At 36.1% G+C, this 144,179-nt stretch overlaps 1 protein-coding gene across 1 annotated transcript; it reads right to left on the bottom strand.

Moving 5' to 3' along the window:
• Positions 1-29,233: 29,233 nt before the first annotated feature.
• On the bottom strand, positions 29,234-118,500 carry RAB10 (RAB10, member RAS oncogene family). The gene is made up of 6 exons (XM_074300096.1): positions 117,650-118,500; positions 57,003-57,063; positions 42,683-42,821; positions 35,499-35,588; positions 33,706-33,807; positions 29,234-31,843 (listed from the first exon to the last, which is right to left on the bottom strand). The coding sequence occupies exons 1-6, from the start codon at positions 117,774-117,776 to the stop codon at positions 31,760-31,762; spliced, it is 603 nt and encodes a 200-aa protein (XP_074156197.1). The 5' UTR covers positions 117,777-118,500; the 3' UTR covers positions 29,234-31,759.
• Between the last annotated feature and the right edge of the window lie 25,679 nt (positions 118,501-144,179).

Here is a 144,179-nt window from a genome sequence, read left to right as displayed (position 1 = left end):
ACCTTGTCACCATCCAGACAACCCCAGTCCTCACCCAGCAATCCCAACATCTCCCCCTTTCTTTTGATTTAGAACATAGGACAGTCATGACCTTGAAACATAAATCCATCAATATGGGAAGTATTACAGATAATTACATAAATTACATAAGCACATAGTAACATAGTAACATAACACATGCTAGAAGTATATAACATAATCATAATCATAAATTGAAAATTTATAAATGTCCATAAGTCCATTGTCCATTAGTCTCATCTTGTTTGAGGAAGTCCAATGATTCCTGCTGGTTTTTAAAGTTCTTTAACAGTCTTCTTATTATCCATGCTCTTTCAGTGTCAGATGTTTCTTAGATCTTCTCCTTTATTTTGAGGTCTTTCTCTTTTTCTGTCTCTCTCTGATGGACAAGGCGAATATGACTTGTTGGCACCCATCTGATTCCTTCTCCTGCTGAAGAAATACAAGCAAACCCTCTCCCCCAGGCAGTTAACCTATCTGGTCCCTTCCATTCACCACTTTCTGGATCTCTCCACATCACCTGGCGATTATCTAAGGACAGTGGAGATGCTCTCACTGGACACTGCCCTTCTGGTGGGTTATAAAACCTGTCTGCTGGAGCCAGAGCATCTTTGTCAAAAATTAGAAAATTAATGGTATAGAGAACTAAATTTAGAAGTTCCCTAGGGCTACCTGTGGCTCCCCCTTTCTTTTGTTTTTGGAGGAGTGTCTTAATATCTCTGTTTCTTCTCTCTACTATTGCCTGCCCTTGAGGATTAAAGGGTATGCCCGTGGTATGTAAAATCTTATACTGTGCACAAAAGTGTGTAAAATGTTTGGACGTATATGCAGGTCCATTGTCTGTTTTTATTGCTTGTGGCACACCCATAATTGCAAAAGCTTGTATAAGGAATTCAGTGACCACTCGGGCTGTCTCTTTTGCTGCTGGCATTGCAAATGTGAATCCTGAAAAGGTGTCTACCACAACATGAATAAAAGATAGACGACCAAAAGATTTATAATGGGTCACATCCATTTGCCAGATTTCATTGGGTCTCAAACCACGAGGATTCTTCCCTGGAGGGAGTGTAGGAGCATGGAAAGGAAGACAAGCTGTACAGCTTTTTACTATGCTCCTAGCTTCCTCTCTTGTGATTCCAAATTGTAAACGTAAAGCTCGAGCAGCCTGATGATATTTAGAATGAGATTCTTGCGCTTCCTGAAATAAAGGACTACTGGCTAACATGGTTAGAAGGCTATCTGCCATTGAATTTCCATCAAAAATAGGACCTGGGAGTCCACTATGTGACATGTGGACATGCAAGATATAAATCTTGCCTGGATGTTTTCTCACTTGCTCTTGAAGTTCCTTAAAGAGCTGATAAATATTGGAGGCTGCAAATTTTATTTGGGCTGTGGCAATTCTTTGTACTACACCTACTGAATAGGCTGAATCAGTAATTATATTTACGTCTCCTGGGTAATAATTAAGAGCTAGCATGATAGCAAATAATTCATTCTGTTGAGTGGATTGAAAAGGAGTCCTGATTACTCTCTTTATGGTTAAATCATGAGAGTATATGGCACAAATATTTTCTTTGGAGGCATCTGTAAAGATTGTTGGTCCTTTAAGAGGAACCTTAGAAACCTTTTCTTCAAAAATCCATCGCCAATTATGTAGTAGCCGGGTAATCTTTAATGGAGATCCATGTGCAAAATTTGGAGCGGTGGCCAATAAAATTTGCCATTCTGGGATGGTCTCACAGCATACATTAATCTGTGCGTTAGTATAGAATGTGTATATTTTTTCAGGACTTATCCCAGATAATTGTGTTACTCTCTTAATAGCCTTTAATAAAATCCTAGCCACAAGCACTGGGTAAGGTGTAAGGCTTTGTTCTGGTTGTGCTGGGAGGTTCACCCACTCAATCACTCTGTCTCCTTGATGAAGGACTGCTGTGGGTGCCTCTTTTGTAGCAAAAACTGATATTTCCAAGGGTTTTTGAGTGACTCTTTCAACCACATTGGATAAAGCCAGTTCAACTTCTCTCAAAGCCTTTTGTGCTTCTTTTGTAAGCTGGCGTGGTGAATTTAAAGCACTGTCTCCCCTTAAAATGTCATAGAGAGGTTGTAGTTGATTGGTAGTTAAGCCTAACACTGGACGCATCCATTGGATATCTCCTATTAATTTTTGAAAGTCATTTAAGGTGTTCAACTTCTCTGTTCTTAAAGAAAGCTTTTGTACTGTGAGTGTCTTAGGATATACTTCATATCCTAAATATTGAAAAGGAGCATGTCTTTGAATTTTTTCTGTAGCTATATGCAGTTTGTAGTACTTTAATGTTTCCATGGTCCTTTGTAGACATGCCTCTAACATTTGTTCCTCAGGTGCACATCCCAAAATTTTACATAATTCATGAAATTCCGCAAGCCATAATAAATTTTCTCCAGGTTCCAGACATGTCCTTGCTATGGATTTCCAATCATTCGGGGTTAGGACTTCATAAGACAAACCATCTAGTAACATTTTGACATAAGCTGATGTAGCCCCATAAAGGGTACAACCTTTTTTCAAATCTTTAATTTTATTCAAATCTAAAGGTGCATATCTTCTCCTTTTTTGACCTACAGAGTCAGTATTTTCAATCACAGGATATGCATGTATAAAATCACTTATATCCTGTCCTTCTCTCTTAGCTTTAACCAATGCTTTTTCTAATCTTGTCATAGGCTTAGGCTTCTTCACAGGCAATTCTGTTTGTGTTTCTGCTTCTTCCCCTCTTTCTTCCTCCATCTCTGAAGGTGGGGTTGATGTGGGCCTGTCAATAATCTGTTCTCTAGGCAGGGTTGAAGCTTCTTCAAGAGAATCATACCATAATTCCTCATTTAAATCCTCTTGCTCTAGGGAAAGATCTTGATCTTTCCTTTTTTCCTCACACTTCCTCCTCTGTTCATTTTTAGAACTTTTCCTTCTCCTACAACTTGCTTGATAGTTTAAGGCTAATTGAACTATGTTGTAGATATAAAATACTTCTGCAGAAATTGAACGAGGCCCATTTTTTGCTTGAAATTCTTTCATTTCATATCCCACTAGCTTCCATTTATCTACATCTATCTTTCTTCCTCTAAGAACCAAGGGGATGTACGTCTTAATGCAGCCAAGAGTTTAGCAATCTGTACCCAGGTTACAAGTAAACTCTGCTCCTCAATTATCTTGATTATACTCTCTATAGTACCACTCCTGAATGGGGGTGGAGCTGAGGTTGCTTCTGGGGCTGGGGTTGAGTCGGCTGAGGTCCAGGATTGAATATAGCTAACATCTGCCCCATTTCAGCTATAAGAGATTCCTGGTTTAGCCCTTAACAAGTTAAGTTCCTTATTTATCTATTAGCACGCTCACTTAATCTTTAACAAAGTTTCCTCGTTACTCACGGTTCTGGGTCAGAGAGACTGAGATCTAGATCGGAAGCTTTTCCACTGGAATCAGGACCGTGTCTGTCCCTGTTCGGGCGCCAAATTGCGAAGGTCTGGTCTAGCTCTTCTTGTCAGGATAAGCAAATGTCCTTGCCCCACGTTGGGCGCCAAATTGTAGCGAGCTGTCGTCTCCAGAAGCTGCTGGATCGCTCTCTGGGAAGAGATCTGCTGTGTCTACTCAAATCTCTCAGACAGATTCTTCTTCCTGTAGTGAACCGTTGTCTCCAGGCAGTTGCTGTTAACTCTTGTCCAAAGAAGTGACTTCCCTTCCTGCAGAGAGCCCCGTCAAGCCTGATGCAATTCAGAGTCTTTCTTCTTGAATCCTGGCTCTGAATCTCCTCCAGCTCTTATCCTTCTCCAGGCCGATCTGCTCTCTGCGCCCAGTGCTGTCTCTTTTTATCCTCCCAGAGAATGGGCGTGGGATAATGCAAGGGCTTCTGGGAAGAACCACCCCAGCCAATGAGCTTGCCCCCTCTATCAAGTCAACCTGAGTTCTCACCTTGTAATTGTCCAGAAAACCTGAATTCTCACCTTGTCACCATCCAGACAACCCCAGTCCTCACCCAGCAATCCCAACAGTGATTGTTGAAAATTATCTTTGCATAGATTTTGAAAAAAAAACCTATTTAAAAATATTTCATCTCTTTCTCCTTGTCTTTGCCTAGGCAGTGTTTTCCATTCTTGGAACGTTCTCATGCTCCCCCTTTTTAGAATCCCTTGTTTTCTTTAAACTCTGCTCAAGTGATACCTTCTACATGAAGCCTTTCCTAATCCCTTCAGCTTCTAGTGCCCTCCCCAAATCCACCCTCCAATAAAGTAAGTCAACAAGCATTTTTACATACTTACTATGTTCTAGACTCTGGGCTGAGCACTAGCCATACAAAGAAAGGCAGAGTGGTCTTTGCCCTCAAGAAGCTCTCAGCCTAATCTGGGAAAGACAGTGTCTCAGACATTCAGCTATGTGCACACAAGACTATGTAGGAAAAACAGAGTAATTTCAGAGGGATCAAAGAGATCATGGAAGGTTACTCATAGAAGGTGGAAGTTTAACTGGAACTTGAAGGAAATCAAGAAGAGCAGGAGATGGTGATAGGAGAGGGGGAACATTCTAGGCAGGGAGACAGCCAGTGAAAGAATACTAGAATACACCAGCAGATGGAGTATCTTGTGTGAGGAAAAGCAAGCATGCCTGGGTGTCGTTGGCCCTAAGAGTAATAGATGAGAGAGAGAGGAGGGAGAAGGGGGAAATGGAGGAAAGAAGGAAGGAGGGAGAGAGAGACAGACGTAGACAAAGACAGACACAGAGACAGAGACAGAGAGAGACAGACAGAGAGAGGGAGGGAGGGACAGAGAGAGACAGAGACAGAGAGAGACAGAGACGAGAGAGACAGAGAGAGAGAGAGACAGGGACAGAGAGAGACAGACAGAGAGAGGGAGGGAGGGACAGAGAGAGAGACAGAGACAGAAAGAGACAGACAGAGAGAGGGAGGGAGGGACAGAGAGAGACAGAGACAGAGAGAGACAGACAGAGAGAGGGAGGGAGGGACAGAGAGAGACAGAGACAGAGAGAGACAGAGACGAGAGAGACAGAGAGAGAGAGACAGGGACAGAGACACAGAGAGAGACAGAGAGAAAGAGACAGAGAGAGAGAGACAGAGAGAAAGAGACACAGAGAGAGAGACAGAGAGAGACACACAGAGAGAGAGAGACAGAGAAAGAGAGACAGAGAGAGACAGAGACACAGAGAGAGAGACAGAGACAGAGAGAGAAAGACAGAGAGACAGAGAGACAGACACAGCTGCTTCCCTTGGTGCCTCTGGCTGGTCTGGACGTTCCCGGTGCTCCAGTGTGTTTGGCACGAATGTATCCCTTCCCTCACTGCCCGCGCCAAGGCCCAGCTCCCCTACTCTTCTTTCACTTTCAGATTTCTCCTTCTGAACATTCTTTATACGGGCATAGATTTGGAGCTGGACTGAGTTAGAGCCAGCCCGCAGGGATTAACAAAGTAACCAAGGGATGAATGAAGGCAGGATTGGAATCCAAGTCCTCGGGCTCCCCGGGCCGTGCCCTGTCCACCGCATCTCAGTGGTTCATGGGCAGGGGGCCCAGAATCAGACGCTGAGTAAGTCACTAAAGCTGCCTGGATCTCAGTTTCCTCACATGTGAAACTCACAGGCTGGCCCGGTCTCCTCCGGGCTGAGACAAGGATGTTGTCAGTGTCCCAGAAGCGGAGGGTGGAAAGTTTCAAGAAGGAAGCGGGGATCCACCGCAGCCAAGACTGTCCAACGTCTAGGAGAGTCAGGACTGAGGTAACCTGGGCTGGTGGAGCCACCCCGTCCTCCCCACCGAGGCTCCCGAGGGGCCCTGGAGGACTCTGACATGGGTGGGTGTGGCCTCCTTGCTGGCCTAGTCTTTAAAGCCCGCGAGCCCGAGAGTCTCTCTTTGGGCCTCTGCTCCTTTCTTTCCTTTTCTGAGACGGGGACAGCAGATCGCCGTGAACTGAACTGCAGAGAGGAGGAAGACTTCCTTTCCCGGCTCCAGGACAGCCCAGTGCAGAGAAATGGGTCTGGGGGCCTTACTGCTGTGGCTGAAATGCCAGGGTCAGCCGGGATTGTGGCCAGCACCTGAGACCAAGAAGGACAAAAGACAGAACAGAAACAAGAGAAAGCAACCATTTCAGGCTTGCCAGTTTTAGAGACCCAGCCTATTCTGGTCCCCCACCCCTGCCAATCAAGGGAGGCTAGGCCCACCCGCACGGTAGGGGCCTCAACAATGGGCAAATCTGGACCCACTCCAAAGGCCCCTGGGGAGCCTCCATGCCAGCAGGGCCAGACGTTCCCAGACCCGCCTGGGTCACACCGAGAAAAAGACATTTGAAGAGAAGGAAAACAACAACAACAAACTATTTGTGACAAATATAAAGAAACTCAACACCTAAAAGAAGGAAAGGAACAAGTATTTATTAAGCTTCTACCATGTATCTGTTATTGTTCAGGTATTTCGATCATGTCCAGCTCTCTAGTGACCCCGTTTGGAATTTTCTTGGCAAAATTACTGGAATGCTGTCATTTCCTTCTCCTGCCCATTTTACAGATAAGGAAATGGAGATAAACTAGATTAAATTCCTGCCCCAAGTCACACAACTAGTAGTTGAGAGTACATTTGAACTCAGGAAAATTGTACTGAATACTTTACAAATATTTACTTCCTTTGGTCGCACCACAACCTTTGGAGGGAGATGCTATCTAAAATATGTATGCAAATGTTAAAAGTTTGCAAAGGCAACTCCAAGTTCCCCATTGATAAATGGCCAAAAGATATGAAAAAGGAAACAAATTGTTTATAATCCCTTGGAAAAAAAATTCAACCTCATTAAAGCAGTCAGAGATGCCACTGGACTTCCACTTGGCAAAATTAATTAAAAGCAAGAATTCAGTAGCAAAGTTGTAAAGAAACCGGCAAATTCATTCATTGTTGTTGAGATGCAAACAAGCAAAATCTTTTTGAAGAGCAATTTGGCAATACACAGTAAAAGTCACTTGTCACTCCATAATTGCATTGTTCCCAGCACACACTAAAAATGTTATAAGGGAGGGGAAGGGGAATTATCTTTTGTAGTAGCATTCTTTGTAATTATTCCCAAATCTAAAGGTAGAAACATAGTTAAATATATTTAAAGGCATATTGCAACAAACCCACTAATTGCGAGGAGTGGAAAGATCCTGAACAATCAAGACCCCCGATGGAGAATTAGAAGGCGGGAGAAGAAAGTTATTGTGACATTTTTTGCTTTGAAATGAATTTATTTAAATATAAATAGTTTCAATCAGCAAGATGATTTCAGGGAGACCTGGAGAGACTTATGTGAACTGATACTAAATGAAATGAGCAGAACCAAGAGATCATTGTACACATAAGACTATACAATGATCAATTCTGATGGATGTGGCTCTCTTCTGTGATGAGGTGACTCAGGCCAGTTCCAATGGTCTTGTGATGGAGAGAGCCATCTGCACCCAGAGAGAGGTCTGAGGGGACTGAGTGTGGATCACAACATGGTATTTTCACTTTTTTTATTTTCTTTCCTTTTTGACCTCATTTTCCCTGTGCAGCATTATAAATGTGAATATGAATGTTATGGAATATTATTGTTCTGTAAGAAATGACCAGCAGGATGAATACAGAGAAGCTTGGAGAGACTTACATCAACTGATGCTGAGTGAAATGAGCAGGACCAGGATGAAAATATTTATAGCTGTACTTTTTACAGTAGCAAAAACATGGAAACAAAACAGATGCCCATCTGATTGAGAAACAGCTAAACAAATTATGGAACATGAATGTATCATGGGATGCTATTGTTCTATAAAATAACGACCAATACGACGGATATGAAGAAACATGAGGAGACAGATGTCCATAGCTGATGCAAAGTGAAGTGAGCAGGGCCCACAAAACTATGTACATAATAACTATAATGGCAGAACAAGGAAGAATAAACAATTGTCAGAAAAATCAAAGGAGAATATTGCAAAAGTACAAATAAATATGAGAGGAAAAAAAATAGAGGGAAAAAAAAAACTTCTATCCACCCCTTTTTCCAGAGCTAATAATTTCCAAGAATGGTACATTTAATTTTTTTCAGACTTTTTTGATGTATTGATCAATTATACTGATTTCTTTCCTTGTCCTCTTTTTTTTTTTTTTTTTTTTAATATTATTTGCTATATGGGATAGATCTCTGGGAGTGGGTGGTAAGTTGTATGACATTTTCTGCTTTGAATTGAATTTATTTATAAGTTTCACAATATGTTTTATTGCATATATGAATATTTACACAAATGCACAGCTTCACATTGGGGGAAATTATGGTGATATAAAAAGCAAATATCAATAAAACATTATTTTAAAAAATAAGTTTAACCCTCAAAAAAAAAAACATAAGAAGATGCCCTTCTACTCATTCCTTTTAGAAGTGGTGACAGTGGGAGTTAGATCCATAAGTGTACAACATTGCATATAATAGTTTTAAAGTTTAATCACTTTGTTCCTTTTTGTTGTTGTTCTAAGGACTGGCGAGTGGGGAAGAGATGGGAAGGGATACAGGCAATGTATAAACCAAAAAAAAAATCTAATTAAAAAAAAAAAGAAAAAAGGAAAGGCCATTAGATTTGATTAGGACAACATAAAAATAGCAATTTCAATAGAATGGTGGGAGGGAGAGACTTCAGAGAGTAAAGATGCACTTTTGGGAGGAAACCATGTCTGTGCACATGTACACTTCATTTTTCAAACCTGATATCAGGTTACATCGTCTGATAAAGGATATTTCATGGATCAAGCTTCATTAAAATATATTTTATTTTCTTAAAATTTTAAATTCTTAAGATCTTCAATGACACTATTCCTTCCAACAAAACAGATTTCAGTCCATTCATACCTGCCTAACCTGTGCTATTTGTGCTCCCACAAATCCTCCATAGAGAGTCCATCCTAGAGATTTTTGATGTTGGGGTTGTTGTTTTTTTCAAGATTGTGATAAATAACCCCCAAAGGAGGCCTCAAAGTTGTATTATTGAGGAAACAGAGTGATCTTTGGAACCAGGAAGTCTTAAATTTAAGTCATACCTGAACACATATTAGAATATTTCTGTAAGTATTTCTTAAGTGCTTACTATGTGCCAGGCACTGTGCTAGGAGACTGGGAAGACAAAAATGAAAGTGAAACTGTCTTTGCCCTGAACATACATTTGATCAGGGAAGAAAACATGTTCATGTATGAATAGCATTCTTTCAACTCCTACTTGCACTGGCAGGTTCATTCCCAGAGGGTGGTATTTTTCCCCTCAAGTTTCTAGGGGTAACCCTAAAGTACTAGGAATATTTTATAATTGCTCATAAGCCCCAACCAGTATACTCTTTCCCCCTGATTATCAATTGATATCAACTAATTAGCTTTATTTTTATTTTATTTATTTTTAAAAAGTTTTTTACTTTACAAAAACCTATTTTATCTTCTTCCCATCTACTCACCCCCTCACCATGGGGGGTGAAAAACACTTAACAAATATGCATTCAAGCAAAATAAATTCCCATATTTGCCATGTCCAAAAATATTTCTCAATACGGTCCTTGAGGCTATCAGTTGTGATGTTTCACCATTGGTCCTCTGGAGAAATGGTTGGTCATCAGTCAGAGTTCTTAAGTCTTTAAAAGTTGTTGCTTTTTAAATTGTTGAAGTTACTGTTTAAATTATTTTCCTAGCTCTACTCATTTCTCTTTGCATCAGTTCATACAAGTCTTTTTTATTAATTTTTATAATTATAACATTTTCTTTGACAGTACATATTCATAGGTAATTTTTTACAACATTATCCCTTGTACTCCTTTCTGTTCCAAATTTTTCCCCTCCTTCCCTCCATCCCCTCCCCTAGATGGCAGGTAGTCTCGTACATATTAAATATCTTATAGTATATCCTATCATACAAGTCTTCTTGGGTTTTTCTGAAAATGCTTTTCTTCATTTCTTATAGCACAATAGTATTCCATCACACCCCCTCCCCCAATGATGGATAATTCTTTAGTTTTCAGCTCTTTGCCACCATGAAAAAAAGCTACTACCTATTGGCACATTTGGATTGTTTCCTTTTTTTCTCTGATCTCACTGGGTTATCAGACAGTCAAGGGCATCTCAGTTTAGTAACTTTGGGGAGTGATTTCATATTGTTTTCAATAAAGGCTGGACCAGTTCAGGGTTCTACCAGTAATGCATTAAAAAGGCTTCCAATATTTGTTATTTTCCATTTTTTGGCCTTTTTTTGTCAATAAGAGGAAGCTAGGTAACAGTAGAAAGAGGTCCATTAGGACCTGGAGTTAGAAAAACCTAAGTTGAAAAATGGACCTGGAGTCAAAAAACTTGAGCCTCAGACATTTATTAGCTGCTGACAAACTTTGTCTGCCTCAGTTTCCTCAACTGCAAAATGGTGTTAATAATAGCACCTACCTCCCAGGGTTGTGGTGAGGATCAAATGAGATAATAATTGCAAAGTTCTTAGGACAGTTCCTGGCCCAAAGTATGTGCTAGGTAAATGCTAATTATTATTATTTATCGTTAATATTAATATTACTATTAAAGCGATGGGTGTGAGGTGGTACCTCAGAGCTGCTTTAATTTTCATTTCTCTACTATGGATTCTGGAACATTTTCATGTAATGATTGATGGCTTCTTTACAGAAAATTTCCTACTTATTATTTTGGAGTTAAATTTAGAATTTAAATTTAGAAATATATATTTTACCTTGACATAATAAGTAGTTATTTTACAAAAATACATCTCTCTCCCAAAAAAGTCTTGCTCTTGCTCTCTCATTAATACAAATAAAATCCAGAAGAAGGTGAAATGACCTAGAGAATGCATAGGGCAGTGGGATAACCTCAGAGTTTCTAGAAGCCCTTTTCTCTCCTCCACGGAGTGCTCATGAGGAGGTTTCCTTTCTCCATGATATAAGTTTCTCGTGGGCTGTGAGCAGAGCCCTCTCTAGGTTGTCTCTGGAGATCTCAAGGCAGATGCCATCTGTAGACCTGATTAGCAGACCCACGGGGAGTCTAAAATCTTGCAGCTTTCCAAAGGCCATCAGGACATTGTCTTGTGGGGAGGGAGGAAGGGAAAGGTGGAGAAAAGGAGAGGAAGGAATCAGCAGTTCTATCTGGCTAGAACTGCCTCCATTACTAGTCTGGTTCATCCTAGTATGCTGGATTCTAAAGTTCATCTGAGCAGGACTTACCCTTTATCCAGTCACAGAACCCAGCCTGCCCCCTTCCCAGGTGAATTCTGGAAACTGAGGTACTACATGGAGCAGGTGACAGCATCAGCCCTAGAAACAGGGAGATCAGGACTGGCTAGATCATGAGACTAAGAGAGAAATGGCGGGGGCAGCTAGGTGGCGCAGTGGATAGAGATTCAGGAGGACCGGAGTTCAAATGTGGACTCAGACACTTAACACTTCCTAGCTGTGTGACCCTGGGCAAGTCACTTAACCCCAGCCTCAGGGGAAAAAAAAAAAAAGAGAAATGGCATGTAGTCTGAGATTTCCACTGCTGTGTCTGTAATGTCAAGAAATAGAAAGAAAGGCCCCCAGAACATAAATTTTATCAAGGAATTTGGAGAAGAAAACTCTTATATTATTAACATAAATGGCAAAATAATGGGTGTGACTCTGTGTTGTCTTAACTCATTTTATCCAAAGGCTGGGAGCATTTGTCCCACCAAAATTTTTTTTATATTTTTTTTATTAATTTTATAATTACAACATTTTTGACAGTACATCTGCATAGGTAATTTTTTACAGCATTATCCCTTGTACTCCTTTCTTTTCCGAATTTTTCCCCTCCTTCCCTCCACCCCCTCCCCTGGATGGCAGGCATTCCCATATATATTAAATATGTTATAGTATATCCTAGGTACAATATATATGTGCAGAACCGAATTTTGTTGTTGTTGTTGTTGCAAAGGAAGAATTGGATTCAGAATAAAAATAACCTGGTGTCCCACCAAAATTGACTAAGGATTTTTCATACCTACTCTAATGCCTTTGGATGATTAAGTGGGCAGACAGATATTAGTGCTAACAATTTACATTCCCCTCCCAGTGTTTCTTCTCTGGGTGTATCTACCTCTGTCCATCATTGATCAACTGGAAGTGAGTTGGATCTTCTTTATGTTGAAGATTTCCACTTCCATCAGAATACATCCTCATACAGTATCGTTGTTGAAGTATACAGTGATCTTCTGGTTCTGCTCATTTCACTCAGCATCAGTTGATTTAAGTCTCTCCAACCCTCTCTGTATTCCTCCTGCTGGTCATTTCTTACTGAGCAATAATATTCCATACCTTTCATATACCACAATTTACCCAACCATTCTCCAACTGATGGACATCCATTCATCTTCCAGTTTCTAGCTACAACAAAAAGAGCTGCCACAAACATTTTGGCACATATATGTCTCTTTCCGCTCTTTAGTATTTCTTTGGGATATAATCCCAGTAGTAGCGCTGCTGGGTCAAAGGGTATGCACAGTTTGATAACTTTTTGGGCATAATTCCAGATTGCTCTCCAGAATGGCTGGATTCTTTCACAACTCCACCAGCAATGCATTAGTGTCCCAATTTCCCCACATCCCCTCCAACATTTGTCATTATTTGTTCCTGTCATCTTAGCCAATCTGACAGGTGTGTAGTGGTATCTCAGAGTGGTCTTAATTTGCATTTCTCTGATCAGTAGTGATTTGGAACACTCTTTCATGTGAGTGGATATAGTTTCAATTTCTTCCTCTGAGAATTGTCTGTTCATATCCTTTGACCATTTATCAATTGGAGAATGGTTTGGTTTCTTATAAATTATGGTCAGTTCTCTATATATTTTGGAAATGAGACCTTTGTCAGAACCTTTGTTTTTAAAAATATTTTCCCAATTTGTTACTTCCCTTCTAATCTTGTTTGCATTAGTATTATTTGTACAGAAACTTTTTAGTTTGATGTAATCAAAATCTTCTATTTTGTGATCAATAATGATCTCTAGTTCTCCTCTGGTCATAAATTCCTTCCTCCTCCACAAGTCTGAGAGGTAGATTATCCTCTGTTCCTCTAATCTATTTATTATCTCCCTCTTTATGCCTAAATCATGGACCCATTTTGATCTTATCTTGGTATATGGTGTTAAGTGTGGATCCATATCTAATTTCTGCCATACTAATTTCCAGTTTTCCCAACAGTTTTTTCCGAATAATGAATTTTTATCCCTAATGTTGGAATCTTTGGGTTTGTCAAAGATTAGATTGCTATAGATGTACCCTTTTTTGTCCTTTGTATCTAATCTGTTCCACTGATCTACCGGTCTATTTCGTAGCCAATACCAAATGGTTTTGGTGACTGCTGCTATATAATATAGCTTTAGATCAGGTACACTTAGACCACCTTCCTCTGAGTTTTTTTTCATTAGTTCCCTTGCAATTCTTGACCTTTTATTCTTCCATATGAATTTTGTTGTTATTTTTTCTAGGTCATTAAAATAGTTTCTTGGGAGTCTGATTGGTATAGCACTAAATAAATAGATTAGTTTGGGGAGTATTGTCATCTTTATTATATTCGCTCGGCCTATCCAAGAGCACTGAATGTCTTTCCAATTATTTAAATCTGATTTTATTTTTGTGGCAAGTGTTTTGTAATTTTTCTCATATAATTCCTGACTTTTCTTTGGTAGATGGATTCCCAAATATTTTATACTATCAACATTTGTTTGGAATGGAATTTCTCTTTGTATCTCTTGCTGTTGCATTTTGTTAGTGATATATAAAAATGCCGAGGATTTATGTGGATTTATTTTGTATCCTGCCACTTTGCTGAAATTTTGAATTATTTCTAGTAGCTTTTTAGCAGAGTCTTTGGGGTTCTCTAAGTATACCATCATGTCATCTGCAAAAAGTGATAGTTTAATTTCCTCATTTCCTACTCTAATTCCTTGAATCTCTTTCTCGGCTCTTATTGCCGAGGCTAGCGTTTCTAGTACTATATTGAATAGTAATGGTGATAGTGGGCAACCTTGTTTCACTCCTGATCTTACTGGGAAAGGTTGCAGTTTATTTCTATTGCATATTATGCTTACTGACGGTCTTAAATATATACTCCTGATTATTCTAAGGAATAATCCGTTTATTCCTATACTCTCAAGAGTTTTTAGTAGGAATGGATGTTGGATTTTGTCAAATGCTTTTTCTGCATCTATTGAGATGATCATATGGTTCTTATTAATTTGATTATTAATATGGTCAATTATATTAATAGTTTTCCTAATATTAAACCAGCCCTGCATTCCTGGAATAAATCCTACTTGATCATAGTGTATTATCTTGGAGATGATTTTCTGAAGTCTTTTTGCTAATATCTTATTTAAGATTTTAGCATCAATATTCATTAAGGAGATTGGTCTATAATTTTCTTTCTCAGTTTTCGATCTACCAGGTTTAGGTATCAGTACCATGTCTGTGTCATAAAAGGAATTTGGTAGGACTCCTTCAGAGTAACATCTTGATAGGTATTTTACATGGGTAATTGATTGAGTTTATGTCTATCCTTACATAGAGTCAAAAGAAGCCATTCACATTTTGTGGCTCAATTCCTCCCAACTGATGACATTAATTTCGCAGTCTGTGGCCATGGAACAGGTGATTGCTCTGGGCAAAGTTAATTGAACCCTTCCCAGGCTTCCAGAGTTAAGGCAAATACTGAACTGAGAGGGATAGAAAGGAAGGAAACAAGCATTTGTTAAGTATCTGCTATTACCAGGGCAGCTGGATAGTGAAGTGAGTGGTGGACCTAGATAATCTTCCTGAGTTCCAATCTGGCCTCAGACACTAGTCAGTCACTTAACTCTTTTTGTCTCAGTTTCCTCACCTATAAAATGAGCTGGAAAAGGAAATGTCAAAGCACTCCAGCATCTTCGCCAAGAAAACCCCAAATGGGACCATGAAAAATAAAATGCACCAAATGCTGTGTTAAACACTCTATATAAATATCTCATTGGGTCCTTGCTATGACGCCAGGAGGTAGGCTATTACTGAGAAACAGGCTCTGCGACTTGTCCAGGGTCAGCTACGAAGTACCTAAGGCTGCATTTGAACTCTGGTCTCCCCGTCTCTAGGTCTGATTGCACCATTTAGCTACCTCAGTTTCCAGAATTCACCTGGGGAGGAGACAGGCTGGAGATCTGATCCTAGATGGTCTTAGCTCACACCCAGGATCGGGGTGAGGCGTCAGCAAGGAAAGCTGGTCCCCCCTCAGCCCAGAGCTGGGCGGCTGTTCCTTTCCCTGAGGAATGGCGGCTGAGAGATGATGTAAAATCAGCTGCATTTCCCACCTCTGGGCAGGAGGCAGTGGCCGGGCTTCCCCAATGTGTCTCCTTCCATGTTTCAGAGCTGAGGAGAGTTGGAGTTTGGAGTTTTGGGGAATGGGGAAGGACACCAAGGGATGGAGGTGCAGTTTTCAGATATGGTCACAAAGGGGCAGTGTGAATCTATATACAAATAAATCCATTGTCATGAAGATTCTGGGATGAATTTTAAAAGGTGTGTGGGCGGGGGCTCCCTTTTTGGTCAGCCTCTTTTGGATGCCTCCTGACCTATCAAGAGCTTTTAAAAAATATGACGTCCAGAAATGAACACAAGATTTCATATATAATCTGATCAAGGAAGAGGAAACAATCACTTCCCATGTTCTGTTGTGTTGAGTGGGGTGTGCAAGAAGGATTTGCACTTCAGGTGGGAGGATTTGCTCATCCATCCTTGGTCAGTGCCCGGCACTCAGCTCTCACCTCTGGTTCCCAGAAGCCCCATGCAGCATGTGCAGTGGCCACATCCATCAAAACCTTCTCAGCCTATGGGCTGAACCAGGGGGAGGATGATGGACAGACTCCAAGAATCGGCGAGTCAGGGGGATGTCCACCCCAGCATGTGGAGACGGTCTCCAGAGAATGGGCAGATGAAAACAGTTTGTTCTAAAGGCTATGAAGGCAGCTGCCACCAGACGTCAATAGCTCAGCGTGAGGTTGAAGACCTTGCAACTCCGCCTTACTTAAATCCGTTGTACATAGGAGTCCAGACCTCTCTGGTCTTCCAAAATGGCCAAACCCAGCAGTATCAACTCCCTCCCTGTGCATGGAATGGTAATCCATGGGACTGCCCTACCGATCATAGGAAGTCACTCATTTAATGTGGTACCATGTGGTATAAATGCTTGTCACTCGTGGGGAGCTACACCCGTTACTTTCCCATTTATGATAAACAAGAATAACATGAAAGGTGTTTTTTTTTTCAAATTTTTTGATAAAATCTATATTCTGGGGGGCCTTCCTTCCTATTTCTTGACATTGCAACTATATTAATGGAAATCTCAGACGGCCGACTCTTACTCTCACAACGTAACTAATCCTATTCTTTTAAAAAATCTGTTCCTTGTGCCTTCTTTGATGACAACCTTTATTATCTTATTATAGACATCATTTAGGAGGTTTTGCAATATTCTGAAGGCAGTCAGCATAATGTCATCCACAAATAGAAGCATCAGAAAGACTTCACCATTTAAGGGAATCATTCTAACGTGGACAGTAAATCTGGCATCCTTTAGTATATTGAATATGTTCCCCATCCAATACTTTTTTTTTCTGATATTAATGATACAGTTGTTGAAAAAGGCTATATTATCATTATATCTTTCAGAAAATCTTACAGAATTGTCACAATATCACAATAGTAGATCACACACAACATATATAAAGCATATACATCTTTTACTGAAAAGCAAATGTGTAGTATTTAATAATGTAATATCAAATAGACTGATAGGCTAAAAATCAGGAAGGGGTGAGTTCAAATCAGACCTCTGTGACGAAAGGAAGTTAATTTCTCTAAGCCTCAGTTTCTCATCTTTAAAATAAGAGCAACAATACTTGGAATACCTATTTTTAAAGGATTATTGTGAGAGTCAAATAAGATCCTCTATGAAAGTATATACAGCATCAGTTCAGTTCTGTTGTTGTTCAGTCCTGCCTGAGTCTTTGTGTTTCTATGTGGGTTTTTCTTCCAAAGGTACTAGTGCTTTACCATTTCCTTTTCCAGATCATTTTATAGACAAATAAACTGAGGCAAACAGGGCTAAGTGACTTGCCCAAGGTCACACAACTAGTAAGTATCTGAGGCTAACAGAACTCAAGAGAGATGAGTCTGCCTGATGCTAAGCCCAGTGTTCTATCCACTATACAATCTGGCTGCTCTGTCATTTCAGCTGTAATTATTTTAACAATTTTCTCATTCTTCTGTCTTTTCATGGCATTCAGATAGAAACAATCTAAGAACATCATTATCCTAATATTCTTTAATATTTAACATTTTCCAGACTATTTTGTAGATAGATAAAAGATCAAAATAATAAGATAATAGTATTTCTGTCAAATCTCTAAAAGCATTTTTGGGAAAATTCTAGTATCCCATAGGATAACAGGGCTGTTGTACCTCATCTTATTCTATCATAATATTAATTTCTTCTGCTTCCTATATTTTAAAATTTTTATTTCATGTAGTTAGGCATTATGAGTATTTGGTAAGGTAACATCTATTAAACGTGTTGTCCATAGTCCGGGCAACCCATCTGATTGTAATGATTCTCCTGTTCTGATAGGTTTTATTTGCTGAATTCTCAAGGATATTTTGAGGTTTGTATTTATAATGTAGTGATTTGTCATCTGTTAGTTTTTCATTATCCTTATAAGGTTATAAACTTGTGGGATACAATTCTAGTTCTCTAAGGTGTCTAGGGATCACCTAAGTATCAATTGAGGCAGCGAAGTGGTACACTAGACAGAGGACCTAGAATCAGAAAGATCTTAGAAATCTTAGACACTTCCTAACTATTCAACCCTAGGCAAGTCATTTAACCCCATTTGCCTCAGTTTCCTCATCTGTAAAATGAGCTGCAGAAGGAAATGTCAAGTCACTCCAGTATCTTTACCAAGAAAATCCCAAGTGGGATCACAAAGAGTTGGACACAATTGAAAAACAATTGTTTCCTCATATCATTTGATAGTAGATGTTTGTATTCTAAAGCTGGCTTTTATTTCTACCACTGATTTTCTATCATTTCATTCATCTGATGGATTAACTAATCATTAAGGGGGAACTTTCCCCATAATATCTAGTGGCAAAGACTGATCTTGAATCACCAGCACAAACTTCTCCATTTCTACAAACAACTATTCATGATTCAGTCACTGGTTTGACACCTCTTTGTCAACATCTTGTTGCTTAAGTTCCTATGGATGTTGCCCACATGGTGCTTTTTGGTTCCAGGTTTGGATTTGTCCCTGCTACTAGTTCCATATAGAGGTAAACCACCTTTAGTTATATTAGACAAATGCAGTGGTAGTATATATCTGTTGTCATTCTTTTTTATTGCATTGTTTTGTTCCAAAAGTATTCCTGACATTTAAAGAATCTGTTTGTCATATGCTCTGAGAACATCTATTGATTTTATCCTCCCTTGTGGTGAGGAAAGTATTCATCTTTCTAAAGATTGCTGGGTTAATAATGGACCTGGGGAATTCCTGGGATAATAAAAAAAATCCTGTAGGCTTACTGTTGTGTGGGTTTTTGATTGAATACATTCTAATTGGATCATTTTTTTTAAACCATGTTTACCATATTTTTATCGCCCAAACTAGTATTCTCCCATTCTTCTAATCTTGTTTGATGGAATTCAGATAAAAAAGTCTTTGAACAAGTTACTATGTACTATGCATGTTTTATTACTTTATGACCAGTATTGTTTAAACAATATTGCATGGGTAGATAAGATAATTGCTATCTCTAGTTACATAAAAACATTAAGGTAGATGCTCTTCTATAAGCTTACTGAAAGACATCTCAGTCCAACTTTAGTGATAGAAAGGCAGGTATCACAATCGCTTTTGCTTAGTCATTTGTTATTCAGAAGTGTCCAACTCTTTGTAACCCCGTTTGGTGTTTTCTTGGAAGAGAGACTGGAGCAGTTTGCCATTTCCTTCTGCAGCTCATTTTCCAGATAAGGAAACTGAGGCAAACAGGGTTAAGCAACTGGTCCAGAGTCCCACAGCTAGTAAGTGTCTGAGAACTCAGGGAGATGAATCTTTGTGACTCCAGGTTTAATGCTCTATCCACTGGGTTACTTGGCTGCCCAATGAGCTGTAATTTATCATTAACTAGAATTGGACTGAGACTGCTTCTCTAATTTTTACTTTTGCTAGATCTTGGTATTTAAAGATTTTTCATTTGGAGATTACAAGTTTTTCATATGGTGTTATTCTCAAGTTTCTAAAGATCAATGTTATATCCAGGTGATTGTGGGCGGAAGTTCAGTCTATGATATGTTCCAGTTCTAGTTCAGTTTTTTGGCTGAGTTCTCAAGGATATTTTGAGCATTTTGGAAGGGAAAACAGGTACATTCATGCTGTTGGTGAAGCTGTGAATTGTTCCAGTCATTCTGGGAAGTAATTTGGAACTATGCTCCAAAGTTATAAAATTGTGCATTCACTTTGATCCAACAATACCATTAAAAGACCTATACCCTGAACAGATCAAGGCACATATAATAGGTATTTTGAGGTTTATATGTGTAGTACTATGTAGTTGACCAGTCAGACTTAGGGTGGGTTGATATCTCAGGTTTGAGACTGAAACAGAACTAGATACTTCTATTTCATCTAACAGTTAATCAGAGGAGATTTACTTAGCCATATCAAAGGAAGGGACATTTAAAGGCTATCAACAGAGCTTGTCAGTGCTGGCTATCATGCTTTATAGCATTCTAGGAACTAAATGGTCTTGCTAGGTATTCAGTAGGTGGTCAATTTTTGTAGATTCAATGATGTGTTAGTTTCTATTTCCTTGCTTATTTATCACTATATTTATCACTAAGTCCAACTCCTTATTAATAACCTTCCTATAATTTCTGGTGGTGAATATGTGGTCCTAAATTGCCATCATAAATGCCTCCATTTCCACAAACAAACCTGAACCACTTAACCATTTGTTCAGTGCTTCTTTTTTGAAGCATACTGTTATTTGAGTTCATGCAAATGAACTTGGGGGTTTTTGACTCCTCCTTGGGTTTTTACCATTCTCTAGACTCTATCCAAAGGTATGTGATATTCAGTTACTATCATTCAGTGGAATGAGGCCTGCTTGTTCTAAAAGTATTTCTTTAGGGTTTTGACCTAAATCATATATGTGCTATGAAGATGGCTATGGATCCTTTCCCTCTTTCTTTTGTTAAGGAAGTAACAGCCTTTCTACAAAGCATGAGGTGAAGAACTATGCTTTGTTAATATTATATAGGTTTTCATAAGCCAATTTTTCATTGTCTTTCTTTCATTTTCCATTTTAAAGTTCTGAAATTGTACATTAGAAATTGTATTGTGGAAAGGTTATTCTCTTTAAACATGTTTCTTATATTGAGTTTTTTTTTTCAGCATTTAGCCATTAGTTTCTCTCTTTGGTGGGTTTCTGTTCAATGTATTTTACCTGTAGTATACTATAAATATCACTTGTGTCCATTGGTTCGCTATCTTTCCTTGGTGTACAATAAGAATTTTACATTCATTGAATCCAGTGATATTTTAGTAACACTGGAGAAAGATTATATGACACGAAAAAGTATTTAATGTGATTTTTGGTGAAACTATTTAGCTTGATGTCAGTCATTTGAAGTAATGAAGACCAGTTTTTTCTGGACAGTAAGATTCTCAGCACCTGGAAACAGGACTCTTGGGAGATGAAGGAACGGAGCAAGTTTTAAAGGAAAAAATAATGATTCCCACCCCTCACTCCCTTTCGGTGGAAGGAAAACATCATACAAGTGGAATCTATGTGTTGAATAAGAAGCATATAGTTTGGAAGAAAAGTTTGGAGTGAGTAATTGAAGTCAGAAATACAGTAGAAACATTTATTATCACTTTAGTGTAAGAAGTCTAAACTATGCAATTATCCCGAAGTTAAAGATTAAAGACTATGACTGATTAGGTTTTCTAGGAAATATGGTGATCCTTTTTCCTTCCTTCTCTCCTCTGCTCTCCTCTCCTGTTTCGGTATGTCTTTTTCTGTCTCTCTCTTCATCTCCCTCCCTCTGTCTCTGTCTCCTCTGTCTCCCTCTCTCTCTGTCTCTCTCTGTCTCTCTCTGTCTCTCTGTCTCTCTCTCTCTCTCTCTCTCTCTCTCTCTCTCTCTCTCTCTCTCTCTCTCTCTCTCTCTCTCTCTCTGTCTCCCTCTGTGTCTCTGTCTCTCTGTCTCTCTCTTTCTCTCACTCTCTCTCTCTCTCTCTCTCTCTCTCTCTTTCTCTCCCCTCCCCATGCTAGTTTTTCTAGTCTTCCTTTTCATTTAGGTCCATTTATACTTTCCATTATAATTAGTACCATTGCCAAATAATGATATAATTAATCATGACTGCTCTGGTTTGAGTGCATCAGTATTTGTGAGTGATGAGTTGCAGAAGAGAGGAGAACAGTAGACTTATACACTGTACAGGAGAGAAGTGAGCAGATAGTAGAAGCCATCTCCACCTCAATTTTTATCTGAATAGATAGGACTCAGAAGATAAATGAGAGAAAATCTCATTGACGCTGATTCCCTATTTTATAAACTTACTAAAGCAAAGCAAATGTGGATCTAGATTTTTTTTCCTAGGAATCAAACATAGAAAGTGGTTGTCTGGTTTGTAGGGGAGGGGGAGAATGGGCATTGTTCAGTAAACTAGTTCAATAAAATAATTATAGTGGGATTTCATCTTCTCTGAATCTTTTAGTCAGTTATATGACAAAAAGATGTGGTTTACTGTGCTTACAAATCTTGGATTGATTCAACTGAGTGAAGTTCCCTTGCCTAGCTAGGTTCCCTATCATTTTTCAACAGCTAAATCAGCAAATACCTGTAGCTTCTAATGCATAAAACAAAACCTTATTTTTCTTTTTGGTATTCAGACTACCAGGAAGTAATACAAACAGCTTTGAGCCTTTAGAACTCTAAATCAACCAAGTCTCAAGGATGGCCTCAATACATTTTAAGGAAAACTAGCCTAAGTTGCATGGGGGCTATGCCTGGACGTGCTATTCTTTTCTTACTTTTGCCCTTGGGAATATTTAGTTCCCTTCAAGGGTCAGTTCCAATATCACCCCTTACAAGAGACCTTTACTTATTCCTCTACTTGTTATATTCAACTGTCTCCATGCACCAAAATACTTTGTATTTATTTTGTATATATTTTGCATTTTCTTAACTATTTACATTATATTTTCTCCCATCAGAATGTAATTTCTGCCTCTTGTGTAATAAAGAAATGGAAATAAATTAAATATCTATTGATTGGAAAAACAGCTAAACAAATTTTGGTGCATGAATTAATAATATTGTATTGTACTGAGCAATGAATATAAAAAAATTCAGGGAAGCATTCAGGAACCAATCTGAACTGATGCAGAACTAAGTACCTTGAGTCAGAAAAAAAAAATCATGAGCACAATTACTGTAAATTTGTAAATAGAAAGAACAACACTAAAAGGGAACCATGATATATAATCATAATGACCAAGAAGCTTGGCCCTGGAAAAGACAAGAAAATTTTGTTGCAGATGGAGGAGACTATGGATGTGGAATATTGTATATATTGCCATGTTAAATTGATGTGATAGTTGGTTTTGTTAAACTGATTCCCCTCTTTTTTATGCTTTGTTATGAATAGTAACATACTTTGTAAGGAAAAGCATGGGTGGAAATGTATATACAAGGTATATCTTTATATATTTTTCCTCTTTTAAAATGTGTTTAACATTCACTCAAAAGAGTTCCAAATTCTCTCTTGCCCATCCCCCACCCATTGAGAAGGCAAGCAATATATCACTTATATATATATGAATTCACGCAAAACATATTTCCATATTAACCATCTTGAAAACAAATCAAAACAATAAAAAGCAAGAAACATAAAGGAGGCAAAATAAGTATGCTTCAATTTATACTCAGTTCATCTCTGGAGATGGGTAGGTTATATTTTTTCATCATAAGTTCTTTGAAATTATTTTAGGTTATTGTATTGCTGAAAATAGCTAAATCATTGTACAACATCAGTATTAGTGTGGGAACTTTTTCTAGTTCTGCTCACTTCACTGTGCATTAATTCATATAAGTCTTCCCAGGTTTTTCTAAAACTATTTTGCTCATTTCTTATAGCATTAATTTATATTAAAGATATAATATATATAATATGTGTGTATATATTCCATCACAATTATATACTACAACTTGTTTAACTATTCCCTAAATGACAGACTCAAATTTCAATTCTTAGCCACACAAAAAGAACTGCTATAAATATTTTTATACATATGAGATCTTTTTGCCTTTCTTTGATCTCTTTAATAGTGATATTGCTGAGTCAAAGTTTTATAGCCTTTTGGGCACAGTTCTTCAGAATATTGAGATGAGTCCATAATTCTGCCAACAGTGCATTAGTATCCCAATTGTTCTACATCCTCTCAGTGTATATCATTTTCTTTTCCTGTCATGTTAGTCAATCTGATAGGTATGAGGTGGTATCTCAGAGTTGTTTTAATTTGCATTTCTCTAATCAATAGTGACTTAGATAATTTTTTTATGTGACAATAGCTTTGGCTTCTTCTTACAAAAAACACCTGATCATATGCTTTGACCAATTTTCAATTAAGGAATGACTTTTATTTAAAAAAACTTGGCTCAATTCCATACATGTTTTGAGAAATGAGGCCCATTTCTGAGAAGCCTGCCATAAAAATTCTTTGCCAAATTCCTGCTTTTCTTTTAATTTTTGCTGATTGGTTTTGTTTGTGCAAAACTTTATTAACTTTAAGTATTCAAAATTATCCATTATGCTGCTTGAGTTCATCTCTCTCTTCTTTGGTCACAAGCTCTTTCCTTACCCACAGATTTAACAGGTAAATTTTTCCATACTCCTCAATTTACTTATAAAATTATCCTTTATATACAAATAATTTACCTATTTTCACCTCATTTTGGTGAGAAGTTGATCTATGCCTAATTTCTGCCAAACTGCTTTCTAGTTTTCCCAGCAATTTTTGACAATGGTGAATTCTTGCTCCAAAAGTGGTATAGTTAGGTTTGTCAAACAGATTATGATGATGATTTACTATTGTGCATTGTATACTTAATCTATTCCACTGATCCATAACCATTTCATAGCCAATCCCAGATTTTCTTTTCTTTTTTTCTTTTTTTTTGCTCAGGCAATTGGGGTTAAGTGACTTGCCCAGGGTCACACAGCTGGGAAGTGTTAAGTGTCTGAGGTCACATTTGAACTCAGGTCCTCCTGACTCCAGGGCTGGTGTTCTATCCACTGCGCCCCCTAGCTGCCCTCGCTTTGTATTAATTTTAATTTTTGTTCCAACAAGTTGGTGGTCTGAGTGATAGACAATTGATTCAGGAATGACTCCCACATCAGTACTGGTCCATTCTGTTTGTTTAAATATAATCAATTTTATATTTTATAATGTTATTTCTCTTACCTGTCTGAAATATTTTGATTCTTTTCTCAAAGAAACTATTCAGGACATATAGTTGTTTGCCCAAAAGTCTTTGGCTTCTCAAATTTCTTATTTCTAAACTATATTTTCTTCTTCTTTTTTTTTTTTTTGCATGTGATTCTATTTTATTTAAAAATTAGCAAAAAAATCTATTTTCTTTCATTTACCCTTCCATGAAGAAAAAGAAAAGGGGAAAAAATTCCTTATAAAAATATAGTCTCAATCTGCTGCCTAATTCAATCTCCTATATCATAAAGTAACATGCTTTGTTATCAGTCTTCTGAATTATACTGAACCATATTTTTCAACTTATTTTGTCTATTTCCACACTTTTCATTCATATAATCAAATACCAAAGTATATGCTGATTTAATTTGGAGGGTCTTATCCAGTTCCTCTTAGAATTCCTTTACTTCTTCATTTTCTGCAGCATCATATGCTATAATAATTTTTTTGGTTATTTAAATATTTATCAAGCAATATGAGATGACCAAACATCCCATAACAAATTGTCTCTTGTTACTTCACAGTAAATGCATTATCTGCCAACTCCTTTCTCTTTCTCCACCAATAAACCTCAAAGCCATTCTTCTATTCAACTCTTACTTCCTTCTGTATTGTGATTTTAGTTATAGTGAGAATATCAAGATTGATATGATTTAGTTCCAGTGTCACTACTGGGCTTCATGCTTAAGTAAGGCTAGTTCTTAGGAAGTAGTTTCTCTCTAGGACCATACTTGGAAGCTTTTCCAGCACAGTTAACCCTGTAGGTCACTTCCATGCCATGTCAGTGGAGGGTGTGGTAGATTGTCAGCCGTCTATAATGGCTTGTGCTTTTTTTTTTTTTTTTTTTTTTTTTAAACTGAGACAATTGGGGTTAAGTGACTTGCCCAGGATCACACAGCCAGGAAGTATTAAAAACTCGGGTCCTCCTGACTCCAGGGCTGGTGCTCTGTCCACTGCACCACCTGGCTGCCCCTTAAATGGCTTATTCTTGAGATCTGACCGTTTGCCCTTCTCTGATCCTGTGTTATCTTCGACTTTCCAGAAGTCACTGATTTTGCTTCCAGTTACATTTACTGGTTCCCTCAGTACTTTGGGATGAATTTCATTTGACTAGAACCCTTCTTTTTCCCACTAGATTTGTTTTAAATTCCTATTGGCTATTGTCTTTCCTTGGTATTCTCCCTGACAAAGAAGAGTTGAAAAGTTCTGACTTTTCTCCAGTGTGATCCTGAGCAGTGTCTATTCTTTGACCTTTCCCCATGAGCCTCAGCCCATTCTAAACTTATGCAACCCATACATTATTCTTAGAGATCCAAGCTATTCTCCTGTATTCATCTATTTTATTTTTCATAAACTACTTTTGTGTCCTTTTTCTATGTCTTTTTAAAAAATCTTAAATCATTTTCTCATTTATTTACATTGGTCTCCTTAGACAATTTCCTTTTCATCTTCCTTTGTAATTGTTTCTCTCTGTGACTTCATAATCTTGAGAGCTTCCCGTTGTACATATTGTACAAGGCTGGACATATTCCATCTCTGAATTCTTTGAAATCTACTTTCCCATTATCTCCTCTACCACCAAATCTAAGCTAAAATGATTGTTTCTCAAGATTCCCCTAGCACTTCCACTCTTCTCACTGGTCAGAACCAGGTCTAGCATTTCAACTCCCACATTGGTTTCTTATTGAAAGATGCAATTGTCAATAAAGCAAGAGTAGGAATGACTTTCAGTTATGTTTTTCCAATAGAATGTGAGACAGTGATAGAAAGGAAGGAATGAATGCTGAATTTAGAATAAGAGTAAGAATACAATAGCATTACCATTGTGGAGGTGTTTCTGTATCAGCAGAATGAAACAGTTGGACTCAAAGAACTTACTTTGGGCCCAAATCTATTCACTTGTTAAAGGAGGAAGCTGAACTAGACAGTCTTTCAGATTACTTCCAGCTCCAGATCAATCTAGCTACAAGTTTGTATGGCCAGAAAAAAAAAAAACAAAAAAAAAAAAACAAAGACTTTTACTACTCTGAAATGCCTTTGAGCCAGAGTTGTGATCAACCTTTTTTAAACTAGAAAAGATCAGTCACTCCTTTCTTTACCAAGCTGAAAAGTCTCCCTCCCACTTTTAAAGAATTATTTTATTGTATATAATTTCTTCCTTCTGTCCAAGTGTTTAGAGCACAGTTGATTTTATAGAATTCATGTTTCTTTCATGAATTTTCACCAAAATATTCACCATGCTATCCTGGAATTGTTCATGTGATTGTATCTTTCTCATATACATTGCTTCTCTATCTTACCCATCCTGTTCCTTTTGAATGAGACATGCTGTTCCAGTCTTAGCCCAGTCATGGGTTCATCTCATCAAACCTTATTGAAGTGATACCTACATTTCTTCTCCCATTAAGGTCACCAATGATCATTTTGCTGGCCATACAAACTTGTAGCAAGATAGATCTGGAGCTGGAAGTAATCTGAAAGACTGTCTAGTTCAGCTTCCTCCTTTAACAAGTGAAGTGCCTGAAACTTAAGTAGGAAACTTGCCCAAGATCATACATGTAGTAAGCATTAGAGAATGGATTAATTTGTATATAGGACAAGGGTTGGTTTCCACAAATCCTCCATAGACCCAAGTGCAAGAGGCTTTCTTTTGGTTCTTCCAGTATTTCAAGATCTTAGGTGACAATGGTTATTTCTGGCTGGCTCTCTCTCTCTCTCTTTTTTTTTTTTTTTTTTGAGGCAACTGGGGTTGTGACTTGCCCAGGGTAACACACTAGGAAGATCAGATCTGAACTCAGGTCTTCCTACCTTCAGGGCTGGTGCTCTATCCACTGCACCACACCTAGCTGCCCCCTGGGCCATACATATTTTGATGTCTTTCAAGTCATTTCTTTCAATTGCATTTGATGGTGAAAGACAAATTATTTCATTTCTTCATTAGTAAAGGTGCTGGCAAGGTAACTGGTAAGGTTCCTCCTACATTTGAAATTTTGATTTTGTATCAGACAATGAATAGACCAGTGTGACTGGGGAATAAAATTTATATGGAAGAATATGTATGGAAGAATATGTAAAGGTCACCAACATTTCCATTAGTTTCAGGCCCAATTTTACTTGTGTTCTCTTAAATGTTATATTCTCCTACTACTAAATTGGCACTGTTTTATAGAAGTAAAATAAGTTGCTTTCAGATAGCTTAGCCAAAGAAGTCTAAGCAAACCAAGATCTCAGATTTACTCCATTCTACATTCCCAATAGTCAGGTTCCCTATCAACTGAAACAGATTACAGCAGCTTCTCAGTTTGGGTCCCTCTCATCTATGCGATTCCATACATAATCCCTAACATTTATGTATCTTTTTGACACTGGACTTAAGTGTTTTGCCATTTCAATCTCTCAATAGCTATAGAGAGATAGATTAGTATTCTCTTTTACAGGGAAAATCAGGACACAGGTGAAGTGACTTGTCCAGAACCCACTCAACTAGTGGGAAGAGTGGGCGATTTGATTCTATATATTGCCAACTCAACTCAAAAGTTCAAAACCTGATTCACTGTTCTGTGTCATATATAACTAAGTGGATATTATTTCTATTTCCAATTCCTTTACTTTACTGGCCTCCTATTGCCCAGGATTTCAAAGCTCCCTATAAAAACAATTCACTTAAGATAGTTTTCTGGTCATATGGACTCTCATCTCTTTTGGGCAAGATGGAAAAAAGTATACTATATGAAATGGGGAAAATGTGATTGGAGGATGTCATCCTAGAGAACCCCTAGTGCCATGTTCCAAAAACTTGTGCCCTGAGTTTAACACATAACTGATGACTTGAGAAAGGGCACAGATGACATACTAATAACAAAATTGCAATATGACCCAAAATTGGAAGGGATGATCCAAGTCCAGCATGTCAAAGTCAAGGAGCCAAAAATATACTATCAAATCTAATAGAAAAATTTATCAATTTTTATTTTAAAAATAAAAATACCAATCAAAACTACAGGAGGAGATACTTTTCCTTATGAATCTCTATCCTAGTCAGACTACAACTAGAGTATAATGTTTATTTTGGGATACATTTTAGTGGAATGAAGGATGATCAATGACTTGGCCAATATATTACCTGGGGCAGTGAATTCTGGTGATAGTATTTAGAAGCCAAAAGGTCCTTTAGACAGACAATCCAGATTCCTTGTTTTTACAGATAAATAAGCCTGGAAACTTTTTTTTTTTTTTTTGGACTGGAATCAAAGATCATGAAAGAAAATAGTTTTGGTTTCAACTCTAAACCTGGTGTCTCCCTCTTCCCCTTCCTCCTCCCATTATTAACACAAAGCCTCACTAAAAGGTTTTCTGAATGACTTTTGGACTGCCAAAGATAGTTTAGACAAGCTCCCTGACAATCTTTTACACAAGAATGGACACATCATTCAAGAGCTTAGATGTTTCTAGTTCTAATTGTTTTGTAAGAACTCTCAGAAAAATCACCATATCTTTTACATTCAACTTGTTTCAATTAAAGTATTCTATTAGTTTTGAACTAAAGGCTTTCCACTTCTTAAGGGAATGTATACCATGTTCTCTATAAATAAATGAAGGCCAAACCAGAATTCAAAATCAAGTTTTTGTTTTTATATGAACAGAAGTAGACCATCTAGAAATATTTCAGTTTATTTAAATTGTTAAGTAGAATATGAAACCGAATCTGTAGCTAGTGCTGTACCAGAGGATGGACAAATGGGTCGGTGTTTGATGAAAACAGCATCTACACAAGAGCCCAATAGACTTACAGAAAAGGGGCCAAGCCCTAATATTAAGCAAATAAAAGCTTATGTTTTAAACAAAGATTATACAAAAATTGATTTATACTCCATTTTCCCTTTTTTGATATTTAGAAAGTGCAGATTTAACAAAAGGTAGCCACATCCTGCCTATTTACAATGCCGATTACAATTATTATGCAAACAACGAAACTGTCAGTCTATCACCCAAAATCCCAGTGTTTTATTTCTCACCTTAAGTCACCCAATTAAGTAGGTTTAACCAAGTAAAGATGGCCAAAAAATAAACAAACAAACAAAAAAAAAACCACAACCTCCCTACCCCATCACCCCACAAAATCAAAAACCATAAAACAACTTTACATTCCAGAGAAAAGGGAAACAAAAGATTCAATGAAAATGTTTTTACAGCAATTCAAACCTAAAGCTTGGAGAAGATTTTATACTGCCCTTTCAGTATTAAAATTTTTTTAAATAAACAATATTTGGCAAGGCTGCTTTTAGTGGGAAGTATGATTAAACTGAGAGAAAAAAAAAAAAAACCACAGACACCCACCTATGAGGCTCAGAAAGGTACATTTTAGAGTGCTACTTGGAAATACATGGATTTTCATGGCAGAAATCCTCCCTTGTCTGCATGAGCCAAGAGGGCATTAACATGCTGTTCACGAAAAGGCAAGATTCATTTCAATGGGAGCTGCTGTCCTAAACTCAGCCTCTGCTAGAAATGAATCATGCTATTCAATAATTTCAACAAAGGTATCATCTTAGGATGCCAGCAGCAGAGGGAACTTAACTTGTGCTATTCTAATAAGCAAAGCAGCAAAACAACTGGAAACATAAGAAAAAATAGGAGCAGGGCTAAAGATGGCTAGTGACCTTATATTTACATTAAGTACTTTTTGCTGTCAATTTTCCAATCCCTGTTAATTCAAATTTCCAAAGATTTTTACAATTAACTAATTACAGTTGAGTTTCTGAATCTTAAGGTAAACAATCTTAACACTGGAAAAAATGTTTTGGGAAGGCCAAAGCTTAATACAACTGGCAATTTGTGATGTTCAATTTGACCCTTGCCCTGTTTAAAAAAAAAAAAAAAAAAAAAAAAAAGCTCACAAACCTTTTTCTGGGCTACCAACCTGCTAGAGGAGTTGCCAAAATGGAGACCGTGTAAATTTAGGCTAACTGATACATTGGGGAACTGAATACTCTATACACATAATTAGAAAGACAAACCACATCACCCTCCATTGAAAACACTAGTGCATGCAAATAACTCTTCCGTTCTCAACGGATACATAGGAGAACAAGGAGAGGAAGAGGTTAGGGAAAAGAAGGTAGGGGAAGGAGAGGATGTAAGGAGAGTTGGGAGAGAGCAGATAAGGGAAAGACACCAGTGAACTGACATTTGCTAGTGGGAAGTAGTTAGTAGGTATATTTGAGAGTTTACCTTGCAAGTTAAATCAGTGCTTTGTGTTAAACTTAGCAAACATTGGTTTGCACCCCTCTCCTTTTTTTTAATTAAAAAATTTTTTTTATACCATATAGAAAAAAAAGCAAATAAAGCATTATATGCAGGCAATGAGGTGGGGTAAGTGGCCAAGGAGAATTAAGATCTCAGGAGCAGATTTGGATTGCAAGGCCACTTTATAAGGAGACTCAGCAAATGAAAGTTACCGTTTCTGCATTATCAGTTGTCCTCAATTCACTACATTGACAATCACAGCCAAGCAAACCACAAAAATTTCATATTTAAAAATGGTTACATTTGGATATGTCTCCTGCACATGCGTCCACCAAAACAAAAAGAAAAAAGAAACAAAAAACAAAAAAGTTTCTTTCCACATAAGGCACAGGACAAAATTAACCCCATTTAAACGTTCAAGGCGGAAATGAGAGTGTTTTCCTGTTTTTTTTTTTCTTCTTTTGCTAATGCATCTCTACAGATTATAGGGACTCAAGCACATTATCCATAACAGAAATTCCACTGTTGTACAAAATAAAATTGTTAATTCTAACTTTTATTCTTATACAATTTGCAGAATAGAATCGAAATGATTGCTATAGGTTTTAATGTTGATAAGAACTGGACTATAATACAACCAAAACATAGTGGTGAGCTGAGCAAGTACATTTAAAAATGAAGTCACGGACATGATTCTTCTATACACTTTTGTTTGGAGAAAATTATATAGTCAGCAAGCAGTCATAAGATGGAAGAACAAAGAGAGGGCAGATAGTTGTTAAGATGTGGAAAAAAATGTTTGTTTAGGTTAAAAACGGACAGAGTGGTTTATTTTGCAGCAAGAAGAGAAAAACGGTTGGTGGATGGCAATTGATGAAACAGGAGAATGCTCAGCAACATTTGCTCTTCCAGCCCGTTACTCCTCCTCCACTGCTGATATCTACATTTTCACTGTTGGGCTCTTTTACAGGGGTCTAGAATAAATATACACAAGAAATTAGCTGAAGACAAAAATGCCAACAGAAATATTTTTGAAAATGTAAATTTTTTCAGTAAGATGATACCACAGTTCAAATATATATATATATATATATATATATATATATATATATATATATATATATATATATATATATATATATATATATATAAACAACTGCAAATTGTTATTTTGTTGTTTATTGTTGAATATTGTAACTTTTTGTAAACTTTAGTTATGGAAATATCTGATCAATATTTTTACTTTCTTACATCTTACAATATAGTTTGTGCTATATAAAATCCTTAAGAGACAGAAGTCACATCATTCAATAATTCAATAATCCTGGACAACCACAAAACAGGCTAAATAGTTATCCAAAAAAGTTATAAATCAATTGGTCCCAAGGGAATATGCACATAGTCTAGTGGTTAGGTGGAAAGATCTTAAAAGTGGAAAGTAGCTACAAATTAGTTTTTACTTCCTCTTGGAAATAACCTGCCTGATGTTATCTCTTTACCCATAATGGATATAGAAAATTTCTTCTTATCACCAAGGAAAAACTATCTCTGAAGACAAACAAATAAAAGCCCAGTTGTTCTACATAAGTGTATTTTAAAATTGGAAATTCTTTTTTTTTTGTTTTTTTTGTTTTGGTTGACAAGCATATTTTTTTTTATTATATATATATATATATATTTTATAATATTATCCCTTGTATTCATTTTTCCAAAAATTGGAAATTCTTAATTCTCAGAGCTTGCCTTTTTACTTGCTTTCTATTACAGATCTCCTACAGAACTCCTAAAAGAAAAAATGTATCTTGACTAGAACAAGTTTTAAAATGAATCATGACAAAGGTATTTAACTAGATATTTACCCTAGTTTCACTGCAACTCATTCTAGTGCCCCACTTCTCTAAGATCTCAAGATAAAGCAGCCAGAACTGTCAAATGCCTTTCAGCAGCCAGGAAATAATGCCATTGCTGAGAATTAAGAAGCTGCTGCTCCAAAGGAAGTGGGGCCAATGGTATAGAATATTCTCAAACATATTTTGGATTATTATTAATATTATCATTATTAACAATTTTCATTAAATAACAACAAAAAGACTGTCCTTGAAGGTTTACATTCTTCTAAGGAGAGGATCTATGATCTGCACACAGATACATACATGTACATATATGAGAAATCTGAGGAAGAAAAAAAGACTTAAAACGGAGAGGAAGGCAGGACTTTGGAGAGATTGTAAGTACCAAGGCCTTATTTAAACTAGAGATTCAGAAAAGTGGGGTGAGTGGGGAGAGTATTCGAAGCATGGGAAACAGTGTATGCAAAGGTGTGGAATATCAAGTTCTGGGAACAACAAGATGAGTTTGGGATCTGGGAACAGATTGTTTCAAAGGGATGGTCTTTTTAATAAGCTTAGAGGGCTGAGTTCAAACTGCGAAGGGCTTTAAACATAAATATGAGATGTTTGTATTTCATCTTAAAGGAGAGAGGCATCTGCTGCAGCTTAGTGAGCAGAGGAGGGACACCTCAAGAAGACTAACATAGCAAACAGTGTGGAACATGGACAGTGGTACTTAGAGGAGCCACTCTTCTACTTCTGATGAAAGGTCAGCTCCTTCCTGTCCTCCTCTAAATGGAAATACAGCTGACATAGCAAGAACCATCTTTGTACAGGGCTAAACCTTTTATTTTATACTGGGGTCAGTCTCAAAACAGTAAAAATAAACCTCAGAAGAGTTAGTTTATTAAATATATTTTGAACAACAAAACACTTTTAAAAGGGCTAAACATTCAAATGAGTTATTTCAGATAGTGTTCATAGTAAGTTAAAATACCAAAACTTACCTTTCGAAGTATGTCTTCTGCTAATGTGAGGAATGCCTTCTCAATGTTTATATTTGCTTTTGCACTAGTCTCAAAAAACCTAATACCATGCTCCTTTGCAATCTAAAATAGAAAAAAGCAAAATGATCATCTTAGAAAGCATAATCTAGCATAAACTCTCCATTGAAAGATCTAAAATGAATAATTTTCTTCTTCTTCTTTTTTTTTTTGCTGAGGCAATTGTGGTTAAGTGACTTGCCCAGGGTCACAGAGCTAGAAGTGTTAAGTGTCTGAGGCCACATTTGAACTCAGGTCCTCCTGACTTCAGGGCTGGTGCTAAAATGAACAATTTTATAAAGGTGATAATATTTAGTGTTGCCCGTAGGGAAATTTCTCTTTTGGGATAACATTATAAAAAGACCAAGGAAAAAATGACACAACTATATTTCAGCTCTACTGAGAGGTGAACTTAAGAGGACCAGAACAACAAACTTTCTTTCTTTCTTTTTTTGGGTTTTAATGTTATATGCTTCTAGTGTTTCTAGTCATGATTAGACTATGTGGAGAAAATCAAGGTGTCTGTTAAGCTACTTATTTACACAAATGTCTGATACATAAGGGCTTAATAAATGTTGTTGAATGATTATATTAGTTTTAGTGAGTGCACATATTATTAAATTTTTCTGACCCTTTTATGTTCTATGAATCTCAAAATTAAGTCATATTTGGAATCAGATATAATACAAATCCAAACTGCAATACACTCTTTAATGCAGAATAAAGAAATTTTATATTGGGGGAGGAATGGCTATTTTGAAGTGGTGTGCATTTTTTTCTACTTTCTAATTTATGTTACAAAGTAGGGCCAGTTTGATCACCTTATGTATTAGTTAGCTTTGCATTAATAATTGCTCCCCCATGGCACAAATCAAAGGATTTAATGGGACAAGTGGTCTTAAACACATCTTTGGTCACAAAGACATAACAATATGTAAATGTGAATGGGCTGGCATCATTATCACTTACTATAATAACAAATGAAAGCATATTTTCTAACACTGTGCCAGTAACATCTCCATGAAAGATAGTGAAGGACAGTATCATATTCCTTAAAGTTTGGAAGATATATTGGGAAAACAGAAGAATTAAGAATCAAGGTAAATACTTAGTTCTAACTAAGCAGTTAGATGATGGTGTATTTGTATTTTTCTAAATCCAGTCCTGCGTCAACAGCTGCTTTCCATATTTTCTTGCGCATATCTTGTTCTTAGTATTCTGAAATTAGCATCTGTTATTCTATCTTGTATATAATTAAATATCTTCTACATAGTGGGCTCATATATTCCAGTATCCTTTTTACTTGTATTAGTGTAATATAGTAATTTATGAATCCATCAGTCTGACCAGAGGTTTAGAAGAAATCTATCCTTCCTATTTCTCTAGAGACCACCTGTAAACATAGATCTAAAATGGGATTAATGCAAAACACCTGTAAGGTCAGGACTGCGGTCTATCTGGAGACTGACCAATTGCCAACTCTAAGAAATCTGATCTAGCTGATGTTGGTCCTTCATGACACTCAAAAAAGAATGGTGGCGCACAAAGCAAAGTACCTTTGTCTTATACTTTGGCTAGATAAGAGCTACACTCTCAGTTGGTTGGACAAATATGTTTCATTTAACTATGTGACTGACATGGAGACTCTCTCCTGATGATTTGCATTAAATAAGTACCTTTGTAGTAGTACATGCTAAATCATTTCCCCAAAAACCTAAAAGAAAAATAAAATAATATTAATTTCATTCATTTATTACCTGTTCTCCTTTTGCTTTAGATACAACTCTTTTATCTTCCATGTCACACTTGTTTCCTAGCAGCATCCTTTCCACATCTTCATTGGCATGCTACAAAAGAACAAAGTTTTACTTTTCTAAAATATATTTTTCAAGTTTTGATACAAGCATTAATCTTATTCAAAATAATTATAAGTTTCAATTTAATGCATATCTTAGTAGATATGCTATTACTTTATTTACATAGCATTTACTTCATTTGAGTGTCACAACAAATCTGAAATGGGTATACAAATATTATGTTTATTGATTGATATATTGACCAACAAAGAAGTGAACAAAAGTGAATTTAGTATCTGAAAACGTAGTGTTTAAACTCTGTTTCTTTACATGAAGAAAATATTTGTATTACCTATGTCACAAGGTTGATGATAAAGTGAAAATATATGTGCAAGTACTTTGTAAAACTTTAAAATATTATACAAAAGCTAAATTTGAAGTCAAAAGACAGTTCAAGTTATCACTGTCATTTATTATCTGGATTTCCTCAGCCAACTCCCTTAAACTCCCAGGACCCCAGTTTCCACATATGCAAAACCAGGGAATTGGAGTAGATAACCTTTAATTCGTAAAGTTATTACCCTTCTTTCAGCTCTAAACCTATATTATACATGTGAACCTCTATGGCTTTCTAGATATTATTACTAAAATATGCCACAGTGCAGACAGCTGCCATCTTGAAGACTGTCTAGTTGCAGAAATCTAAGGTCAAAAATGATCTAAGTGATTTAACTTGCTTATCAACAGAGATAGAAAGTTAGCCAAATTTGGACTCCAAATCTAGTGTTCTGGACAGAACTCTAAATGGCCAGCAGCAAAATTAGGGAATATTAATTTTCTTATTCTACACGTAGCAACAAAAAAAGAACATTTCTATATATGTAAGTAAAACAAAACAAAACAAAACAAACAAACAAACAAAAAGATTGTATATAAAAGTGCAAATCTCCTTTATACATAGTTTGCTTTCTTTTTGTGTTTTATATTTACATAGTGCTTTTCTCACAATAACTTCCCACATGATAGATAATGTAATTATTCTCAATTTAAAGACAAGGAATATGATGCTCAGATTTGCTTATTCTTAGAAGGTTTAGAATTTGAATGCTCCATTGACTCCTTAGAATCAGTATAGCTTCAAATAACCTTTCCTTGGAAATATTTTCAAATCATTAAATAGAAAAAAGGTAAAATATTTTCAAATCATTAAATAGAAAAAAGGTAGATGAGTCCAAAGTGAAGGCTACAAAGAAATTTTTCCCAATTTTGGCAGAGATGTATTCTATCATAACAAAACAGGTATAACAAACAGGATGTGAAAGGAACAAAGATGGTAGTAGTGGTGCTGTCTAGTCATAGGCAAGTACAAGTATCCTTTACTTAATAGAATCCTAATGTTGAGGGATTAAATAAATAAGCCACATTTATATGAAAGAAAAATGCCTTCCCTCTTCTTATATCCCAAATTCTTATCAATCTCAATCCTATTTAATATCATTAAATACAATATTGTCAATTCCTAATATGCTACATCTAATCTTGAGGTAAATAAACATTATGGACATGACAGTATGAGGAATGAGTCAGTAAAAACACTGATAGGTGGGGAATATTGACATGTTATTTAACAGTTACAGTCCATAAGACAGAGATGAGCCTTCACTGTTAAACAAAGATGGCTCAGTCCTTAACTCAATGTTTTATCTTCTTTTTATAAGGCACTACTGTAAAGTGTACAGATATTAACATAGACTGACTGTTGTGTGTAGCTGAAGACATTTAAATGAAACAAGGCAAATTCAAATAGTGAGAAAGGTGTAAAAAAAAAAAAGTAAAAAGAATTACATTAAATATTGAGTTGTAAGTGTTAAGGCAATCTTTGGTTGGCAGGAGGGAAAATCAGTAGTTAAAATGCTAAAGTCTCATTTTAAGGGGAAAATTAATCAAGACAAATGAAACAAATAATTGTACTGCCAGAATTGGAAGTACTATACTTCGTTCAAATTTTGCTTTGTAAAAGTGATAACCCAGCATTATTAAAATTTTATCAGAAAGCTATAGCCATTACAATATTACAACTTTTTCTTTATGGTAGTACAACTTAGTTTCATAAGTTATGCATGATACTATTCATAAGGTACTCAGCTAGATAAAATGCATTGTGACATTGCAGAAATAAATTATGATTCTTATTTAAATTTCACACCAAGACAGTAAGGCTTTGTAGTGTATCTAGTGAATAACAGAGCTTCATTTTATCTCACTGATGAAGGCATTCTCCAAATGGCCACTATAGTAGTTATTCAGCCTCTGAGTATGTACTAACCTGTTCTTGGGGCATGAACTAACTGCTGTTAGAGCAAAAGATATAAGCTGCCATGTTAATTTATTTTCCACATCCATGACCTATTTATTTCCATATTCAAAACCTTCAGTTTTTCTCGGCTTGGTTTCAAATTGTTTACAGCACAAGAATCCTAAGTGTCGATGCACTGCTGGTGGACCTGTGAAGGGATCCGACCATTCTGGAGAGCAGTTTGGAACTGTGCTCAAAAAGTTATCAAACTGTGTATACCCTTTGATCCAGGAGTGTTTCTACTGGGTTTATATCCCAAAGAGATCCTTAAGGTGGAAAAACATGTGCAAAAAATGTTTGTGGCAGCCCTTTTTATAGTGGCTAGAAACTGGAAAATGAGTGGATGCCCATCAATTGGAGAATGGCTGAATAAATTAAGGTATATGAATGTTATGGAATATTATTGTTCTGTAAGAAACAACCAATAGGATGATTTCAGAGAGGGTTGGAGAGACTTACAGGAACTGATGTTAAGTGATGAGCAGGACCAGGAGATTATTATATACGGCAACAACAAGACTATCTGATGGACATGGCTCTCTTCAACAATGAGATGATTTAAACCAGTTCCAATTGTGCAGTGATGAAGAGAGCCATCTATACCCAGAGAGAGGACTACAAAAACTGAGTGTGTGGTTCACAACATAGCATAGTTTTTCTCTTTTTTTCCTTCTTGATCAGATTTTTCTTGTGCAGCAAGATAACTATATAAATATGTATACATATATTGGCTCTAACATGTATTTTAACATATTTAACATGTACTAGACTACCTGCCAGAGGGAATGGGGGGAAGGAAGGGAAAATTTGGAACAAAAATTTCAAGGATCAATGTTGGAAAAATTACTCATGCGTATGTTTTGTAAATAAAAAGCTGCAATTAAAACATTATCAACAACAACAAAAATATACAGGCATTGGAACTGTGATTCTGAGTTTACTCCTTGAGATTCTGATTTTCCATCATTGCTAAATGAGCAATGATTTGTCCCCTGGAACATTGCTTCCATTTCCCCCAAAATAAGTACCTATGAATACAGGAATACAGACTTAAAAAGTGTATGGGAGGTGAGAGCTGAATGGAAGACCACAATTAAACATATAACTAATAGATGAATAGGATAAAAAAGATCAAAGTAACCACAGGCTGCTGCCAATTGGTATCTAAAAAAACCTTCCTCAAATTTGATTGGGTAGAGGCAGCTAGTTGGTATAGTGGACAGAGCACCAGCCCTGAAGTCAGGAGGACTTGAGTTCAAATCTGGCCTATAAGACACTTAACATTTCCTAGCTGTGTGTTCCTGGGCAAGTCACTTAACTCCAAATACCTGGGTGATGGGGGGGAGGAAGGGAGAATTTCATTGGGTAATCTGAGTCCTCAAATTCAGTTTTAAGATGTGTATAATTAGGGGAAGATTAACTCCATTACTAATGAATTCAAGATCTGCTTATAAAACACAAGTTAAGAGTCAAACCTAGCAAATTTGAGAGAAGCAACTTCTGTGTACTCTATATGCTGAATAAATTAATTTCAAAAACTAACACCTCCCAGAAAATTAACTGCATTGAAAAAGATCTATTTTTCCTCCAAAAACAATATTCTTGATTAACTCTTTTTAGGATACTAAATCCTTTTAAGGGTTAGCTTGCCAGTCTATTGTGTAAACAATGCCTCCCCCCAACTCCTTTTTGGGGCTAATCCACTTGTTAAGCATCACAGCAGCTAACATCTATTAGGACCCTAAACTCTTCTTATGCAATCTCACCATGTCTTAAGGGCATCTCTGCTAGGAAGCTTGTCTTTCTCCTGGCTAATTACAAAAACCCTTTTCCTTGCTAAAACACTTAATAGATTTAACTCACTCAGCAGCATAATAAAATCTTTGCCCCTTGGTTTAAAGGTAGGCATTCTAATTTCAGGTTAATATCTCTGAAATACTAATCCTAGGTCACCCTTGTCTGCTCACACTGCCTTTAATTTCTCTGTCTGAAATCTGCTTCAATGGTTCAGGCTACATAGCGTTTAAATCTTAAGATGGTAACAAAGATAGGAAAAACTTTGTGGCCTGATGCTCCATAGTTTATGTAGAAATTAAATTAAAACATAATGAATTTATGGCTTTAACACACAGATTATTTTATAAAATATGTTGGTGCTCAATAGATACTATTGGTGTAATTGTCTAATTTAGTAGATCTCTTGCCTTTTAAGTTTTCTAAGAACTTTGAGAAATTGGAAATATTTTTTATCTCATAAAAATAAGTAACTTTATTGAAGATTTAACACTAGGAACTAATTGTACAATGTAGTCAATCAAGATTTTTTGTACTATATGTTTCTTCACTCAATAAGAATCTGTTTAGAGAGAATACTTTAAAAAAAGTAAAAATACACAGTCAAAAATTTATTAAATGCCTACTATGTGCTAAGCACTGCATATGTATATATAGAGAGAGAAAGAGAAAGAGAAAGAAAAAGAGAAAGAGAAAGAGAAAGAGAAAGAGAAAGAGAAAGAGAAAGAAAAAGAAAAAAAGAGAAAGAGAAAAAGAGAAAACGAACCAGTCCCTATTCTCAAGGAGTTCACAGTCTAATGAAGCAAGGTGCTAACAAACTAACAAATAAAAACTTAAATATATACACGATAAATGGGAAATAATCAAGAGAAGGGGGAGGGACTAGAATTAAAGAGCATCAAGAAAAACTTTCTATAGAAGGTATAATTTTAGCTAGGACTTGAAGGAAGCCCAGGGGCAGAGATGAAGGAGAGCACTGTGGTAGAGGGAACAGCTCATAAAAGCATCCTAAATCAGAGGAGTATTTTCAATGAACAGTAAGGCCAATGTCACTGGATCACAGACTATCAATAGAGTGTAACAACACTAGAAAAGGGCGAGGGGTGTGGGCAATAGGTTATGAAAGGCTTTGAGGGCCACATAGAGCATTTTATATTTGAACCTAGTGGTGAAAAGAAGCCATGGAGGTGAATGAGTAGGGGAGTTTGACAAAGCCAGACTAGACTGATGCTTTAAGACTTGAATCAAGAAGATCAAACAGCAGACTATCCCAATAGTCTAATTTGAGGTGAGGAGAGCCTACACCAGCATATCCCCTCTCAAAGAGACAAGCATTTGAGAAAAATAAAACTGAAGGTCTTGGCAAGAGATCAGATATGAAGACTGAGAGAAAAAGACAATTTGAGGGTGTCATCTAGTTTGTGAGCTTGTGTGAGTTGGTGTAAGAATGACAGGATTCTCAAAAACAAGGAAGAAGAGAAGGAGGTTTTGGGGAAAAGATAATGAATTCAATTTTGGACATGTTGGTGTCTGACTGTGCATTAGATATCTATAGGACATCTAATTTGGTTATGTTCCAGTATAACATCAAGTTCAAGATGTTTACCCCCAGTGGGAGATATAAGACTAGATCTGGGTCAGCAAAAAATTTAGAGACAGTTAAGCACTTTGAAAATCATTAAGCATAAGATAAGGATAGAGGTGGATCAATGAATCTATGGGTGTGGATGAAAACACTATGTGAAATACAGAGGGAAAAGATGGTCTAGAACAAAACTCTGAGGGACATCCATGGTTAAGTGGGAATGATCTGGATAAAGATCTTATAAAGGAGACTGAGGAGTAGAATCCTGAAAGAGAAATGCCATGAAAACCTGGAGAAAAAAAGTATCTAGTAGAAGAGGATAACTGATAATTACAAAAGTAATAACTTTAGAGAGAGCATTTTCTGTTGAATGATGAGGTCAGAAGACAGACTATAGAGTTATGAAGAAAGTGAGAAAAGAAGTGGAGAAATACAAGACAATAGCACTGAGGACAGATGGATTAAGAAGCTTTTTTAAGGATGGAAAAGACACAGAATTGTTTGTACAAAGAAAGGGAAAGAGATTGAAGATAAGAGAGGGCATAATCTACTGGAGAAGATTGATGGAATGGGACCATTTGTCAATACAGAGGGATTTGCCTTGGTTGAAGGAAAAGATAATGGCACAAGGTACCTGGGTGATGTGAGAAGAAGGTGCTCCCAATTATTATTATTTTTTTTAAATATAAGGCAAGGGTTTTAGATAAGAAAGGAGGAAACTAAAGGAGATATAAAAGGAATCATGGGAGGACAGAAGGAAAAAAAAAAGTATGGAGAAGCTGCTGTGGTGAATGGGAGAGTGAATCAATTAGAAAGGTGTAAAAGGATTGCCTTGCAGCAGTAAAAGTTAAATTACATAATGTATATTTGAGGTAGATAGAATCAGTAGGATTCCATGATATTTTTCTAGTTCTTTTCAGCAGCACATGTAGAAGTGATCCAAGTGTGACACTTTGCAGGTCAAGTTCAGCAATACAAAAGGGGAACAAGGGATTTCAGTGAAGACCAATGTCATCAAGAGTTCAAAATGGGGAAAGAAAGAAAAGAAATGTAGGGATGATAGCCTGAGGAAGAAATGAAGGTTTGAGGGGCAATGAGGACAAAGAACAGCATCTGGAATTGCACAGGAAGAGAGGTGAAATGACAAGACTGTCTAAAGTTCAGAATTATAATACAACAATTCATAATTAATAAGAAGAAATTGAGGGGATTAGGACAGCAAATAATTAATTGTAGTTAAGTGGGAACCACACTGGCTCCATCTTTGGACTCAATTCTGGAGCTGGCCCTTTAATGAGGATCAAGACAAATTTACCTTAAGTGTCCAATGATCTATCAATAGAACACCCAATGATTGCAACCACAAATATGAATTCAACAAGGAACCAAATAATCCTATTTTTGTCTTACCTCATCTATGTTTCTAAGCCATTTGCTGATGTTTTCAAAACTTTTACCATTGGTGATGTCGTACACTAGCATGATTCCCATAGCTCCTCTGTAGTAGGAGGTGGTGATGGTGTGAAATCGCTCCTGTCCTGCTGTATCCCTGGGAATAAACACCCATAATTAATATATTAAGCATTTAAATAGTAATATATTAAAGAGAATCTTATACTATATGTGTGTGTGTATAAAAATCAAACATTCATAAGCTAAATATGTAAGTAGCATTGTAGAAATCACCATTCTCAGCACTTTGGAATAGTGTGGTTCTTAGGATATTAAGATCATAGACCACAAATCTAAAAGACTTCAGCAGTTGTCAAGCCCATCCCTCACCCCCCATTAAGACAATAAAGTAATTGTTTTTTTAAGAAATGAGGATGGTCCATAGAAGCTAAGTGTTAACTTAGGATTAAAGGTAGTAAAGACTGAGATACCACTACACACCTCTCAGGTTGGCTAGGATGACAGGAAAAGATAATGACCAATATTGGAGGGGATGTGGGAAAATTAAAACTAGGACACTGATACATTGTGGGTGGAGTTATAAACTGATCCAGCCATTCTGGAGAGCAATTTGGAACTATGCTCAAAAAGTTATCAAACTCTGCATACTCTTTGACCCAGCAGTGTCTCTGCTGGGCTTATATCCCAAAGATATCTTCAAGAAGGGAAAGGATCCACATGTGCAAAAATGTTTGTGACAGCCCTTTTTGTAGTGGCTAGAAATGTGAAACTGAATGAATGCCCATCAACTGGAGAATAGATGAATAAATTATGGTATATGAATGTTATGGAATATTATTGTTCTGTAAGAAACATCCAGTAGGATGATTTCAGAGAGGCCTGGAGAGACTTATAGGAACTGATGCTAAGTGAAATGAGCAGAACCAGGAGATCATTATGCACAGCAACAACAAGACTATATGATGATCAATTCTGATGGAAATGGATCTCTTCAACAATGAGATGATTCAAACCTGTTCCAATTGTTCAGTAATTAAGAAAGTCATCTACACTCAGAGGACTGTGGGAACTGAGTATGGACCACAACATAACATTTTCACTCTTTCTGTTATTTGCTTGCATTTTGTTTTCTTTCTCAGGTTTTTCCCCCTCCCTTCTGGATCAGATTTTTATTGTGTAGCAAGATAACTGTATAAATATGTATACATAGATTGGATTAACATATATTTTAACATATTTAACATTTATTGGACTACCTGCCATCTAGGGGATGGGGGGAAGGAGGGAAAAATTTGGAACAGAAAGTTTTGCAAGGGTCAATGTTGAAAAATTACCCATGCATATGTTTTGTAAATAAAAAGCTTTAATAATTTTTTTTTCAAAAGGTAGTAAAGATATTACATAACAGAGGTAGCCTTGGATATAATTTCAATTAATTAAAGATGTGGACAGTCACCATAGACAGGTACCAAGACACAAACTAAAATTAATTAGCACCAAAATGGGAGAACTAAAAAAAAAGATTATAATCCTCCACCCCTTTTACCTAATAGTATAAAGTAATTGTAATCAGACCTCATTTGTGAATGGAGAATAGAATAACAGATATTTAAAAGACTTTGATAAAAGGTTAATAAAAATTCTTAACTTAGAAGCTGTCATTTTAAGAAGTTGGTAGACTCTAGGTATGCAGAGTAGATATCACTCCTTAAAAAACTGGTTTGTTTTGTAGTGTGTATGTGTGAGGGGTGATTGGTTGGTCAAGTCTTGTTTACAACACATTGATATTATAAACCCTGGGGGGTGAGGGGAGAAGCTAAAAAATTAAAGTTAGATGACATAACTACTTTTATTACTTGCTATAAATGATAGATGCATTCATTGCAAACCAATAAAAAGAAATCAAACACTCCAATTTTTAAGTTGTTCTACAATTTTGAAGTGTAATATAGCTTTGATACATGTAGCTTTTTAAGTCATCCTTGTACCAAAAATTATAACTAATTGAATATATGCATCAATAATGTTTAATAAAAATTTGTTCCATTTATTATTTATCAGTTTGAGCCTAAATTAGTATAGTCTAGTGCTACCAACCAATTGAGCTTACCAAGCTTTGGTTAGTCAATTAATTTAGAATAATAGAGTCAATTTAGAATAGTTTAAATTCCAGCTCCTTCTTTTTTGGTAAGACCCCAGTACCTTTCCTGTTGAATTTAGGCCATCACCAAACAACACATAATAAGCACATGAGTTGTGGATACAGCAGAATATGAAACTACTAGGTCCTTTAGCTACTTTGGTCATCATCGGGAGAAAGAATATAGGACGAGTTTAGGCTATCTCTAAGACACCTCCTTATACAGTTTGTTCATTAACCCAGTCCCTACTATAAGTATTTTGTTATTTGACAAGAGTGAGATATCCTTAGCACAGAACCACCTCATTATCAACAAGGTCAAGCGACAACTTACTTATTCAATGTACATGAAAACTTTAAAAAGCTCAACTAGTGCAGAGCACAACAGCTGTGGCGTAGGAGGATTAGAGGATCCACAATTCAATTATCTTTAGAGTAATAACTATTTAAGGAAAACATCTTCTAAAATGCCCTACATATACACACCCACTAACACTTTCTACATATTATGCACAATTAGCAAATTATATACACAATTCTGTGAGTCTATCTGTACCTAAATTCTTTATCAAGAAAACACTCACAAAATGGATAGTGAAGTTTAAAAAATGTGAATCTAAAGTATCTATAAACAAACTATTCCTTTCACTATCTCAACCTTCTGGATATGGTTCCTATAAATCCACCAAAGGACTTTCACTTCTAAATAACTATTTCCAAATGATCCTATCCCATAGGACTAGTCCATATACTTTTGTGTAAATTTTCTTTTGGTGGCTATTTGCCAATTGTTTACTTATAACTTATTAAAGCCGAACAAAAATGAACCCTCCTTTTCTACAGTACCTCCAAGTCAGATAAATTATGTTCCTAGGTCTTAGGCACAGTGCTGTGGTCAGGTTTGAAGACGCAACTACTAGTTTTTGGCTTAAGTTACATATGATTTACCTATTCCAGATTTTAGGGGAGAGTATTTCACAAAGCTTACAAAAAGGAAGTGTAGGATCCCATGGCCTAAGTTTCTACAGAGGAAGCTAGCACTGAAGAATGGTATCCAATCACAATATGATTCTGATAAGGAAGAAAGGAGGATCTGTGAGATGAGACAAATGTAAACAGAGAGGGCTATACTGTTCTAAGAATACAGACTACAATCTGAAGACTCCACCATAAATCCCAGCTTGGCTACTTCCTTTTATGATCTTGAACAAATTATTTAATGTTGCTGGGCAGATTTTTTCTTTTATAAAATGAGGGATATGGATTAGGTGATCTCTGAGTTCCCTTCCAACTAAGAGAAAATCAAATGTTCTTTTGAGTCAAAGGCAGATATTTGAATTGTGACTAAGTCCGACAATATGTTCACAACAACTCTTTGATCAATCATAATCCAGTTCTACTTCAATTCAAACATTAAGTGCTTACTATGTTCAGGGGACTGTATTGGAGATATAGGATAACATGTATTTGAAGGTAGCTAATCTGACGGCATCAGTTACGAAAGAGAGACTAAGAATTGTGAACCTGTGCAGTATAAACTAGTTTTTAAAATAAAATTGAGATTAAATATTTAAAATATATAAAATAGTTTATCAAACAATACATTAATTTTGATAAGTAATGTAGAAAAGGAAATTCTATCAAATACTATGTTTTCCCTACTCATATGAAGACACCCATGTATCTTAACTCCATCCAATTCACGGCAAAAAAAGAATTGTCTCTACAACCTGTCTGATGTAAAGTCATTATCTACAGCCTCCAGTGGGGCAAACCAAATACTGCTTAAAGCAGTCCATTTCATTTTGGGATACAGAATTCTAATTGTTAGGAAATTTTCTTTATAATAAATCTAAATTTCTCTATTTTACATTTTATCCCGTTCATCCTGTTTCTGCCCCCTCTCAAATGGAATTCAAAACATTAACAGTACAACTTGAATTCTATCCAGTCAGAGTTTATATGTTTGTTTTAAAAGTGTGGTTTTGGTTAAAACTTTTTGGGAAAAAAAAATTCTGTTTACAATGACTTAAATCTGATTAGATCTCATCATGGAAAAGGCACTATTAATTATAAATCCCATGATCGGATAGGTAATAGGAATTTCTGACTAATACAAGGTAAATTGACATCTCATTTTCAAAGAAGTAAAACCTTTACAAAGTGAGTAATTTTGTTGCCCACTGACAAATTGTCATTTACTGACAATTTGAATTCAGAGTACAAAGAGGCTAGAAAGCATGTCAGAGAAGAATAAAAAGGCAAGGGATATTTACCCCCAAAATGACAAAAGATTAATGACAAGGCATGATAGAGTTCTTCTGAGTTGCCTCAGAGGATAAACTTTACTTGAAAAAATCTTCAAGTTAAATACTTTTATCTCCCTTCTCTTTTCTTTCACTGATAAATTCATTTAAATTGGGGGTTCTTAAACTGGGGTCCACAAATTAATTTTTTAATATTTCAATAACTATATTTTAACATAATTCCAATTTCTCTGTACTCCTACATATCTTATTTCATTCACATAATTCATGTAAAAATATTCTGAGACTATAGACTTCACAAGATTGCTAGTCTGGAGAAGCAAAGTCAAGATGGTGGAATAGAAGGAAGGAAAGTAGCTGAGTTACATCTACAACTCTATAAAACACCTATAAAATGCACAAGACTAAAACCTGATGGAGAGTTCCAGAAAAGTCATAGTGAGTTTTTTGTCTGACCCAGAAGAAGACGGTAGAGACAGGGTTGGGATAAGGGTAAAGTGCTCACAATGCATGGGGAAAGGCTGTCCCTCAGTACAAAAGGACATTCTAGAACCATATTGGGGTATCCCAGACCCACACGAGGGCATTGTAAAGAGTGCCAATCAGCACTCACTATCCAGTCCCTGATCTCAAGAGAAAGCAGTAGTGTTCTTGGGAGGGAAGCCCTGAACTGCATACCATGAAAGGAAAAAGCTGGCAGCAGTAGTATGGCTCAGACTCCAAGCTCAGAGTAGAGTCTCACTTCCAGTTTCTAGTACAGCCTGCAGATGAACAGCCAGAGCAGGAAATACAGACCACAGGGGAGCCTACAATTCTGCTACTCTGAACCAATAGACATTTCCCACAATTTCATAGAGGTGGAAACCAGAGCAGTCTACTCTTGCCTAGAGCCAAACCTGGGTCAAGAACTTGTAATGCTTGGGGGGGGGGGGGGGGGGAGAAATCAGACCCCTTAGTAAGCACTGAAAATTTGCAAGTCCCCAGCCTGTTCCTGAATTCCTGGAACAAAGCAAAAACAGGACCAGCACAGAACTTTTCTCCACATGATTAGTAGAGCTCAGCCCTAACATCAAATTCAAAGACAGGAATCAGTTTAGAAGAATGAGCCAAAACATCTCCAAAACTATTATGGTGGAAAGGATACTCAAGACATAAATATAGAAGAGAATGAATCCAAAATAGTTTTAAGTAATACTTCAGAAAAAAAAAAATAGGTTGAGAGAAATAGTTTATTTTTTCTCAGCAGCTAGTAGAAATAAAGAATACCCTGTCTCTAATTGGTAAACCAATTTTGAATGAGCAGATCCATATCCTCTGTTGTCTGGATGCCATAGTCCTTTTGGATAATAGGATTAGGAAGGGGGGGGAGGGGAAGCTAGATGGAGCACAGAGAATAAGCACCAGCCCTGAAGTCAGGAGGACCTGAGTTCAAATCTGATCTCAGATACTTAACACTTCCTAGTTGTGTGACCCTGGGCAAGTTACAACCCCAATTGCCTCAGCAAAAATAAATAAATGAATGAATAAAAATAGGGCTAGGAATAGGCTACACCCTCTGCCACAGTCACAGGTTTTCTTTTTGCCTCTTGTCCCAAAGTGGTTCTAGACTATCTTTGGCTCCTAGCTCTTCCTTGCACAATCTTCACTCTGAAGTTAATTCTGTAACCTGCTGTGGCCCTGACAGGCCCTAATTCATCTCAAATTTCATTTAAGTCTCTCTAGTTCCTGTGCTGGATTGCTGAGTGGGAGGAGTACTTGAGAACAGCCATCACTATGTCCTGCTTTCTGTCTTCCTGTGCAGTGACCTACAGAGAGTTGATCCTTCTCTCCTGCCTACTTCATACAGGAATCTCACATAAGGTTTACAAGAGGTCACGTTGGCTGATGGCTCCTGCCTCTCTTTTCCCTATTTGAGAGCCTACTGGTTCTGTCTTCTTTGCAGTCCTAGACTTGAAAGCTATTCCATTTATGCCTTTTCAGTTCTTTTTTCAGGCATTCAAGGGAGAACTGAACTCCTTTAGGCCCTTTTATTTCAACATATTAACCAAAATATATAACTTTAAAAGGCACATTTAAAAATTTAAAAGGTACAAAATATAAATTAAAAAAAAGAACCTATCTTGCTCTTAAAAACTCAAAAAAAAAAAAAAAACCCTCAACAAATTGTTTTGTTCTTGTGTCCAACCCTTTAATTTTTTTTCCCTTCAAAGGGATCTGTATGTGCCAAAATGTTTGTGGCAGCCCTTTTCATAGTGGCTAGAAACTGGAGAATAAATAGATGTCCATCAATTGGAGAATGGTTGGGTAAATTATGGTATGTGAATGTTATGGAATATTATTGTTCTGTAAGAAATGACCAACTGGAGGAATACAGAGAGGCTTGGAGAGACTTATATCAACTGATGCTGAGTGAAACGAGTAAAACTAGGGGATCATTATACACTTCAACAATGATACTGTATGAGGATGTATTCTGATGGAAGTGAATATCTTCAACATAGATAAGAGCTAATCCAATTCCAATTGATCAATGATGGACAGAATCAGCTACACCCAGAAAAGGAACATTGGGAAATGAGTGTAAACTGAGAGCATTGGGTTTTTTTTGTTTTGTTTTGTTTTGTTTCTCTTCCCAGATTATTTTTACCTTGCGAAGACAATCCTTCCTTTGCAACAACAACAACAACAACAACAACAACAACAACAACAAAATGCGGCTCTGCACATATATATTGTACCTAGGATATACTATAAGATATTTAATATGTATGGGAATGCCTGCCATCTAGGGGAGGGGGTGGAGGGAAGAAGGGGAAAAACTCTGAACAGAAGGGAGTACAAGGGATAATGTTGTTAAAAAAAAAAAAAATTACCTATGCATATGTACTGTCAAAGAAAATGTTATAATTATAAAAATTAATTTAAAAAAATTAAAAAACATTTTCCCCTTCTAAATTAGAGGGTTCCCATTAGAAAAAGACTCTCCCCATTCTTGCATTAAACGATTATCAACACTTATTTGAAAAATAGGTTAAAAAAAAAAAAAAAAAAAAAACAACTGACAAAAGTAGATGTTGGACGAAATGTCCATTGCAAAAAGAAAGTCTGAGGAAAATGTACAATGATCAGTTAAGCACAGAATTAGGGAGTAAAACCTACAGATCCTCCTCAGAAGAAAAAAACCCACAGGTATCTAATAAACACAGTTAAAAGACAGACTGAACTAAAATAACAGTAATCACAAGTCAGGCAGAGTTGAAAACACAACTAAAAATGGTGACATAATAAAATTCATGTTGAGTTACAAATGAAATCTGATTAAATAATTCATAAAAGGAACAAGTCATATCCTTGACAATAAACTAGAAATCCATAAACTGATCACTTAACCTATTTATGGAAGGAACAAGAGTGTTAATGTTCTAGGATAGTGATTCCAAGCTTACAATTAACTAAACCATGAAATACTGGGATCTTATTACAAAGAGTCTTAAATAAAATTAATACAGCAGCTAAGCATGTCATTTTGGTATCTAACTAACAAAACAAAATGCACATCAGTGTTTTCCTATTTTCAATGCTTCATTTGCCGAAGAGGATTTTTTTTAGTTTTTAATTTTTTACAATGCAACATTGACTTTTCTTTTGTTGAGACTCCCCTCTTAGGGGACCCAAGTTCTCAGTTAATGTTTATTCCTGCATTTTGAGGTCCTTAAAAAGGAAATATCCATTTAGACTAAAATAAGATTATGACACAATGGAAGGATCAGGTGAGTTAGAACTGGAACATTTTTTTTTCTCAAATTAATGAACATTAGTAGTGAAATCACAGAATATATATCGTAAGAGATTTAGAGCTGAAAAAGATTTTTTAGGAGGTCATCTATTCTAACTCCTTGTTTCGCAGATGAGAAAAGTGAAGTCAAAAGAGTTAAGTAACTTGCCCTAGACAAGACAAGACTGGAAATCCAGAGGTAGCACCACTTTACTGCTTTTTTGTGGGAAGGAAGGGGAAAAGGTGGCAAGCGGAACATCTTAAAAAGAAGTCTTCATAATAACAATACAGGAATCATATATTGCCCAGTATAAAAATTTCTAAGTTAAGAATTACTGGAGTCAGGCACTGAAGTGGAAGAAAGGAGAGGGAGTTGGAATATTTTTTGATAGACTTCATGAAAGGGGGAAATATATAATCAGACTAAAAAGTAAAGAAGCCATATCATGAAGGGCTTTCTATGTTAGTGAGGAGCTTGTATACTCTGTTTTTTTTTATTGACAGAACATATGCATGGGTGATTTTTCAACATTGAACCTTGCACTCACTTCTGTTCTAACTTTTCCCTTCCCTCGAACCACCCGCTTCCCCTGGATGGCAGGCAGTCTCATACATGTTAAACATGTTAAAGTATATGTTAATACAATATATATGTACAGATCCATACAGTTCTCTTCTTCTGTGCATTTTATTCTAAAGGAACCATTAAACCTTCTTTAACTGAGATGTGACATTTATATTTGTACTTTAGAAATATTAATCTGTGTACTTGTTTAACCTATATTGGATTGCTTGCTATCTTGAGGGGAAGGGAAGGAGAAAAATTTTGGAACACAAAATTTTGCAAAGGTGAATGTTGAAAACTATCTTTGCATGTATTTGGAAAAATAAAGCACCACTGGAAAAAAATAGAAAGAAAAAAATACTAATTCAGTAGCTATATATAGATGCGAAGGTCTGGTCTAGCTCCTCTTGTCAGAATAAGCAAAAGTCCTTGCCCCACGTGTGGACGCCAAATGTAGCGAGCTGTCGTCTCCAGAAGCTGCTGGATCGCTCTCTGGGAAGAGATCTGCTGTGTCTACTCAAATCTCTCAGACAGATTCTTCTTCCTGTAGTGAACCATTGTCTCCAGGTAGTTGCTGTTCACTCTTGTCCAGAGAAGTGACTTCCCTTCCTGCAGAGAGCTGCGCCAAGCCTGATGTAATGCAAAGTCTTCTCTTCTTCCTGGAGTGCTGCCCTCTTTTATCCTCCCAGAGAATGGGCGGGGGATAATGCAAGGGCTTCTGGGAAGAACCACTTCAGCCAATGAGCTTGCTCCTTCTATCAAGTCAACCTGAGTTCTAACCTTGTAATTATCCAGACAACCTGAATTCTCACCTTGTCACTGTCCAGACAACCTGAGTTCTCACTTAGTAATCCTAACATATAGAGACTGGATTGCAGAGGTTATGGTAAAGGGGAATTAATTAGGAGGCTTTTTTTCAATGTCCAGAAAAGAGGTAAAGAAGGCTTATGTGGTTGTGTGGTTGTGATGTGAGTGGAGAAAAGGGAGTGAGTAAGAGAATTGACAAATCATTAGCTACATAGAATAAATAAGAATGCAGACTTGAGGACAACTGCTAGATCACAAGAATGACTGACTAGAAGAATGTTGGTACCCTCAAAAGAAATAGGGAAGTTAGGAGGAGAGGAAGATTTAAGGACAAATATAGTTTTCCTGGATGTGTTTACTTTGAGACACCTAACATCCAAGGGGAGATGTCTAGCAAGCAGTTGAAAGAGACAGAAACGGAGTTCAAGAGGGAAACAACAGCTGGATTTGTAAGATTGTAAATCAATTGAGAAGAAAATTGAAACAATAAAAGTTGATGAAATGAGATAAGAAAGAAGGTTTGAGGAGGGTAAAAAAGGAATCAGGACAGAGCCATGGGGTATAAGCACATAACAGGGAAGAACATAGATGACAATCCTAAAGTGAGTAAGGAATAATTCAATAAATTAAGAGAACTGGGGGGGGGGGGGAGGGGGGGAGAGAAGCAATATTGCAAAAGGAACATAAGATATCCAGGAAGAAAAGGTGACTGACAATGTCAAATGTGTCATATAGGTCAAAAAAGATGAGAATAAAACTGAGGAAAGAATATTTGGTTCAGTAATAAAGAGATCACGATCACTGATGATCCTGAAGAGTTGCTTCTAAAGAACACAGAACATAAGACTTTGAGAAACAAGTGAGAGGTGACACCTTGGACAATTAGGCTTTGGTAGTGAAAGAGAAAAGATACAGTATGCTAAATTTTAAAAGATGATGGGAAGATTAAATGAGGGTTTTTTGTTCAAGGATGAGAGAAAGTTGGGCAGCTTTAGAGGTATTAGGGAATGAATCAGTGAATTAGATAAAACTATGAATTAGAGAATTAACATAGATCCATATAGACACAGTCTTTCATCATTTTATACCACCTTTATACTTATGACTGCATCATACCTTCTTTCTCATACTGACAGTCCTTGAATTATTTAGAATGCATATCAGTTGGTCAATAAGCATTTATTAAGCACCTACTATATGCCAGGTACTCTAAGTACTGGAGATATCCCATTCACCAAAAGGGGGCAAATTATAGTACCTAGGCAAAGAAGCTCACAACTTAAATTTATACGAGCTTACATGAAAGCTAGAATCAGTCAGCCTTTAAAAGAGTCAGAAATCAATCAAATATTTACTAAGTATCTACCATGTTTTAGGTACTGTGTTAGATGCCAAACATATATTAAGGCCAAGAATTTGCATTCTAGTGGGAGAAATGACTAGATGTTATGAAGGAGGGAGAAAAGACAGTGATGAATGAGCTTTCAAATTGAGCTAAATGAAAAAAATGTTTTCACTTAAGTAAATGGAAAAGTTGGGAAAGAGGAAGAATAACGGGTCATTCTGTGATGGCAGTATCTCCAATTGAAACTATCTTTTAAGAGGCAGCTAGATGTATAGGATTTTTGATATGACTGAGAAAGGCAAAGACAAAAAATAAAAAGATTTAGAAGTCATAAGCAGTGGCATGTTAGAGACTATTGCAAATGTACTGCCATTTTCAGTGTGAACATTTACAACTCAGAAATTGGCAATTGCTACAAATACTGATTAGAGTTATTGTTTTGTTAATTGTCTAGACTTTAAGAAATGATTGGAAAAATGTCAATAATGCAGATTAAACTTTAAAATGTCATGTGTACATCTAAATAGAAATGGTTGTTAAACATTTACCAGCACACCATACACAAAACAATAATCCTCCATCCTTACTTTCCAACCAACTAACAATGCTGAAGCCACAAAATAAGCTTAGTTCAGAAAAGATCACAAAAAAGAGAGCCTCAAAGGGCCTTGAATTAATCAAAATATCTTACTGAGTTTTGGGGCATGAGGAACAATATGAAGTACTGAGGAGGGGAAAAAGGCTAAAATTGTTGAGTAAGAAGAAACAGTAAAGTGAGAAAAAAACCAGAATATAATACCTAAAAAGTCAAATAGTTATTAAGTGCTTACTTAGGCACTAAGCATACAAGTATAAAAAGTAAAACAATTTCGACTCACAGGATTTTAAGAAGATAGACAAGAACGGAGAAGTCTTAAAAAGGATATCCCTGGATTTGGCAAGAGGGTAGACAACAAATCATTTAGAAATGTGCTCTCAACATTTTTAAAGTTAAAGGTTCTGATAAAGGCCTCATTTCCAAAATATATAGAGAACTGACTCTAACTTATAAGAAATCAAGCCATTCTCCAGATGATAAATGGTCAAGGGATATGAACAGACAATTTTCAGATGATGAAATTAAAACTATTTCCACTCATATGAAAGTGTTCCAAATCACTATTGATCAGAGAAATGCAAATTAAGACAACTCTGAGATACCACTACATAACTGTCAGATTGGCTAAGATGACAGGAACAAATAATGATGAATATTGGAGGAGATGTAGGAAAACTGGGACACTGATGCATTGTTGGTGGCATTGTGAATGGATCCAACCATTCTGGAGAACAATTTGGAACTATACTCAAAAAGTTATCAAACTGTGCATGCCCTTTGATCCAGAAGTATTACTACTGGGCTTATATCCCAAAGAGATATTAAAGAAGGGAAAGGGATCTGTATGTGCAAAAAGTTTGTGGCAGCCCACTTTGTAGTGGCCAGAAACTGGATATTAAATGGATTCCCTTCAGTTGGAGAATGGCTGAGTAAATTGTGATATATTAATGTTATGGAATATTATTGTTCTGTAAGAAAGACCAGCAGGATGAATACAGAGAGGCTTGGAGAGATTTACATGAACTGATGCTAAGTGAAATGAACAGAACCAGATCATTATACACTTCAACAATACTATGAGGATTAATTCTGATGGAAGTGACTATCTTCAACAATGAGATGAACCAAAAAAGTTCCAATTGATCAGTAATGAACAGGCAGCTATACCCAGCAAAAGAACACTGGGAAATGAGTGTGGAACACAATATAACATTTGTACTCTTTCTGTTATAGCTTGCTTGCATTTTTGTTTTTCTTCTCAGGTTATTTTTACCTTCTTTCTAAATCTGATTTTTTTCTGTGCAGCAAGATAACTGTATAAATATATATACATATACTGTATTTAACATATACTTTTACATGTTTGACATGCATAGGACTACCTGCCATCTAGGGGAGGGGGTGGAGAGGAGAAGGGGAAAAATTAGAACAGAAGTTTTTGCAAGGATCAATGCTGAAAAATTACCTAGGAGGAGGGAGGGAGGGAAGGAAGGAAGGAAGGAGGGAGGGAGGAAAGGAGGGAGGAAGGGAGGAAGGAAGAAAGGAAGGAAGAAAGAAGAAAGAAAGGAAGGAAGGAAGTTAGGTGCTTTCCAAAGAATGGCTAGGATAGAATCTAGATTCTGGATGCAGGTAATTGAGAAAATGGGAGCTACATTCAAGAAGTATGACAGCAAAAAAATAATAGCCAATGAGTAGGTAGAAAGAGCAAAACTTCAAGCAATAAAATTGCATTTAAAATACATGCGGGTCTTTCATATATATGTATATCTACATCTTTATTCTGTAATTTGGATTTTTCACACATTCTAGCTGGTCTTCTCTTCCCAACTAATCTATATTAATGAAATTTTACTGTATCATTACACAAGTATTTCCCTGAAAGACACAAGATAATGCAACAACTATTTTTAAGGTCAACAGTTAACAACTGTTCTCTCTTTTAGATGTAGGACTGTGTAAAACAAAAAAATCTGACAGAATAGTTCTCTCTCTTATAGTACAATGCTAAACCTGGGATAATTACTTATCTGTACCAAAGTATAACAGTTATTTATTTCTATTAGAAGCTTCTAGGAGTGAAAGAACAATTGAAATAATGTTTAACTTCTTGACAGTTTTTAGAAAATATTGCTGCTAAACTTATGTGTCTACTGGGGAATGAAGATTTGAACTAAAGCAGAAACCTGTCTCAACTCCATGAAATTGTAAAGTGGGCTAAAAAACTATCATAAAATATGGTTGATATATTGAAAATCTGAGTTTAATTTAAATTGGTTGTTGCATTTTCAGAGTGACTTTAATTTATACATTATGATTTGGTCAAGATCACAACCATGTCTTCTTCTTATCAAGTTTTGGAGTTGAAAACAATAGACAGTAGTCAAACAAGAAAGTTAGTGTCTGGGGGAAAAGGAAGAAAAGGATGATTGTGTGGAGAGCTTGCCCAGTAGTTTTCTTTAAAGCATGTAAGTGTATTTTTTATTCCCTCTATAATAAATAGAAAACTCCTATTTCATTTAGCCCAGAGAGGGATCACACTTTCTTTTACATCACCTTCCAATAAAGCTGAAAATACTTCCAACAAGTCATATTAATATTTGTTTCTAATAAACAGTTGATTTATAGTTCCTATAAAAAATTCCCTTATCATTTTATACATAGAAGATACCTTAATTCTATTCTTTGAAAACCATTACAAACTATCACTCACATTGAATACTGATCATTAATTTGTATATGAAGTAGCATTTTCACTACCAATTCTTTTCTTTATTAGAACACTAACATTCATAATGAAAAAATTTCATTAGCATCACTTACCAAATTTGTAGCTTGATCTTTTTTCCTTGTAATTCAACTGTTTTGATCTTAAAGTCAATTCCTACAACAGAGGGAAAAAAAGGAACCTTTTAACAGAAATTTCATAATATTTACCCACAATTAAATTTATATACAAATTTATTTTTAATTTCTGGCTTCAGAATCATAGTTCTGAGGAAATACACCTGATTTTTAATCAATTTACCCAATTTAATAATAATTAGGCTAAAATTACAAAGGAGTTTTTCTCAAATAAGAAGTATTTAATGAAAGAGGATAATTATTATTTTTTAAAAGTCTGAACTTAAAATGAAATGGATATTTTCATATACACAGAATGGAAAAATTAGATTGCAAATGTAACTATAGGTCTCTATTATGCATAGTTTGTTTTTCTTATTAAATATATATGTTCCTTTTTTCTCAGTTTTTCTTTTTCTTCCTTCTTGATCTGATTTTTCTTGAGCAACCGGATGGCTATGTGAATATGTAAACACATACTGGAACTGGCATATATTTTGGCATATCTGGCCTGAATTGGACTGCCTGCCAGGTGGGGAAAATTTGCGGCAGGAGTCTATGCAGGGGTCAATATTGGAAAAATTACTCATGCATATGCTTTGTGAATAAAAAGCTTTAATTAAAAAAAATACATATTCAATATGCAACTTTCAAATCTGTCCTGCTTGTCTGTCTTTTTTTCTAGTCTTCAGATATTTCTCTGCTTTTTAAACAACCCTCTTTCTTTTTGGCCACCCTATCCATATCTTTATCTTCCTACTTCTCCACTGTTGGAAAATATAAAACAAATACGTACTGTCAAGCAAAATCAATTTCTACATTAGGCAAGTTTGAAAATGTATGTCTTTTTCTGTGTCTTATGTGTATCACTCCCCCTTCCCCCAATCAGTGTCTTAAATTAATTAACTGAATTAAACTGGTTTTTACATTGCTCAAAGATCAAGTTTTTCAAAGTAGGTTTTTAAAAAATATAATAGTTGTTTTCCTGATTCTGCTCATTTTATTCTGCATCAGTTCACAATGACTTTTTCCAAGTTTATTTGAAGCTTCATTCCTTATTAGGTAAAATAATATATTCCATTACAATCACAAATCATAATTAGCCATTCCCCAATATAAGGGGATTGCACCTCCATTTCCAGTTCTTTGCCACTTCAACAAAAACTATTACTATAAATAATTTTGAAAATGTGGATTCTCTTCCTGTCTTTCACTTCCTTGGTGTTTAGTGCTAGGTCAAACCACTTAGTGACTTTTAGAGAACATTTCCAAACTGCTTTCAAGAACAACTAGACCAATTCACAGTTACCTTACCAGTGTGCTGTTATGCCTGTTTTTCATAGTCCTTCCAAAATTTGTCATTATCCTTTTTCTTCACATCTTTGCTAATGTTATATGAAGTAGAGCCCTGGAGATGCTTTATTTTACATTTCTCTGGAATTACTGATTTGCAACACAGATTCATGTTTGTTTGGATTTTTTTCTTTGGAAACTACTTCTTTACATCCTTTGACCATATATCTTACTTGACAGTGATCCCCTTTTCCCAGAAGACTAAAATTATTGCTAGAGGGGAAAAAGAGGAAAAATGGGGAACAAGAGATGAGAAGAACAGTGAATATTGTGTAAAGATTTTTCATAGTTTGGAAATCTTATCTCCCCCTCCTCTTACTTTTCTCTGTCCAACAGTTTATTTCTTACCTAGTCATGCTCTTTCTCCTCAGTACCTTCCTTTCTTATAACACTGTTCCCTCCTTAGTTGCTCTAACTATCAAGCTGCCCCTAAAGATCCTAGAGCTCTTCTGAAGCATGGCCTTTAAAGTCCCAGTGTGAGTGTAGTGTAACTAGTCTCCTCTAGATAAACCTCTCTCTTATTTCTGCTATCTCCCTCTTTCCTCCCTAAGCTCCTAGAAAGCTTTTGTTTTTGTATCCCCACCACTTCCCATAATATTTAGCATATAGTAAAAGGCTTGATAATAACTACATTCATTCATTGCCAAAAGACCACTCTGTTGGAGGCCGCTAGATACCATCTCTGTTTGTATTTCCTCCTCACTCTTCCCTTAGAACACTTTCAAAGGTGCTAATCTTGGTACCAGTTTGAGAGGCTCACTGTATAGCAGTATACTTTTCCTAGCTCCAATTAAGGAAATGGGCTTTCCCTTAAACACATCAAAGGGTCTACTGACTTCAGCATGGACTGTTTGTCTGATTCTTTAGGAAATTCTTTTAATCTCTCAGCGAGCCTCTAAAATGGAGACTAATTTTTTACAGTATAAAGAAAAAAAACCCACTCCCTGGGGGGGAGGGGAGGGAAGGGAAAGGACACTACAGACATTTTTGCTGAAGTTAAAGCACCATATATGCAATGGAAATGCTAGAAGTATTCCCAATAAATACAAGAGTAAAATAAGGAATGCCCCCTTCTCATTATTTTTAATAGTTTTAGAAATCCAACAATAGTAATAAGACAAAAGAAATTAAAGTTGTAAAGAGAGCCAAAGGGATCTAATTATTTCTATTAGTTGATGATATGATGCTTTTAATTAGAAATTTTAGAGAATTAGCAAAAAAAATTAGATTTATTCAAGTTGCAGGCAAAATGCAACAATATTCCCAAGTAATAATAAAATCCAAGGCAATAATGTTAAGATTAATACCATTCAAAGTAAGTACAAAACTCACAAAATACATGAGAGACAAAGTATTGAAACATTCAATATTTGTATAGATTCAATTATAGATTGTTACTTTAAAAAAATAATAACTCAAATAACTGGCCATTGTAATGCTCATGGCCGGATAAATAACAAATCCAAGGTGCTTGCATATTTAATACTAAACCAAATTACCAAAGGGATAGAGAATTAGATAAAAGCAATAACAAATTCATTTGGAGAAACAAAAGATTTGGACTATATTGGGGGAAATGATGAAAAAGTACAAACATGAAGGAGGACCAGCACTCCAGATTTCAAACTATTTTATAAAGCAACAATTATTTTAAAAACCATTTGGTATCGGTCAAAAAATACAAAAGTTTATTAATGGAATAGAACAGCCAAAGGAGAATAATGAAATTCAATAGCCTCATGTTTGATAAACCCCAAAATACGGATTACCTAGGTTAGAACTCCCTACCTGAAAGACTTGTTGAGAAATCTGGAAAACAATCTGGCAGAAATTGAGACTTGTTCCAACATTTAATATTTTTGCACTTTTTAGAAAAGACAATTAAAGAAATATCAAAGACCAAAAAATATTGCCTAATAAGAGATGTGGTCAAAAAATATGAAAAGGCATTTTTTTAAATTTAATTTTTATTTTATTTTATAATTATAACTTTTTTTTTTGACAGTACATATGCATGGGTAATTTTTTACAACATTATCCCTTGCACTTACTTCTATTCAGATTTTTTCCCTTCCTCCCCCCAACCCCTTCCCCCAGATGGCAGGCAGTCTTATACATGTTAAATATATTACAGTATATTCTAGATACAATATATGTGTGTAGAGCTGAATTTTTTTTGTTGCGCAGGAAGAATTGGATTCAGAAGGTAAAAATAACAGTTCTATAATAATATAAGTGTTCTGGATGTAGCTGATTCTGTCCATCATTAATCAATTGGAATTGGATTAGCTCTTCTCTATGTTGAAGATATCCACTTCCATCAGCATACATCCTCATACAGTATCATTGTTGAAGTGTATAATGATCTTCTGGTTCTGCTCGTTTCACTTAGCATCAGTTGATGTAAGTCTCTCCAAGCCTCTCTGTATTTCTCCTGTTGGTCATTTCTTATAGAACAATAATATTCCATAACATTCATATACCATAATTTACCCAACCATTCTCCAATTGATGGACATCCATTCATCGAAAAGGCATTTCTTAAAAGAAGTTTAAACTATAAATCATATAAAGAATATTCCAAATCACTAACATAAAATTAAGAGAAATGGACATAAACCCGAATTTCTGCCTCAGACAGTTGGCAAAGGTCATAACAGAGGGCAAAAGTGAATATTGGAGCATTATGCAAAGACAAACTACCAATGCATTATTAGCAGAGCTATAAATTAGTACCACAAACCTGGAAAGCAACATACAATTATGCAATTAAAGTTCCTAAAATGTCCTTATCCTTTGGCCTAGAGAGTCCTAAGAATATAATTTTAGGAGAGCATATTGACAAAAAGAAAGGTTCCATATATGTTATTTTTAAAATTGAAACATTTACAAAGTATAGGCCCATCATTTAGGAAATTGCTAAACAAAATGTGGTAAGATTTACATGAAATGAGGTAAAATGAATGGGGCCAGGAAAAAATACACAATCATAACAAAGCAAATGAAAAAAACACCACAAAACAAAACAAAAACTTTACACTACAAAATTAAAAACAACAGATTTGGCCCTCCAAAAGATATATATATTCCCTCAATTCCTTTGCAGACAAGTGTAGGGGCAGAGAGGACATGACACTATGACTATGGGTTTTATTTTACAATTTTTAAATTAGTTTTGTTGATTTTCTTTTTAAAAACTTCATGTTTTCCAGTCTTTTCTCCAACATTTTCATCATGAAAGATTCTCTGGAAAGAAGATGGATATGGGAGAAAATCAAGTAATACAAAAATAAAAGATCTTAATAACCATAGTTTTAAAAAAACTGATGGGTTAGAAAGATTATTATTATACGAAGAACCAGAAATGTCCTTCATGTGATATTCTTCTATCTCTATCTTTTCTGTCTCTTTCTTGTCCTCTGGTGCAATACAAAATTGTGACATTTTGATGATTTTGCTTTCCTCTGCTTCTTTTTCTTTTTACCATAAATAATGAGGTTTCACTACTTCCACTGTCACATGACTCAGTAAGACTTCATCTGGATAAACAGATTTAAACCAGTTAAAATCTCATTATTTCCAGTCCTTCCTTTTCACCACCTGTGTTTCATTGATTCCTCTTATCCAACAATAACTTCCTTAAAAAAATTTTACTCTTGCCTGAAGCTCAGTAAATCTCTTCCTCCAATGATACAAAGGCTCCATCTACTGGCTGAAATAAATGTAGGCAAACCTGTACAAATTTAACAAATAGTGCAGAACAGAAATAGTTTGGGAGGATGGGAACAGAGAGAACACAATGACTTTCCCTTGAAATTTTACTAAAATTTCTGTGGTATAGTGATGCACTTGGGCTCCTAAAGCCTAATCCAGTACAACAAAAGGAACAGAAGATCCTACTAGGCTCAAAAAGCTTTTCCTATGGACCAGGTAAATAGAATGTCATCTGAGGCTCACCACCAGAGGTTTCTTCAACCTCTGGCTGCTGAATCTAGATATGACCAGCTATAGACTAAGAGTCAAGCATGCTATTCTATACAAAAGAACAGTGAACTGGATGAATTTGGTTAAAAATGAACACATGAGTAGAAATCATAATCCCAAATCCAAAATACCAAAAACTTTTCTCTAGCTAATCAAAAATGGATTTGGAATGGGATGGGGTGGTTGTTCTAAACCTAGCAAAGCAAGAAGGTGTTCTGTTTCTTACTTGGCTCTTGTTTGGTTGAGATTTCTAATATGGTAGATTATGAAGAATAAAGACTAGCTCACCTCTTCACACTTAAAAGAAAGATAGCACTCCAAGTAAATAGGGCAGAAATCAACCATTACTTGACAGATGTAAATGCTAGCAGTTACTTTAATAATATGCTTCTCTGCAGTATGCTGGGCTCCTAATGAGGAGGGTAACAATAATCAGAACTGCCATCCATACTCATGTAAGTAAGTAATCTCAGATATACAAAAAATTGAGAATTTCTTTTCAGTTCAAAACTGTTAGGAAACCCTTGCTATGATTCTATTACATGAATTAGAGTAGGGAAAGTAGGGGGAAAAGGCGGTTGTTTTTAGCATATAAAATTTATTATAACCAAATCAATAAACCCATTCTATGGCCAGCTATGAAAACATGATGAGAATTTTGCTACGAGAAAATTATCCAATGGTATATAATGGAGTGAAGTTTTACCTATAAAACAGCCCTAAACACAAAGAGACTGTAGAATTTTAATATGGCATTAAGTTTTTAATTGGTACAAGTAGTTAAATTGTAATCCTGATTCTATAAGAACAAAAGGAGAATGTGTACTTTACAGAAGCATTATGGTCATTATTGAGCAAAATTTAAGACAAATCGTGCCAAACTCAAATTGAAATGGATCCCTTTAGGCTACTCAGAAGACCACAATTTAACATAATCTGCATTGTAACGCTTATTTTTAAAAATCATGTTAAAATTTTAATTTAATTTTAAAATCTTAATCTGGCTCAAACTGCAAAGGGGAGTTCTGGTGGCAGTTGGTTTTATTAAAGACAATCAAGGAAAATGGAATACATATTTATTTATTGAATTCCTACCATGTACGAGGCACTGTGCTCAGTGTTTTAAAATTTCCTAGGAAGTGAATGCTGTTAGTATTACTATTCTACAGTTAAAGAAAGTGAAGCAAAAAAGAAATTTTAAATGACTTGCCCAAAGTCACACAGTTACTAAATGTCTGAAATTAAATTCAAATTCGGTTCTTCCTCATCTCAGGCTCAGCATTCTATTTATCGTATCATCTAGCTGACCCAAAAGGTAGATACAACTAAAGCTCTGGAAATAATTTTATAAATTTATATAAATATATATATAATTATATAAATTATATATATGTATATATATATAATTTCAAGGGAAATAAAGAATAAAGTAGAAATAAAAGGAAGTAGCAATTCCAGGACTCAAATTATACTGTCAAACAGTAATCATCAAAATTATTTGATAACATTTAGAGAATAAGAAAACTGCTTAACTAACAAGAATCAAAACCAAATAAACTCAATAATGCAGTTTGATAATCCAAGAACTATATATAGGCCTTTTTTTCTTTTTCTTTTTTTAATTAGTGCCTAACAGTGATAGGCAAAAACTATGTGTTCAATAAATATTTGCTGATTGACTAATGTAAACTATCTGGGGGAGAATTCTATCTGACAGGAAATAATGGGAAAAGCTCTAATAATAATTAAGCAAAACTTTATGCCATATACCCAAATATTTGGTTAAAATTAATCAAAATGTATACATTATCTGAAGTCAGACTGCTAAAATAAGAGGTATGAATATTCCAAAAGCACCTCAAACTCTACACAACGTCTTTTAAATTTTTATCTTCTGAATATAGCACCCTCCCAGAGATAGTAGGTGCTTAAAAAAATGCTTATTGATTGACTTATTCTAAATTACCTTCTTTCTGTAGAGGACACATTTTTCCATTAATCTAGATTTGCAAACTTGGTGGAATCATTTTTTCCCACCCAAGTATAAGCCCTCTGGAATTGTCTTTGATCACTGCTTTGACCACAGTAGCCAAATCTTTTAAAATTTATATATATAAACACAATACTATTACATTAGTGTATCTATTTTTCCTCTTATTCTTTCCAACATGTCATTTCTGACCGGTGTGAGGGGGTACTTCAGAGTTATTTTAAATTGCATTTCTCTAATCTATAGTGACTTAAAATATTTGTTCATATGACTATAAATAACTTTGATTTCTCCTAAAAACTGATTGTTCATATCCTTTGACCACTTACCAACGGGGAAATGGCTTTTATATTTATAAACTTGACTCAGTTCCCTATATATTTGAGAAATGAGGCCTTTATTAGCAAAATCTGCTGTAAACTTAAAAACAAACAAACAAACAAAAAAACAAACCCAACTTCATTTTCTAAGGTACTTTTAAGGAAAATGTCATTTCCTTGTATTCTTTTAATTAGGTCTATTTTTGCTTTTGCTTTGTCTAAGATCATGACTGCTACCCCTACCCCCCCCCTTTTTTTTTTTAAATTTCAGCTGATGACAGACTGCAGCGGCTCTTTATTTTTCATGTGTGCATTTATGGTTCAAGTGTCTCTTATAAACAACATATCAAATTTTAATTTCTAATTCATTTTGTTTACTGTTTCCATTTTATGGATGAATTCATCCCATTAACATTTATAGTTATAATTACTGTGAATTTCCTTCCATCAATTTTCCTGCCTATCCTTTTCTCTTTTTATTGTCCCTCCTCAAAAGTCTGTTTTGCTTCTGACCAGACTCCCTCAAATTTATCCCTTTCAATCTTTTATTCTCTCCTATCTCCCTAATGAATAAGAGATTTCTTTATGCAACAGAGTATGTAATCTTTGCTCTTTAAACCAATTTGGATGAGTGTTTTCAAGGATTAAATCCCACCCTCTATTTTCACCTTTTCTATAAAAATTGTTTTCTCTCTTATGTTTACCTTTTTATATTTTTCTTGGGTTTTGTGTTTGAATGTCAAATTTTCTATTCAGCTGTTGTCTCCTTCCCCCCAGCCCCATCAGAAATGCTTTAAAGTCCTCTATTTCACTGAATGTTTATTCCCCACCCAGTAATCCTAACTCTTTTGCTTTGCAGAATCTCATATTCTAAACCTTCTGCTCCTTTATTGTGGAAGCTGCCAAATCTTGTATGATGTGGCTTTTGGCTCCATATTTGATTGGTTCTTTCTAGTTACTTGCAATATTTTCTACTGACCAGCGAGTTCTGATATTTTTAGCTATAAATATTTCTGGTAGTTTGGAATCTCAGTAAGCAATGGGTAGATTATTTTAGTTACTATTTTACTATCTAGGTCAGCGCAGTTTTCTTTAATAGCTTCTTGAAAAATGGCATATAAGTATATGAAGGTTATGGAATATTATTGCTCTGTAAGAAATGACCAGCAGGAGGAATACAGAGAGGCTAGGAGATTCTTACATCAACTGATGCTGAGTGAAATGAATAGAACCAGAAGATCGCTGTACACTTCAGTGTTGTATGAAGATGTATTCTGATGGAAGTGGATATCTTCAACATAAAGAAGATCCAACTCACTTCCAGTTGATCAATGATGGACAGAAATAACTATACCCAGAGAAGGAACACTGGGAAGCGAATGTAAATTGTTAGCACTAGTGTCTATGTACCCAGGTTACTTATACCTTCGGAAGCTAATACTTAATGTGCAACAAGAAAATGGTATTTACACACATATATTGTATCTAGGTTATATTGTAACACATGTAAAATGTATGGGATTGCCTGTCATCGGGGGGAGGGAGTGGAGGGAGAGGAGGGATAATTTGGAAAAATGAATACAAGGGATAATATTATTTTTTTAAAATTTCTCATGCATATATACTGTGGGGAAAAAAATTCTAAATTAAAAAAAAATAAATAAATTAAAAAAAAAAAAGAAAGAAAAATGACATATAGATTGATCATGGATTTTGGGTAGTCCAATAATTCTTAACTCATCTCTTCTTGATCTAGTTTCCTGGTCAGTTTTTTTTGTTTTTTTTTAAATGAGATATCACAGTTTCTTCTATTTTTTCCTTCTTTAGTTTTATGAAGTCACCAGCTTCTGCTTGCCCAATTCTAACATTCAAGGAATTATTTTTTTCTGTGAACTTTCATTTCTTTTTCCGTGGTCAATTTTGCTTTTTATGGAGATCTTCAGTGAATTTTTGTATCTCTTTTACCATTAGGCCAATCCTGTTATTGTTCTTCTTTTAGGTACTATTTTCTTCAGCATTTTTTTTGTGCCTCCTTTAACTAACACTATGCACTCTCTTTTCATAATTGTCTTGAATCATTGACCCCCCCCCCCAATTTTCCTCTATCACTTTTTCTTTAACTCTTCCAGGAATTCTTATTTGGCTTGGGTCCAATTAGCATATTTCTTTGAGGTATAGGTTGATATTTGCCACCTTTATGCTTTAGTCTTCCTTATCTAATTATTTTAATGATCAAGTTCTTTTTTTTATTTGCTCATTTTTTTTCCAGCCTATTTCTTGACTCTGAATTTAAGTTAAAGTTGGACTCTGTTCATGTAGGTGTGGGGAGGCACTGAACTAAGCTTCAGGGTTTTTTTGTGCTGCTGCTTTTGGAGTTAGTTCTGGAGTTCTACAAGTTTTTGGTGCTTCTAAAGTAGTGCAATGTGGGGAAGAGGTCTGATTACTGTTCTCCTGGTCTGTGCTCTGGTCTTTACCTAGTATGAGACCTTGTTTCCCTGTAGCCTCAAGCACTAGCACTTGGCTCAGTCTAACACTGTGACTACATTCCCTGTTTTCCTGCAGCTGCAGGTAATTTCTTGACATTAGAATGGTGACAAGAGCCTCTATTCTCCTGCAGCAAGCACTAGTATTCCCTTCTGCCAGGAAACTGCAACTCAGATCCTTGTTATCTTCTGACCAAGTACCCAATACCATTATAGTCTCTGGGCTGAGAGCTTCTGAAAGTGCCAATGTTACCTCCAAGATCTTCTATCCCTGGTGCTGCTACTGTGTGTACTTCACTCCAAAATGATCCCCACTGACCCACTGCAGTGTCACTGACTTCTCCAGCCAACTTCCTAATTTGTGTCTAGGAATGTTACCCCTGCAAAAAGTTGGGGAATGACCACACTTACTAAATCATTCTGTATGAAGCAGGGCTGCCCAGATGTAAAAAGAAAGCTGGATTAGATTGTCTCTATAGAGATCCTTCCATCTATGATTCTGATGCCACTCTACCTTTTCAATTTTATTCATTAGTCTCTTCCATAAATATTCTATATGTCATAATGTACAAATCTTTGCTCTAAGGCATTAGGCACTCAGTAAGACTTTGCTTAGATAATTCCACAATAATTCCAAAGAGACTCATGATGGAAAATGGTATCCACTTCTGGAGAGAAAACTGATTAACTTTAAAAAAAAAAAAAAAAAAAAAAAAAAGCTTAGTATCTTTATTTTCCTCAGTTACATGTAAAACAATTTTTCACATTTGTTTTTAAAACTTGGAGTTCCAGATTCTCTTCCTTCCTCCCCATTCCCATCCTTCTTTAAGAAAGCACATGTGAAGTTATGTAAAGCATTTCCCAAAAAAAAAAAATGATGTAAAAGAAAACACATCTCCCCTTTAACACAAAAAATCCCTCAAGAAAAACAAAGTTAAAAACAAACCAAAAAAATCTGTATTCAGACAAAAATCAATTCTTTCTCTGGGTATGAATACCATTTTTCTTTTCTTTTATTACAGCTTTTTATTTACGAGATATGTGCATAGGTAATTTTTCAACACTGACAATTGCAAAACCTTTTGTTCCAACTTTTCCCCTCCCACTCCTTCCTCCAGATTGCAGGTTGACCAATATATGTTAAATATGTCAAAGTATAAGTTAAATACAATATATGTAGATATGTCCAAACAGTTATTTTGCTGTACAAAAAGGATTGGACTTTGAAATAGACTACAATTAACCTATGCAGGGGAAAAAAAAAAAAATGCAGGCGGACAAAAATAGAGGGATTGGGAATTCTATGGTTCAGTCATCTCCCAGAGTTCTTTCCGTTGGGTGTAGCTGGTTCAGTTCATTACTGCTCTATTGGAACTGATTTGGTTCATCTCATCCACGTCCATCAGAATTGATCATCATATAGTATTGTTGTTGAAGTATATAATGATCTCCTGGTCCTGCTCATTTTACTCAGCATCAATTCATATACGTCTCTCCAGGCCTTTCTGAAATCATCCTGCTGGTCATTTCTTACAGAACAATAATATTCCAAAATAATGAATACCATTTTTCATTGTTAAGTACTTCAAAGTACTCATAGGTCACTGCTGCTGAAAATAGAAGTCATTCACAGCTGATCTTCCCACAATATTACTACTACTTTGTACACAGTACATATGCTTGAATTCATGGAGGACTTTCAGGTTTTTCTGAGATCATCCTATTCATCATTTCCCATAGAACAATTATATTTCATCAAGACCACATACCACAATTTATTCAGCCATTCCCCAACCGATGGGCATCCCTTCAATTTTCAATGTTTTACCCTGGGAAAAGAGCTGTTCTAAATATTCTTTGTACGTATGAGTCCTTTTCCTTTTTTAAAATATCTTTTGTAATTCATGCCTTTGATTCATATCAAAGGATATGCATGATTTTACAGCTTTGGAGCACAGTTCATATCTTGATCATCTATCAATTGGGGAATGGCTCTTGTTTTTTTCAGTTCCCTATATGTTTTAATCAGAGAAACTTGCTTCAAAAAAAAAAATTTTTTTTTCCATTTTCTATGGCCAATTGTATTTCTCTTGTTTATTCTGTTCTGTCTCCTTTCACTCTGATTCTCAGAATTGTTTTGCTACTAATTCCTCCCTCCTCCAATATATCTTTTTTTCTACTCCCCCTTTCCTCCTACTTTCCTGCAGAATAAGACAGATTTCTATGCCTATATTGCATGTGTATTCTGAATGTTATATTGGCTCTTTGATCCAATTCTGATGAGTAAGTTTCATGCATTTCACCTTTCGCTCCCTTCTTCCCCTCCATGGTAAAAGCTTTTTTCTTGCCTCTTTTATGGCAGATAACTTATGCCATTCCACCTCTTCCTTTCTCATTTTCCCAATACATTTTTCTCTCACTCCATTTTATTTTTTAAAATATATTATCCCTTCACATTCAACTCACACCTGTGCCTTCTGTCTATAAATACTTCTTCTAACAGCCATAATGATAAAGTTCTAACGAGTTAAAAGTATCATTCTCCCATGTCAGGATGTAAACAGATAAACCTTCATTAAGTCCCTCATGCATTCCTTTCCTGATTACCTCCTTATACTTCTCCTGAATCTTATATTTGAAAAATCAGATTTTTCTATTTATTCTGGTTTTTTTTCCCATCACATGCTTGAAAGTTCTCTATTTCATTGAAAAGCCACCTTTTCTCCTGAAGGATTATCCTCAGTTTTGCAAGATAGGTGATTCTTGGTTGAAAACCTAGCTATTGCTCTCCAAAATATCATATTCCAGCCTTCTGATCCTTTAATGTAGAAGCTGATAATTTTTGTGTTATTCTGGGGCTTTACTATACCTGAATTGCTTCTTTCTGGACGCTTGCAATATTTACTCCTTGACCTGGGAATTATAGAACCTAGCTATAATATTCTTAGGAGTTTTCATCTTGGGATTTCTTCCAAGAGTGATTGGTGGATTCATTCAATTTCTATTTTACCATCTGGTTCTAGAATATCAGGACAGTTTTCTTTGATAAAAAGACGATGGCTAAGGTCTTTTTTTTTTTTCATTTTCATTTTAAAAACATGCTTTTAAGGTAATCCAATAATTTTTAAATGATTTCTCCTAGATTTATTTTCCAGGTCAGTTGTTTTTCCAATGAGGTATTCACAAAGTCTTCTATTTTTTTCATCTTTTGATTTTGTTTTATTGTTTTTTAATTTCTCATCAAGTCATTAGCTTCCATTTGCTCAATTCAAGGAAGTATTTTCCTCAGTGAGCTTTTGTACCTCCTCTCCCATTTGACCAATTTTACTTTTTAAGGAATTCTTCTCACTAGCTTTTAAAATTTCCTTTTGCCATCATTCTCATTTCTCTTCTCAATTTTTTCCTCTATCTCTTTTACTTGATTTTCAAAATCCCATTTGAGTTTTTCCAGGGTCTGAAACCAATTCTTATTTTTCTTTGGGGCTTTGTATGTACAAATTTTGACTTTATCTTCCTCTGAGTGTTACAATCCTCGTCACCAAAGGAACTGTCCATGATCATCTTCTGTTATCTGCTCATTTTTGCAGCCTATTTATTATTCTGCTTTTAACTCTTTATTAAAGTAGACCTCCATTTCCAGGGTGGAGGGTGCACTATCCCGAGCTTCAGGGATTTTGAGCAGCTGTTTTCAGAGACCATTCTAGGCACCTGACTACAAACACTCTTCCTGAAATTGTGAGAAGCATCCCTATTCCCCTGTGGCTCCTCTCAGCCCAAGCCCATTCATAGTTTGCTGGTTTCCCAAGGCCCTCTCACCCAGCTGACAAGCAGTTCCTGCTGACCTTCCAAGTCACTTTGCTTTAAGCAAAAGGTCTAGAAATTGTCGCTGCTGCCACCAATTCAGAGGTCCAAGGTCCCTTCCTGCTTTGCTGGTGCTGAGGCAAGGTTGGCACAGATATGGCCTGCTGATTCAGGATTACTCATTGGACTCCCACCCTTATGCCGTAGCTCTTTTCTGCTGACCTTCTAAGTTGTCTATGGCTGGAGAATGTTCTATTTCATCTTTTTATGTGTTCTGACACTAAAATTTGTTCAGAATCATTATTTAAAGGAATTTGGAACAGATTGGGGGAAAGCTTGGTTTCACTTCCTTAAAATTGATGAACGCTTGAATAAAGATTGAAGCCCAATTTCTTTTCCATTTTCTTTATTCTTCGTGCTTTGTCCATCCCACAATATGGCAAATGTGAAAATGTTTTGTATAACTCCATAGACATAGTAGGTACTGTATATTTCTTGCCTTTTTCAATGGGATTTCAAATTGAAAATAATTTTTAAAAACAATGTTCAAATGTCTTCAATTCTGTTTTACCCTATAAACCTCCTGAAATTCATATAGATGGCAGTCTGGAACTTGTATTCATGTGTTTAGTGGAACAGTATAAAAGCCAAAAACAATCTCAATTAGGACTATATTGTTATTATAGCTATAACAGTAAATATTACAAAGAAGTTAATAAAATGTAAACTGTGCCACTGGCTCCTGAATATTATAAAAACTTGGAAGTTAGGTATTTATGCATTACCTTTCTAACACTCAATGACCAGCTCCTGGAATTTAGAAGAGATTCAACCAAGAACAGATTAACAATTCCATTTTCCATTTGAGAAAGGTAGCATATAACTCAAATTTTCAGAAAATTTCACTCTAGAAGAATTTAGTATTAAATTGACAGCAATAATCTAGGCAAACAAACACACAGAAAAGCAATCTGAAAAGCACAGTTATAATGCAGATTGTTGGTGTGTACATAATTCAAAATAGCAAGTAACTATAAAAAATAATTTAACTTTGAATTTTTTTTAAAAAAAATTAGGTTTGTATGTACCCATATAAGCTTGGGAAACTCACTTTTAAAGTTTGATCTTAAAAGAGTTAAGCTAGAACTAGATTGAGATGATTTAGGTTAAAATTCTGATTATGAGAACCCTTCTAGTTCCAAATCTATGACCCTATATTATCCACATTCTAGCTTGTCAGATAAACCCCTGCTACATAAACTCTTCAAAGCAAAACTAAATGATATTTAACACATTTACTCTTTTCCTAAACATATACAAGCTCTTAGATATGTATTTATAAAGTCCGTCTGCAAATTAATTTGAGCACGGTCGCTTCTTATACAAATTGTAGTTAATATCTCTATATTCAAATGATCAGTATGGTTATAGTAAATCTCTTCTACTATTAGTAAAAACACTGGAAATGACTATTACCTAATATAAAAAGAAACCTAAGGCAATGAAAGCAAGTATCTTTTTGACTTTTTGGTTTTGACTTTCTGGTTTCTTCCCAAAATAAGCACTGAATCAGAACTAGCTGAGAAAACATTTAGTATCAAAGATGTGGATCACAATTTCAAGGATTGGTGTGCTAGTGATGCTATCAGTTACAAAGTAGAAAAAAAAAATTAAGACTAATGAGGATGAATCTTTAACAATAACCACCAATTTGATAACTTCTGTGTTTCTGCTCCTACGTGAGTTTATTTTTACTTCTCCTAAACTATTCTCTATTTTTACATTTACAATTTCATACATAGTTTGAATATAATACGTGTCTCGGGAAGTCAAGTCAACAAACCAATATTAAGTACCCACTATGTGCCAGGCATTGTGTTAAGTGATGGAGACAAAGGACAACCACAGCCCTTTCTGTAGTGGCAAGAAACTAGAAACTGAGTGGATGCCCATCAATTGGAGAATAACTGAATAAATTATGGTATATGAATGTTATGGAATACTATTGTCTATAAGAAATGACCAGAAGGATGATTTCAGAGAGGCCTGGAGAAACTTATATAAACTGATGCTGAATGAAATGAGCAGAACCCGGAGATCATCATACATGGCAACAAGAAGACTATATGATGATCAATTCTGATGGATGTGGCTCTCTTCAACAATGAAAGTATCCAAATTAGTTCCAATTGTTCACTGATGAAGAGAGCCATCTACACCCAGAGAGAGGCCTCTGGGAACTGAGTGTGGACCACAACATAGCATTCTCACTCTTTCTGTTGTTGTTTGCTGGCATTTTGTTTTCTTTTCCTAGTCTTTTTTCCTTCTTGATCTGATTTTTCTTGTTCAGCAAGATAGCTATATGTTATATATGTATATTATATGTCCAATATATGTATATTGGACTTAAAATATATTTTAACATATCTAACACCTGCCACTTAGGGGATGGGGTGGGGTTTTGCAAGAGTTTTGTAAATAAAAAGCTTAAAAAAGAAAAAGAAAAAAGAAAGGCCAATTAGCAGGGCCATTACTGAGTTTGTGTCCAAAGGAATCACAAAGAAGGGAAAAGGATCCACATGTGCAAGAACATTTGTAGAAGCTCTTTTTATGGTAGCAAAGAATTGGAAAATGAATAGATGTCCAACAGTTGGGGAATGGCTGAATAAGTTATGTGAAAATAATGAAATATTATTGTTCTGTAAAAAATGATGAACAAGCTGATTTTAGAAAGGCCTGGAAAGATTTACATGAACTTATCCTGAGTGAAACAAGCAGAACCAAAAACACATTGTACACAATAATAGCAAGATTATGTGATGATCAACTATGAAAGATTTGATTCTTCTCAGCAGTTCAGTGATTCCAATAAACTTTGGATAAACAATGCCATCTGTATCCAGAGAGACAACTATGGAGACAGAAGTAAATCAACATTTGCTGTATTCCCCTTTTCCCATCCTTTTTTTTCTTCTTTTTTTCCTCCTCATAGTTTCGCCCTTTTGTTCTGATTTTTTTGTCCCAATATGATTCACAAGGAAATGTTTTTTTAAAAAATGAACGGACATGTATAACCAGGGAAAAAAAAAGCACACACACAAAAAAGGCCAAAACAAACCCTGCTCTCAAAAAGGTTAGTCTAATAGAAGAAATAGCAAACATACAAACAACTATGTACAGACAAGATTAGTTCCTGATAAATTAGATATAATCTCAGAGGGGAGATATTAAGATTAAAGGGAAACAAAAAAATGTTTCTTGTACCAGGTTGAAACAAGGAAGCCAGGAGGCAGAGATGAGGGGAAAGAGAGCCCCTATTATGGAGAATAGCCAATGAAAACATTTGAAGTAGGACTATGAAGTATCTTATTAGAGAAAGAGTAAGAAATGTCAGTGGATTGTTGAATACATGGAAAGGAGACTAGAAAGGTAGGAAAAGTTCAGGTTATGAAGAGCTATATTGTGTTTATAATCATTGCAAAGAAATTCTATCCTACTTTCAGCAACCTTACTTATAGACACTTCTGTAATGAGTCACTACTGGAAAAGAACTCCAACTAACTCATTAGTTGGTTACTACCTATCCAACAAAGAAAGGAAGAAAGTAATTTCCCCTCAATAATCTGGTCAAAAACTATGAATGTATATTCAATTAAGACAACACACTACAAAACACAAATAAAAATTAATTACTCTCTCCAAAGAGAGAAGTGATTTTTTTTTTTGGGGGGGGGGGGGCGCTTTTTAAGGAATTCATATCAAATTGTCCTTACACTGGTATGAAGATGAATGAGTTGCTTTGAAAACCAGCTTTGAAAAGAGAAAATACAAGTGTAAAGAATGCTAGAATGTAGTATTCAAATCCAACCTATGATACTGGCTTTGTATGAACATGTATAAAGTATTTAACCTCTAAGTCTCTGCTTCCTATCAGTAAAGCATAAATAACAGCTTTAGTATTGTATCTCATAGGATTATGAAGAGCAATTATATTAAAGCATGTAAAATACTTTGCAGATCTTAAATCAAACAAAGAGCAATTATGATTATTAGCAGGCACTTCTAAGAACTTCTTTAATCTTGGTCACTTTTATGTTAGCAGTACAATAGTCCATCAGAGAAAATTATGTCCTTGATTTATAATGCTATTAAAGCCATTGCTTTCAACAGCAAAGTAAACTTAAGGGAGACAGGTAGAATGATCAATCACATGAGTAATTTTCTGATTCACTAAAATGAGGGTTCAGATCTGGATTTGTATTTGATTATCTAATATAGAGACTGACTTTGTTTTGCTATCTGCTATAAAGGAAGAATAGCTTAACCATACCAGACCTAAAATTACACTATTTAGTGACAGTCATCAAACCTTTTAATAGAGGATAGTACAAAGTGAAAATCTGGAAATGTTTAAAAGGACTGTGAGTGTTTTACCTATATATCAGATTGCTTGCTATCTTGGGGAGGGGAAGAAAAAAGGAAAGAAGAAAAAAAATTGGAAAACAAAAATTTATAGAAATGAATGCTGAAAACTATCTTTACATGTATATTTGGGGGGGGGAAAGCTATAGAAAAAAAGATTATGTTCCAAATTTTTTCTCCTTTCTCCCCCTTCCCTCCCCCCATCCCAAGACAACAAGCAATGATTAAATATTTCTATACTGTTATGCAAGAAAAGACCAACCACAAGGAAAAAAAAAAAAAAAAAAAAACACAAGCAAACAACAAGGTGAAAATATTATGCTTTGATCCATAATTCAGTCTCTATAGTTCTCTCTCTGGATGTGGATGGCATTTTCTACCCCAAGTCTACTGGAATTGCCTTGAATCACCTGCACTTTTTAAAAGAGCCACATAATTGATAATCACATAATATATATTACTGTATTCAATGAAACACAAAATCTTACAAAAATGAATGTTGAAAATTATCTTTACATGTATTTGAGGGGAAAAAATATAATTGAGAAGAAATGGGGTAGCATATCAATGGAATAAGATAGGTATACAAAATGCAATATTTAATGACCATAAATATTCTATATATATTACTGTATTCAATGAAACACAAAATCTTACAAAAATGAATGTTGAAAATTATCTTTACATGTATTTGAGGGGAAAAAATATAATTGAGAAGAAATGGGGTAGCATATCAATGGAATAAGATAGGTATACAAAATGCAATATTTAATGACCATAGTAAATCAATCTCTCTCTCTCTCTCTCTCTCTCTCTCTCTCTCTCTCTCTCTCTCTCTCTCTCTCTCTCTCTCTCTCTCTCTGACGTTTGTTGAATGAGACACTCTTACCTCTGGACATGGCCATCCCTTCATCTTCTTTCAAGTCTCAGCTAAAAATCCTATCTTCTATAGAAAACCTTTTCAAATTCTTTTTTACTCTTTAAATGCTTTCCTTATTTCCATTTTTTCCTGTATATATCTTACATGTAGATAGTTGTTTACATGTTTGATGTCTCCCTCATTAAACTATGAGTTCCTTCAGAGCCTGCAAGGATTGTCTTATTCCCTGCTTTAACTGACTCAAATCATTTATTCATCAATGAATGAAAGTTTGTTGGGGGAACAACAAAAAAAACCCAACACTACTAAAAATAAAAAACAAAAACTTAACCACAAAAAAGACATAGGGACACCTGGGCCTTCTCCAGGCTTTGGCGTCTAGATTCATCTGATTTTTGTCTAAAAAATAATCTTTAAATAGTGACTAGTCTACTTAGAGAAGTGGTGATTATCAATATAATAGCTTAAAAATCAATTCTACTTCCAAAAGAACAGAATTCCCCTATCACATGAGAAGTAGCTACTAAGTACATGTAAATGTTTATGTTTGATTTCTATTAATGTATGCAAAAGATCATATAAATTCATTTGATTAACTAGTTAATTAAAAATAAGGTGAATATTGAGAGAACAAAAACTCACACAAAATGTAGAATATAAGAAGCAAAATCTTCCTTCAAGTCAGTATTAGGATTCTTACCTGTCATTTTATTATGCATACAGGACAACCTATTTCCCCCAGGAAAAACCACTTCCCCTTCTCTGGCTTCAATTTTTTTTTTTTTTTTAAACCTGTAAAATTAATGGAGTGAACTTATTTCCCAATTGATGTCCCTTAAATGCACTGAGTATAATATATCTATGCAGATTAAATGTTTTTATCGACGTATAATTTGCTTTTAAAATATACATGCAGATATGCAAAAATGTTTGAAGTAGTTCTTTCTGAAGTGGCAAGGAATTGGAAATTGGGTGGATGCCCAATAATTGAGGAATAGTTAGATAAGTTTTGGTATTACTATTCTATAACAGATGATGAGAAGGCTGATTTCAGAAACTGGAAAAACTTATATGAACTGATGCTGAATGCAATGAGCAGAACCAGAACATTGTACACAGTTAACACTAAGATTATATGATGATCAACTAGTTATATTTGATTTAGTTCTTCTCAACAATACAATGAACCAAAACAATTTCAATAGACTTAGGATGGAAAATGCTATCTTCATACAGAGAAAGAACTATGGAGACTGAATATATAACAAAGTAAATTTTATTTCTTTGCTTTTTCTTTCTTGTGATTCTTCCCCTTTTGGTCTAATTTTTCTTGACAACACAATAAATATGGAACTATGTTTAAAAATATTGTATATGTATAACCTATGTCAGATTACTTGCTGTCTTGGGGAGAGGAAAAAAAAATCAGAACATCATCTTATAAAAATATGCTGGAAAACTATCTGTACATATATTTAGGAAAAAAATACTATTGAGAAAAAATAATTAAAAGAACTGAGAACTGAAAAAATGCATGCAGAGTTTATTGTAATTAATAAAATACAAATTTCATTGCAAGTATTACTGAATTCTTAGTGGCTTTTAACAGATGCTAACATGTACAATTAATATCACTTGGAGGTCTGAAATTTTTGGTGTTAAAAATGAGTCTTTGTACTCAAAAGTATTGAGAAACAAGCTACAAAGAGATCTTAAAGGAAGGAAAGGGACCCACATGTGCAAAAGTGTTTGTGGCAGCCCTTTCTGTAATGACAAGAAACTGGAAACTGAGTGATGCTCATCAATTGGAGAATGGCTGAATAAGTTATGGTTATGAATGTTATAGAATATTGTGTTACACTGTGATTTAAACTAAACATCCTCTCTCTTTACTGTTCTATCAGTTCTATTCTCTTTTGACTTTATTCTATTAAATCTTCAAAATATCTTTCCTTTCTGAGTTCACAAATGTTTCTTTCTCCTAAAACCTGAGTAACTTTTTTCCTTCCCTTAACCCCAAGATAAAAGATTATTATTCTCTTTCCTTTCAATGACAAACAGTATATTTAACAAAAGAGTAGACCATATTCAACACTTCGATTTTCTTTGCCCACTCACTCAATTCCTTACAATTTGGCTTTTGACCCCAAAACTGCTGTGAGCGATGATGACAACTACATCATCAAATTTAGTGGCCTATTTTCAGTCTTTTTAATGTAAGAGTGCCAGTCTTGGACCTAACAAGACTTGAGTTCAAGCTACCTTTGACAAAAACTATCTGTGTAACACTGGGCAAATCTCTCAATTACTACGTGATCCACTCAACTTTCCAAGAAGGTGCCAACCTGAATTGGGAGAAGAGCTTTCTATGTTATGAAATCACACATTTAGTCCTTACCTTTCTGAAACATTTAAAACTGTTTTTGAATCTACTGCTTTGCCTGGCTTCTATGATAAATTCTAATCTACTTCTATATTTATAATTGTTCTTTCCCTGTCTCCTTCATTACCTCCTTTACATTGAAGTTAAAACAGTTCCACTGAATTAGCCTTACTCAAATCTCTCCACACACTTACATATCCCTGCCAGCTCAGCAATCAAAGCCATTTTTCTAAAAATAGAAGTCCAGCCCACTTAAGGCTTAAAGCTCAAGGTCCTTCCCTAATCATTAAACTCCAGGAATCCCTATTACTTCCAGGATTAAATATAAAACTGTTTTCCTTTAAAGCTCTTAATAATATGGCCTCTTCAATCTCTCTAGGATTCTTACACCTTCCCCCCCCCCCCCCCCCATGCACACTATGATCCAGGAAACAACAAGCTACTCATTGTATAGGATGTTTCATCTTCTGACTCCATCTCTTGGCAATGGTTATCCCAACATTATCCCACTCCCTCCAAAGTGGAATGCTCTCCTCCCTCACTTCTGCCTTAGCTTCCTTGGCTGGTATCCTTCAGTTCAAATCTCATTTTCTACAAAAGATTTTCCCCAGTGTTCCTATCCTATTCCCCACCCCCATTACTTTTCTTCTACTACCTGCAATGATACGTATATAGTTATTTACCTTTTATCTCTCCTGTCATAATTATGAGCTCCTGAATATAACATGACTTTAAAAGGTCAGTTATGTGCTTTTCTTTGTACATTCAGGCAGGGTTTAGCAAAACACTTCACACATAGTAAAGTCCTTATGTTACTTGACTAAGCTTTTTTTAAGACTCCTATATGACAAGTAGGCAGCTAGATAGTGCTGTAAATAAAGAGTGCCAGGCCTGGAATCAAAAAGATTCACCTTAATGAATTCACATCTGGCCTCAGACACTTACTAGCTGTGTGACCTTGGGCAAGTCTGTCAACCCTGTTTACCTCAGTTCCCTCATCTACAAAATATGCTGGAAAAATGAACACCAAACCTCCCAATTATCTTTGCAAAAAAAAAATCCCAAATAGGGTATCACAGAATAACTGAAACGAAAGAATATGCAAAGCCTTAAGCCTTGTTCCTCTTTTCATGAAGACTGAAACAACATGAAGAGGAGGTCATGTCACACAAACCACACTTCCTTTTCTGATAGTGTTAATAGATTGGTACTTAAGCGAAATGCTACAGATTCAATTAACATAGATTTTATCATACTCTGTGTGTGTGTGTGTGTGTGTGTGTGTGTGTGTGTATGTGTGTGAGAGAGAGAGAGAGAGAGAGAGAGAGAGAGAGAGAGAGAGAGAGAGAGAGAGAGAGAGAGAACAGAAAGAGGAGGGGTTAGACAATAACAATAAACCTAGATAAATTTAGAAATGGCTAAATGGTTATACTTGTGTGGGAAAAGGGTGAAGAACTTACAGCACATATTGATCAGAGACTGTTTACTAAAGTAGACCAAGTCTATTAGGCCTCAGTTTCCGGCTTCTCCAGAATCATATGATTTTAGATAAGGCCTAAACAACATTCCATTGTCCAACATGGTTGAAGAAGCTGTATATCATTTTATCTAATACCAACTAGGGATACAGTAGACATGTGACCAATCACAACATATAGAGGGGAGGATTTTGGAAGTTCTTTGTTTGAAATGCATAAAAGCTGTAAGCATTTTCAAGGCTCTGGCCTTATCCTGCTGTGAAATTTGGCTCACAGACCAGGATGGGGTCTGCTTCTCAAGATTCTAACAAATAATTCTGCTTTATATGAGTGATCTCTGAGTAGTCAATTTGGGTAGGTCTTCTTGTCCCAAACATATCCATATAATATGAATGACAATTCAATCATTTCAGTCATGCCTGACTCTTCTTGATCCCATTTTGAGATATTCTTGGCAAAGACACTGGAATGGTTTGCCATTTTCTTTTCCAGTTATTTTATTTATGTAAAGCTTTTTATTTTCAAAACACACAGATAGTTTTCAACTTTCACTCTCCCAAAACCTTGTATTCCAAATTTTTTCTCCCTCCCTTAAACAGCAAATAACACAATCAATATATGTTAAACATGTACAATTTTTCTATACATATTACCCCAATTATGTTGCTGCACGTACACACACACACACACACACACACACACACACACACATCAAAAAGGAAAAAAAAGAAAAAAAACAAAATGCAAGCAAACAACAAAAAAAGTAAAAATACTATGTTGTGGTCCATACTCAGTAGAGTCTTCTCTTTGGGTGCAGATGGCTCTCTTCATCACAAGACCACTGAATCACTTCATTTTACACATGAAGAAACTGGGTGATTTATGCAGAATCTCAAAGCTAGTAAGTGTTCTTTTAAGACCAGACTTGACAAATTCAGATCTTCCTGACCAAGCCTAGCACTACATTCACTATACCACATAGAACTGGTGATAGACAAAAGAATACAAATAAAGTACATTGCTCCTATCACCTCAAAAAGAAAATCCATCACTTCAAGCTCAAAAGTTTTTTGGTTTTGGTTTTTTTTTAAAAATACCTGATCATATCTATTCTGATGAACACGGCCCTCTTCAACAATGAGATGAACCAAATCAGTTCCAATAGAGCAGTAATAAACTGAACCAGCTACACCCAGAGAAAGAACTCTGGGAGATGACTATGAACCACTACATAGAATTCCCAATCCCTCTATTTTTGTCCATCTGCATTTTTTATTTCCTTCACAGGCTAATCGTAAACTATTTCAAAGTCAGATTCTTTTTGTACAGCAAAATAATGGTATGGACATGTATACATATATTGTATTTAATTTATACTTTAACATATTTAACATGTATTGGTCAACCTGCCATCTTGGGGGAAGGGGTGGGGGAAAGGAGGGGAAAAGTTGGAACAAAAGGTTTTGCAAGTGTCAATGCTGAAAAATTATCCATGCATATATCTTGTAAATAAAAAGCTAAAAAAAAAAAAAAAGTGTTGGCCTACTTTGATAGTTTTTTTTTCTCATCTTAGAAATCCCTCTACTCAACAAAACAGAGGTCTAATACTTTTCCATATCCTATTCTATGTTCAAAGCACTGTGCTAGGTGCTAGGAATACATTTTAAAAGTAAAATTGTTCAGCCCTAGAGGAGCTTACATTCTACAAAGTCTTGACAATGTTTCTGTGATTGTTAGAACATCTGGTCTAAATTAAATATTTTGAATACTGAAGAAAAAAAAAAAAAAACAGATCATATCTATTTTCAGGAATGATAAAGAACACATCTGCAATTCAACAAATACTTTTTAAATTTAAGTTCTTGTCCTCAAAGGCTTACATTCCAAAATCCTCATTACTTTAAAAAAAAAAAAAAAACTTATTGCAGTAGTACCACTAAATAATATATAGTAATCACTATATAAATGCTTATTCGCTTTCTCTTTCCTAGATTACTATCTTTACCGTTGAAGATTTCCTTCTATAAGCTTGGGAATATTCACTTATCTATGATACTCACCCTAAAGTTAACATTTTGTCTAGTTCCATGACCCATTTCTTCCCCTACCAAATTCAAGACTCTTTAAAACTCACAGCGGCAAGTCATTTCAGTTTTAGATAAAATAAACTGATATATTAAGGGATCCTGTGATCTCATGACGTGTATTACTTCCAACATCAATGCAGATAACAACTCATCTATGACTGTATATATTCTGCAAAACTCTAGCCTGTAGAGTTAGAATTAACTCTAACTCTAGAGTTAACTCCCCCAAATCTGTTGCAGTGAGAACCTTCTGTTCCCTTGTAATTGCGAGGAAACTTACTAAACATACAGACTGTCCATCAATAATTCCTCCCCTCTTTCACTATGTAACTAGCTAAGTTTTTTCCCTAGTCACAAATTTCTTTGGTAATAAAAAAAAATCAGAACATATATAGCATTTACCAATTTTAAGGTGTTTTCATTAAAGCTATTAGAAGAAATATTATTGTCCTTTTACATATGGGAAAACTAAGGCTTTAAGATTAAGTTGATTTGTCCAAAGCCATTTAGAGCCAGAACAGGAACACAAAAACTTAGGTCTTTTGACTCTAAATTCTTTATTTTTTTCATTGTAAAATACAATCTTTCCCCAAGGTAACTATGAAGTGAGAGGCAAACAAGGTGATACAAGGATTACATTTGTTTTTCTTACTTATGTCCCCAGGGACTTAACACAGTTCCTGGATAGCATCATCATATCATATTTCTCCCCACTTTATTCTCTCTACTTTGTTCTCAATAAAGGGCTCTAGTCCTTAGCCCTCTTCAGATGATTCCAATATTCTCAGTTTCTATCCTACAAGTAAGCTCAAACTAATAATACTATGTTCCTTTGGTCTTTTTGAGACCCATTAAACTGTCTGTTTATATCAAAAACATTTAAATGACACTTTATCTGACACACATTTCCAACAATATATATTCTAATCCCTAGTATTCTGACTAAACAAGCATTTCAGTTTCACTGATATAAAATCAGAAATATCAGTCCCCGTCCTCATGAAGCTTATGTTTTGAAAAGGGGATTAACAATAGGCTTCAGAAAGAAAGATACAAATTAATATGCAGTGACGGGGAGGAAGTGGAAAGAAATGCCAACAAACAGGAAATCAGATGTCCCTTGAACTGAGCCTTGATGAAAAAGAGTTTCAAAAGGCAAAAATGAAGAAACATTTCATTTCTGTGCAAAATGTACATTGGCATAGAATGAAATGCCTTTTTGGAGGAACATTAAGAAAGCCAGTGTAGCTGAAGCCAATTTAGCTGGCCTGTAAAGTGATGGATGTAAAGTATGCATTACAAGGTTGGAATAATTAGTTGGATCTAGATTGTAATGGGCTTTAAATGTCAAACAAAAAAGTTTGTTTGATTCTAAAATCAATAAAGAGTCACCAAAGTATTATGAGCAAAGGATGATCGGTTAATAGAAAGGGCATTAAAATCTAAAACAAAACCATTGTTGATGTAAGAACTAGATTTTCTCTAAAATCCCAGAAGGATCCAAAAATGACAATAAGTTCACTGTAAAGAACTTATTTTGTTTTCCCAAAAGAAGACAAAATCAAAGTACCTAGTATGAATTAAGGAAAACCAAGAGAGAAAACAGTGATTTTTAGAATTAAGAGAACTAAAAGACAAAAGGCAAAGGAACTGTGATCAGAATTAAGCCAGACAATAACTTCTTCCTAAAGAATCTCACTTGAATTCCTTATCCTATAATTTTACCATATAGGAACAGATAAATAGAAGTAATTATCACTTAAAATTTAAAAAATGTATGGGGAAAGACAAAATAAATAAATAAATGAATAAATGAATGAATGAATAAATAAATAAACAAGCAAGCACTGAAAACTGGTGGAAAAAGGAAGGATATTTATCAATTAAGGATTAGAGATTTTCTACTCAACAAATGCATTAGGGGTTGACTTTTTAAATGATTACACACAAAACATTATCACTAAAAACAAAAAGATTGGGGGAAATATTTGTAATAAATACATTTTGGACACTGAATCTTTACCTGTAAAGAATACATATAATAGCTCAAATTCATTTTAGTGTTTTGCAAAGCATTAGTCTAGTTTACACAGTTTCAAAGTAATTTACAAATATTATTAAATTTGATCCTTTCAATAGTAAATGTTATCATAATCTCCATTTTATAGATGAGGAAAATGAAGGAGACAGATGTTAAGTGACTGCCAGGATCATAGCTAGAAGTGTATGAGACAGGATTTCAACTTAGGTCTTCCTAATTCCAAGTCTAGCACTTTCCAATCCAATCTATCAGCTACCTGTCTATAGGCAGTAACTATTATATTCTCCTCCAAAGGACAGAGACATTTCCTTTTGAAGGTGAAAAAAATAAATTATAAATAAGTGATGTTCAAATTCACTATAATTGGGGGACTGTAAACAAGATCTCTATTTCATTATCAGAAGGACTATATTCTGAAAAGAAGCATTTGAGAATAGTATAGCAACATAAGAAGCTGTAAAATTGTCCAAACTCAAGTAATCTTACAATTAGATCCTTTCACTAAAGAAATCATTAAAAGGTAAAATGTATTTATCACACAAATATTTAGGTTCTTTATTCATGATAGCAAAAGAAAAACAAAAACCCTGTAAACAGCCTACATAACCAATGATTAAAGAATGGATAAATAATGCTCTATAGAATGACCTTGACCTCAAAAAAAAAAAAAAAAAAGTAAGGAAAATAAGAGTTATAGAGAAATATGAAGTGATGAAAAGAAAAATAAGAAACAGCAGAAGCAACGCAATATATATATTAAAGCAAAGGGAACTCTATAAGAAATTGAACCAAAAGGGAATGAATTTTCTGCTTCTTAAAGAATTTTTCATCATATTTTAAGTTACTTTTTATAAAATGCATATTAATTTCTTTGGTAAAACTAGAAAGGAATTCAAGTGCTAAGGAAACACAAGATCACAGAAGACATAGCAGTTTACTATAAATGAGATCTTAAGAGTACAATATTCCAAAAGGCAAAAGACATGGGTTTACAACTAAGAATAATTTAACCTGAAAAACTGAGCATAATCTTACAGGGGGGAAAATGGACCTTACATGGAAAAGAATCTAACTTTAAAACATTTCTGAAGACCTTATGTGATGATGATTCATGAAACTCTGCAACAACCTGAGTTCTCACCTTGTAATCCTAACATCGATGTGGTGCCACATTCTAATAGTGGGAGAAGACTCAAATTTTCTTTAAGAATCTTAATATCTTCAAAGAGTATTAAGGGAATTATTAAAGAAAAAGAAGATCTGAGATCTCTTCTGAGATTTTTTTTTTGGGGGGGAAGGGAACCCAGAGCCAAGGTTTTGGAGTGACAGAACACACAAATATTTGGGGTGTAACAAATTTCCAGCAGAAGATACTTTGGAAGAACTTCAGAAAAGATCTGTTTCAATGGAGGGGAGAGGCCACTGAGTGCAGATACAGAGCAGGAGGCAGGGATCCAGGGCATTGCAGCATCTGCATTGAGGAATCTACTGAGAAGCTCTGGGGCTACTCTGCCTTGGTTACAAAGCAAGTGGATCAGCAGATTAGCTGTGAGACATGCAAAGCAAATTCGAAAGACAAACAGTGACCTTCTGAACTCCAGGAAAATGCAGGACCTGGACACACCAGAAGTCAGTGAGCAGCATCAGCCCCAGGGCAATCTAAAGCTTAGGACTGTAGCTCCTTTGCTCTAAAAACAGACCTCAGCCTTTAGAAAAAAATGAGCAAAAAAGCAAAAAGAACTGACCATAGATAGCTTTTATGGACAAAGAGGAGAACAGACCTAAACCCTGAGGATTCTAAAGGAAAATCATCTCCAGATGAAGTTCCCAAAGATTGATGAGTTGGTCCTCCACAAGGCTCTCCTAGAAGAATTCAAAAAGGATCTTAAAAGAGAGTTAAAAGAAAAATGGACAAAGGAAATAAGATTTTTTTGGGGGGGAGGGGGAGGCTGAGGCAATTGGAGTTAAGTGACTTGCCCAGGGTCACACAGCTAGAAGGTGTTTAGTATCTGAGGCCAAATTTGAACTCAGGTCCTACTGACTTCAGGGCTGGTGCTCTAACCACTACACCACCTAGCTGCTCCAGGAAATAAGATTTTTAAGGAGGATAAAAGGAATACACCAGTCTAGAGAAGAGGAAGAACTTCATTATTTCTCATAATCAGAGTCTGTAAAAAGAATATACAAATATGGAGAAAGGAGTAGGCAGAACAGGTATCAGATGAATCCAACTCATTTCCTAAAGGAAAAAGAAAGGTTGAAAATACAGAGGTCAGTATAAAAACACATCAAATTCAAGAGGGACACAAGCAAAGACAAGGGAAAGTTAAGAGGGCAAATAATGTAGAAGGAACCAGTCATAAGCAAAACAAATTTTCTAATCCTTAAAAAGAAATGAAAAAAGAGGGATTAAAAAAAAAAGGAGAGAGAGCTGGAATCTAAGCAGATGTCCATCAACTACACTGACCTGTTATCACTTAAAGATTCAATTTAAACCCAAGCACAATGCTAGGAAATGGCAACACAAAAAACAAAAACAGAACAGAATAGGCCAACCTCAGAGATTATATTTTACTTTGGGAAAAGAAAAATATGTAAAGTACAGACTAAGTAACTTTTTCCTTTTTTTAAAGGGGGGGGGGGGAGAGGGAGAATTAGGGAAGTAGAGATCACCAACTAGAAACCAAGAAAAATTATGTAGGACATGGCATTTGAGCTCTTTGAAGGGAGCTTGGAAGCAGAGTTAAAGTAGGGAAGACAAAAAATGAAAATACCAAATAAAAGATTTGCCTAGAATGGAGAGAAGGAAATGAAAAGACTGAACACCAAATAAAGGCACTAAATGTGTCAACCAGATGAGTTTGTATTTTATCCTAGAAAAAATAGGAAGCTACTGAAGCTTCTTGTGAAAGAGAATAACATGGAATATATACCACCCATCAATGCCCTCCTCTGTTTATTCAAATCCTTTCTTATTTTACATGAAAGAGATGACATTTGTACAACAAACTTAAAGCTAGGAGGACCTCAAAGGTCACATCATCCTCCTCATTTTATAGATTGGGAAACTAAGGATTCAAAGAAATTAAATGACTTGTCCACAGTCTTTACGTAGGGTTTGAACCAACCTTTCTAACTCTACATCTACCTTAAAGTCTTACTAGAAGACCCTATTCCCTCTCTCAAACTCAGATCAGAACGTATTATAACTAATATGTTAATATTAGTCAATTTGTTCATGAAATACAAACTAAATACGAAAAAGGAAAAAAAGCTAAATTAGAATGCCTAAACTTTTTTTTAAAATGAAACACAGTAGCTAAGATGAAATTTTTAAAACCTAATTAAACATCACACAACTATATGACTTTTATAGTTAGTAGCAACACCCTGATTTCATTTAGTATAAATTCCTTTCCATCCTCAGCCAATGCCTTGCTAGGTTCTGTACCTTGTGTAGTTAGGTCTTTGTAGTTTCATTGAGCAAAAAGTTACAAGAAACTTCCCTTTTCTTAGCCTTTTATAAAATGAGTACACTGTTTACTGATGTTTGCTTCAGCAGATTCTAATTACTAGCTCCACCCATTTTGAAAGAATGACTCACAGAGGACATAGCCAACTAAAATTAAACAAGGTTAACCCAGACGTAAAAACAAATAGTTGTACTAACATATCCTATTTCATTGACGAGAAAAATGGGTACAAAGAGGATAAATATAATGTACACAAAAAGCAAAACATTTGGTTTCAGAAGAATTGGATTTAGAACCTACTGTTACCTCACGGGGGACCACAACACAGGTCAGAGTAAAAACAGTACCCAAATTTCTAGCTTAGTGCATTTTTTGATGAAAATATGTCCTACAGTATAACAAGTCATAAAAAGGGATTAAATTACATTCACTACAATCTACTACTCATACTAAATAATGAAGCATATATTTAGATAGGAAGTACTTAATGTGGGGGACCATAAATTTGTTTTTTAAATATTTAGATAGCATTCAATAATTTATTTTCTTTCTAATTTCTTTGTATTTTATTATATAAATTCAAAACATTAATCTGAGGAGTCCATATTTCCCTATTCTTCCAAAAGTGGTCCAAAACACAAAAAAGATTTAAAAAAAAATTTTTTTTAAGGATTTCTGAACCTTGAATGGAAAATTCAGCTAATCTGAATATTCAATCCTTTCTCCTATCACTATCTTTCCCTGCCTCCAAACATTTTCAATCAATCAAGATGTCAACTTTTAATAACCTCTGAAGATGTATGTTAACGGGGCATTTTGGTTAACATTGGAGGTTCAGTGCTTAAAGCCAGCATTCTCTCAGTTGAAGTTTGATGTTCGGATGAAATGAGACACTCAAGTCAATGAAGCAGGTTCACTTTGCCCTAGCACAAGAACATACAAGGATACAGTGGCTGTTAGCTTCTCAAGACAAGTGTTTCCAACATGAAATGGATTTGATCATATAAGATATAGTGAAAAGTGGTTTTAGGCATCCAAGTTTATGCCTAAACTCCATATGACTGGGGCTTTTTATGTCTCTGTTTGACCAAGAAATTTGTATCAGAAAAGCAAGGACCATCAGGTCCCTAAGGCAACTTTGTCATCTTCTAGGTAAAAATTTCCAAAGTTATGAATGGGAGGAAAAGAGTTACTTTCTTATCAAAGTTTAAATTCATTTTAAAAGTCACTATGGATTTTTTTGGTTCTTGCTTATATACTGAAATGTTTTTGTTGGCAGTTATTAATAGAATAATATAAGAAAACAAAGACCATGTTTCCCACTTCACCTTTCCTCCCTCCCCCTATGGTTAAAAGATAATTCAAATAATTTGCAAAAACTGTCAGAAAAAAATCAGTGAATCAGAAATAGATCTAATCTCTCTCCCATCCTTTGCAATAGCAATACACATTCCAAATATGCTATAGATTTTTTTCTAATTAAAAAAGTAAATAACATCTTCATCTGTTCTATTGCTAATGCCCAACATGTAGGCAACATGAAGTAAAAATCTTCATACCAGGTGAGAGAACACAGACAAAAGTTGCACCTGATGAACACTACAGATGGGTTTTGATCACCACTGTTGAAGAAAAATCATGGATAAATCATATAAAAAGATCTAAGAGTTATCAGCTTTATATACTACTCCAACTGAATGAAGGGATGGAAAAAGAGAAAGAAAAAGGGCCACACTGTAAAAAGTACTTTTTTCTCCCCATCCCAAATTTCCCAAATGGGATCTCAGTCTCTCTGACACAGAACCGTGAGTAACGAGGAAAGATTAAGTGAGCGTGCTAATAGATAAATAAGGAATTTAACTTGTTAAGGGCTAAACCAGGAATCTCTTATAGCTGAAATGGGGCAGATGTTAGCTAAATTCAATCCCTGGACCTCAGCCGACTCAACCTCAGCCCCAGAAGCAACCTCAGCTCCACCCCCATTCAGGAGTGGTACTATAGAGAGTATAATCAAGATAATTGAGGAGCAGAGTTTACTTGTAACCTGGGTACAGATTGCTAAACTCTTGGCTGCATTAAGACACACATCCCCTTGGTTCTTAGAGGAAGAAAAGATAGATGTAGATAAATGGAAGCTAGTGGGATTTGAAATGAAAGAATTTCATGCAAAAAATGGGCCTCGTTCAATTTCTGCAGAAGTATTTTATATCTACAACATAGTTCAATTAGCCTTAAACTATCAAGCAAGTTGTAGGAGAAGGAAAAGTTCTAAAAATGAACAGAGGAGGAAGTGTGAGGAAAAAAGGAAAGATCAAGATCTTGCCCTAGAGCAAGAGGATTTAAATGAGGAATTATGGTATGATTCTCTTGAAGAAGCTTCAACCCTGCCTAGAGAACAGATTATTGACAGGCCCACATCAACCCCACCTTCAGAGGTGGAGGAAGAAGGAGGGGAAGAGGCAGAAACACAAACAGAATTGCCTGTGAAGCAGCCTAAGCCTATGACAAGATTAGAAAAAGCATTGGTTAAAGCTAAGAGAGAAGGACGGGATATAAGTGATTTTATACATGCATATCCTGTGATTGAAGAGATTGACTCTGTAGGTAAAAAAAGGAGAAGATATGCACCTTTAGATTTGAATAAAATTAAGGATTTGAAAAAAGGTTGTACCCTTTATGGGGCTACATCAGCTTATGTCAAAATGTTACTAGATGGTTTGTCTTATGAAGTCCTAACCCCGAATGATTGGGAATCCATAGCAAGGACATGTCTGGAACCTGGAGAAAATTTATTATGGCTTGCGGAATTTCATGAATTATGTAAAATTCAAGTCAGATGCAATTTGGAAATAGGAGTTAACACACAATTCACTTTTGAGCACTTAGCTGGTGAAGGTCAGTATGGAGAGAATTCAGAACAGATTAATTATACCATGACAATATATGAACAAATTGCTAAGGCTGCAATAAAAGCTTGGGGTGTCCTTCCTGGACAGAAAGATCGCGGAGAGGCTTTGGCTTTCACTAAAATACAGCAAGGTCCCAATGAACCTTTTGCAGATTTTGTGGGACGTTTGCTGTCAAAAGAACTATTGGAGAAAATACAGCTACAGAAATAATGACCAGACATCTGGCTAAGGAAAATGCCAATGAGATTTGCAAAAGAATTATATGGGGATTAGACAAAGATGCTCCTTTAGAGGAGATCATAAGACGCTGTGCTACAGTGGGAACAAATGCTTTTTACACCCGGACAATGATGAATGTGGAAAGGCAGGGTCCCTCCTGGCAAGGGCCTTCTAGAGAAACTCGGCGATGTTTTCAATGTGGAAATATTGGGCATCTAAGAGCTCAGTGTAGATTTGGAGATACAGTGAGAAGACAGGGTGAGAGAAGACCTAAAACTCCATGTCCAAAATGTCACAAGGGCCTCCACTGGGCCTCCGAATGTAGATTGACCCAGAGAAATGACAGGTGGGGCCCAGCTTCAGCCCCCCAAGTGGGGCATGATGGCAGCCGAGGTTACATCCAGAGAATTTTAAGACATGATCAATCAGCCAAAAGGCAATCAGATGGAAGAAAGGGATTGAAATTAGGAAAAATAGAGTTGTGTGCAGTAGAGACTACCGAGATACTCCCTGGAGAAGTGAAATCTGTTCCTGTTGAGCCTATGGATCCTTTGCCTCCAGGCACAGTAGGCTTGACCATTTCACCTTCTGAGAGTGCCTACAAAACAGTGTCCATCCATACACTGATGTGGGAAACTGGAGAACGTGTATCTAATATCCCAGTCACTAACACAGGCAGACAACGTGTGATTTATCAACCAGGAGAAGTAGTAGCATCAGGCTTATTATTACGTACCCCTAATAAGCAACCTCGTGATAGTCGTCTAGATTTTGACTGCAATGAACAAAATCCAGGAATATATTGGACAGCAGCTGTGACAGCTGACCGACCTATGCTTACTATTTATATAAACGGAATACCATTTGAAGGATTGGTAGACACGGGTGCAAATCGTACAGTTATTAGAGGTGCCAATTGGCCCGGTCACTGGCCAAAGATTAAAGCAGACACCTATATGTCTGGGGTGGGAGGATCAATAGCAGCAGAAGTTAGTGCTAGGCCTTTGACATGGGTATTTGAAGGAGAAACAGGAGCTTTTACTCCTTTTGTGGTTGAAAAAATCCCCATCAATCTGTGGGGAAGAGACATTTTACAGCAGATAGGATTACAAATAAGCACTTCGGCTTTTTAGGCAGGGCTGCTGTTGAAGGCCTACCTGCACTTTCACCAGTTCCTATTCAGTGGAAGACTGATTCACCAGTGTGGGTAGAACAGTGGCCCTTAAGAAGTGATAAAATTCAGGCCTTATTAGACATAGTGCAAGAACAACTTGACCAAGGACACTTGCGGCCTTCTCTAAGTCCTTGGAATTCCCCAGTATTTGTGGTGAAAAAGAAATCTGGAAAATGGAGGATGTTAACGGATCTAAGAAGAGTAAATGAACAGATGGAAACTATGGGAACTCTTCAGCCTGGACTTCCATCTCCTACTCAGTTGCCAAGAGAATGGCCTCTATGGGTTATAGACATTAAGGATTGTTTCTATTCTATCCCTCTAGATAAGGAGGATATGAAAAGATTTGCTTTTTCAGTGCCTAGTGTTATAAAAGATATGAATGGACAGTTTTGCCACAGGGAATGAAAAACAGCCCTACTATGTGCCAAATGTTGCTGCTGCTCTTGCTCCAGTAAGAAAAGCCTTTCCAAAAGTAATATTGTTACATTATATGGATGATATTTTGGGATGTGCACCTGAGGAACAAATGTTAGAAGCATGTCTACAAAAGACCATGGAAACATTAAAGTACTACAAACTGCATATAGCTACAGAAAAAATTCAAAGACATGCTCCTTTTCAATATTTAGGATATGAAGTATATCCTAAGACACTCACAGTACAAAAGCTTTCTTTAAGAACAGAGAAGTTGAACACCTTAAATGACTTTCAAAAATTAATAGGAGATATCCAATGGATGCGTCCAGTGTTAGGCTTAACTACCAATCAACTACAACCTCTATATGACATTTTAAGGGGAGACAGTGCTTTAAATTCACCACGCCAGCTTACAAAAGAAGCACAAAAGGCTTTGAGAGAAGTTGAACTGGCTTTATCCAATGTGGTTGAAAGAGTCACTCAAAAACCCTTGGAAATATCAGTTTTTGCTACAAAAGAGGCACCCACAGCAGTCCTTCATCAAGGAGACAGAGTGATTGAGTGGGTGAACCTCCCAGCACAACCAGAACAAAGCCTTACATCTTACCCAGTGCTTGTGGCTAGGATTTTATTAAAGGCTATTAAGAGAGTAACACAATTATCTGGAATAAGTCCTGAAAAAATATACACATTCTATACTAACGCACAAATTAATGTATGCTGTGAGACCATCCCAGAATGGCAAATTTTATTGGACACCGCTCCAAATTTTGCACATGGATCTCCATTAAAGATAACCCGGCTACTACATAATTGGCGATGGATCTTTGAAGAAAAGGTTTCTAAGGTTCCTCTTAAAGGACCAACAATCTTTACAGATGCCTCCAAAGAAAATATTTGTGCCATATACTCTCATGATTTAACCATAAAGAGATTAATCAGGACTCCTTTTCAATCCACTCAACAGAATGAATTATTTGCTATCACTCTAGCTCTTACTTATTACCCAGGAGACGTAAATATAATTACTGATTCAGCTTATTCTGTAGGTGTAGTACAAAGAATTGCCACAGCCCAAATAAAATTTGCAGCCTCCAATATTTATCAGCTCTTTAAGGAACTTCAAGAGCAAGTGAGAAAACATCCAGGCAAGATTTATATCTTGCATGTCCACTCACATAGTGGACTCCCAGGTCCTATTTTTGATGGAAATTCAAAGGCAGATAGCCTTCTAACCATGTTAGCCAGTAGTCCTTTATTTCAGGAAGCGCAAGAATCTCATTCTAAATATCATCAGGCTGCTCGAGCTTTACATTTACAATTTGGAATCACAAGAGAGGAAGCTAGGAGCATAGAAAAAAGCTGTACAGCTTGTCTTCCTTTCCACGCTCCTACACTCCCTCCAGGGAAGAATCCTCGTGGTTTGAGACCCAATGAAATCTGGCAAATGGATGTGACCCATTATAAATCTTTTGGTCATCTATCTTTTGTTCATGTTGTGGTAGACACCTTTTCAGGATTCACATTTGCAGTGCCAGCAGCAAAAGAGACAGGCCGAGTGGTCACTGAATTCCTTATACAAGCATTTGCAATTATGGGTGTGCCACAAGCAATAAAAACAGACAATGGACCTGCATATACGTCCAAACATTTTACACACTTTTGTGCACAGTATAAGATTTTACATACCACGGGCATACCCTTTAATCCTCAAGGGCAGGCAATAGTAGAGAGAAGAAACAGAGATATTAAGACACTCCTCCAAAAACAAAAGAAAGGGGGAGCCACAGGTAGCCCTAGGGAACTTCTAAATTTAGTTCTCTATACCATTAATTTTCTAATTTTTGACCAAGATGCACTGGCTCCGGCAGACAGGTTTTATAACCCACCAGAAGGGCAGTGTCCAGTGCGAGCAGCTCCACTGTCCTTAGATAATCGCCAGGTGATGTGGAGAGATCCAGAAAGTGGTGAATGGAAGGGACCAGATAGGTTAACTGCCTGGGGGAGAGGGTTTGCTTGTATTTCTTCAGCAGGAGAAGGAATCAGATGGGTGCCAACAAGTCATATTCGCCTTGTCCATCAGAGAGAGACAGAAAAAGAGAAAGATCTCAAAATAAAGGAGAAAATCTAAGAAACATCTGACACTGAAAGAGCATGGATAATAAGAAGACTGTTAAAGAACTTTAAAACCAGCAGGAATCATTGGACTTCCTCACACAAGATGAGACTAATGGACAATGGACTTATGGACATTTATAAATTTTCAATTTATGATTATTTGATTATGTTATTTGTTATATACTTCTAGCATGTATTATGTTACTATGTGCTTATGTAATCTATGTAATTATGTGTAATGCCTCCCATATTGATGGATTTATGTTTCAAGGTCATGACTATCCTATGTTCTAAATCAAAAGAAAGGGGGAGATGTTAGGATTACTAGGTGAGAACTCAGGTTGTCTGGACAATTACAAGGTGAGAACTCAGGTTGACTTGACAGTTCTCTGGCTCAGACCTGTAAAGGGAGTTTACACCTTAGGAATCCTAGAAGGAGCAAGCTCATTGGTTGAAGTGGTTCTTCCCAGAAGCCCTTGCATTATCCCACGCCCATTCTCTGGGAGGATAAAAGAGGACTGCACTCCAGAAATAGGAGAGGTCTCTGCATTACATCAAGCCTGACGGGGCTCTCTGCAGGAAGGGAAGTCACTTCTCTGGACAAGAGTTAACAGCAACTGCCTGGAGACAACGGTTCACTACAGGAAGAAGAATCTGTCTGAGAGATTTGAGTAGACACAGCAGATCTCTTCCCAGAGAGCGATCCGGCAGCTTCTGGAGACGACAGCTCGCTACAGTTTTGGTCCAAACTGCTTAACTTAAAGGTTGGCTTTCATTGTGGAGATTTTTAAACAATTGGAATCACTATATATATGGCTTTGATTTAAAAGTTTTAACTAAATTTTCCAAAACAATGTAACAAAAGTTATTTGTAATTTTTCAAACCTCAGCCTGCCCAGAAAGGGGGATATTCATAGACCTCTATATGACAATTTATAAAATCTTGCTGATGTCAAATTTCAAATAGCACTAGCATACTTTCTAAGAATAAAGATGGAATATTCAAAATGGAAATTCTGCAAAAGAGGAAGTTTTTTCAGATGTTGTCTGATTGTCTCATTAAGAAATTGCTGAACATTTACATTTTACAATACAAGCTTTTATCCCCTCCCCCCCAAAAAAATTCATTTCAAGAAATGCATATGTTAAGTCTAGGAAAAAATGCCAATTTAAAACATGCCAAATCATGCTATTACCATAGCTATTACCAGAACATTCATGTTCTGCCATAAATGTGACCATATACAGAATTGAGACTAGAAAATTCTTCTGGGGAACATCTATCTCCACGCCATAGCAGATAACTTCATTTAAACCATTCTAATATACTCCAGTAATACTATTTCTACACAGTTTTACCTACTAAGAATACATATTTACCTTCAAATTTGGCAAATTTAATTAATAATTTTAATGAATTCTACCATACCCTTCAATGGAAAAAAAGTCAAGGGAACATTTGTCACTGTGATGGGGCCATCTGTGCCAAGAAGGAATTCAAGACTAAAAAAATGTATAGTAAATCATGAGTCAGTATTTACTGACTGCCCAAAGTCAACTAGAATTACTATTTTAGAGAAAACAGAAAGGCAAAGAAATAAGAAAGGTAAAGAAAAGAACCAAATAAATTAGACAATTTAAGTAGATGCCTACAAGAAAGATCTGAAAGGTTACTAGACAGATAAAGAAGAATGAAAGGGAGAGAAGAAAAGACAAAAGAGAAATCCAGAGGTGGGAAAAATAAAATTAAGTGCTAAGACAGAGAAAAGATGTTCACAAATACATGATGGGAGGGTATAAAGACTAATAAAATTTCCTAATATTAAGCTTATTTAAGAATAGAATTCACTATCCTTTGTCTAATGATTCTAAAACATTTTATAATCTCCTTATCAGAATTACAATTGCAAGTGCTGTATACTTATTCAACATTTTATTCTCAATGGTATATGCATCTTCTATATCAGGAATTGCCAAATCCTGGTTTTATAGCACTCTTAAGATATCTTAAATTACCTCCAAGAGATACTAAGAAAATTTCCAACAAAATTACTGAAGTTAAAATTAAATTCACTCCACTTGATTCATTAAAAGAAAAGCACATCTCTACAACAGATTTTAAGACTAAAAAAGCTGGATAAAGAAAAATTTTTCAAGTCTAAACAAAGAGACAACTATGGCTTAGTAGATGGAGCATAGGATTTAGAAATTTGATGAGAAACCTGTGAGAAACTGGCCAAGTCACTTCAGCTTTTGAGGCTTTATTTCTCAATCTGTAAAACAAAATACCAGACATGATTTTACAAGCTCTAAATCCTGCTGCTTCCCCATCATGAACTCACATATGGTTAAGTGTGCAGGATTTCACCAATTTAAAATTCCATATCCTTTGTAAAGGTGAGGGGAGACTGAAGAGCTTAATGATCTGGAAAAAAACCAATTTCTAAACAAGCAGGCTTGGGGTAGCTAGATGGTACAATGGCTAGGGTACCAGCCCTGAATTCAGGTGAACCTGAGTTCAAATCCAACTTCAAACATTTAACACTTTCCTAGTTGTGTGACCCTGAGCAAATCATTTAACCCCAATTACCTCAACATAAAATAAACAGGCAGGCTTAAATAAAATATCTTCCTAGGATAAAAGAACTGAAAACTTCTTTTTAGATCAAAGAAGTCCAATAATAGTAATTCTTTTGCTCTCGTTATTCTCTGTAGCACCTTTAAACTATGAAAACTAAATTGAAATAGATTACTAAGGGGGCAGCTAGGTGGAGCAGTGGATAGAGCACCAGTCTTGAATTCAGGAGGACCTGAGTTCAAATCTGGTCTCAGACACTTAATTCTTCCTAGCTGTGTGACCCTGGGCAAGTCACTTAACCCAAGCCTCAGGAAAAAAATAAATAAATAAAATAAAATAAAATAAAATAAAATAAAATAAAATAAAAAAGAAATAGATTACTAAATGAAACCTGTTCAGTGCAGTATAGACTGAAAAAACTAATCTCATTTTCATATGATATATTCTTTGTACTTCCCCTGATGTTGAAATGTAAACAATAAGATGATCATAGTCATGCTGGAACCCTTATCTCCAAATCTTTCTTAGCGATCTCATCATCTCTCAAGGGCTTAATGATTACTGCTACATAAATACTCTAAAATTGAAATATTTTGCCCTGTTCTTTCCTCAGATGATCATAGTCATGCTGGAACCCTTATCTCCAAATCTTTCTTAGCGATCTCATCATCTCTCAAGGGCTTAATGATTACTGCTACATAAATACTCTAAAATTGAAATATTTTGCCCTGTTCTTTCCTCAGAATTCCAGTCCCACATCACCAACCACCTGCCTACTAGACATTTACAACTAGATATGCCTGCTACATCTGGTGATAGATGTGCATTTCAACTCATTTTCTCTCCCTCTAAATGCACTCTACCTTCCCCTATTCCCTTAAAGTCACTTTTTCTTTTGGGGATATTAACTGTCAAAATATTTTGGAGATATCCCATTTCTCAGATCTAAGGCCCAGAAAGCAGGCTATACCCAAGCTTGGCATAGCAATAATCTTTTACACTCAGAATGATAGCACCTTGTGGCATTGAAACAGCCACCAGGTGTTCACCAAGGGACTTAACTCCCCTTATTTCCCAGGGCCATCCATCCCATGTTCATAACCAATCCCTGTTCCTTGTCACTAATAGATACTACACTCCTGTCTCCTGTCCTCATTACAGAAGTCTGTCTGGATCTGTACCCACAGGATGTCCATTACACTTTTCCCAACTCCCGTTTTGAGACAATGGCTGTTCCCATAAGACCCCAAAACACCTATATTGTCCCAAGAAATGTTAGGTATGAGAACTATCTCAAAATCTTAAGAATAATTGTGTTGTGAGCCAATGTCTTTCATGTATATAAATGGCCCCAGCATATGTTGGGTGAAACCTTCCTTCTTAGGATAAAGTTACTATGCATGCAATAATGCTTTGAAATGCACTTATACTTCATTTCCACAGAAGTCCCAACTCTAGATGCTTAAGAAAAAAACCTTCAAAAAAGAACACCATGAAAATAACCACAGATTGCTAAAGTACAAAAATTCTACCAAGATTTCAAGACCCTCCAAATTATAAGCATTTTTTAATATTCCATGTTTCAATAAAAAAGTAGGCATAGAAAAGAAATTTCTTGTACAGAAAGGAAAGAACAGCAGGTAGGCTGGAACACAAAGTCTGTGAGGGGGAGTAACATACAGTAAGTCTGGAAACAGGCTACAGCAAGATCGGGAAAGGCTTTAAATGACAAAGGAGTTTTTGTACTTACTCATGGATATAACAGTGAGGCACTAAAGCTTCTTGAGCAAAGGTCTATCAAACATGATTTTAGTAGAATCACTCTGGCAGTGTGCACTCTGGGAGGGGGAGGGACGATTAAGAGGCTATTGTAATAGCCAAACCTCTTTGATTTTGATTTATACAACTTGGGCTATAACACTAGCTGCATTTATTTAACATATTCTTTACAACAGTAAGTTCTGATGTCTTCCTAATATGTATCTCTATATCTGAACTAGTCTTCTGATCATTTCCTAAAAAAACAGTTCTATTCCAGCTAGTATTTTGCTTTTACTATTGTTCACTGCCACCAGATATTTATTAGAGCATGTCAAGCACAACAATTTAAGCCTTCTGAATCTCTACCAAAAAATTTAGTATCTACCACTCTACAATCACTAGAGGATCAAATGGAATATTTGTAAAACATGCAACAGTGCATGGCACAGAGTAGGCACTTAAAAAAAGCTTGCTCTCTTCCTTTTCTACTACTGTTCTCAAAGAGAGAGGTGTTTATATTCATTTTTTAAACTCTAGGGCTGTGTTCTACTGTAAAAATCTAAATGGGGAGAAAAAAACTATTGCCCAAACATACGATATCATTTCTGATCTGTGATAACTTATCTGACCATCTGTCATGATTTATCCTTTGTTACTAAAGAGGCTATCTCCAATGACCTCAAATCAAAGAAGAAATTCCTGGTGTAGAAAATTCATTCTACCAAGCAAATTATATATCCTTTCTAACCAACATGTTTAGCAAGTTTCCTAGGTAACAGATAAGTTATTTGCCTAGGGTCATACAGCTAGTACTTTGTCAGAAAAATTCAGGTCTTCCTGACTCTAAACCAAATTCTCCATCTATTACAACCCCTCCCCACTTCCATATTTACCAAAGTGGTTATAAAATGTTAAATACAAACAATACTACTTTGCTACTTACTAAAAGCAAAATTGTATCAAAGCTCTCAACCAGCTGCAGTACTGACTAGTGAAGTAAAGAACTCAGATCTAGACACCAGCTCTAATATCCCTACATTCTCTCCTAGGATGCTAGAGAAGGGGCTCTTGAGATCTATAGAGGAGATAGAGATCAGAACAAGAATCCAGGGAACATATGGAAAAACCAAGCTGAGCCAATCATCCCAGAGAAAATATTCTAAATTGGACTAAATATTTTAAATGAGAAATTTGAGCAAGGGTGATAAAACAACCAGCATTTATTAAATGCTTACTATTTGCCAAGCACTATATTGGGCACTACAGATACAGAGACGTGAGATAATCCCTGTTCTGAAGGAGCTTACTTACATTCTGCTCCAGGAATATGTTCCCAAGATAAATTAATACAAAATAAAAGAAATATATAATGTGATCTGAAGACTGGAATAAAGTAAGGGATAACATTCAATGTTTGAGGGACACAAGGTGAGAGATAAATGGAAAAGCCTAAGTACCATGTAAAGAAGCTGGGTCATGCTAAATTGAGTAACAATTTACTTGTTCATAATTGTTCCTAGAGATTACTACACAACCCAATCAATCCTTGTATTATAAAAATCTATATGCTCCATAGAGGTTCAAAGCAAACATTATGAAAATTACTATCAATTGGAAAGATGTGGAAACAGTAAAGTCATAGTTGGCAGGAAGATAGCTTTTGGAAGAAATTTCCATTCTTGAAGAAACCTGGGATATTAAGCCTGGAGAAGAGATTTAGGAACAACATAATAACTGTCTTTTTTTTTTTTTTTTTCTTTCCAAAAAGCCTAAATCTACCTTTTAAAGAGTGAGAAAAGTTGCAAGTTAACTAAAGGAATATAATAAACCCACTCAAAGCTTAGTTTTGCTCTACTTTTCCAGCCTACCAGGCAAATAGTAGACACCAAGTCTTTCATTATATAGTAATTATTACATGTTATTACAAAAAAGTATTTATTCTCATAAATGCATGTTCCTGAATTGAATTACAGGATTACTGTTTAAATAGATGTCACTGTACCCAGACAAACAAGGATCTGATTGTATGAGCCATAGGGATATGTGAAAAATAAAAATAGCTCACACAGCATCTTTATTTGAAAGATCACTTGTCATAATAAGAATTTACCTTCAAATAAGTAAATAAAGGAAGCCATTTTTCACAATGGCACTTATGATGTATCTATGTCATGTTAGACAATATGTAAATATATGAAATAATTTATAAGGTGTGAGAGAGGTAATTTGGGAGAAGAAAAGATAAATGTTAAGTATCCATGAGATGGCATCTAAAAGCATTTTAACTTTAGAGTAAGAGAATAAGTAGCACACAACTAAAACTTCTTCCCCATTTCCCCATATAGTGATATATAGACCTTGTTTTGAAGGAGGTTAAAAGTCAGGGATAAGATACACAAATACACAGAGTAAATATACACAAACAAATAGGATACAGTGATATGCTATTCAAGACCTCACAAATTCCCTAATCCAACCTAGTATCCATATACATTAATTCCATAATATCTTGACAAGTAATCAGGAATCAATAAACAAGCATCTATTAATATTTTTTATAGATCCTGGAGGTAAAATGGGAACCATTGAAGCGCTATGTAGGAGTGGGAATGGGGGTGGGTGGGAAGTGATCAGAGTTATATTTTAGGAATATCACTTTGATAGTTGAGTAGAGGAAGGATGGATTAGAGGAGATTTACAGTAGTGAAACCAATTAGAACTAAATTTCACTAGCCCAGGCTAAGGCACTGGGGGCTTTCTTCACCAGAAGTGATGGTTGTATAAAGGGAGAGGAGATATATTTGAAAAATATGAAGGTAAAAACAAGATTTAACAACAGACTGACTATGTCATATAAGCATAAGGAGTTTTCAACACCAAGGTTGTGAATCTGAATGACTAAGAAAATGGGGATCATCTTCAACAGGAAAATTAGGAAGGGAAGTGGGTTTTAGAAAAAGATAATGAATTGTTTTGGACCTGCTGAGTTTGAAGAAGCCTATGGAAACACTCTAAAAAGTCTAAAAGCCAATTAGGTAATGCAGGACTAGTGCTTTACCTCTACAAAGATGATAAATAAACTCATTAAAAGCTGATGAGATCACCAAATGAGATTGTCTATACAAAGCAAGAGAAGAGGGGCCATGACAGAGTATCAGGGGATATACCCAGTTAATAGGCATGACCTAAATTGAAGATTCCTTTCCTCTCCCAAGGAGTAGAAAGAATGATTAGACAAACAAGAGAACAAAGAATAAGCAATGTCACAAAAACCCAGAAAGTATCTAGAAAATAGGTATGACAGTAGTATCTGAAACCCATTAAATCTGGCAATTAAGAGATCACTGGGGAGCACAAGTAAAAGTCGGATCACTTTCACAACGAGTTTAGACAAGGGGAGTTGAGACATACAACAGTTAGAAAGGATAAGTGGAAAAAGTGATAATTTTTAAGGAAATGGAAAATATGGGTATGTTTATAAGCAGCAAGGAAGGAATCAGCAAAGAGAGATACAAGATTAGTGAGAAGTTGTGAATGATATAAGGGACAATCTACTAGAAAAAATGAGAGGGGACAGGATCGTTTATTAATAGAAAGTTTCATCTTGGTAAGGAAAAGGCTACATATTCATGTGAGACAAGAGAAGGAGGAGATAGTTGGGAAAGAGCTTAGTGATGTGAGATTAGGAAGCTCCTGGCAAATGACTTTGATTTGGGAGTGAAGTATGAGACCAAGACTTCAGCTGAGTGGACGCTGGGGGGGGGAGGGGGAGGGAGGGTGAGACATGGGCAAGTTTGGAAGAGATCCTATGGTAAAGCAATGAATAGATTAGGGTAGGAAAAAAGGGCCAACGCACATATCTGAGATTATACACATATATACATAGACATATATCATATAACAAATCTGTACTCTAAACATTAATTTCAAGAACTCCAGCTGTATTTAACAACATGTGAATAGGAAAAAGGGAAGAAGATGATGGGACCAATCCAAAATTAGGTTTGTCAAGGAATGACTGGCAACAGAACAAGGGGTCAAAGGTAGATCTGGAGTGAGTCACTCAAGTGGCAGATATGGAAGGGAGCAAACAGATGAGAAATGAAGTTTGTTCAACAGTATCTACATGTTCAGAATCACTGGAATGAGGGCATATAAGGAAATGCGAGTATGCTAATCATTGAAATAGGCAGAAAATTAGACTGTTCAAAGTCATTCCTCAAGGCATACAGGAGACCCATCTCACAGCAGGTAAGAATAGGCAGTCAGGATATAGATGGGGTGACAGCACAACGTGGAGGCTGGCTTTTGGAACACAATAGAAAGGCTGGAGAGATGATAGAGGTCATTAGACAGATGGCAGGTTCTTAAACTGATACAGAGTTTGCTAGGCACAGGAAACTAGAGGTTATGAAGTGTGTGGTCAAATGTTGGTTCGATTCAGGATTCAATGTGAAGGCTTTGACACAAAAACAGAGGCTGGAGGCTGGATGCCAAGCTGATACAAGGCCCATTTAACTTTCATTTGAAAAATTCCAGCCTTGGGGAACCCACTTTATCTCCTAAGACAGCTTATTCCAATAGTTAAGAAATTTGTTTTTCCATAGAGTTAAAACACGCCTGATTTGCAACTTTCACCAATTGCTCCTTTATCTGCCCTCTTGAGAACAAGAGAAGTCTAATTTCTTCCATTTGATATCCCTTGGACCCAGAAATCATGTCTCTACCCCCCATTTTCATTTCTGCACAAATCATCCCCAGTTTTTTAAAATGATGTTTGTATAGCATGACTGTCAATTTGTTCTTTCTCACTCTCTTACACATTTACACTCATACAGTCACTTTTCTCTAGAGCCACTGAGGTTAAGTAAATCCCCTTAAAATACAGAACCTAAAAATGAACCCACTATTCTAGATGCAGTCCAGCCACAACAGAGTAAAAAGTCTTATCACCTCACTTGTTCTAGATACTATACTTCTTTGTCCCATTTCAATGCCTCATCATGGAATAGTAATGACTTAGGCTTCTCCAAGGTAATTCCAATATATAGTCTGCCAGATACTAAACCAAACTAGAAAAAGCTTCAAGGATAATGATTCATGATCCCATCAGTATGTCTGTCCTCAGAGGACCAGTTCAAAAGAGATTCACCATCAGGTTGGCTACAGGGTAATCTTTTCATCCATTGCAGCTCCTGCTATGTTATTTTATTGAATTATACAGACAGTTTTGGCTTTCAGTGAACTAACATTCTAACACATGGGGAGACTATGTGTAGGGAAAATTTAGATGCCAAGTAGATGTCAAATCCTTTAAGGACCCAGCAGAAAATGGCAAAGAGATTCTTAGGGTATATCAATAAATAGAATTACCCAAGGTTCAAAATAGGTAATGGCAGTATTTAGACTGTGGTAACAATTTAAGAAATAAGAGATGGAAGAAAGTAGGCATGGACCCACATTTAACACTACATACTAAGATAAGATCAAAATGGGTCCAAGATATAGGCATAAAGAACGAGATCATAAATAAATAAGAGGAACATAGGATAGTTTACCTCTCAGACTTGTGGAGGAGGAAGGAATTTGTGTCCAAAGGAGAACTAGAGATCATTATTGATCACAAAATAGAAAATTTTGATTACATAAAATTAAAAAGTTTTTGCACAAAGTAAACTAATGCAAACAAGATTAGAAGGGAAATAATAAATTGGGAAAATATTTTTTACAGTTAAAGGTTCTGACAAAGGCCTCATCTCCAAAATATACAGAGAATTGACTTTAATTTATAAGAAATCAAGCCATTCTCCAATTGAAAAATGGTCAAAGGATATGAACAGACAATTTTCAGATGATGAAATTAAAACTATTTCCACTCATATGAAAGAGTGTTCCAAATCACTATTGATCAGAGAAATGCAAATTAAGACAACTCTGAGATACCACTACATACCTGTCAGATTGGCTAAGATGACAGGAACAAATAACGATGAATGTTTGAGGGGCTGTGGGAAAACTGGGACACTGATGCATTGTTGGTGGAGTTGTGAAAGAATACAACCATTCTGGAGAGCAATCTGGAATTATGCCCAAAAAGTTATCAATGTGCATACCCTTTGATCCAGCAGTGCTACTACTGGGCTTATATCTCAAGGAAATACTAAAGAAGATAAAGGGACCTGTATGTGCCAAAATGTTTGTGGCAGCCCTTTTTGTAGTGGCTAGAAACTGGAAAATGAATGGATGTCCATCAATTAGAGAATGGTTGGGTAAATTATGGTATATGAATATTATGGAATATTATTGTTCTGTAAGAAATGACCAACAGGAGGAATACAGAGAGGCTTGGAGAAACTTACATCAACTGATGCTGAGTGAAACGAGCAGAACTAGGGGATCATTATACACTTCAACAATGATACTGTATGAGGATGTATTCTGATGGAAGTGGATATCTTCAACATAGAGAAGAGCTAATCCAATTCCAATTGATCAATGATGGACAGAATCAGCTACACCCAGAAAAGGAACACTGGGAAATGAGTGTATACTGTGAGCATTTGTTGTTGTTGTTTTTCTTCCCAGATTATTTTTACGTTCCAAATACAATTCTTCCTTTGCAACAACAACAAAATTTGGATCTGCACATATATATTGTACCAAGCATATACTATAAGATATTTGATATGTATGGGAATGCCTGCCATCTAGGGGAGGGGGTGTAGGGAAGGAGGGGAAAAATTCAGAACAGAAGGGAGTATAATGTTGTTTTAAAAAAAAAAATTATCTATGCATGTGCACTGTCAAAAAAAATGTTACAATTATAAAATTAATTAAAAAAAAAAAAAAGAAAAGAAAAGAAAAGAAATAAGAGAAGAATGTCCAATCCTAAGATAATGTGCAACAATCCAGGCAGAAGTTTATCAGAAGGAAAAAAAAAAGGGGGGGGACATTATGTGGACACAAGAGGAATGAAGAAGAGATATTGTTAATAATAGCAGCACGCAGACAAAAATAAATAAAACAAAAGCTAGTAAGAGAAAAAAACTACACATTCTAATTTCTATTTAGGTATATTTATTAACAATGTAGAATTTATGAAAGGAATTTATGAAGTTTATGAAATGGAAAAAAGGCTAATTTACTATTTTTAGTTTTTAGTAATGACGGGAAATCCAAATGGTGAAAAACCCACAAGAAACTATCAACTTTCAGATAACTGGTTTATATCAGGTTAATTTTTCTCTTTATCATTTGCTTTAGAGAGCATTATCTTTTGGATTTCCCACCATTACTATCTGTTTATATAACCTTTACTTGAAAAATGTACCTAGCAAAGTCCCATTAGTAATACTGACAATCAGAAGGTAAGAAAAAAAGGAGAAAGGACCCACCTAAAGAAACAATAAGAACAATTCCAGAATAGAATCTCTGAATAAATCAAGTGGCTTTAGGAGTATAAAGATGAATAAGTCTTCAATTTCTCTTTTGATCCTTCAGTTAAAAACAGTTTTTGGTATCACTGCCTTCTTTGCAGAGTGGGGAACGTGTGGAATACTGCTTATATACAGTGGCCTTAGTTGCCTTTTTAGCAAATTGTTGTTTTCTCTTTCAACTTGTTAAGGCTCTCTGGGTGAGTGAGTAGGGATGATAGATATAATATTTAGAAATAAAAATAAATCATTGAAGAATTTTTAAATTGCTTATTGGAATTATTTTTATTAGCCAATTTCAATCTTATACTCAAAATGAAAAAAAAAAATCACATAAGTACTGGTTCTGAGTTTTGGCTCTGTCACACAGTATCCTATCTATATTATATAACTTCAGTAAGCCATCTCTGTGTTTTAGTTTCTTTACCTCAAAAATAGGGAATTGAATACTCAAAACTAACTTATACACAGATTACTGTGATACTCAGATAAAATGAGCAAAGGAGCTAGTAGCCATGAGTACCACATAAAGGTCAGCTATTATTTCATATTTCATATTCTTTTTGATGGTGGACTCAAAATGAAAGGGAAGAAAAAACATTCACATTATCAATTAAATGATTAATGAAAGGATTTTCTTTAAACTTATATTTGTGCCTCCTTATTCATTAAGTTAAAAAAAATCATATAAAGTAAACTTCCAAAGAGACTAACTTGCTAATTATATAAGCAAATTACAAGGCATTTTGCAAGGAAACCAAATGCTATCCAAATAAAGTTACTGTTATGTTAGTTACCAGTAAATTAACCGATTCATCCAATACAAAGAAATGAATCAAATTATAAATCTATATCATAGTGAATCAGTACATGACTATGTCATAACAGAAATAATGAGAAAGAAGAAAATCTTAATAAGTTCACATAATGCTCAAATTGTTAACAATTATTCAAATGAAAGCCAAATTAGCAAACAAGACCTTTCAACAACACTACAGGGAAAATAAATTAACTTCACTTCACTTGTCCCCATTTGTTTAAAAAAAAAAAAAATCATAAAAATTGAAGAGGTTTTAAAAGCATTTTCTATTTTGTAAAGTATCTCCATTTGAAAATCTCACTCAACCATAAAATTTAAAGTTCAGCACATGACAAATCTGTAACATTGTTTTTATTGACTAATATTCACTTAAATACAAAAAGGAAAGAGTCAAAAGCAAAGACAAAAGGGAAAATACCATGGTTGAAAGTAATATTACATTCTCAAGAATTCCAGGAGTTTTAGTCTTATGGGTACATAGAAGGAAATGTTCTTATAGAAAGAATGCAAATACATAAAGATAAAAGTCACTACTATCTACCATAACTATTTGTTTGGCAAGTGGAAAGAGGGAAAGCAATATTGTACTTTATGCTGATTTCATTTGAAAAACAGGCATTTCCCAATTACAATCTAAAATCTAAAAAGGCTATTTACTTATTACAATCATCAAAGAAAAATTCCAAGTGACACATTTGTCCCTAACTCAAAACTACAGGGGCATTTTAAATTTGCTTACGACAACCATCTAAGAAAAATTTCAAGTAACACATATGACTATAAGACCACAGAAGCATTTTAAAATTACTTCAAAACACAAACTAGATAATAAGAAAAACTTATTAATTTTAAGATAGTTACTAAGCCAGGATAGGGGACCAAGATTTCACTACTGCATATATGGAAATAAAGGTTAAGAAAACTTCCTTTACCAAGATAGATCAGCATTTTCTCAGAGCCTTGAAGTTTTAGAGTTACCTAGAGCAGTGGTATCAAACTCAAACAGAAACAAGGTCACTAAAACATACATAAGGGTCCCTGAAGAGCAGCATGTTTAAAAATGTATTAATTTTTAAAAATGCTTTATTATATTTTTAATACAAATGCTTAAATATTTCCCAATTACATTTTATCTGATTCAAGCAGCACTCAGGAGTGTTGAATGTTTAATCAACTTGCAATTATGAAAGTGATAACAAAATTAAAGATTACTTACACAATGCTTTGAAATGCCTCGCTTTTTTCCTTTATATTTTTTGCAGCTTAAGCATATAGTTACTGCCATCAACCTGTAATTTAAAAACTGCAGTACATGAACCAAAATGAATAATCCAATTCATAAATCATAAATTAGTAGCATTACAAAAGAAATTACAAAAAATCCTTTTTGGAATATATTATTGACACAAGCTGTGTGATTCTAGGCAAAGCTATCTGCTTCAGATCCCTCAACTATAAAAGGTGCTAACAGGCACCTATTCAGGATTGTTGTAAAGATCAAATGAGACACTTATATAGCGCTTAGCACACTGCCTAACATATAGCAGTTTATAAATGCTTATCTTCTACCCACTCCCTTATTATTTAAAAACAAACTCCAAACTAGGTCTGACCCATAAGCCACCAGTCTTCTGTTTGTCAAGAGAAATGAGAGAGGAGGACATGCTTTCCTCTCTTTATACTGATTTCAAAAGATTAATTGTATATCAAATTTCTCTTCCATGCATTTGCCCAAATGCTTTTCAAATCTATTTATTTCTTCTAGTAACATCTCTTGAGTAAATGATTTCCACAAACTTGCTATGGGAAGTAGTATTTCTTGTATTTGCACTCAACTTGCCTATATCAAATTTCCAAAGGCACCTTTACATTTTGTTTAGGGATTTGATGAACAAGTCTTTTCACCTTATCCATGTCATTCATGACTTTATAGAATTTGATCATATCTTTTCCCCCTGAATTATCAAATCTGACAATTTTAAGTCCTAATTCTTCTCATCTATTGCATTTGACACTATTAATCCTAATCACTCTTAAGAATCTTTTACTAGATTTTCATTCACATCACACACCTTAACTGTAAAGGTTTCCCAAGATCATCTCCTGAATCTTCCTCTCTTCTAATTTCCCTTTCTTAATAACTTTATTCTCTCTATGCATATCTACAATCCTAATGTTTCCCCCAAGCTTCAGGCCTACCAATTGCCTACTGGACACTTCCAATTAGATCTTCCACAGACAGCTAAAATGCAGTATGTCTAAAACTGAACTCATTATCATACTCATCAAAATTGTCCCATCTTTTTCCATATTTCCCTACTTCTTCTGAAGGATCCACTCTCCTTAGTGTCTAAGGTTCATAATATCAGCATTAATCTCAACACACTCTCCCATCTCAAAATTGCTAAATCTTGTCATTTCTACCTTTACAACTCACATCTAACTTCTCTCCACTCAAACAGCTACCACATTTAGCTCAGGCTCTTGTCAGCTCTCATCTAGATTACTGAAACAACCTCCTAATTGCTCCCTCTACCTCAAATCTATGACCATTCCAATTCATTCTATATACTGTTAGCAAAGTAATTTTCATTAGGCAAACACATGACCACATGACCCCCCCCATACTGAAATAATTTCAATGGCTTTCAGAAAAAATACAAACTTTTCTGTTCAGCTTTTTGAAATCCTTTGAAACCTAGACCCAACCTATTTTTCTAGTCTCAAAAGACATTAATATTCCTCTTATTCTGTGATCTAAACATTTTTTTGATGAATAGGTCATAATATACTTCTATTATTACCTTCCTGTTACAATAACAGTTCTTCATACTAGAAATTGTATTTAAAAAACTATGTGTTAATTACATAAGGATTTGTGTGTGTGTATGTACACTTATACTCACTTACATATTTTAATACTGAGTAGCTAAATAGTAATGACAACATATAGTTTTAATATAGTGGCTTTGTAACAGTTATTTCAAGGGTTCATTATTTCAGTCCTAGAGCTATTTTTACCAGAAGCCAAGGTTGCAATAAGTCAAGTCTCTTGATGAAATAAAGAACAGTACATATTTATTATGTGTCAGGCAAGAGTTCAAATACAAGGGAGAAAAATACAAATAATCAAAACAGTCCCTGCATTCAAAGAGTTAACAATCCAGATCAGCTGGATGGGGCAGTGGTTAGAAGCATTGACCCTAGAGTGAAGAGTCAGGAATGAGTTAACAATTTAAAAGAGAAAGTTAAGGGAGTGAGGAGAGAAGGCATCCAGAAGTATGGTGGGGAAATAGCACAAAAGGCCTTGGAAGCCTGGCTTCAGGACAGGAAAGGAGAAGTTCATCTACCAGAGCCCAGAAGGGAGGGGACTAAGGAAGATGGCCAGAGTACAGGCACATGTTTTAGAAATGATGTGGAAGAGTAGCACTGCAGCTGTTGCTCTCCAGTTCCACTACATTTCTAAAGGTATTTACATGGAACCAGAACCAGAATTAAACATCGTTTTACATTTAGATCATTACTTTGGGATTCCCTAATTTATTTCAAGGTGTGGCTCAAGTGTGTTTCAAAGACCCTTGGTGATTTCTCCAATTGTTAGCCTTACTGTACACTGTACCCTAATTACTGGATATTTATATTCTATTTATCCTTTAGGTTTTTTTAATCTAGTTTCTTTTCTTTAGATCTCAATTTCTAGAACTGGCTTGACAAATAGTAAGCACTTAATAAAATACTTGTTGACTATGAAAATATTGTATCTTCCTCCCTAATACCTCACCCCTGCTCAGCTCCACCCCCCAGAAGACTACAGAGAGGAAAGAGAATTAGCTCTTGTAGGAGGACTTGGATAACCTAGGCTATTCATTTAACACTCACAAGCCTCAGTTTCCTCCTCTGTAATATAAGAGGGATGGACTAGCTTTAGATGGCCTCCAGCTCTTGTGATCCTAATTCTATGATCCTAAGCTCCGATGGCAAAAATACCTAACTTCTTCATTGCACACCAAGAGCCTACCCATAATGCCTGGAACATATTAAGTGTTTAATAAATGTTTGATGGTTAATTTACATGACAACTTAAAAGTTTAAACCTGATGTTTAGAGCAGAAATTGAATGGGGGGGGGGGGGGAAGACAACTGAAAAACATAGCTGTATTTTCTAATTTATTAAAAATCTACATCATATGGAAAATAATTCAGTTCAACAATTTATATAATATGTCAGAAAGGTTAATTTTACATCAACTTAGATGTTTTTATCTGAATTCTACAACTATATCCATGCAAAGCCATAAATATCCATCTTCACATTCTAATATTTATTCCAGTAAAACATCATTAAAATTATCTTATCCAAATCTGCCTAAAGAATGGCAAGTTACAGGGTATAGATGGAATAGTGGATAGAGAACCAGCACCAGGAGGACCTGAATTCAAATCTGGCCTCAAACACTTAACACTTCCTAGCTGTGTGATCCTGGACAAGTCACTTAATCCCAATTGCCTCAGGAAAAAAAAAAAAAAAAAAAAAAGGCAAGTTACTATGTGTAAGATTATATAAAGAAACAAGGAAGACTTCACTATATGGTTCTGGAGCAAAATTCTTGGTGTTACTTATCAATAACTTAATACCCAATTGGAAGCACTTAATAAACATTCCCTAATAAGAGGTTTCCAACTGGCAAAAATCACATTTTTGCTGGGCATACAACATAATAGAGTACAGAATAATATAAGACATGGAAAACTCCCTACAAAATGTCACTCATTCCCTTTATACAAATTATGGACTTACTTAAGTTTGTTATATATATTATAGGCCAAAGACTGAAGTCCCATGTAACAGAAGAGACTGATTTAACAAAAGGACCTAAATTTAAAAGTACTTCAAGGGAGTAAAATGCATCAATTGACACTAATGTTTTTATCCATAAAACAAAAACAAAGAGAACAGGACAAAAAATTGTATTTCAAAGCAACTATTTGTGACAATTCATGTGCTTAGTCCTTCTAGTATGATTAGGCTAAAAACCTTTCAATGATATTATCATTTTTTGATGCTTTTTTGGATCTGCTTTCAGAGTCAACTATCCATACCACAGTAGACAAGAGTACTGATTGACCTCAGAAAGACCTGATTTCACATTCTTCCATTGAAAAGTACTAGCCAAATAAGTCATTTAGCTTTATCCTCAATTTTTTTTATCTGTAAAATGTAGATTATTGTGACACTTCTACCTCTTGGAGTTGTTATAAACTTCAAATAAAATAATGTAAGATAAACTCCCACAAATACCCCTTTATAAAAAACACAAGCCTACCAACATGATTCCTCAATGGAAAATATTCTTAATTTCATAAACTTCACTCTAAAATCCAGATGTAAATTTTAACTTTAAAAATAACAATATTGGCAGCAAATACTTTTCCCTTAAAGATGTAGATTTATTTTTTAGAAAAAATGAAAAAGGCATTCACAATGAAATTGAATGAATAAACACTTCATAAAATGCCAGACTTTTTAATTTGTTGGTTTTATTAATTTTTTTCCCTTCATCTTAAAAAAAACACTTCTTAGTCATATAGTATTCAGGATAGAGAGGAAAGTCTAGATGAGAGAGAGATATTAAAAAAGACTTAAAAGTTTAATGAACAAAGCAGGTGAATAATCTGTTTGATACCATTTTAGAACACAAGCAACAAGACAGACAAAAAAAAAAAAAAAAAAAAAAAAAAAAGCATATTGTAAGCCAGACTTGACTTCTTCAACCTTGACAATCATTCTGTCAAAAGTTCATTCTTCCTGACATAGAATCTCTTATAATCCTGGCTGAATTCCTCATTGACTGCTTAACCTTGTAGGATGAACTTGTCTTACACAAAAGAAAAAGAAAATCATCTTTTCCACTCATGATTCAGTGTTTTATAGAGTGATGGAGAAGTAAACATTTACCACTGAAAATTTTTCCACACTTTACTTCTGAATCATACTACAGAAATAAGTCTTTTATCATTAGTCACTATTTTCTTGAAACTTATGTTTGTTCACATTTAAGACCTAAACAAATGTCTTCAAGGTTTTACTTCACTGCTTAAGCCATGTGGTACATTCTTTACAGAATGGAATTACAGAAGAATGAGACCAAAGTTACTGCCTCATTCCTTTATATTAGGGGTGCTGTGCTAGAAAATACCAGAATAAAAAAAATCAGATTAACATAGGCTTTCTTTTGATTTTGCCACCCCACCTCTCTGACCTGTCTGCTCACCTAGAGAGGAAGGAGATGATTGTAGAATATCTCTAAAGTCTCTGTAGACGCTAGCTGTGATCTAGTAGGCACATACAAAACCAAAATTCATATGGAACTCCCAGAAGAAAAATACAGGCTCAGAAAGACTAAAGAATGGGCAAAGAAAAATGCTTCAAATAATAACTTCCCTAATCAAGAACATCTCTGGATTCTCCATTAAACAGAACTATTGCTTTAGTTCCCTTCCTTTATTCTTTATTAAAAAAAATTAAAACCATATTCAAAGGTGGAAAGAGATCACTTTCAGTTCTTTCCTCTCTTCTCTTTGTAAAAAGCATGGGTATTCTGGAAACTTCCAGAGTGTTTTTGTCAACTTTTAGCTGAATGAAATATTTGAAGTAACCAACTTTTTATCTGAACAAAATATATACTCTGAGGGAAGAGAAAGTATTCTACCTTAAGACTTCACTACGACCTAATATAACTCCAAAAACTTGGGGTTTTTTGGATGCGTAAATCAGACAGCTTGATGTAATAGCCAAAAAACAAATCTTGAAATCAGGAAGACCCAAGTTCAAGTGCCACTTGACTTATACCAGCTACATAACTTCTCAGTGCTCCAGATAACTCTTGGAGTTTAAGATGATATTCTAAATTATATTAGTTCAAACATAAATCAGTCTTCTGACTTCCCATTACTAACTGCCAATGATCTTAGAGTTCATATTGTTGATGAAACAAAGAAAAAAAGACACAGACAGGCAAGAGTCACAGACACAAAGGCACACAGAGAGAGATACAGAGGGAGAGAGAGGCAAAGAGAGAGAGAGAAGAAAGGGAGGGAGGGAGGGAGGGAAAGAAGGAGGGAGGAAGGGAAGAAGAGAGAGAGAGAGAGAAAGAGAGTGAAAGAGAAAGAGAAGCAGCAGCTACCATCATCACCCTAAACAAGTTAGTAGATGGTCTTCATGTAATGCTTAACAGAAAATTTCTCATCCTGTAGCCAACCTCAAATCTCTGATGACAGACACTGCCACCTGTCCATGCTTGTACTCCTATTCAAAGCCTTTCCAGCTTGGCAGCTGTCAGGACTTGTGGTTTGCTGCTTGGCATGGACTTTGAAAACCCAGGGTCACCTCCAAGATGAGACAGCAGAGTAGACTTCAGTGATCTGAATCTATCTAGGGAATGACCACACTGATAAAATAATGAATCCTTGAAGTACTAATGTATTAAATAATATAATACATATCTGACATCTTCTTTAATAAAATTTACAAAGTTCCTTTCAACAACCTAACAAGATAGGTACACCAGTGATTTTCTTTACTTTACAAACAAGAAAACTTCGGTTCACGGAAGTTAAGTAATTTGTCCATGATCATACAACTAGTACCTGCTAAAGGCAGAATATCACCCAGACCTTGCCAGTCTCAACACACTTTAAAAAAAAAAAAATCTATTTCACACTAATCCTGTAATTTTTACTCAATAAATGTCACTCTATACTACCTTATTTTTTTCAAAGATTCTTAACCAAGATCAGTGTTGTTCTAATTCTGCTAAAAAGAATTTCAAGAAAAAGCTGAGTACAAATAAGCCTATGATCAGAAAGTATTAAGTACAATCAATATTTAAAAAATCAACAATAACACTGCCGAACATAATCTAGAACATGAGTGTTATATTTCTTCAGCTTACTGTTACTCACTACATCAGGTTTGTTATCACTAATACAAGGTAGTATAATACCTCTTTTTATATATCTGCAAGTCTTTAAGTGATTGAAAAAAATCACATCACATTAAAATTATACTGAAAAATGCAAGAAAGGAATAGAAAAGTGGTAAATAAATGACCTAACTTTTTGTACGTATTAAAAATTTATTCTAAATATTTTCACCATTTTCAAATAAAGAGGTAATATCAAAAGTAGTTTCAATTCTCCCAAATAAGAGATTCTGCCTTTCTTGAGCACTCTAGAATTCCTACAAAACAGACATTTCTAGATGATCTTACTCTAACCTTGTTACTCCATCTATCATGTAACCAAGCCTTCAAATTTCACTATTCCTATACTTAGAAAATGAGCAAAACTCTATTGATAAAATAAAAATATTCTAAAAAAGGGTATGTACTACCTCTTAAAATTCACATTTGTGCTTTAAGCTCTGAAAATGTGACTTTGATAGAAGTTATACCTGCAAACCTTTCAATCATGCCCAAAATTTCAAGCTTAAACCTCAAGTAAATGAGTATAACTCAATGTATATGATGATTGATATTCATCTTTAATTTTATCTCAAAACAACAAGCTGGTAAAAATTAATGTCCCAAAACAGTAATCAATAGACCTGTGTTTATGTGCATGTCATTCAACACACAATATGTTTTCTCCTAGATCCCAATAGGAGAAAGATTTCATGAATGCAATTAAGAATTAATTATCTATTCTAACCTATACCTTCTTAAGAGCAGCTTAAAGTGTACTTTAAATTTAAATGAAAATAAACATGTAATATTCTGGACCTAGACATTTTAGGTAAAGGCAGACATAAGTTGTAGAATATATCATTTAATGCTATTCTTCCCAATAAAAGATACCATTGATGCATTTTCATGAGGACATAAGAACACATCTAAAAGTATTGCAATAAAAGAAACAGCCTAGTAAAAGAAATACAGGCTTTATGACCAGAGTGCTGGGTTTGAATCCTAACTAATGTGACCCTGGAAAAACTATTTGACCTATCTGAACCTCAGCTTACTTAGAAAGCATTTAATATAAAATATGCATTCATCTTTTTAAATTATGGAATTATTATCAAAGGGCTATACTTTCATACATTCTTTCAGTAGTGTCAGTGGATCCTTAGAATGTTAAAACTCTGTTCATTCACTAATTTCCCTTCTTATCAATGACATGCCAGGACCCAAGTTAGGTCTAACCAGAGGAGCAGACATAAATAAGCTAACTGGACCTAGGAGAAAACTAAATGTCATATTGTTAGAATTATTTCTCTAACCAACTGAGCTAACCAGCTGCAGCTGTAAATGCAACGCACTTGACATAAATTTAATGCCAATTATTTCTACACAAGAAAGCAACGAGTTTAATGGCAAGATGGATGTGTAAAATGTTCATACTCCTTTATAACGTGCCTACTGTTGTATGTATAATCAAGAAATAATGATCATGGTGACAAAAAAATAAATAATGAATAAAACCACAATCTAGCTTAATTTAGTTTAAATTGTCTAGGTAAAGCAGGGTTCATGTAAGGAAATTAAGTATTTTCTCAATCACTAGGAATTTCAACATTTTAGAAATTGTTTGAGTTCCTTAAACAATTTGTGCTGAATTTTGCTATTAATACCACTAATTCTTCCAAATAAGTCATGAGATGCTTTCCCAGGAAGTAAGAAAGAAATTACTTTCTTTTCCTCCCGTTTTGGAGAGAACTACACTATGATCATGTTTTCACCATCCTGACAAACAATTCTGAAATATAAAGCGGAGGCACTTTAAAAGTTTTTACTTCCTATAAAAGAAACACGAGTAAAGGCATTTTATCGTAAGCACCATAAGTGTAAACAAAAAGAGTAAGAAGACTGCTTCACCGTCCAAACTTTGTAACTAACAGAATAAATGGAGATGAATGAAAGTCCTCAGAGCACTAGGTCTGGTTCGACTCCAGTCCCAAACAAGTCCCAGAAACTGGAAATACCTCTATGCTCACTCTATGCTGCAGGCCTTGTTCTTTCCACCACTAGCTCAAATTACTCTTCGTTTCAACCTAAAATTACTTAAAAATCATTCGCTCCCCCCCCCCCCAGAAAAAAGCATCTGGGACCTCTTCTTTTGTCCCACGGCTTATATACTGGCTATGACAGACTCAATGGGATCCGACCACCTTTAAAAGGCAGCCGGCACGTCCGTCCATCGCGATCCTAACTGCAGACCCACATCGGAAATCCAAACTACACCCGGGGGAGGGGGAAATGCCAGCACCTCCTCTCCTAAGAGAGTATCCTAACTTTTCCTTAAATGCCTGAGGGGCAGAAGGCAGAGAAGAGAAAGACCGGATGGGAGATAAGGGCAGACACCGCCCCCCAAAATTCAAAGAGCAACTTGGGCAGGGGCTGGGCTGGGCTCGGAAGTCCCCGAACAAAGGCCAAGGCGCCCGAGGGCCGGGCGGGGGTCAGGAGCGGAAGGCCCCCGGGCGCCCCCAGCCGAGGGTTACCCACCTATGGTGGAGATGAAGGTGGTGTTGAAGGCATCGTCCGAGAAGCGAAAGAGGACGCAGGTCTTCCCCACTCCCGAGTCCCCGATCAGGAGCAGCTTGAAAAGCAGGTCATACGTCTTCTTCGCCATCGGGAGGAGCAGCAGCTCCGGCTCTCGCCGCCGGCGGCCCCGCGGGATCGATCCCTACTCTCACCCCCACGGGCTCCTTCTTACTTGGGTTCCGGGCTACTTGGCCCCGGCAGGCTCGGGGCAGGGTGGGGGGGGAAGGGGCGCGCTCGAGGGAGGGGATCCAGGGGTGGAGACGACGGCAGAGCGCCCTGGCACGGAAGGCTCCGACGGGCGGCTCGCTCCGGCGCCTCCGGGGGGCAGCAGCAGCGGCTCTGCGGCCTCTCCCGTTCGCCTGACTCGGTTCCGGGGAATCGGTCGGGACAAAATGGCTTCCCCTCCCCCCTCAGGACTGCTCGGCCGGGACGCTCCCACAGCGGGCGGGCGGGCTTGGAGCGTGGGTGGGCGAGCAGGAGGAAGAGGAATCTGTGCCGGCGCGGGGCGGCAGCTGAAGCGGCGATTGCTAGCGAGGACACGGAGGCAGCACGGAACCCGAGAGGCTGGCAGCCCTCAGCTACATAGCCACAGGAAGCTGAACCGCCCCGGCCCAAACCACCTTTTTCCCCGTGCCCTCTCACGCCGGCGTGCCCGCGCACGCGCACACGCACGGGCGTAATCTCGCCCCTCCTACTCTGCGTACCCGGGGCGCAGTCTAAAGCCGAAGAAGTCGGAAAGTCTGGCGCGCCTATCTAAAACGCCTGGACCTAGGAAGGGGTGCGCGCATGCGTTCTTCCGCCGGCGTCTGATAGGAAGGGGGAGAAAGGCAGACCGAGGTTTAGGAGTGTCAGTGGGTGGAGTGGCCCGATGGGAACTGGGCAAGCGCAGATCTCCTCGCCTGTCGCCCTTCCCTCCCCCCCCCCCCCCCTCTTATTAGAACTGGAGCTGTGGAAAGGAAAGATAAGCGGGACTCTACGGGAAGCTGGTGAGCACTGACCCAGCCGGCCGGGGCACAACGTCCGGACAGCCCGGCCTTTGTGCGCTTCGTAAACACGCGAGAATTGGGGACAGTCATCCGCACGATCAGTCCATTCGGCGGCCAGGGCGCGCGGGGCGCGCTCACTTGATTGATTTGGAGCTTTTACTAAACTCTGAGGCAGCTCCCGGAGCGCAGGAACGGCCCAGGCTGCCGGAGAAGGAAGATTCCGCTCCTCCCGCCTCCCCCTCCCCCGAGTTTGCTTTAGGTAAAAGGGAGCAGGAATATGAAAGTGAAAAACTGGCCACGCTGGTTCTGGAAGAGATGATGTCATCTGCCCGTCTACTAGCTGGGGCGAGGAAAGGAGGACAGAGGGCCGCCAGCCGGGCGCTGGAGGGGAGGGGCTCCCCGGCCCGCAACCGCCAGTGGAAGAAGGGGGAAGGGGCCCTCGTCCCCGCCTCCCACTTTCCCCCTCCCCTCCTCCAGCCACCGCATTCCTAGAGAGCCTGCGGCCCCGCAGACCTCCCCACGTCCCGGGGGTGGAGCCGGCCCTGCAGCCGCCCACGCCCGCTCTCTCGGCTGCCTTCCTACTTCCATGCCTCGTTAACCCTTCCTACATTTATGTAGCACCAACTGTGTGCCGTGCTGTGGGCGCAGCCGGAGAGGGTCGGCGAAGACAAGGCGATGTGCATCTCTACCTTCTCTCATGTCACATGTGGCATACTGCGCCTAACAGATGCTTTTTGATTCACGCCTTCCTTTTACAGTTCTTCCCTAATACTTTATTTTCTACCGCCGCGGTTCTTAATTCATTCTCGCACCTCCATATTTGACCTCCTCCCTCACTTCTCCAGATAGCTGAATTCCTAACTGCCTCCCCGTCCTATCCATTTAGGGACCTCTTCGGCCCTTGCCTCCTGGTAGCCTAGGTAGAACTAAAGTAAACCAGACCAGTGAGTGGTTGCAATGGGAATAGGAAGCTGTGGAAGGGACCGGTTCAACTCGATGTAGCAGGAGCTTTGAAATTTGGGGGAAGAAAAAAAAAACGGGAATTAATGAAGTGAGCTTAAATATTGTATCTAGTTAGTAATCCACTATTTTTCCCTCTTCTGGCTCCTCTCATTTATCATCCCTACTCCTCATTCACCTCCCAACTCTGAGAATACCAGACCACTCAAATTCCCCCGACTACAATATCAACTACTTAAGGACTGGGACTATCTCACTTGCTTTTATTTGCACACCCAATCCTTAACTTCAATGCCTCGAAAATATTTATACATAATTACCACAAGATCTGCTTCATTCTGGAGGACTCCCATCCTCCTCTACCCATGTCTCTTTTTTTCTTCTCATCTCATATTCTTGATCTTCCTCCCTTTACCTATAGCCTTTCTTGATTTGATCTTTATTTTGGAATTTATTAGTATCTTATGGTCAGTTTCTCATTTACTCGGCCACCATTCAAATGAAATGCCTACTATGTACAAGGAACAACCTGGCACCAGCTTTACTTCAGAGCCTCCTGGCATAGACATGACCCTAGATGCTATAAGACTGTGCCAGCAGAGCACAAGCCCTGCCAGATCTTACCAGGCTGGAAACACTTTAAATACAGGCCCAGCAACTGAAGCTTATACTCCAAGGACCAGTCTAGCTAACTTAGGAGAGGCTTACTTATCAGGCTGCTTCCTGGAGGGTGATTAATTTTTTTTTTTTTTTTTAGCTATAGCAACTCTGAAAGAGTCTTAGAGTGTTGAGAAATAATATATTTTCACATGAAACACATCACTAATCCTTGAAGTATGTTCATGACAAGTCTTGTCAACTTTACCAACAACGATATCACATCCTTTTCTCCACAGTGCCACCACCCTAATTCAGTTCCTCCTCACCCATTACCAGATTATTGTAATAATCTCCAAATTGACCTCTTTGATTCACTCAATTCAATAATCACTAAATACCTATTATGTGCCAGCCACAGTACTAGATTGAGACTGCAAAGATAAAAATGAGATGGTCCTTACCCTCAAGAAGTTTATGTTATATGAGGATATGGGGCATGAACATAGATAAATATAAGATACATGAAGGAAGAAAACTGGGGGGGAAAACAGAATTGAGGCAGCTAGGATAGAGTGGATAAAGTGGGCCTGGAGTCAGGAAGACTCCTGAACTGAGTTCAAATCCAACCTTAGACACAATTTGTATAACCTTGGACAAGACACTTAACCTCTATTTATCATAGTTTCCTCAAATGAAAAATAAGGAAAATAATCCAACTTACCTCGGAGTTGTTTTGAGGTTCAAATTAGATAATATTTGTAAAGTGCTTAGCACAATGTCTGGCACTTAGAGCATACTATATAAATGCTATCTAGCTATTACTGTTATTAAATGGAGAAATCAGTAAAGGCTTCATGCAGGAAGTGGTCCTTGAACCTTGAAATTAGAGATTCCAAAAGGTAGAGGCAAAAAGGAAGAACAGTGGAGATACGGAGAACAGCTTATGTAGGGCATTGAGATGGGGGCATGGAATGTTGTGTAGATGAGTTAGCATATAGAATGCATGGGGGAGGGGCTAACATTACTAGCCCACAAAATTGAGCTGGAGACAAAGTGAGAAAGACTTTCAATGCAAAATAGATGAGTTTAGATTTTATTGTTGAGGCAGTAGGGAGCCACTGGAGCTTCTTGACCAAGAGCTTCAACATGGTGAAAACTATGCTTTAAGAATATCATTTTGGCAGCTGGATGTGCATGAATTGGAGAAGGAAAACATGAAGTGAGGAGAATAGGTAGAAAGCTATTATAATAAATCAGGTAAGAAGTTATTATGGTGGTTATAATATGAGATGAGAAAGATGAGGCAGGGTGAATTGGCAATTTTAGATATAGGAAGAGAATGATAGCAAGGAGTCAGTAACTTATTATGCATTTAATTGTGGCAGTCACTTCGGGGTACTGAGGGTGCAAAGATAAAATTGAAATAACCTCTGTCCTGCAAGAGATCCTAGGGCAAGGGATATTACATACTTTGAGAAAGGTATTCAGGGCATATTTTAAAATAATCCTAATTCTATTGAAAAATTTCAAAAGTAATGTTAGTTTAAAATATATATACTGTATGATACCTAAACCAGGTAGATCGAAAACTGAGAAAGAAAACTATAGACCAATTTCCTTAATGAATATTGATGCTAAAATCTTAAATAAGATATTAGCAAATAGACTTCAGAAAATCATCCCCAGGATAATACACTATGACCAAGTGGGATTTATACCAGGAATGCAGGGATGGTTTAATATTAGGAAAACTATTAGTATAATTGACTATATTAATAATCAAATTAATAAAAACCATATGATCATCTCAATAGATGCAGAAAAGGCATTTGATAAAATCCAACATCCATTCCTACTAAAAACGCTTGAGAGTATAGGAATAAATGGACTATTCCTTAAAATAATAAGGAGCATATATTTAAAACCTTCAGTAAACATCATATGTAATGGTGATAAACTAGAACCTTTCCCTGTAAGATCAGGAGTGAAACAAGGTTGCCCACTATCACCATTACTATTCAATATAGTACTAGAAACTCTAGCCTTGGCAATAAGAGCCGAGAAAGAGATCCAAGGAATTAGAGTAGGAAATGAAGAAATCAAATTGTCACTTTTCGCAGATGACATGATGGTATACTTAGAGAACCCCAAAGACTCTGCTAAAAAGCTATTAGAAATAATTCAGAATTTTAGCAAAGTCGCAGGATACAAAATAAATCCACATAAATCCTCAGGATTTTTATACATTACCAACACAATCCAACAGCAAGAGATACAAAGAGAAATTCCATTCAAAATAACAGTCGATAGTATCAAATATTTGGGAATATATCTACCAAAGGAGAGTCAGGAATTATATGAGCAAAATTACAAAACACTTGCCACAAAAATAAAGTCAGATTTAAATAATTGGAAAGACATTCAATGTTCTTGGATAGGTCGAGCGAATATAATAAAGATGACAATACTCCCCAAACTAATCTATTTATTTAGTGCTATACCAATCAGACTCCCAAGAAACTATTTTAATGACCTAGAAAAAATAACAACAAAATTCATATGGAAGAATAAAAGGTCGAGAATTGCAAGGGAACTAATGAAAAAAAAGTCAGAGGAAGGTGGTCTAAGTGTACCTGATTTAAAGCTATATTATAAAGCAACAGTCACCAAAACCATTTGGTATTGGCTAAGAAATAGACTAGTTGATCAGTGGCATAAGTTAGGTTCACAGGACAAGATAGTGAATAAAAATAGCAATCTAATCTTTGACAAACCCAAAGATCCCAAATTTTGGGATAAGAATTCATTATTTAACAAAAACTGCTGGGAAAACTGGAAATTAGTATGGCAGAAACTAGGCATGGACCCACATTTAACACCACATACTAAGATTAGATCAAAATGGGTCCAAGATTTAGGCATAAAGAACGAAATCATAAATAAATTGGAGGAACATGGGATGGTTTACCTCTCAGACTTGTGGAGGAGGAAGGAGTTTGTGTCCAAGGGAGAACTAGAGACCATTATTGATCACAAAATAGAACATTTTGATTACACCAAATTAAAAAGTTTTTGCACAAACAAAACTAATGCAAACAAGATTAGAAGGGAAGTAACAAATTGGGAAAAAATTTTTACAGTTAAAGGTTCTGATAAAGGCCTCATCTCCAAAATATACAGAGAATTGACTTTAATTTATAAGAAATCAAGCCATTCTCCAATTGATAAATGGTCAAAGGATATGAACAGACAATTTTCAGATGATGAAATTAAAACTATTTCCACTCATATGAAAGAGTGTTCCAAATCACTATTGATCAGAGAAATGCAAATTAAGACAACTCTGAGGTATCATTACACACCTGTCAGATTGGCTAAAATGACAGGAACAAATAACGATGAATGTTGGAGGGGCTGTGGGAAAACTGGGACACTGATGCATTGTTGGTGGAGTTGTGAAAGAATCCAACCATTCTGGAGAGCAATCTGGAATTATGCCCAAAAAGTTATCAAAATGTGCATACCCTTTGACCCAGCCATACTACTACTGGGCTTATACCCCAAGGAACTACTAGAGAAGGGAAAGGGTCCTGTATGTGCCAAAATGTTTGTGGCAGCCCTTTTCATAGTGGCTAGAAGCTGGAAGATGAATGGATGTCCATCAATTGGAGAATGGTTGGGTAAACTATGGTATATGAATGTTATGGAATATTACTGTTCTATAAGAAATGACCAACAGGAGAAATACAGAGAGGCTTGGAGAGACTTACATCAACTGATGCTGAGTGAAACGAGCAGAACCAGAAGATCATTATACACTTCAACAATGATACTGTACGAGGATGTATGCTGATGGAAGTGGATTTCTTCAACATAGAGAAGAGCTAATCCAATTCCAATTGATTAATGATGGACAGAACCAGCTACATCCAGAAAAGGACTGGGAAATGAATGTAAACTGTTATTTTTACCTTCTGAATCCAATTCTTCCTGTGCAACAAAAAATTCGGTTCTACACACATATATTGTATCTAAATTATACTGTAATATATTTAACATATATAAGACTGCTTGCCATCAGGGGGAGGGGGTTGGGGGAGGAAGGGAAAAAATCTGAATAGAAGTAAGTGCAAGGGATAATGTTGTAAAAAATTACCCATGCATATGTACTGTCAAAAAATGTTATAATTATAAAATAAAATAAAAAATTAAAAAAAATATATATATATATATACTGTAGATTGGAGAAAAAAATAAGCTTAGAGTAGGAGATAGAGGAAGCTTTATAGTGCATCTCAAAATGTGAGACAGTTGAAGGAATAATTTCTACCAACCAAAACCCAACGAATGAGCTTTGAATATGAAATCCTTTTCATATTGAGCTAAAAAAAAAAAAAAAAAAAAAAAAGGTATAATGACCCAGTGAAAGGTGAACTAATTTAATTCTGAATAGCCAGAAACTCCTAATTGATTTTCACTCTATAAAAGTTACAAATTTTTAGTGTGTTCTGGGTATATTCCATTTTTGGTAAGCATTTTCATAAAGCTTAAATTCTGTTTATAATAACTTGCCTGTGTGATTCAGAATTTTCAATTAAATCCAAAGCAAGAAACAAACTGGAGACTGCAGAGGGTTGAAACATGCCAGCACCATGCCTATCACCAAGGACTCTCTATCCACTAGAATCCCGTTTCCAGTGCCCTCTTATCTCCACCTTCACCTATTTCCTTAACTAAACTTTGACCTTATTTCCAAACTCCATAATAAACCTCTTTTATCAGTCTAGGTTTTCGGATCTGTAAATTCCTTTACGGGGACTCGTGCTACTACTAGATCTCATTTAACTCTATTGCGCCAAATCCAAAGGGTTGCAGGGGAGCTCTATTTGACTCCCTGTACCCCAAACCTGCCACTAGACTTCAAACCCTAATTTCATTTAGGTACCCCAAATCTAGACCTCATTAGAGACTATATATGTGATATGTAGGTATCTCTTTTTCAAAACTATCTTAATAATAAAACTATTAGTTGACAAGAAACAGCACTAAACAACTTTGAGGTACTAAAAACTAAATTAAAAATTTATAAAAATTTAATTTGTTGTAATCTTATTTCCTATATGAATATGCTGATAAACTTTAGAATTTATATACTTTCATCTTTAATAGGAAATACAAGAAGGTTTACTGAAAGCCTTCAGTAAAGAGATAGGAGGATCAAAAAAGTTAAGAAAACCTTGGAATACAGTAAGAGTAACAAAGGAAGGGAACATAATATGAATATAAATATATACAAAATAACAAAGAGAATAGTATAGACAATTAGTAGCTAAGGGGACCAAGAAAGACATCAAATAGAAAGGTGTGAAGTATGAGAAAACAGACTCACTTCTTATTGGGTCACATCCTTCTTGAAGGAAACTAGGAATTCTGAGAGGGAGAAGTAAGAAAGGAAGGAAATCCAGACATGGGAAAGTCAGTGCAAAAATACAGAGATGGAAGAATGGTTTATATGACCAACTGTAAGAAAGTAATTTCAGTTGAACTATATTTCAGCTTAAAATGAAATAAAGTATAACAATTCTGGAAGAGTAGCAGGGGACCTATATGTATATATAAATATATGTGTAATATATAACATATAACATATAATATAATAATTTATTATATATAAACATATATAAAGGCCTCTAAATGTTAAACCAAGGAGTTTATATTTGATCCTAGAGATAAGTGGGAATCATTGGAGTTTAGTGAGTAAGGAGAATGACCGGCTCATATGATCCTATCTCTACTTAAGAAAAATACCTTTGGCAGATATATAGAAGATAGATGTTGGTGAGGAGAGATTAGAGGCAGGAAATTATTGTAATAATTTAGCAGAGTGGTAATAAAGGGCTGAATTAGTTTGGTAGCCATGTGAGTAGAGAGGATAATCAAGAGATATAATAAAAATATTAAGATGTGTCAACTGATTGATATGTGAGTCGAAGAAGATCGTGCTTAAGTTGCAATCCTGCATAACTGGAAGGATGATGTGGTAACTCTCCATAAAATAGCAACATTCTGAAGGAGGATAGATTTTTTTTTTTTTTTTTTTTGGTAAGGGGAAGATGAAGATTTCTATTTGGGATATATTGACTTTGAAATGCCTATGGGACATCCAGTTTGAAATTTCAAATAGGCCGTGGAAATTATAGAATTAAAATAGGCTTGGATATATAGCCATCTGCATGGAGATAGTTGAAAATTAAATCCATGGTCATTGAAGAGATTTCCAAGAGATAACGTAGAAAGAGGAAAGAAAGCCAAGAATAGAGCCTTTAGGGAGATTTTATGTTAGTATATATGATATGGATGACAGATCAGCCAAGGAGATAAGGAAGGTGGTCAGATTGGTAGGAAGAGAACAAGAGACAATAATAGCTTAAAAGCCAAGAGAGAGAGAGAGAATGGGTAGTAGATTCAAAGCATCTTTTTGTAAAGGGATAAGAAGAATGAGACCTGAGGAAAGGTCATCAGGTTTGACAACTAAATAGTCATTAGAAAGGAAGCATGAATTAATGTATAGAGAGCTAAATTTGAAGTCAGAATGATTCGGGTTCAAGTTCAAACATTAGGTATATATACTTGTTATGTGACTCTGGGCAAATCACTTTAACTCCTTAACTTTTCTGGACTAAATTGCAGAAAAGGAATTGCTTTGTATCGAGAAGGGGAGTTTCTTTACCAGGGAGTTCCCTAAAAAGATGAAAACTCAGGTCTGGGAGGAAGGGCAGGGGGAGAAGGGGAAGGCAAGAAAAGAGGGTGGCAAAGGTTGATGTGAAAGAGAAAGAGAAAGTTTAGAACACCCTCAAGGGAACAATTTAAAGAATTAATTTATTATTGTTCTGTCCTCCAAGACCCTGTGGACCATATCATGCCAATACTGTCCCTGGGCTTTGCTTGGCAAAGATATTACCATTTCCTTCTCCATTGGAGTAAGGCAAATAGAGATTGTGACTTGCTCTGAGTTACACAGCTAGTGAATATCTGAGGCTGGATTTGACTCCAGACCCAACTCTTCATCCACTGAGATATCTCTAGAGAATCAATTAGGGGAGAGTAAAAGGATTCTTTTGCCACTGTAAGGACTTAGTTGAGAGTAGATCATATAAATTTGTAGGAGACTCAGTTTATTTGGTTATGAGAGTCCATTTAGCTCCTTTCAGCAGTACTTAAATAGAAACAGAAGAAGTTGGTGGGAGTGTTTCTGAATTGGGGTTCCATACCTGAATGCTCTCCCTCTTCCCCTCTACCTTTTGACCTCCTAAAAATCTTCCTTTAAATTCCAACTAAAATCTCTGCTTTTACAGAATGCCCTCCTCGATCCTTCTTAATTCCAGTGCTTTTACTTTGTAAATCATTTCTTATTTTTTATTATTCTTATTAAATAAGTTCTTATTTTTGTTATTGTTTTGTTTATACTTATTGGCATTTTGTTTCCTCCATTGAGGGTAGAGACTCTTTTGCTTCTTTTTATATCCCCAGTACTAAGCACAAGCCTAGTACATAGTAGGTACTTAATAAATGTTTATTGAATTAAATTGAGTTTGGCTACACATGAGTAGCAAGGAATTCAAGAGAGTTGAGCTGATTAACTATGGCGTGAAGGTTGGGAAGGCAAAAGAATGAAGTCAAAACAAGGATGATGACCTGAGAAATTACTGAGCAATATAAAGACTGCAGGTCAAAATGAGAAGGAAGAAAAGTTTTAGGAGGCATACCAAGAGGAGAAAAGATTGAAGATTTTGTTTTAAAAAGCAAATTTCAGAGTTTTTGATGTGGAAATGGAACAGCTGTAGATAAAAATCAGCTCAAGAGTGTGACCATTCCTGTGTGTATATAGCTGCAACGGAATAGCAGAACAGGTCATGGGAACTGAAATTGGGGAAGTTGAGGTTGGGTGTTTGAGGTAACATCACCATGTATATTGGAATACCAGAATCATGGTAAAAATTGGGGGGTAGGGAGAGGTTCTGTGAGTCAAACTCCTTGAGAAAAGAGAGAAATGAATTAGGAGCTGGTGGGTTAACGCTATCTCAAAAGAGATTAAATTTCTAGACTTGTTTCATTTCAACACTCCATGGTGTCAAGATTATATTGAACCCTGATTGTGGTGATGTAATAAAAGCTGAGAGCCTTAGACTGAGGTTTTTAGAGCATGATAGGTTGGGTTCAGTTCAGAGTTAAACTTTATCAAGGAGCCGTGTGTGTGTGTGTGTGTGTGTGTGTGTGTGTGTGTGTGTGTGTGTGTGTGTTGGCAGAACAGGAGACATATAATGGGAAAAAAAAATTTTAATTATTACCTGAAACACTCAGAAACTTAGAGGAAAAAGGAGTCAGGGGATGTGACCACAGTTGGCAAGATATTTATCCTCTCATAACAAGCTACAGTTTGTTTTTGCATAAAAGGAATTGCTTTGTATCGAGAAGGGGAGTTTCTTTACCAGGGAGTTCCCTAAAAAGATGAAAACTCAGGTCTGGGAGGAAGGGCAGGGGGGAGAAGGGGAAGGCAAGATAAGAGGGTGGCAGAGGTTGATGTGAAAGAGAAAGAGAAAGTTTAGAACACCCTCAAGGGAACAATTTAAAGAATTAATTTATTATTGTTCTGTCCCTGCATCTCTGGAAATGCCTTGTAGCTATAGTACAGTCTAAAGCCATACATCTCCAATATATTAGTTGTGCTTTTCAGTTTTGTGTAATCCAAACATTTGATAAATATCTTTCATAGTTTTTTGTTCATATTGAATAGGACAGAACCAGGAACTGGGGATACTCCACAAGAGACTTGCCTTCAGACTGATGTTAATCCATGAATAAATGGTTTTTGATGGTTATTCAACCAGCTACTGCTTTCTTTTAAGGTTCCGTTCATTTCAGTCATTTCCTATGGAAAACTTTCCCTATTCCCCCTACTTGTGTTCTCTTCATTCTCATATATTCATTTATATAGAGAGAATGTGGATTAGGAAAGTTTCTGTTCAAACTGGGAAGTTTTCTAAACTGAATATAAGAGTTACCTAAATAATGTGACAACAAAGGGTAAAAGAATTTCTTCAAAAACATGACAACTAATTGCCTTTAGCAGTCAGTCAGCTTGGCCAATAAGCTTTCAGGAATCACCTCTGAATTTTTGAGGAAATACTTGTGCTTCTTACAGAATATAAGAGATTGAAAATTATTTTCCTCCACCATTGTTATGTAACATCCTGCAGCAGAAGCACATAGCTATAGGGGATGTACTTAGATGTTGCTTGAGAGAAATATTCAAAACAGTTGCATCTCGAACTCTAGATTTCTATGTAGAGAATGTTAAGAAGAGAGAAAATTTGACATCCAGACCTGACAAATATGCTCAGGAGAAATCAGGCCTGAGATCCAAGATTCTGAAGAAGCAAAAATGGGTAGATGCTCATTCTTTTGAAAAGATCCTAGCTATATCTTAGGCCAAGATCACAGTTCAGTTAGAAGTTGATGTGGTCAGAGTATAGCCTGTGGATAGATCAGTGGAGTATATTTAGCTGAAAATAAACCCAATAGGCTCAGCAAACTAATATAGTAGGGGGAAATATCTACCAGATTTCTTGCCATAAATAGTAAGGTAATTGTTTCTTCTAAAAAAACTGGGAACCTACTCCTTCTATTTGATTAGTCCAAAGAACTAGGACTGGAATTGTTGATTGTATGGACACTCAAGCATAAAAAGGACAACCCATAAGGAGTCAGTATACCTTAGATTTAATGGATATCCTGTTTATCTGACCCAATACACCCTATTGATTAGACACATTTCCTTTTAGACTTTAGGAAGCTATATGTATTTGAACTAGTACTGTGTTCTTTTTATGCTTTCTTTAAGTAAACTCCTTTTTCATTAAATGTTGGATAATCTCTAACTGTTTTATCTCTTTCTAGTCTTGAACTTGAACCATCTGCTAGGCCTGAGTTAGCACTCACCCACAACATATACCCAGTCAAAACATCTTGCCCAGAGATGAGCATCTCAGGGCCATCATGAGGGCAGAAATAACCCTACATTGTTGAAGGTATAAGTTTCAGTCTACCATATATAGGTTCTACATGTGCAATTTCTGTACTTCCTTACTTTCAAAAAAATATGTTTATTAGTGATATGCATGGTTGAAAGAAAATGTAACCTAAATTTATAGGGGAAAAGGATATAGTTGTGCTTCACTGTAAATTTTAAATTCTACTCCTGTAAATACATTTTTAAGTAAATTTTGTCCTAATTAAAAGGAAAATACATCACATACTAAAGAACTATAGTATTAGGGTTTAAACTTACAGAGAACCTTGAACCTAGGGAAGCATTCTTTTTGATTTGAGAGAAGCCCATGGGATACTCCATATTCTTAACTTTTTACATGTTTTATCTACCCAGCAGAATGAAAGCTTCTTAAGAACAGGAACAACACATATAACACTTTGCATATAATAAGTATATAATAAATATTCATTTTTAAATGGACTTTCCTGTCTTTTTTATGCTACCCAAAGCTTACAGATACAGCTGACAGATACTATTCATTCATTATAGGAATTTGAATTGTAAGAAAATGTAGATCATTTATATGATCTACATATAGAGCCTGAGATTTCTGAAAAAGTGAGTGCATGGCTACCAATTATGCTGCAGGCCTATTTAGAGAGCATTGGAATGTACTCTAATCGCTATTGTTAAAGGTATACCAGAATTACCAGAAAAGTATATTTTGTTTTACTTAGCAGAGTATATTCATGAGAGAAAAGAGAGATTAAGAAGAGTGGGTCTAAGTAGGAGAAAGGAAGATACAGATATAAATGGAAAATGACATACTTGTTAAGTGTCCAGGAGTATGGAGTCCCAGAAGTTTAGATGTAAGAGAAAAAATTAAATTGTAAGTGCTAATGGGAGAGGGAGGAGTTGTGTTGTGTTTTTATGTCCTTCTTCCACCATAGACATTGGGCAATGATGATTAAAAAAAAATCTAGTTAGATTCTTTATCATAACAGCAGGTTCCTGAGTTACCTGTATTCTCCACATGAGAGGAAAATGTGCTTGGAAGATGGAATCTAACTAGGGAATAAATGAGATTGAGAGACCTAAAACAGTGTAGATCACAGGTTTTAAATATGACACTCTCAAATGCTGCTAGAACCAGATTAAAATGAAACTGGGAAATATTTAACAAAATAAATAAAAATATAATAGAGTATAGTTAATATTAATATGTTTTCATAGTCAATATGCACCCACAAGGATGTGGTTTAGTGGCCCCTATTTCTATCTGAGTGTGGCAGCATTGGCCTATATAAAAACTTGTATTTTACAGATGAGGAAGGTCCAGAGAAAATTAAATGTTTTACAAAAGGTTACAAGGTAGGAAGTAGCAGAACCATTATTCAGACATAAGTCCTTTGGTCCTAAATCCAGTGCTGAGAGGGAAGGAGATTCAGCTGTCTTTAACAGTTCTGTCAAACAGCCATCTCTCCTCATCTTGCATGCTGTAAATGTGCCAAATTAATTACAAGAAAAGAATAAGATTAGAAAGTCAAACAAATCTTCCCCTCATAAAAAAAAAATAATAAAAAAAAATTGTTACCCTTGGAAAAATGAATATATGGAGTGTGTTTGTGTATGGGTGCTATCTTTATGTCTATCTCCATAGGATGTACAGGGAGGACCAATACCTCTGGTATGAGCCCTTTTCAGAGCATTCTTCCATCTTTGGTATCCACTTCTTACTGAACTCCCACCTGTGATTCCAAGAAGTTATTGGATATACAGCTGCCACACCTTATAAAAGTCTCAGCAGACAGGCTAAACCAGGTTGAGGGTAACTGTAGATCTCAAGCCTGACAGCTTTGTACAGGTCTGCTTCATTTAAATCCAATTCACAGGCAGTTCACCTCATGATGTCATTGGTCCTCTTCCAAAATGAAGGATGAACAAACTGGAGAAAATACAATGGATAATTCAAAATATTGTCAAATCCTAAATATCCTTATTTTGTGTTAGATATTTAGCTAATGGTGAGATGCAGCATATTTACTTTCCTAATTATTTTTTGATTAATCTGGTAGTAAGTTCAATTTACATATAAGAAGCACACATGAGTAACGGCAAATGAGGTGGTGTTCTTGAAGCATGAATAGCATATAGGAATACTAAAATGGAGGCATCAGTATGGGATTAAAGATTTGCTATGATCAAGGCTGAGCAGATGGCTACCTGCTGGAAGGCAAAGAGCTGGAGTTCTACAAGAAAAATCCAAGTAGGAAAGGGCAAATAAACCCTAACTTGAACATTTGAACCATTTGAACATTTACTAATGGAATAAAGCCTCAGATTGTTAAAAAAAAAAAAAAAAAAAGAAAGAAAGAAAGAAAGAAAAAGAAAAGAAAAGAAAAGAAAAAAAGAATATTTGCTTTGAAAAATAATATAAATTGACTATATTGAATTTGCATACTAGGTATGGCATGTTACTTTAATATGCCAGTTCTTAGAAGGGCTGTGAAGAGTTAATATCTCCTACACTGTCTAGCACGGTACCCAGTACATATTTAATGGTTCCTCCTAACAATAATATTGAGTTTATATATATAATATTTTTACTATTTACAAAGTGGTTTCCTAATACCTAGAGCTTTTGGATTTACTTCTAATAATTATGGCAAATTTTTTTTACCATCAATGAAACTGCAAAACATTCTGGGAACAAGGAGGACATCTAGCAGATGAATAACTGAGACACAGAATGGAAAAGGGAATGTTTCAAAATCATTTATTAAGCTAAAAGCTGAACTTTCTTCTTTAAAAATCTTACATGTGACATGACTAATGTCTAGGTAAGAATTGAGACAAAAGATGATCCAATTTATCATGACAAAAATATCAGTTTGGGAGGGGAAGATTTTCAAAGTTTTGGGCTAGAACAGAAAACAATTGCTATTTACATTTATTCTAGCCCTATAAGGTACAATAGAATACTCAACTCAGAAGGGAGGAAGGGATCTGATTATGAAAGGCTTTATAAGCCAAAGAGAAGATTTTATGTTTGGTTCTGTAGAATAAGGAACTACTGAATTTTGTTAAATGAGGGGAAGGATGATGTAGTTAGATCTCAATCTTAGGAAGATAAGTGTGATTTATGGTAAATTGGAATTGGGAGAGACTTGAGATAGGGGAACCAACTAGTCATGGTAATAGTTCAGGAATGAGGTGTTATGTATGTAGAAAGTACAGGATTGACAATTGGTTGAATATGATGAGTAAGAAAATTGAGTCTTGGATGACACATGCAAGAGGTCATAGGATGTGACAGTGTCATTAGGATTTTCTTATAGTTCCTTTAGTGAGACACAACAGTTAGTCCTAATTGCTAAGCACTAAATTGTGGTATAGAAGATCTGGGATCAGGTCTAACCTCTGTTAGCTTTCTGCCTCTCAGTTACCAAATCTGTAAAATAGGATGGTGCTACTTCCTCTACCAATCTCCTAGTACTGTTGTAAGTAAAGCCCTTTGGAAACTGCAAAGTAGCACTCTGTACTTATGATTTATCTTCTCTCCAAGTTATCCAACTGCTCAATGTCTATGTAATAAAGCGAGGGCATCTTCCTTCCTAGTTAACTTTCTTAGGCTGGGATTGTGTCCAACTTGAGTCTTAATGAATTCTTACCCCTATAAAGAAGAAAGGGTAGAACTGCCATGAGGAACTTTTCAGGGTCCCAGATTTCCTAAGCCCTAAATTACTTCTGGACTGAGAGCCTTTGCATGGGGCTGTTTTCCATGATACCACATCCTAACTTCTTAAATATTTTTCAGGTCTCTCTCAAATTCATTCTCCACATAGCTGCTGTATCATCCATACAGTTAAATGCAAAGCTAAGTCACTCTCCTATTCAAGTCCCTAGGATAACACAAAATCCCCAGTTCTCCAAAATATGAATCCCATCTAGTTTGCCAGTTTTATTTCATATGTTTCCCATTCATGTGCTCTCCAGTCTAGTCAAACAGGCCTGTTAACTATTCCATCTAAAACACCTTCTGTTTCCTGACTCCCTGATTTTGCCCAGGTGATCTCTGGTATCTAGAACTGAGTCCTTTGTCTTTTCTTTTTATAGATGTTTGAACTCCCTTCTGAACACAATTCAAGTTTCAACATCTACCATTGTTAGCTTTTTCTCCCTCTCATTAGTACATTGTCTCTGGGTTCATATCCTTCCAAGGGAAGGGATGGGGGTGGAGCATGGGGTGGGGGTGGCGATTGTTGGGGGTGCAGATGGGGACTTAACCTCTTAGCATTCTCAGCAACTCTCCTAGACTGTAAGTTGCTAAGATGGCATTGATCCACATTGGTAAAGGGAGGGGATTTTCTCATTTGGGAGTTTCCTTTACCAATGAAATGTCAGGTTAAGACCCAATCTCTAGTTTATTTGGCATATATTTTATATTTATTTCTCTATGTACACGTCACATCTCTCCAATAGTATATAAGCTTCTCAAGGGCCAGGATTGTTTTATTTGCCTTTGTAGCTATAGTACTTGTTACACAGCTGGCACTTAATAAATGCTTGTTGAATGAACTTGATTTGGTAGGGCAGAAGTTCCAGAATAATGCTGTGTCAGAGATATAGCTCTTGGTTCCCTCAGAAAGGCTTTATCATCCTAGGTTCTGCCTAATAACAGATTGGCCTCACCCAGTACAGTCATACAAGATGCCCAAGGACAAGGGAGAGCGATGACATCACCAGCTAGTTCCCAGAACTACCTTCAAAACTCAGCCCAAGTGCCACCTCCCATCAAAGGCCTGTCCTATGCTTACAGTCCCCACTTTCCCAGTGCTAGAACTTCTCTTTTCTAGTCCTGTTACATATACCCAGCTGTCTTGCATCAGTTTGTTTACATTATGCACTTATTTATATGTGTACATTTTCCCTAATAGAATGTAATCTCCTCAAAGTTTCAGACTATTTCCTTTTTTGGAGGTTTGTTTTGTTTCTTGAGAGCCCAGCATCTGGTAGGTAACAAATGCTTTCTGATTGATTCACTGGATTCTAAACTTCAGAATAATAACATCTATTTCATCACAGTATTATCACTTTATCTAGGCCCCTTGACTTCAGTGATTGGAAAGTTAGAAAAAGCCCATCCCAATGGAGCAGTTCTTCTTTAATGATGAACTTTTAGAGATATTTAATCTCCCTACCCCCTCCTCCAGTTTTACCCTAATCATAGGTGGAAATGTTAGTCCTACAGAAAAGAGCTAATGGATGATCCTTGGTTAGGAGGAAGCAATGTTAATGGGGATATATAAGAGAGTTCTGAAAGAAGAATCTCAAGGGATTGTACATCCTGGAAATATAGCAGAAAGAAAAAAAAAAAAAAGGTAAGGGGAGGGGAGCAACTTTTCCATCTCTGAAAGGTTGATTACAGTGGAATTTGGTTTGGAGTGGTCTTAGACTATTTGCCTAACAGGAGGGGAAGCATCACATTTCAATGAAATGAGTCCCAGGCTTGGGAGTCAGAGGACCTGGATTCAGATTATGTTTCTGCTGTTGTATGATTTTGGACAAATCATACTAGCTCTCTAAACCTCAGTGTTCTCTTTGGTAAAATGAAGGGTTGGATCAGATGGTCTCTAAGCATTCTTCCAGCCAAGCCTATGACCCTATGATCTTGTGAAGTGATCCCTGAAACTCCATGAATAATATTAGTGCCAGACCATCTAGCCCAAAGATTCTTTAACTTTTTTTGAGTCATGAATCCCTTTAGCAATCTGGTAAAGGCTATGGACTATTTCTCAGAATAATGTTTTAAAAAACACATAGTGTATTTTATTAAAGAAACCAATTATGTTGAAATGTAGTTATCAAAATATGACCAAAAAAACAAGTTCTCGGTCCTCTAGGTAAAAACACCTGATCTACAAAATATTAGAACATAGCAATGCTAGGGGAAGGAAGAGAAGAGAAATCCATAGATACCTACTGTGGCTGTCCAACCCCTTTGCAAAGCTAGTAAGGGTGGAGTATCAGGAGAATGCCAAGCCAGTGAAGCAGCCCTCCCTCAGCTGCCTCAGAAAGGCTGTATCAGCTTGGTCTCAGACTGACCACACCCAGTGAGGCAGTACCAAGCTTAGCCACAGCACACAAGATGCCCAAGGGCACTGGGGAACATTGACACTGTTGGAGTGTTGCCTTCCCTGGAACGACTGACACACAGTTACATATCCACTGAGAGGCTTTTAGGGAAATCCTAGTATCTAACCATGATCTTCCCCAGACCTACAAAGTTTACAGAGGTCCCTGCTACCTTCTCATGGCAAACAGAAACTCTGTGTTAGCTAGGCTGCTTGCTTTCAAATTCCTGGCAAAGGAAGCTTCATTTCTATAGGTCTCTAAATTCCCAACCTTACTAAACTTTGTGATACTATAATTTTTTCCCCACAAATTTGTGATTTTATCGGTATAAAGAACTTCCTATGTGCCCTCCACCGAAGTAGATCAACAACTCATTTGTACCTTACAATCTTGGAGAGTCAGTATGTTGTCAGGAGAAGAACCTGATGTCTCTCTGACTCTGAGGCTGGCCCTCCAGTCACTAAATCACACTGCTAGGAACACAATAATGACGGAGAAGTGGCCAGCAACTTCAGACTGCTCTGGATAAAGTCCAACAGGCTGATAGGCTTACAGTTCCCCTGCTGCTCCTGTGCTAGGTATTATAACAAAAGGGAATCTGGCTCTCACTCACCATCTGTGTGATTTTGGGTATTCCACTTAATTTCCCCAAGTCTTAGTTTCCTCCTCTGTAAAACAAAGGAATAGAAATAGAAGGTCTCAGACGTAGGTCCCTTCCAACTATAGATATGTGATCCTATGGGACATAAGGACTCATTTGTTTTTGCATGTTATATGACAATCTGGAACCAGTTGAAAGAGGGAGACTTTTCAAGATGACTAGTACACAATCCATCACTATCTACTCTATGATCTACTCTAAAGCAGTTTGTTCCTTTCTCCCCTCCAACTCCTAGACTCAGAAACCAAGGTTTGAAAAAGTGAAGGTTGGAACCCCTTCAAGAGCAGGTAACAAGTGTCTGTCTGCTCTGATAGCAAACAGTGCATTCACTAAACATTTGTCTGCTGTGTACCAGGCACTGCTCTCAGCACAGGGATAAGATGATCAATTAGATAGAATCATTACCCTGGAAGAATTTAAAATCTAGGAACAATCACTCAACAGTTTATATAACACTTTAATGTTTACTAGGCACATTCCTTATAACCATCTTTATCTTTTAGATAAGGAAATGGGTTTAGGGAAGTCAAATGACTTGCCTGAGATCATACAGGTACAGATATGAAATATCAAAGAGACAATTCAAACCCATTTGTCTTCAAATCCAGCATTTCTTTCCATTATCCTATGAAGGAATGATAAGGTATAGAGACTTAAAAATATACTCAATATGCCCTGCTGCCGATTGCTTATTGAGAGTCAGAGGGCCTATGTTCCAGTCCTTTTTCTGACACATTCTAGGTAATGGCTTGTAAGTCACTTATCTCTTTAATGCCCCGAAGCTCATTAAAATTATAAATTGCTGAGTAAATGATGTTGCATTGGCAGAATTTGCTGGGACCACTAGGGGGAGCATTAGGTAGAGCCACCCTAACTAGTCAAGAAAACCTTAATTCAAATCCAGCCTCTGATGCTACTAACTGTGTCGTTCTGGGCAAGTCCCTTAACCTTAGTTTCTTCATTTGTAAAATAGGTGTAATAATAGCATTTACCTCTCAGCATTGTTGTGGGCATTAAATGAGAAAATAATCGCAAAATACTTGCTATTAATTCCTGGCATACAGTAGTAGAACGTTAGCTTCACTAATGAAATCCCAGGCCAATAACCCTCCCTCTTAAAATAGAATATATTAAGAACACAAGAGGAGTAGAAAGTGCCATGAGATCAGATGAGGGAGGGACCATTTCTATCTGGGGAAGATCAGAAAGAGGAATAGGAATGAACAGAGCTCATGCAGTGTCTCAGAGTAATCCCATTTTGAAAAGGGCAAGCTTGATATAGGGTGGGGGAGGAAAGGGAAGCTGACTCAGGGCACAGAAGAGTCAAGTTACGCAAAGACAGCTGTTCTCTGAGTGTTTTTAGAAGGCTTTGGCTTCCTAACTTCCATTCTCCAGTCCTGTTTTTGCATCCAATTCCAAACTTAATTACATTCTGGAAACAAGCAAAGTTAAAACATTGCCCCACTCAATAGGATAGGATAGAATAGGATAGAAAGCATTATTATCTCATCATTTATGTTATTGTTTTCATGAACTAGAGACAACAGAGAAAACTGAATTTTATTATTATTATTAAAGGGATAGAATTGGCTTTAAATCCAAGAAGATGTGGGTTCAGATTCTGCTTCTGAAGTACACTGGCTATTTAACTTTAAGCAAACTCTCTAAGACTTTAAGTTGCAGAAAATGTGCTGATCTGCATTGATAAAGAGAATTTCCTTACCCAGTACAAGTCCAGGCTATGTCCCTATATATTATGCAGAAGAGGACTTAGAAAAAAGTCATTTTGACTTATTAAATTTAATATGGACCTTAAAAAGTGGTTACAGAATTTCACAATTTCATGTGCCATCTTTTTTTTTTTTTTTCTTGTATCTTGTATGTTGAAATGCTTATTGATGGGGCAGTTGGATGGTGCAGTGGGTAGAGTACTGGCCCTGGAGAAAGGAAGACCAGAATTCAAATGTGCCCTCACACACTTAACACTTATTAGCTATGTGACTCTGGACAAGTCACTTAACCCTAACAGCCTTGTCACAAAATATTTTAATAAAAAAAAAGAAATGAAATGCTTATTGATAACTATTAATTTCACTATAAAAATTGCAATGATAAGATGAGAAGCAAAATGTTACAATATTGGTCCAGAGAGACTTAGATTCAAACCCTATTTCTAACTGAGCATCAACTGCTTAACCATGTGCAGATTAATCACAGTCTTGATGTTCCAGGCAATGCTTTAAGACTCAAAATTTCATCTGAATTGCTGATTTACATCAGTGGAATTAGTTTCCACAGACAGTTTTCTACACAGATGAAATGACAATCTATATCAAAAAGAGGAGTGGGAATAACCCTGATGTCTTTGGTCCCAAAGGGATGGAAGCAGAACGAGAAAAGGAGTAAACTGGATTTAACTTTTTTTTAACCTTTGCCTCTCACTAAGAGGTTAAGGAGATAGTCATTATTTCTCTGAATCTCAGTTTTCACATGTGTAAAGAGGTATCAATACTTACTACTTTATATTCAAGAATCTGTTGGGAGAATAAAATGAGATAACAGAGGTAAGGCCCTTTGTAAACATTGAAGCCTATGTAAATGTCAGCTTCTATTATTATCCCACTATAATTGGCTCTGGACAGTGGAAACTCTGGATCTGCCTGGGATCCATCTGGAGGACCTTGGATTGGGCTCTGGATCTTGGGCATCCCGAATATAGTGAGGGAGGAGTCTTAATAGGAAAAAGGGCAAAGAAAAACTCAACCTGATGAAGAAAAGGGAAGCCAGGCAGAAAGCCAGCCAGGCAGGATTCTGTTGAACCATGACAAGTTATAGCTGGGAGAAATCTATGATAAAAGGAATGTCTCTTCTACTTTGAATAATTCCCAGTAACTTTTTTTTTTCCCCCTGAGGCAGTTGGGATTAAGTGACTTGCCCAGGGTCACACAGCTAGAAGTGTTAAGTGTCTAACATCACATTTGAACTCAGGTCCTCCTGATTTCAGGGCTGGTGCTCTATCCACTGCGCCACCTAGCTGCCCCTCTCCCAGTAACTCTTCACATAATTTCACAGTTGTCCATATAAGATGTAGAGACAGGAATGGGAAAGTTGCAGCAAAGGCAGCAAACTTAACCTCTTTTAATACCCCATTCTGGATTTGCATATCCTTTCCTCTATGCTCTATGGAATGCACCTGCTCCATAGCTAACAAACTTCTTAGGAAGGCTTTCTTAAGCCTCTTTCTTTTCTTACTTCTTCCATTTTCTGACACTCACTGAGATCTGGTTTCCTTCTGATTATGTGGCATCCTTGGCCATCTTTTCCAATACTGATCGTATTTTCACTGGCCATGGTGGAGGAGGTGGAATACTCCTTACTTCCCACTGCTAATTCAAGATTCTCTCTGTACTATCATCACTCAGTAGCCTTTCTTCCTTTGAGGTTTACACAATCCATTTATCATCCAATCAATATTCTGATATCTACAAATTCTGATATCTAGTTGTTATCTAAAGACCGCCTCCACTTTTGTTATATATATAGTACCATCATTATTAATAGTAATATTTCCATTATTCATGAATATTTCACTTCCTTGTTCATGAACTCTGAAATTCTTTTGTCTAATAATAATCTTTTATCATTCTATCTTTTCTTCTGCCATACAGTCTCTAGCCCTATTCTTCAACTTTTCTGTGGTCTTCAATTCCTCCAACCCTCAGGTCTTTCCTAGATCATTTAACTATGCTTGGGGAACCAATTCAATTATACATTATCATCTACACTTGAGTCCCTTATCACTTTATTCCATTACCTGGCATGCCTGGCCAAGCATTAACCTTGGATCACTTCCACCATCTGCTGTTTTTGCTTCTATTTACATACTATCAAATGGATCTAGAGAAAATCATGAAACCATACTGAACAAGTCCACTGCAAATGTTACTTTATCTCAACTTAAGCCTTATTTCAGAGACTTTTTCACTGCACTAATCAGTTCACCATCTCATTTGCCACAAATAGCTTTTCCAGACATTTTCATCCCTCCTCAAACTCTCTAATTCTATTCTCTCAGCTGACAACTTTCCTCATACTTCATTGAAAAAAAATTGAGGCCATTCACAGAGAACTTCCTCATATTTTTTTTTCCTCTCACATTCTTCACATCACAACTTTTTATCTCCATTATATTTTCCCTCACCCATATCTCACATGAAGATGTAGCCTTTCTCTTTGCAAGACTTTACTATCAATCTTGACTCCAATTTAGTGTTGTCATTTTGGTCCTCTGAGAACAAAAAATAAGAACCAATATGCACAAGTGATCCTATCTTTTCCATCCTATCTTCTCTAGCAGATTGTTCCTTCCATCATCCCCTCTCATGAATCTTCAGTTTTTCCTGTCTTCTAGTTGACTGCTTCCCTTCTTCCTTCAAATATGTCTCTCTCAAATTGAAACTATTTCCACTCATATGAAAGAGTGTTCCAAATCACTACTGATCAGAGAAATGCAAATTAAGACAACTCTGAGATACCACTACACACCTGTCAGATTGGCTAAGATGACAGGAAAAAATAATGATGAATGTTGGAGGGGATGTGGGAAAACTGGGACACTGATGCATTGTTGGTGGAGTTGTGAAAGAATCCAGCCATTCTGGAGAGCAATTTGGAACTATGCCCAAAAAGTTTTCAAAATGTACATACCCTTTGATCCAGCAGTGCTACTACTGGGCTTATATCCCAAAGAAATACTAAAGAGGGGAAAGGGACCTGTATGTGCCAAAATGTTTGTGGCAGCCCTTTTCCTAGTGGCTAGAAGCTGGAAGACGAATGGATGTCCATCAATTGGAGAATGGTTGGGTAAATTATGGTATATGAAAGTTATGGAATATTATTGTTCTGTAAGAAATGACCAGCAGGAGGAATACAGAGAGGCTTGGAGAGACTTACATCAACTGATGCTGAGTGAAATGAGCAGAACCAGGAGATCATTATACACTTCAACAATGATACTGTACGAGGATGTATTCTGATGGAAGTGGAAATCTTCAACATAGAGAAGATCCAACTCACTTCCAGTTGATCAATGATGGACAGAGGTAGCTACACCCAGAGAAGAAACACTGGGAAGTGAATGTAAATTGTTAGCACTAATATCTGTCTGCCCAGGTTGCATGTACCTTCGGATTCTAATGTTTATTGTGCAACAAGAAAATGATATTCACACACATGTATTGTACCTAGACTATATTGTAACACATGTAAAATGTATGGGATTGCCTGTCATCGGGGGGAGGGAATAGAGGGAGGGGGGTAATTTGGAAAAATGAATACAAGGGATAATATTATAAAAAAAATATATATATATATAATAAAAAAATTAAAAAAAAAAAAAAGAAATACTAAAGAAGGGAAAGGGACCTGTATGTGCCAAAATGTTTGTGGCAGCCTTTTTCATAGTGGCTAGAAACTAGAAAACAAATGGATGCCCATCAATTGGAGAATGGTTGAGTAAATTATGGTATGTGAAAGTTATGGAATATTATTGCTCTGTAAGAAATGACCAGCAGGAGGAATACAGAAAGGCCTGGAGAGATTTACATGAACTGATGCTGAGTGAAATGAGCAGAACCAGGAGATTATGCACTTCAACAACAATACTGTATGAAGATATATTCTGATGGAAGTGGATATCTTCAACATAAAGAAGATCTAATTCACTTCCAGTTGAACAGTAATGGACAGAAACAACTACACCCAGAGAAGGAACACTTGGAATTGAATGTAAACTGTTAGCACTACTGTCTTTCTACCCAGGTTACTTATACCTTCGGAATCCAATTCTTACCGTGCAAGAAGAAAATTGATTTTACACACATATATTGTATCTAGGTTATACTGTAACACATTTAATATGTATGGGATTGCCTGTCATCTAGGGGAGGGAGGGAAAAATTTGGAAAAATGAATACAAGAGATAATGTAATAAAAAAAATTACTCATGCATATGTACTGTCAAAAATTATAATTATAAAATTAATAAAAAATATGTCTCTCTCATTATTAAAAAATCCTCACTTATTAGTAGAATTATACATATTTAACCTATATTGAATTATTTGCTGCCTAGGGGAGAGCAGTGAGGGGAAGGGAAGGAAAAAATTTGGAATACAAGATTTTGCAAGGATGAATGTTGAAAACTTATCTTTGTGTGCATTTTGAAAATAAAAAGCTATTATTTTTAAAATCCTCACTTAATCTGATCATCCTCACTAGTTCTCATCCTATATTTCTTCTCCTGTGAATGGCCAAACTCCCTGGAAAAGCTGTCTACAATTGATGCCTCCACTTCTTTTTACCTCACTCTCTTCTACACTTTCAATAGTCTGACTTTTAAATTTATCATTCCATTGAAAGTGCTCTTTCCAAATTAAATCTCTTAATTACCAGATCTAATGGATTTTCCTCAATCCTCATCCTTCTTGATCTCTCTACAGCATTTGATACTACCAACCACCATCTTTTCCTTGATGTTTTCCTCTTTTGATGTTCACTTCATTCTCTGAATTCTCCTCCTATATTGTCTGACAACTCTCCTTTGGGTTCCTTTTCTTAATCTTCATGAAAATCAAGCTAGCAACTGTCAGTGACTCCTAAGGCTCCGTCCTACACCTTCTGTGCTTCCTTTTTTTTATTTCACTTGATGAACTCATTAGCCCCCATGGATTCCTTTCTCTGCCAATAATTCTCAGATCTTTTTATCCAGTCCTAACCTCTCTTCTGATCTCCAGTATAGCATCACTAACTATTTAATGAACATCTCAAACTAGATGTCTTAAGGTTAACATGCCCCAAATTGAACTCATTATCTTTTCTCCAAAACTTTTCCTTCTTCCAAACTTCCATATTATGAGGTCATCATCATCCTCCCATCCCCTGAGGATTAGAACATTTCTTTCTTTCATTCCCCCATATCAACAGGTTCTATAAATCACAGTATTTTTCATATATATGCCCCCTTATCTTCTCTGATATGGCCACCAATCGGGTTCAGGCCTTCCTTAATTCACAACTGGATTTATTTTATAAAATAGC

The sequence above is a fragment of the Sminthopsis crassicaudata genome, chromosome 3 (genome assembly GCF_048593235.1).
Source record: "Sminthopsis crassicaudata isolate SCR6 chromosome 3, ASM4859323v1, whole genome shotgun sequence".
NCBI classification, from domain to species: Eukaryota; Metazoa; Chordata; class Mammalia; order Dasyuromorphia; family Dasyuridae; genus Sminthopsis; species Sminthopsis crassicaudata.
The sequence above is the reverse complement of the archived record's forward strand: the minus strand, read 5'-3'. Positions and strand labels throughout refer to the sequence as shown.

Excerpts from the sequence above, each read along its gene's own strand:
- RAB10 (XM_074300096.1), bottom strand. The coding sequence starts at position 117,776 with ATGGCGAAGAAGACGTATGACCTGCTTTTCAAGCTGCTCCTGATCGGG. Across the intron at positions 33,808-35,498 it reads CTAAAGCAAAAGGAGAACAG|ATTGCAAAGGAGCATGGTAT; the intron begins GTAATAAATGAA and ends TTTCTATTTTAG. Across the intron at positions 31,844-33,705 it reads CAGAAGACATACTTCGAAAG|ACCCCTGTAAAAGAGCCCAA; the intron begins GTAAGTTTTGGT and ends TATTTATTCTAG.